The sequence below is a fragment of the Prunus persica genome, chromosome G6 (assembly GCF_000346465.2).
Source record: "Prunus persica cultivar Lovell chromosome G6, Prunus_persica_NCBIv2, whole genome shotgun sequence".
NCBI lineage: Eukaryota > Viridiplantae > Streptophyta > Magnoliopsida > Rosales > Rosaceae > Prunus > Prunus persica.
The window spans coordinates 17,665,297-17,794,223 of NC_034014.1; the positions used below are offsets into that span (position 1 = coordinate 17,665,297).

At 37.2% G+C, this 128,927-nt stretch overlaps 10 protein-coding genes and 1 non-coding gene across 16 annotated transcripts; 5 read left to right on the top strand and 6 right to left on the bottom strand.

Annotated features, from left to right (window-relative positions):
• LOC18773772 (60S ribosomal protein L6) lies at positions 24,100 to 26,546 on the top strand. The gene is made up of 4 exons (XM_020565542.1): positions 24,100 to 24,451; positions 24,557 to 24,663; positions 25,547 to 25,728; positions 26,095 to 26,546. The coding sequence occupies exons 1-4, from the start codon at positions 24,195 to 24,197 to the stop codon at positions 26,248 to 26,250; spliced, it is 702 nt and encodes a 233-aa protein (XP_020421131.1). The 5' UTR covers positions 24,100 to 24,194; the 3' UTR covers positions 26,251 to 26,546.
• On the bottom strand, positions 26,938 to 31,493 carry LOC18772565 (ABC transporter F family member 5). Its single transcript, XM_020565541.1, has 9 exons — positions 30,369 to 31,493; positions 29,584 to 29,925; positions 28,944 to 29,084; positions 28,658 to 28,837; positions 28,334 to 28,489; positions 28,084 to 28,185; positions 27,847 to 27,975; positions 27,282 to 27,386; positions 26,938 to 27,194 (listed from the first exon to the last, which is right to left on the bottom strand). Exons 1-9 carry the CDS (start codon positions 31,269 to 31,271, stop codon positions 27,099 to 27,101), a joined length of 2,154 nt encoding a protein of 717 aa, XP_020421130.1. The 5' UTR covers positions 31,272 to 31,493; the 3' UTR covers positions 26,938 to 27,098.
• LOC18774118 (3-dehydrosphinganine reductase TSC10A) lies at positions 33,780 to 37,228 on the bottom strand. Its single transcript, XM_020566438.1, has 4 exons — positions 36,347 to 37,228; positions 35,311 to 36,092; positions 34,911 to 35,201; positions 33,780 to 34,119 (listed from the first exon to the last, which is right to left on the bottom strand). The coding sequence occupies exons 2-4, from the start codon at positions 35,993 to 35,995 to the stop codon at positions 34,112 to 34,114; spliced, it is 984 nt and encodes a 327-aa protein (XP_020422027.1). The 5' UTR covers positions 35,996 to 36,092; positions 36,347 to 37,228; the 3' UTR covers positions 33,780 to 34,111.
• Positions 38,518 to 42,785, bottom strand: LOC18774407 (UBP1-associated protein 2A). 3 transcript variants are annotated; one of them, XM_020565224.1, is made up of 2 exons: positions 41,104 to 42,785; positions 38,518 to 39,802 (listed from the first exon to the last, which is right to left on the bottom strand). In XM_020565224.1, the coding sequence occupies exon 1, from the start codon at positions 42,609 to 42,611 to the stop codon at positions 41,115 to 41,117; it is 1,497 nt and encodes a 498-aa protein (XP_020420813.1). In that variant the 5' UTR covers positions 42,612 to 42,785; the 3' UTR covers positions 38,518 to 39,802; positions 41,104 to 41,114. The 3 variants fall into 3 exon arrangements, with proteins under 3 accessions (XP_020420813.1, XP_007205101.1, XP_020420812.1); XM_007205039.2 differs by lacking the exon at positions 38,518 to 39,802 and adding an exon at positions 40,034 to 40,376 and having other exon boundaries at positions 41,104 to 42,784; XM_020565223.1 differs by lacking the exon at positions 38,518 to 39,802 and adding an exon at positions 40,578 to 40,832.
• Positions 51,620 to 55,406, top strand: LOC18774834. Its single transcript, XM_007206119.2, has 3 exons — positions 51,620 to 51,815; positions 53,176 to 53,412; positions 55,007 to 55,406. The coding sequence occupies exons 1-3, from the start codon at positions 51,798 to 51,800 to the stop codon at positions 55,052 to 55,054; spliced, it is 303 nt and encodes a 100-aa protein (XP_007206181.1). The 5' UTR covers positions 51,620 to 51,797; the 3' UTR covers positions 55,055 to 55,406.
• Positions 59,126 to 65,893, bottom strand: LOC18773100 (developmentally-regulated G-protein 3). Its single transcript, XM_007205332.2, has 10 exons — positions 65,683 to 65,893; positions 65,231 to 65,284; positions 64,955 to 65,128; positions 64,265 to 64,336; positions 63,347 to 63,406; positions 61,865 to 61,974; positions 60,874 to 61,173; positions 60,047 to 60,238; positions 59,702 to 59,753; positions 59,126 to 59,579 (listed from the first exon to the last, which is right to left on the bottom strand). The coding sequence occupies exons 1-10, from the start codon at positions 65,722 to 65,724 to the stop codon at positions 59,529 to 59,531; spliced, it is 1,107 nt and encodes a 368-aa protein (XP_007205394.1). The 5' UTR covers positions 65,725 to 65,893; the 3' UTR covers positions 59,126 to 59,528.
• LOC18772377 (2-isopropylmalate synthase 1, chloroplastic) lies at positions 66,605 to 75,459 on the top strand. 3 transcript variants are annotated; one of them, XM_020566201.1, is made up of 13 exons: positions 66,605 to 66,817; positions 67,697 to 68,460; positions 69,394 to 69,607; positions 69,701 to 69,781; positions 70,950 to 71,042; positions 71,148 to 71,234; positions 71,416 to 71,516; positions 73,013 to 73,046; positions 73,141 to 73,215; positions 73,869 to 73,952; positions 74,043 to 74,177; positions 74,751 to 74,899; positions 74,998 to 75,459. In XM_020566201.1, exons 2-13 carry the CDS (start codon positions 67,745 to 67,747, stop codon positions 75,128 to 75,130), a joined length of 1,902 nt encoding a protein of 633 aa, XP_020421790.1. In that variant the 5' UTR covers positions 66,605 to 66,817; positions 67,697 to 67,744; the 3' UTR covers positions 75,131 to 75,459. The 3 variants fall into 3 exon arrangements, with proteins under 3 accessions (XP_020421790.1, XP_007207420.2, XP_020421791.1); XM_007207358.2 differs by having other exon boundaries at positions 66,608 to 66,817; positions 74,754 to 74,899; XM_020566202.1 differs by lacking the exon at positions 66,605 to 66,817 and adding an exon at positions 66,852 to 67,170.
• On the bottom strand, positions 87,906 to 91,418 carry LOC18774315 (pentatricopeptide repeat-containing protein At4g39530). Its single transcript, XM_007207471.2, has one exon. The coding sequence runs from the start codon at positions 91,200 to 91,202 to the stop codon at positions 88,668 to 88,670; it is 2,535 nt and encodes an 844-aa protein (XP_007207533.2). The 5' UTR covers positions 91,203 to 91,418; the 3' UTR covers positions 87,906 to 88,667.
• On the top strand, positions 100,038 to 103,481 carry LOC18774422 (shikimate kinase, chloroplastic). The gene is made up of 11 exons (XM_007205560.2): positions 100,038 to 100,185; positions 100,347 to 100,652; positions 101,124 to 101,182; positions 101,433 to 101,487; positions 101,569 to 101,641; positions 102,011 to 102,098; positions 102,277 to 102,359; positions 102,464 to 102,593; positions 102,708 to 102,786; positions 102,902 to 102,966; positions 103,129 to 103,481. Exons 2-11 carry the CDS (start codon positions 100,427 to 100,429, stop codon positions 103,189 to 103,191), a joined length of 921 nt encoding a protein of 306 aa, XP_007205622.1. The 5' UTR covers positions 100,038 to 100,185; positions 100,347 to 100,426; the 3' UTR covers positions 103,192 to 103,481.
• LOC18772578 (F-box/kelch-repeat protein SKIP6) lies at positions 104,401 to 107,203 on the bottom strand. 2 transcript variants are annotated; one of them, XR_002272059.1, is made up of 3 exons: positions 105,850 to 107,203; positions 104,946 to 105,145; positions 104,401 to 104,677 (listed from the first exon to the last, which is right to left on the bottom strand). XR_002272059.1 is itself a non-coding variant. In XM_007206135.2 (2 exons), exon 1 carries the CDS (start codon positions 106,982 to 106,984, stop codon positions 105,884 to 105,886), a length of 1,101 nt encoding a protein of 366 aa, XP_007206197.1. In that variant the 5' UTR covers positions 106,985 to 107,203; the 3' UTR covers positions 104,736 to 105,145; positions 105,850 to 105,883. The 2 variants fall into 2 exon arrangements, 1 of the variants encoding a protein (XP_007206197.1); XM_007206135.2 differs by lacking the exon at positions 104,401 to 104,677 and having other exon boundaries at positions 104,736 to 105,145.
• Positions 127,420 to 127,500, top strand: TRNAL-AAG. Its single transcript has one exon. It is a non-coding gene; the product is annotated as a tRNA-Leu (tRNA).

Below are 128,927 nucleotides of genomic sequence, written 5' to 3' on the forward strand. Positions count from 1 at the left end.
TGTGGTACAATCGTCTCAGTAAGTATTTACTGAAGGAAGGATACACAAATGATCCTATTTGCCCATATATGTTTATTAAGAAATCAAAGTTTAGATTTGCGATAGTGGTAGTATATGTCGACGACACGAATCTAATTGGAACTTTTGAAGAGCTTCAAAAGACTGCTGATTATCTCAAACGTGAGTTTGAGATGAAAGACCTTGGAAAGACAAAATATTGTCTTGGCTTGCAACTTGGGCACAGTGCTAATGGAATTTTGGTGCATCAATCAACTTATACTGAAAAAGTATTGAAACGGTTTGGCATGGATAAAGCCCATCTACTTAGCACTCCAATGGTCGTCCGGTCGCTTGACACTAAGAAAGACCCATATCGTCCAAAAGGGGATGATGAAATGGTCCTTGGTCCAGAAGTACCATATCTTAGTGCAATAGGTGCTTTATTGTACCTAGCACAATGTACCAAACCAGACATATCATTTTCAGTAAAACTGTTAGCAAGGTACAGTTCTGCTCCAACAAGGCGACATTAGACCGCCATCAAACATGTTCTACGATACCTTCATGGGACAACAGACATGGGCTTATTCTATTCCAGTGAATCGACCAACGCCCAGAGTATTGTTGGGTATGCTGATGCAGGATATCTCTCTGATCCACATTAAGGACGATCACGGACTGGGTATGTATTTACATGTGGAGGAACTGCAATCTCATGGCGCTCAACGAAACAAACACTAGTGGCCACATCTTCCAATCACTCAGAAATACTTGCCCTCCATGAAGCCAGTCGTGAATGCGTTTGGTTAAGGTCGATGATCCATCACATCCGAAGCACATGTGCCCTACCCTCAGCAATAGACACTCCAACAATCCTGAATGAGGACAATGCAGCTTATATTGCTCAGATCACAGGAGGGTATATCAAAGGTGACAGGACTAAGCACATATCACCAAAGTTTTTCTATACACATGAGCTCCAGAAGAGTCAAGAAATCAAAGTCAGACAAATCCGCTCAAGCGATAACTTGGTAGATCTCTTCACCAAATCATTGCCGAAATGTACATTCCAAAAGTTAGTGCATGGCATCAGATTACGACAACTCTGCAAGCAATCAAGTTGGAGCATGCAAAATCAGGGGGAGCATTCAAGAGTCCACTAACACAGGACATATGCGCATTGTACTCTTTTTCCTTCGACTAGGGTTTTTCCTAGCAAGGTTTTAACGAGGCAACATGAGCGCATTACCCTATGTCCCAAATAAAGTTGTACTCTTTTTCTTTCGCTTAGGTTTTTTTCCCACTGAGTTTTTCCAAGCAAGGTTTTAATGAGGCAACCAATCTAGGGACATGTGGTCTTCAAGGAGGAGTGTTATAAAGAAGTGAAGCCCACATAGATAAAGCTAGAGGGTATTAGTCAAAAGATGGAGATAAAGCTAGAGGGTATTAGTCAAAAGATGGGATAATGATGTTGGGGAGAAATCATTATGTCTCCCTTAAAAGCCATTTGCTTTGCCTATAAATAGGCATTATATTTGCTTGTAAACACACACGAAAGAGAGAAGAGAATAGAGTTAGAGTCAGAGAGAAGAGAAAGAGTGGAGTCTATCTGAGGAGAAATTATGTCAGTGTAAACACCACAAAGAGAAATATAATTCCACTCCCAATATTACAGTGGTACTTCTCATCCTCTGATTATTCTAGTTTTATAACAATTGTTTAAAAATTGGGTAATTTTCACCTTTCTAAGACCATCTCCAACCCAAGAAGCTAAACCCAAAATATCCCAAATTATCCAAAACCTCTCCCAATCCAAGAAAATGAAGGGGCCAAAATTTGGAAAAACCTAAACTTGGACCCAAATACCAGTCCAAGTATTGCCTGGACCCAAAACTATTCGTGGAGCCCACCTACATCTGAAATAGCCCACATGTGAAAAGATTCTGACGTGGGCCCAGCTCCAGATTTGCTGCCACTTTTTGTCTCCTTTTCGCGCCATGTGTCGCTCTCCTATGAAGTTGTTGTTGGAATCCAACGGCAACATTTGAATAAGCTGCTGCTTTTTTTTTTTTGGTACACATAACTTAAATCAACAATCTACATTAAATCTAAACTATTTTAAAGGTAAAAAAAAAAAAAAGAGATCCAACGTCTGAAATTTAAATCCAACAGTCAAAATAATATTTTAAATTAATCTAGATCATATTCAACCCCAAAATTCACTCCAAACTCTATAAATACCCATCCATTTCTGAAATAATCTACCAAAAATATTTTATCTATTTCTCAATTTATTTTTCCTTTATCAATCTCATCAATCTCCTTTCATTCTTGTTGAAGATGTCCACAAAATCTCAAATAGGTGTGAATTGGAGGCTCAAAGAAGATGAGGCATTGTGCAAAGCTGAGTTTCTGTCAGTGAAGATGGGGCTATTGCACCAATCAAATAAGCGACACATTTTGGAAGCTTGTATATCAAAAGTTTCTGGAAAATGATCCGGGCATTAGTGGACCCAAGCAACTCACATATCAAGCCATTACTTCTCGGTTTAAGACTATCAACCACCAGTATTCTCTTTGGAAGGTATGCTTGACTAAGGCCAATACGAACACACAAAGTGGCTCAAATCTACGTGATGTGGTAAGTAACCATTCTTATTAAAGCTTTAAATTTATATTTGTAATTTTATTCAACTCCAAACTTAAATTAATTTTTTCATGTGTAGAACGTGTATGCGAAAACGATATTTCTTAATGATAATAAGCCTCCAAATAGGCCTTTCAAGCTGTACCATGCTTGGGAAATCTTGAAAGATTGCCCAAAGTGGAACGATATAAATGAGCCTCCCACACAACGTTCTTCTAGAGGTAGTGCAAGTATGGTGAATTTGGATAATGACGCAAACGATATCACCATGCCCAGTCCAAGGCCTGAGGGGCAAGATAAACAAAAGGATGTAGAAAAAAAAAAAACAAAAACAAAAAAAGGAAGATGGCTGATCCTTCTCAACAAACAAGGGATAAGTACTTGGAATCATTGGTTAAGCAAGGTATTCCTTTCGAGAAGGATAGGAGACGAAAGTTCAACATATTGGACAGGTTTGTCCAAGATCAAGCTGATGCTTATGCGTATAAGAAGCAACAAGATAAGGAAGTCCAAGAACAAAAAATAATGTCAATAGATGTGTCCAAATTTACTCAAAGAAAGAAGAAGTGTTGGGGGGATAAACAAGATGAAATTATGCAAGAACATGTGTAGGGTCAACAGTCTATCGTTAATCCTGAAGACAACTCAGAGGACTAGTATCCAAGCCCCCACGATGGTGGTTATTAGTTTCTTCCTATTGGGTTTCATGTATGATGAATTTGAAGTATTGTGTGTTTTCTTTTAGAATTATGTTGTGTGTTTTCTTTTGGAATAAAATTATATTTGTAGAATTTCAATTTTTTTAGGTCAAATTGTTCAAAAAAATTAATTACGAAGTTATTTAAAAAAGATTGAATGAAGAAAAGTTATCCATTAAAAAAAAAAATTGGGAAGAGTGAACGTGATTGAATACCTCTTTATAACCTGTTGGTTGGCTTTCCCTACGAAAATCCATGAGATGATACCTTTCGCCTTTATATGGTATCAAATAACCTCTCATTTGTGGGTACCTTGTATCTAGTAAATAATATTTCCTTGTGAAATACAACATTCATTTTTCTTAATATGTATATATAATTGGACTACGTAATGAAAAACACAAAGGTTAATTGAAAAAGTTTTACTACTTGGAGGCTTAGGGAAATTTAAATTTTCATTGCGTAGAACCGATAGAAACACTCTTGTATCATGTGCAGTGCCTTCCCACCCGGTACATGCAAATATAAATTGCATGTCAAAGTTATATACAGCCATAACGTTTTGAGTTAGCATCTCTTTCCTACCAATATAAGGTACTTGATCTTGAGATGGTATTGATGCTTGAACATGTACTCCATTTATAGCACTAATACAATCCTAAAACTGACAGTTGGACAAAATTTTCAATGTGTATAACTATAATTAGCACTAAAAAGTATAGAGAAATGATAGGTGCAATTTTTACCTTAAAATGAGGCATATATCTAGAATCTCTCAATATTGCTTGTGGAATATTACTAAATTCACGATCCATCGGTTTGATGACATCCATTGCCATACGACATACAACATCCAACATGTAACTAAAATATCTATTCACTATCTCACCAGAGTGTTGAAATCTTTCTTGTGCTAACTTATTCCCCACACCACGTCCTAGCGTGTGTACAAACATTCCCAATATCTAAATGGAATTCATATTCCTAGAACCTCTCAACCCATAATTAGATTGCAACTCATTAGATAATTTGTAAAATACATCTTTGTCCACCCTCAACATGGTATAACATCGCCTATCATTCCCATGAAATAATTCCATCAACCAGATATTACCTGTTTGTGAAGAATCCATACAAGGATTTTTATGAATATATTTCAGATAATATAATTCAATTGCTCGTGCACAAGCGCACATAGATAGGTTAATCTCCTCATCTTCATCATCTGGATTGTCCATATTTTCAAATAAACCTGCAATTTAGAATTATAATCATCAACATTCTCAATTAACCATAATCTATGATGTAAATTTAGTCCAACTAATAAGTCATTGCAATAAAGTAATTATCCAAACAACATAACCACAACAAAGTCATAAGTCAACTGCCCTATTGGTTGTTAAATTAATAAGTTAGCCATGCAAGCTTGACATTAGGAGTCTTCATGGTAGAGAACATCTCTCGCTTCTCTTGATTCAAAAACAATCAAGTCGCAGACATCCACAAAGTGCTAGTAGGTTCACATCCAGGTAAAGATGATACAACTTCCATCACTTTGGGAATACTACTGCCCAGTTGCATTTTCATCATCAATGATGTTGCTGTGCTCCTACTCTCAACTGCACCAACAAGGCGGTCAATTTGACTAGCTAGTTTTTCAGCACCTCCAAGTTTTCTTCCTTTCTTATCTTGCTGTTTTTTATTCAGTTGTTCAGACGCTCTCCTTTTCCCTTTCCTTGTAGCATTCTTAATAGCTTGAATCATTTCAATTGGATTGGAATCATATGAGTCATCACTTCCTTCGAGTGGAATAACATCACCCATGGATGCCTCTTCGGTTTCTAGTGGGAGTATACCACATGAAGGTGCCCAAGCATGTTCTCCGATGGCCGTGGTATTCATGAACATCCTATCTAGTTTCTCCTCCATCTCAGGATTAATGCCTTTTTTACGCAACTTTACATATTCAGCATTTATCTACTTTATAGGGACATCTGGATTGTTAATATAAATATGTGTTAATAAAATAAAAAAAAAGGGAACAATTGCCTTTTTTACGCAACTTTGCATGTTCCCATTGTCTATGCTGTAGTTGAAGCTAACAATAAGAGTTCTTGGATCTGATTTCTTAAGTTGTTGGTATCATATTTAAAAATTGAGACTGGGGCTATTTGGGTGTTCATAAGTGACAAGCAAAAGGATCTAGTTCCAACCATTCAAAAAGTTATGCCTACAGCTGAGGATAGAATATGTGTAAGGCATCTTTATAGCAACTTAAAACTTAACATTACACTTGTAAACCACGTATCCTTCTCGTATAAGTAACTTAGGCCCTAGGCTGAGCCTGAACTCGTACTTAACCACGTTGATGAGTAGTCTCCAAGGGAAGATCTGCACACCCTGAACAGTATCAAAATAAGGGCGACCCGAGGTTGATCCCAGGTTAGCCCCTTCGATGGTTAAGTTAGAAACTAACTTGAGCTGGAGAAGAAATGGATGTAGGGTTTCCACAGTGAGAATATTTATTACCTTTGTCTAGAGATAGGTGAGGGGTATTTATAGGGGGAGAATGAGAGGAGGTCAAGATATTTTCGGAAGAGATCTTTTTCCCTATCTCCCCTACCCTGAGCTACATTTAATGTTCTATTTCAAATCACCATACTGCTTGACAGGAGTCAAGTAGTCAAGTGACATGCAGAAGAGGATGGGAGATATATTAAATGATCATTCTTCCTCACCAACCTGTTCATTTGAAGAAGAAAGGGTAAAGCGACACTTGGTCGAGAATGGGACCCGTATTAAAGGACCCTTCTTGCTTGTCAGGTTTGTTCATCACAAGGGCGGAGTGGTCAACTTGACGAAAGCCTGGTCAAGTTTGCTGGTCATCTATGTACCTCTAGTTTGAACAGAGCGTCTTGATGATCGAGTAAGCACCCAAGCACCCGATCACTGGTCTGATCCTTGGTCCGTCATGCTCCGACTAGTCGGTATGCAAGTCATCTAGTCTGTCGTGGCCATGTTGGGTCTTTTGATGGGCTCGGCTCATAGAGATAGTATGAGCTATTTAACAGTAGCCCCCCAACTCTTAACTCAAGGAGCCGACCTTGGGTGCGGAGTTGTTCAGTTTTTCACCTTCATCGTGAGCCGAGCCCTTCTTATCCCCTAGGATCAAGTATAGCCCCCAAGTCCGCAGCCGAGGAATTTTCTTGAATCATCAATTGTGGCACCAGATTTTGAATTCCGGGTAGTTGAGTGGGGGTGATGTGGCCTAAGTGTATTGGCTGAGTAGGGGCATTTAATGGCCTCTAACATCGGGCCTTTTCGAGAGGTCGCGTCGTTCTGCATTATGTCGCTTCAGATGATGGCTATTGTGGAGCGACCACGTGTGGCCATCCTGGCGGGGGTAGCTGGCGCTCAAACGGTGGAGATGTCATGGTAGTCCTTGTATAAAAAGACAGGGCAGGCTTCAGTTGAGAACTTTCGCCATTAATCCCGTTTGGAGAGCTTCCTAGCCGATTTCCGAGCGAATTTCATAGTGCGCCGGTGTTGAAGAGAGGGATTGCTGACAATTTTTTGGGTAAGTTTCTTCTGTCTCTCCTTCCTCTTCCTTCTTTTCTTCCTTTCTTGCTTGTGTTTCCTTTTGTGTGCCCAGAATCGTCTGGTGTGGAACGTTGTGAATGCTTTTCGCGTTTCTAAGTTTTCGGAGTGTGTGCTTATTTAGGTGTGTTTTGATTTGTGAAACTCGTCCCCTCCTCCCTTTAGTTGCATTTGGAGTGTATCGTCTGTGAAACATGTAGAGCCGATCAGACATGAGTGATTTGCAGGATACGTCGAGTAGCGGGTCTACTTTTAGGGGTGATGAGAAAGATATAGACATGGTAGACGAGATGTACGAGGTGCCCAAGCAGATGGGCGAGGATATGCCTGTTGGGCTCGGGGGAAATTTTGAGTACAGTAGAGCCAGAGGAAGAGCAGAGAGTGAGGAGGTGGAGAGTGCTGAGCAGAGTAATGAGGGCGATGAGTAGGGAGACCAAGGAGAAGTAACAATTGCCGTGGCCGAGTCGGGTGGGGAGGCCGAGGCGAGCGTGGGAACTGAGTTGGCAGAGGGAGGGTGGTCAACTGACGACCATCCAAGTACTGTGACTCAGCAAAAGCTAGATCGGCTTTAGGAGGAATATGCCATACATAGCAATATTAGATTGAGGGCACCGATTAGAGATGAGAAGCCGAGCACACCGTCATTGGGGTGGGTGACTTTGTGTGCCGATATGCGAAAACAAGGGGTACGACTGCCTTTGTACCCTTTTTTGCAGGAGTGGATAGGTGGACTCAGTGTGGCCCCTCACCAAATGAATCCAAATGTGTATAGGACCATGGTAAGTGTCCAGGTGCAGTAGTGGCGGGTTCATAGATCCAAGCCTACCGTTAATCAGATGCTACATTGCTTTCTGTTGAAGAGAAGTCCATATCAGGTCGGCTTCTGCTACCTTTAGAGCGCAGTGGGAAAGATCATTGAAAGTAACCCTCCTCCCAAAAAACGTGGAAACCGCACTGGTTCTATGCATCAGGTGCGTGGGAGTTTGTTGAAGGGGTGGAGCCGAGGCGACCTAGGATTCAGAGGCGCTTTAGAATGCCAGGTCAGGTGGTCATGCAAGATGCATCCAATAAGCCTTTGTTTGCTTAATACACACATGAATACATAGTTGCCTTGTCTCGCTTATGCTTTCTCTCTTTTGTGTTTTTTTTTTTTTTGGTTTTGTTTTGTTTTTTGTTTTTTGTTTTTTGTGTAGTTATGCTAGAACCTAACAAGTTTGGTAAGTATTGCAGTGGAGTTGGACCGAGCTAATCTCTCTGCCGCCGAGCAGGATCAAGTGGACGTTGTGCTCGCTTTGCCTAGTAGCGAAAGGGCCGCAAATAGGCTTCTTGCCAATAAAGGTCTGATCAGCTTCGTAGGTGAGTGTACTGCCCTTTGGTGATAAGTGTAACCATCCTGGTTGGTGAGTAGCCTTAACTGTTTCGTGTTTACACAGTGATGAGGCCGAGTTGAAGTGACCCTGTTATGCAGGCGAAGTTACTGAAGATGGCCAAGGGTTCCTCTGGCGAATCGACTGGGGGTTCACACCAAGCTCAGGTGGAGGCCTCTCCCCATATGTCGGTGGCTCGGAGCCAGGCTACTGCAACGACCGCAAGCCCTGCTCGGGAGCTCGGGAGCTCAGAAAAGGCGAGCGGACGAGCAATTACCCCAAGATACGAAGAAAAGGCGGGTGGAACACTACAAGAAAAACATGCCTTCTATGACGAAATTATATGTAACGCTCAAAATTTTATCACATTTACCAAAGATAAGTGAGGAAATTTTACAAATCGTCACATAAGGGTCTTCCCAGGACGCAAAAATATTTTTGCAACTTTTTCGTCACATAATTTTTTGGAACCATCACATATTGATTTGCGCAAAATGTTGGAGCCAAAACGAAAAGATTAAATGTGACGAACATGCGGAATGCATCACACAACATGAATGGCAAGCCCAAATAAGATGATGTGCAGCATCACTTATGCCCATAAAAAAACAAAAAAAAATATCCCCAAGACATCTAAAACCTAATTCATCGCTTCACACTTCATCTTCCTTGACAGCATCAGCGCTCCCATCTACCTCCAACCACCAAGCACCGACGACGACCACCACTACGCCTCCACCTCCTCTTCTCCGGCAACGACAACTACTTCTTCGTCGTCCTCCTCTCTCTCTCTCTATCCCCCCTTCGCATGACCCATTCTCCCTCATTTAAATACCAACAAATTCTCTCTCAATCCTATTAGCCCAACGATAACCAGTGTTAATTAAGTTCACGTTCCACTGGTAAACAACCACAGGCAAACATTGTTGTAGTACTATTCCTGGTTGTTAATTTGATATGTTCATTGGGATTTTCTTGAATATTTTGGATAAAATTGAATTGGAAAGCTGATAATTTCTTCTGTTGTGCTTGAGGTAAGTTTCTTTTAATTTGTGCTGCGTAGTAGTGATATATTAATGCTTTGAGGTTTTCTTTTTCAGAGTTTAGTTGTTGAGAAAATTGAGGAAATGGAAGGGAAATAAAGCTAAATCTGTCTATTTTTCTTCTTTGGTTTTTCTGTTAGTTTAATTCCCTCATCATAGTGTTTGAAATTTACAATGGCAACAAGTTCTTGCTAGGATCCAGCAAAGTCTGTCAAAATAGATCCGGTGAATGGTCAAAGTTATTGAGGTTCTGCTTTCCCTCCTATATGGGTATCTGCAAGTCCTTGCTATGGCGAGAATGATTAACAATGTTGAGTATTGATAGGAATTGCTGCTTGTGATTAAAATCCAACTCTATTAGTGAAGAAAGTTTCTTATATGCTCCTGTTTACTTGTCAACCAAAACATGCAAGTTGGGTTTTTCAATTTCTTGCATTTTTTCCAAGTATAATAGAATCTAAGAACCAAGAAAGATTATAATCCATAGGAATTTCTAGCAAGACCAGTTCTGCTCTAGTACAAATACTCATTCTTTGTAAAATTTAAATAAAAAATTGTCATAGACAATACTTGTATCTTTGGTTGTTGAGAGGACTTCATAGTAACAAATCTAGGCACCTTATAAGTTCTGGCATTAATATTTTTTAAATTTTGCTATTTTAGGAATCTTGGAATTTTTTTTTATGTACTTATCTTGTGGCCCTGGGTTTGCATAGTTAATGACAATGGTGTAATTGATTTTGGTTTATATATGCTAAGTATTCAATTTGATATGTCATAATGTTGTTGTATATTCAATGCATTATCTGGTGTAATCGATCTTAATGTCGTCTTTGAATTTACATTGGTGGCCTTAGGATCCCCTTGTACTGTGATCAGGGCTTAATTTTTTACACAATTATGGAACTGAAAGTTTTAGCTTTGAACAGGTATTATTCAATACCAAATTGGTATGCTCTTTCCTCTATTTAAATGAGTTAAATTATGTAACCTTTCAAATAATGTTGCCCTGAGAAAGTGATAAGTTGGCATAACTGTCTTTTATGTTGGTCTGTTTTTTATATTACAACCGGTAGTACTTTAGAAGAAATAAGATGATAATGTGTAGAGCTGAAGGATTTCTCGTCATGCCATTGGGCTGTGCCATTGTTGATGACAATGAGAGTCAGTGTTCAGTTTCTTGTGTCCAACTCTTTTATTTGTTGTGTCAGATGAGAAATTTTTCCTATGGTTTATGAGTGGGTTTAGTTAGGGTTATGCTTTAGGATATAGAATTTGAAGCTTAATCTCATGAATATATGTGTCACCAAAACTAAGGATCCATTTGGATGGTGTGGTTCCAAATCTAGGGATTTAGATGACATTATAAGGTCAAATTGTTTGTTTAGGCTACTACAATCCATGTAAGCTTTGACAATTTTACAGGCTGCAGTCGCTGTTCAAGCTGGTGTTTGCATGGATATTTTTGCTGTTACAAATGAGTATACTGATTTGGCATCTCTGAAGTTTCTTAGTGTAGAAATTTGAGTTCAAACAATGTATAGAAATGAATATACATATTGTATATTCAAAGATCGATAGGGATCACCCCAGTTTTTTCTTGAGCATTCACTTGAGGAGCTTGTTAACTGCCTCCACCTAGCCATTTGCTTGTGGGTGAGCTAGGGATGAAAATCGGAGGTTAATTTTCAGGTCAAAACAAAAGTCGCGGAATTTATTACAGTCGAACTACTTTCCGTTGTCAGTCATAATGGTGCGGGGAATGCTGAAACGACAGACAATGTTTTTCCATATGAAATTCTGCACCTTTGTTGTTGTGGTAGTTGCCAACGATTCTGCCTCGGCCCATTTGGTGAAGTAATCAATGGCGACGACAGCATAAGTAGTATGTCCCTTCCTCATGGGCATAGACCCGATCAAGTCCAGCCTCCACTGGGCGAATGGCCAGGGGCTGGTCATGGTGGTTAGGGTATGTTTGCGAAGAACTAGCAAGGTCGGCAAGAAGCGGCTAACCGTTTGGCATCGGCACTCATGGTAGGCCAAAAGTATCCTCATCAAATCACATTGTGTGCCATTGCCTGGGCTGCAGCGTGATCGCCACAAATCCCTTCATGGACTTCCTGGAGGCCCTCGAGTCCTTTTGTAGGGGTAACGCATAGGAGCAGGGGCAGGGAGTGACCCCGTTTGTACAACTTTTGGCCCAGGATGGTGTAGCGTGCAGCTCTAGCCTGGATTTGTCGAGCCTGGATCTTGTCCTGGGGGAGTATGCCACTAGTTCGAAATGCCCATATTGGCATCATCCACGTTATCGCCTCGTCCACGACCATGCTCGTGTAGTCCATCCGGTCTATGCTTTTTTCAGCCAGGTATTCAATGGGGATGTTACGGGTGAGCTCGGTATCGAGGGCCGAGGCGAGGCAAGCCAGTGAGTCAACTTGAGTATTCTTGGCGCGGGGGATCTGAGTGATAGTATGTGATTGGAAGGAAGAGAGGAGTTCCTTGACCTTGTGGACATAGGCGGTGATGTGCTACTCCCGAGCCTGCTACTCATCCGTGACTTGGTTAACCACAAATTGCAAGTCGTTGCTGATGTTAATGTGCTCTGCTCCTAGTTCATTTGCCAAGTGAACCGGCAAGGAAGGCTTCATATTCTGCCTCATTATTTCACGCATGGAAGTGAAAACGTAGAGCATACTCCACCATGATCCCGTTAGGGGATATTAAGACCAAGCTTGCGCCACAACCGTGTAAATTGGATGCACCATCGACATAGAAGGTCCATCGTGGCAAGGTCAGTCGGTAGATAAATTGGACGCCCCGTCGACATATAAGGTCCATCATGGTGTCCTACTGCGGTAGTGCCGGGATTGGGGTAGGCATCAGGGCCTTTAGAGGGTCGTCACATACTGGGAAGGTGAACTTTGAAATGAAATCAGCAATGGCTTGCGCCTTCATGGCTTTGCAGCGCTAGTAGGTGATATAAAGCTCACCCAGTTCTACCGACCATTTGATAAGTTGGCCCGAGGTCTCGGGTTTCCTCAAGACCAGGCTTAGTGGCTGGTCGGTTAGAACTAGGACGGAATGGGCTTGGAAGTAAGGGTACAGCTTTCGACCGATATGACTAGAGCGAGGGCCAACTTTTCGATGGCTAGGTACCGACTCTCGGTATCTAACAATGCCTTGCTCACGTAGTAGACGGGGTGCTATACCTTGTCTTGATTTTTTTGATAGTGTGGGATAGTACGACAGATAGGTAGAGGGACAGTACGTCCCATATGTCAAGTTTTGATAGTGTGGGAGCCTGTCCTATATGCGTCTTCAGTTGTTCGAAAGCCAGGGCACACTCGGGTGTCCAATCTACCACCTTCTTATTCCCTTTGAGTGATTTGAAGAAAGAGAGACACATGTCCGTGGCTTTGAAGATGAACCGATTCAGCACCGCTACACGCCCAGTCAAGCTTTGGACCTCCTTCCAAGTCCTGGGCTGAGACATTCCAATTACGGCCTGGATTTTCTCTAGATTAGCCTCAATACCTCTGTGGTTGACCATGAACCATAGGAGTTTCCCCGAGCCGACCCAGAATGCACACTTGGCCGGATTTAACTTCATGTCATACCTTCGTAGGATGGCGAAGGTTATGGCGAGGTCGGCGATGTGATGCTCGACTCGGACACTTTTGACTAGCATGTCGTCGACATAGACCTCCATGATTTTGCCTATGTGGTCGAAAAACATGAGGTTAACTAAGGGTTGATATGTGGCTCCCACATTCTTGAGGCCAAATGGCACCTGATAGCAATACGTGCCACGATCGGTAATGAACGACGTGCTTTCCTGGTCAGCTGGGTGCATACGAATTTGGTTGTACCCTGAGTAGGCGTCCATAAAGCTTAACAGTTCCTGCCCTGTTATCACATCAACTAGTTGGTCAATTCTTGGTAAAGAAAAGCTATCCCTAGGGCATGCCTTGTTGAGGTTGGTGAAACCGACACACATACGCCATTTATCTTCCTTCTTTCAGACCATGACGGCGTTTGGGAGGTATCTAAGGTAATCTACTGGATGAATGAAGTTATTCTTCAGTAGCTTGTCACCTTTGTTTTTATCATGGCGTACCGGACGGCATCGTACGCCCGACATTTCTGGCCAACAGGTCGGTGCTGTGGGTCTATGCTGAGGCGGTGGGTGATGATGTCAGGGCTAATGCCACACATATCCTCGTAGGTCCAAGCAAAGACATCCATATCCTTTCTTAAGAACTCGACCAATTTATGGCGGTTGAGGGGAGTAAGTTGGGAGCCAATTCTTAAGAGTCGACCCAAGTGGTCAGGAGAATGTGCTACATGTTCTAGCTCCTCAACCGATTATAGGTTCACAGGGCTGATCTCTCCTCTAGGGTCGGCGACCGTGGAAGAGGCAGTGAGGTCAGCACCATTGTAGGTCTCTACATAGAATGCTTTGTAGGTCAATTTAGATTTCAATTTTACAGAGGAGGCGTAGCAAGTCTAAGCTGATTCCTAGTCTCCGTGAATGATATCGACCCCATGAGGTGTATGGAACTTTATAAGTAGCACTCGCACGTTGATGAAGAGATTCAAGTCGTCAATAGCGGGACAACCGAGGATGACGTTGTATGATGAAGGGCACTCGGCCACAATAAAGTCCATAGTGATGCTGGCTTGCCTCGGGTACACCCCTATGGATAGGGTCAGATGCATGTGGCTGAGGGGCTACACCTGCCCTCTCATAAAAGCTATGAGGGTTGGGCAGCATCAGTCGAGGAGCCTCTCACTGACCCCCAGCTGTTTGAAGGCATCAAAAAAAATGATGTTCACGGAACTGCGTCCGTCTAGAAATACTTGAGCTACCTCACAATGGGCTATTTCAGCCAAGATTACCAAAGCGCCGTGATGGGGAAAGGTGACGAACATGGTGTTGTAGGGGGAGAATGTGATCGGCTCATTCTCTGCTGTGGGTCGAGTGGGCAGTTTCTCAGTTACTTCCATCACCATAACCTCAGATGCTTCACGTCGGTAGGCCCTTGCATAACCCTTTATGGCTCTGTTCGAGTTGCCAGCCACAGTTAGCCTTCCTAAAATGGTGGCTATGTTTACCCGAGACACCCCTAGTTTGTCATTGACCTCGCTTTGTGCATGGACGTCTATGGGTGTTGCGTCTCCCGTGACATATTCTTTTAATCTCCCGCGCCTTATTAGTGCTTATATCTCTTCCTTTAGTTGATAAAAGTCGTCCATATGGTGGCCATCATCGCGGTGATACTACAATACTTGCTATCATCCCTTCCTCCTCGGTAAGGGAACTTTATCCTCTTCGGGTTAGGGAGCTCATCTACTATCACTGTAAATATCTCCCCCTTTTATTTGTTCAGGAGGGTATAATTTGTGTACTGGTTGTACTTTTATGGTCTCTTCCTCGGTAAGGGAACTTTATCCTCTTCGGGTTAGGGAGCTCATCTACTATCACTGTAAATATCTCCCCCTTTGATTTGTTCAGGAGGGTATAATCTGTGTACTGGTTGTACTTTTATGGTCTGGCCTCGTTCCTCCGAGCCAAGGATCTTGACTCTCCCTTCTTTCGCTTTGCTAATCGATCATAGGCATAGTCATTAAGCCTCTTTTGCCTTGGTGATTAGGTTTCTGACACCGACCCTGCGGTAGCCTTTCTCGCCAGGTTCAACTGTTAGGCTCAGTAGTAGCTCGTGGCTTCGCGGAGGAGGTCCTTGTATGTTTCTAAGGGGTTTCTCGTAAGGGAAAAGTAGTAGTATCCTCCCTAGAGTCCACCCATCACATCCCTCACAACGTGCGTATTTACTGTGTATAGTCAATCAGAGTTTCTCGTTGAATCGAGTGATATAATCTCTGAGTTTCTCGTTGGGCCATTGTCTGACCGTGGACAAGTCATTTGCTGTGTATCGTCAATTAGAGATGATTATGTATCTTTCTAAGAAAACCTTCCTAAGCTCGACGAAAGAGCTTATGGACTCTAGGGCGAGTCTTTTGAACCAACTCCTGGCTAAGCCTTTGAGAGTTGTTCAGGAACATGTGGCACTTGGTCGCCTCATTTGTGCCGCGACCTTCCATGGCATACCGAAAGTTATCTAAGTGGTTGTACGGGTCGATCATACCATCATATAAGGGGATTTTCGGAGTTTTTGAATCCCCTATCACCCGAGCATTCAATAGGTCCTGGGCATATAGTAGTGGGATTTCCTCCTCGGTGAACTCCGGTCCCCTTGGCATCTTCGATTTCTCAACCTACCCGAGCCGATCCCACACACTCCTCAACTCACTAGTGACCAGGTCTCTAAGTTGAGAGGTAATGCCATCAACTTCTTCCTCGGCCTCCTATGAGCCGTCCTAATTTTTCCCTTTGCGAAGGTTTCCTACCAGGCGTTTGTTGGGCTCCCGCCAGGCTTTTTTCTCCTTCATAATGTTTCTTGCATCGGCCACGTTTCGCCTTGGTGTTTCAGCTGCTGTTGACGAGGACGAGGCTTTATCGGTACTTCTAGCGCTGGTCAGCTCGGGTTCCCCTTGCGCTTGCACCTGGTCAGCCAACTCAGCCTGGTTCTCTTGCAATATCTCATTTTGTGCGCGGAGGTTGTTGCTGAGATTCTGTACGTCGTTTACACCCTTCAGGATCCAGCTCATCTTCCCTTCCAGGCTCTTCAGGCGATCCGACCTCAGCTTTTCCTTCCTTCGCCTCTAGCCATTACTCCCAGCTGCGCTCGAGGAGGCCTTCTTCCTGAGGTGCTGATTTCTCAGCATGGCTTGGTTGTGCTCGTGTCGATGCTCAAATGGAAGAAGGGATGCAGCTTCTGTTCGTAAAGAAGTTTTCCCACAGACGGCGCCAAATGTAAACCACGTATCCTTCTCGTATAGGTAACTTGGGCCCTAGGCTAGGGCCTAAACTCGTACTTAACCACGTTGATGAGTAGTCTCCAAGGGAAGATCTGCACACCCTGAACAGTATCAGAATAAGGGCGAACTTGGGTTGATCCCAGGTCAACCCCTCCGATCGTTAAGTCAGAAATTAACTTGAGCTGGAGAAGAAATGGATGTAGGGTTTCCACAGTAAGAATACTTATTACCTTTGTCCAAAGATAGGTGAGGGGTATTTATAGGGGGAGAAGGAGAGGTCAAGATATTTTCGGAAGAGATCTTTTTCCCTATCTCCCCTACCCTGAGCTACATTTAATGTTCTGTTTCAAATCACCATACTACTTGACAGGAGTCAAGTGGTCAAGTGATAGACAGACAAGGATGGGAGGTATATTAAATGATCCCTCTCCATCACCAGCGTGTTCACTTGGAGATGAAAGGATAAAGCAACACCTGGTCGAGGATGAGACGCGTATTAAAGAACTAGTCTTGCTTGTCAGGTTTGTTCATCACAAGAGCGGAGTGGTCAACTTGACGAGAATCTGGTAAAGTTTCCTGGTCATCTATGCACCTCTAGTTTGAACAGAGCTTCTTGATGACCGGGTAAGCACCCAAGCACCCGATTACCGGTCTGATCCTTGGTATGTCGTACTCCGACTGGTCGGTATGTAGGTGATCTGGTCTGTCATGGCCATGGTAGGTCTTCTGATGGGCTCGGCTCATAGAGATAGTATGAGCTATTTAACAATACTCGAAGTACCACATGGATGTATTAAATAGGTTCATTTCCAATTTGTCTGATAGAACCTTATTGATATGACTTATTTATATAAACCTACAAGTAGGTATTCATATGACTTATTTTTCAAAATAAACCTACTCAAATTTCATTGATTGAACGAGGGAGAGGGAGGAGTGTACGAACTAAAAGAGTAATATAGTCTGCTACAATGTGACCCACTAATGGATCCTCATCCAACCAATAATTAAAAAAAAATTATTGTAAAATTTCGATTCAGATTTCTACATATTTGAGGAGAATGTAAACCTAATCTTTTAACAATTACTTTTGGTTCAAAATTTTTTTAATCAAAAAATTTAGGCCATGTTTGGTATTCTATTTGAATCCAAATTTTTAAACATAAAAACAGAATTTGAGTCCAATTTTTTGAGAATTTTTTTTTTTTTTTTTTAAAAGTGTTTTGAAGTTGCATATACCAAACAAGAACCTTAAAACATGGATTTCATAATTTTATGTTTTTAAGAAAAATTTAATTTTTTGAGTTACCTACTTGAATAGGATGCTAAACAAGTTTTTAAATCTTAAAAATGAAATTTTAAAATTCATTATTTTTAAGAAAAATCAAAGCTTTGAATTCTTGCTTGAATAGGATACCAAATGCCCCTAATTTTTTATTTTTTATTTATATCAAATAAGTAGTCTTTTTTACTCCTTCCAAAACAATCAAGATAACATTCAATATACATCCAAAAAAAACTGGAAAATGAGGTGCACTTAGGGTGGCATCATTAAAACTTAGCCTTGAAAACCCTTAATAAAGGAAAATCCGGTCAAGGAAAAAGAGTACCACACACTTGAAACTAACATTAATCATCTTCTCTATTCGCCACAAGCTTAGACAGTAACCAATGTGAAGCCAAACCAGACCAAAACAAACGCCTCCATTTCGTAAACCACATTGAGCCAATAGTGCACTGCTTCATTCCCTTTGCGACACTAATAAACCACTTCACGAACTTGCAAATGCACCAAACGCCCCTAATTTAACCAAACATATTTATATTTTTGAATTTTCAGTTGTTTTACCCCCTAAATTATGACCTTAATTGAACTTACTCTCCTAAACTAAAATATCAACTAATTTAACACCTGAATTAATGAAAACAACGAATTTAGCCATTGTCGTTAAATTTTTTGAATTTCGTCCAATTTTCCGTTAATAATAAGGGTAAATTTATAATTTATAGTAAAGCTTTCACTTTCTCTCTCTGTGCAACTTTCTATGGGCAAAGCTTTCACTCTATCTTGGAGCTTTGTCAATTCCTCCAAACAAAAAGAGCACCAACACCACTAATACTAAATGAATTTGAACATGTTGATTAATTAGTGTGAGAATGTGAAGGTAAATTGTCCTACATTGAAAAATTGAGAAACTTAACAAGGGCTTATAAGGAGTTGGGCTACTCCCCCAATGACCAATTGATTTTGAGGTGAAACCTCAACTTCGTTCAATTAGTTAAACGGATTCGAAGCATAATGGGGCCGGGATCTAGCCAGGGTGCGGGTGGGGATGGGCTAGCAATTACCTGGGTTAGATAGACAGGATGTTGAGCATGAATTTCAGGGGTGTAAATTTAGGGTTTAGGGTTGGAGCAGGCCTTTTTTTTGGCTTGTTAGAGAGGAAGGGAAGAGACAGAGGCTTGCGGCATCATATTTTCTAATATGGGTCTATTTCAGATTTACAAATTTACAGAGAGTCTTGTCTAATGAGCCCTCTCTCTCTGTATCTCCAGTCGATGTTGGAGTTCCAGTCCATCAACCAATTAATTAACTAAAACTCATAGTTGAGAAGAATCTGTTCCAGTCCATAGGGCTACAATTTGCTGCTATATTAGGGAAGATGAGGATTGGGAGGGAAAGGTGTTAAAATGACTATATTGCCCTTCAATTTTGTTCCACATGAGCCTTGCATGTGAATTTTGACTGAACTTTGGATGAAATCAACTAAAATTTAATGGTAGGGGTGAAATTAGTGAATTCATTTAATTTGAGTGCTAAATTGACATTGTTTTTAGTTCAAGGAGGTAAGTTCAATTAGGGTCATAATCCATAGTTTGGAGGGAAAACGACACATTGTTCTTTTTTTAAAAGTTATTTTATTGAGTGTTTTTTTTCCCTCATATGACCCAATAAAAATTAGAGTGCTGCTAAATGAACCTTAAAATTAACTGAGTACACCCTATTATCAAACTATTTATTGAATTACTAATTTATTCTAATATAAAGTTATAAATAAATAAAACACTTTCTCCTCCACTACCCACCCCACCCTAACCCTATTCTCTACGCCACCTCCCTCAATAACCCTAGCCACCATTTCTCCTTCAAGGCCATATGCAATTTCAGAGCTTTATTTTGTCCTTATTGAAAGAGATGCAAAATAATAAATTTGATGCTTGAACATCTAAAGTTTATTTCAAGATAATCACATGAAATCATTATTTTTTGCTCTACGAGTTCCGGTTATGTGGGGATGGTGGTGGCGGCATTAAGGGTAGTTGTGGAGAGTAGAATAAGGGGATGATTATGTTTGATAGGAATCTCTATCTAAGCTAGCACTATGGTTAGTTGTTAACCATCGGTTAGGCTATGGTTAGTTGAGAGTTGGTTAGGTTACCCTATATTAACTGTGAGAGAGTCTGTATTGAGGAGTTTAGTTGAGAAATTGTATCTTGTTCTTTGTGAAAGAAATAATATCATTGTTATTCTTGAGATATTGAGTTAGGGTTAATCGTTTTATTAGTCCCTGAATTTAGACTCGATTTGTATTTGAGTACCTCAATTTTCAAAATGGTTCCCGTAGTCCTTTAACTTTAGTTTCGTTAGGACAAATGGTCATGTCGTCAATTTTGTTAACTTTTCTGTTAAGTGCAAGGGCAAAATGGTATTTTCATATCAAAATTGATTAAAATATGAATAAAAAATTTTAAAAATTAAAAATTAAAATTGAACTCTCTCTCCCCTTTTATCCCAATTTCTACTCTCCTGAAACTTTTTTTTTTGTTGGTTTTTTATTTGATTTTCTTTTATTGTTATTTTAAAGATATAATTTTTTTATTCATTTTTTGGGTTTTAATATAAAAATACCATTTTGCACTTACATTTAACATAATAAGTTAACAAAATTAACGGCTGGACCATTTGTCCAAACGAAACTAAAGTTAAAGGACCACGGGAACCATTTTGGAAATTGAGGTACTGAAATGCAAATCGAGTCAAAGTTCATAGACTAATAAAATGATTAACCCTATTGAGTTAAGGTAGAAGGGAGGTTCTATCACTGTTTCATTATTGTGCAATTAATTTAATTTTTTTTAAATATAATTGTTTTATTGCATTGTTTTGTAATTTAACATTTTATTCTACATGATTTGGATTGGGATTAGATTCTTGCATTTGAGAATTGGGTTTTGATGGGTTTTGATGAGTTGCCATTCGAGTTGAAGGACAAAAGGTGGCTAGGGCGTCAGGGATGGGGGTGAGTCGAGAAGGGGAAAAGTCAGGGAGAGAGTTTTTTGTTAAAATATTATTTTACTTTATTTTAAATTCTTTAAAAGATTAAAAATTAAAGAATGCCTATTAGGAGTATTATGGTGTATCAGAGGTATTTTTGGTAGTTAGATATGATATACTTAGGGGTGTGTATTCAATTAGGATTCTGTAACGTTTAAAAAGATTTTGTTTAAGTGCTAGCTTTCATAAAACTTGATGGAACTTTAGAATTCGTATAGAACTTGATAGACTTTCAAAAGACTTCTTATAATTTTTTAATAAACTTTCTTAAGATTTATATGGCTTTTATTCCAGACTTCTATAATTTCTTTAGCTGATATGGTTCCTTGTTCTTTGTAGTTGTAATGAGAAAACTCCAAGCGCAACATCTTTCAAATTCAGAAATAGATAGACACTACTACAATTTAGTTAATCTACGACTCAAAATAGACGACGGTGCACCTTAAAACCATCGTTGTGTTTTAAAAGACGACGGTTTTGTAAAATCGTCATAGTATATCATCTTATACACTACTACAGTGGAGTTACGCTGGGTTGATTTTTAAAACACGACACTTGTCAATTAACAAGCGTCGTCTTTTAAAACACGCTAAACAAAAGGGGCGGCTTAACCCCGACCTAAAATTCAGATTTCTCCGTGTCTGTGTGAAAATCTTATCTCTCCCTCCTTGAAACCTCATGAGTTCCTCTCTCTTTCCTTGAAACCCTCCTGAGGTCTCTGAAACACTCCCCCTCTCACCTTTCTACTCCTCATACGTACCTACCAGCCATCGACGTCGCAATGCCATTGACACAGCTACGCCGTCGACGCCATCGTCTTCTTCCCATCAGTCACCACCAGCCATGTAAGATCCCACATCAACCAACGGAGAGGGGGTGATGTGCCTTATATGTGCACACCCGTATCCATCTAGCACGAGGTCTTTTGGGAGCTCACTGGCTTCGGAGTCGTAGGAACTCCGAAGTTAAGCGAGTTGGGGGCTAGAGCAATCCCAGGATGGGTGACCCACTGGGAAGTTGCTCGTGAGTTCCCAGAAACAAAACCGTGAGGGCAGAGAGGGGGGCCCAAAGCGGACAATATCGTGCTACGGCGGAGTTGATCCCGGGATGTGACAATTTGGTATCAGAGCCACTCTGCCGTGTGGTGCGAGTGTGCCGACGAGGACGTCGGGCCCTTGAGAGGGGTGGATTGTAAGATCCCACATCAACCAACAGAGAGGGGGTGATGTGCCTTATATGTGCACACCCGTATCCATCTAGCACGAGGCCTTTTGGGAGCTCACTGGCTTCGGAGTCGTAGGAACTCCGAAGTTAAGCGAGTTGGGGGCTAGAGCAATCCCAGGATGGGTGACCCACTGGGAATTTGCTCGTGAGTTCCCAGAAACAAAACCGTGAGGGCAGAGAGGGGGGCCCAAAGCGGACAATATCGTGCTACGGCGGAGTTGATCCCGGGATGTGACAAGCCATCATCGACGCCATCTTCATCCCAGACTTCGTCAACACTTGCAAACTGACGCCGTGAGGTCGACACCACCACCAAGAAGACATACAAACTCTTATAAGGTTGTCAATTATTTCAATTTTCTATCTAGTGATTCAATGAACAATTCTTATAAAGAAGTATAGAGATATTTCAGAAGAAAAACAAGTATAAACCCTAGTAACAAGCATAAACTCTAACCCCAAACTATAACCTAATAACAAGAAAAACACGATGAAGAAAAATCATGGAAAAAGAAAACACAACGAGGTATTGATCAAAGAAAAAATAGGGAGCATACCTTCACAGATAGAAGAAGGAAGCTGTTCGTCTTCTGTTGCAGAGAGAAAAGCTAGGGCGAGAGAAAAACGTCTGATGAAATACTTGGGGGGAGGTTGGATTTATTATGGTCATTGTTATTTATAACTCTCCCCTTAAAACCTACGAAAATTTATCACTTAATGAAATCCTTCCAAATATATGGCATTTCAAATACACCTAGATTTGATTCAAGTTTTTTATAATCCTAATTGAATACACCCATATTTGAATGGACTTTTTAAATGTTCATGCAAGTTGAAATTGAATACACCCAGACTTGTAAAATCTCTTTTAAAGTTCGTATAAATCCAAATTGAATACACCCAGATTTTTAAAATCTTTTTAAACGCTTTATAATCCTAATTGAATATACCTCCCTTAGTTAATTTTATATTTTTAATTAAAATATTAAAGAATACCTAGTTAATTTTACCTTTTAGGGTATATTGCCAAAATGCCCCCTGAACTTGTACCTAATTATCAATTTACCCCTTGACCTTTTTTTTCAAAAAATTAAGGACTCAAACTAAATTTTATTCTCAATTTCCCCCTTGCCGTCTAAATTCTCAACATTTCATCCAATGTTCAGTTAAATAATTAAAAAATAATTTTTTTTGGGAAAAAAATTTAAAAAAAAAAAGAGGAAAAAAAACCTCCCCGCAGCCATCAACTTTCTTCCCCACCATCGCCATCACACCTCTCCTCACTACAACCAGCCAGGAAGAATGAAATCGGAATTTGCATAAAAGAGATCGGCAAGGCTAAATTTTTTAATCCTCCTCTCTCTTTTCCCAACCCCTAACAGTCACAACCAGCCTCACCTCAATCTCTTTACCCAACCTCTCAAATTCAAACGGCCATTGGAGCTTCATGAAGCATGATAATTCCCATAAGCCACTGGTGTGGCTTTGTGCCAAGCAGAAACATGGAGCAGAGTAGAGAAAAAGAAGCACAAAATTGCAAATGGCAAACCTCATTAAATTCAGCCATGGGAGAACGAGATCGAAATTTGCAGAAAAGAAAACCCTATCCCTACTTACAAACCCAAACCCATTCGCGCCCTTTCCCCCATGATTTTCCCCCATAGCCTTAAAGGTCCAGACCTCTTCACCTCACAAGTTCATTGCCCCTTCATCCAAAATCTTGATCCCAAATTGCACAACTCATCAATGGATTCAAGATCTAAAAAAAAAAATTGGGGCTGTTTGGAGGGTGGGGGGCTGATGGGTTTGGTCGCATAGAGAGAGAGAGAGAGAGAGAGAGAGAGAGAGAGAGAGAGAGAGGGGCAGAGAGATCGATCGAGAGGGAATCGTAGGGAGAGAGGGAAGAAGAGATTTAGTTGCACACACACACACACAGAGAGAGAGAAGAAAGGGTGGGTGGGTCCCACTCCTCTGTTTATTAAAATTATTTTTTAATTTTATATGTCATACTATTTTATTTTACAGTATTTAATTATGTTTTACATATGAAATTATCAATTTGCCCTCATCTTTAACGGCAAATTGAATGAAATGTTGATGATTTAGACGGCAGGGGTAACATTGAGAATAAAATTTAATTCGAGCCCTTAATTTACTAAAAAAAAGGTCAAGGGGTAAATTGATATTTATGTACAAGTTCAGGGGGCAATTCGGCAGTATACCCTACATTTTAATTAAAATATTAGGTGTATTGAGCTAATTTTAAGGTTCATTTAACAAAAACAAGAATAATTTTAAAATAATTTTTAGGGTTTAACCTTCAGGTACTCACCATCAGCTCCTGAGTCTGCACCTTTTTCTCTCTCTTTGCAAGCCGTAGGTTTCAGAGAGAGAGTGGTGGCAATGGCGGCAAAAGCTAGACTTCCCAGAAAGACTCGAAACCCAGATCTGATTCGTGGGGTGGGCAAGTTCTCCAGGTCCAAGATGTACCACAAGCGCGGCCTTTGGGCCATCAAGGCCAAAAACGGCGGCGTTTTTCCCCGCCATGACCCGAAGCCAACGGCTGAGACCGGGCCGGAAAAGGTCCCCAAGTTCTACCCTGCCGATGACGTCAAGAAGCCGCTCGTCAACAAGCGCAAGCTCAAGCCTACCAAGCTCAGGTTCTCTTATATTATTCCCTACTTTTAGTTTTTTAAAAGTAGAAAATGGGATTAATTTGTTATATATATATACACGCATATTTTAAATTGGTTGTATTTTTGTAGGGCTAGTGTTACACCAGGTACGGTGTTGATTATATTGGCGGGAAGGTTTAAGGGCAAGAGAGTTGTTTTTCTTAAGCAGCTTCCATCTGGGTTGCTTCTCGTTACTGGTGAGCGTCCATTTTCATTTTCAGTTCGTCCATTTCTGCATCTGTATTTGTGTTTTGGGTTGTTTTTGGTTTTAGTTGAAAGATTGTGAAAGTTCCTCAAAGGAGTCTTAGAATGTTTAGTTATTGTTGTTACTGGTTTTTTAATGTATTAAGGTAGGAATAGTGTATTTTTTTCGTGTCAAGTTTCCTCAACTTAATTTGAATTGTTACAATAGGTACATTTGAATTCTCTAAAACAAGTTGATTTGGACTTCAGATTATCTAATAACCACTACCCCGACTAGGTGGTTTAGTGGCAGCACTGGTAACATTTTTGCAACAAAGAAGGTTCGTTCTTTCTTTGAAAAGTTGGAAAACTATACCCTTCCCATGCACACTGTGCTTGTGAGATTGCTGCTCTCCTGTAAAGTAGATAGTTTGTAGGGTCATAGGTAGTTTGAGTGGGGTAGTACCATAGTTCAATAGGGTAGTCGGCACTAATTGCCATTGTGCGTGTTTTTTTTATCACCTGAAATTTCACCAAAGATGGAATCATTCATGGAAAATAAAGTTTTATTGTTTATAAGGGGGATATTTTGGGGAAAGATAAAGGTGTGGAAGCTAAGGGAATCACCCTTCTGTACCAGCATATGTGATTGCATCAATTTACAAAATGTCACCAAATGTCTAATCACACAATTACTTTAAAGTGGATGTGTTTCTGCTTAAAAAATATTATCTCTGTTCCATTACAAGTTTTTGTGAGTGTACATAAAATTTCAAATGTAGCTTCACTAGACCTGTTATAAAGGGCTTTTTAATTCTATACTATTTTTTTTTTTCATAGGTACATTCAGGGAAGTGTATTATTTCTAACTTGAATGCTTCTTGTATGCCATTGCAGGGCCATTCAAAATTAATGGTGTTCCTTTGAGACGCGTGAACCAGTCCTATGTGATTGCCACTTCCACCAAGGTTGACATTTCTGGGGTGAATGTCGAGAAGTTTGATGACAAATACTTTGCAAAGCAAGTGGAGAAGAAGAAAAATAAGGGAGGGAGAGAATTTTTTGAGGCAGAGAAAGAGGTTAGTTTTATAATTTCTTCAGAAAATTTATATCTGTTATTGCTGTTGTCTATATGGAATTGTATTGTTGTACAATGTCACAATGCCATCAGTGTCTCTTAATTCTTTAATTTTGATCAGACATTCTATAATTTCTGGTCTCCCTTTTCATTGCATCTCTCCACTCCTTTCAGTAAATAAAGTAACTTTTAATTCTTCATAGGGCATCATCTGCTTGCTACTGCTTGGATCCTTTTATTCTTGTTATTTTTAAGTTTTTTTATCCAGGAGTCTCCTAAATGTTAGAGAATAGTGTCCATTAACATGCCAGCTTCCGGTTGAATAATTTCTTGCTTGTATTAATATTTTCCCAACAACAAATTGTAGGAAAAGAATGTGTTCCCACAAGAAAAGAAAGATGATCAGAAAAGTGTGGATGCCTCATTGATAAAGTCGATTGACGCTGTCCCAGACTTGAAGACATACTTAGCAGCGAGATTCTCTCTTAAGTCAGGCATGAAGCCTCACGAGCTTGTCTTTTAGATGATTATCTCGTTTTTATTACTTACTCTTGAGGAGAATTTTCTGAGCTTAGACTGTCTGTTTAAGATTTCTCGGCGGTTTTATGTTTTCATTTTGTCGGCATATCCAACATGATGTATTTTATTTGTTTTAGAGTTGTAAGGGTATATTCGTCTTTTACCTCACTAAGCTGTTATCTTAAATAGATCATCACACTTTAGTGGTGCATAGTGTAAGTTTTTCTTTTGCTACTAGTGCAAAGAGTAAGTTTTTTTATATCAAAGAATGCATGGATTGCATTATTGAGTTTTAATTAACTTTGATCAAATTCTCTCGGCCCCTTCATCTCTTTTTGTTTTTTTGTTTTTTGTTGTTTTGGTGATTAGACTGTAGCTCGGAAAATTTGAACTCACGACCGCGAACACGGAGATTGGGTGTCAAGACTGCGAACACAGATTGGGTTTCGTTAAACTAATTGATCATTGGCTCTCTTTTAAACATGATCTAACACACAGAGTTAGTGGTTTATTTAGGTAGGTCTACCGTAGGGCTTAGTTTGATTAAGTGAAGATGCAAGGTTTCATGTGTGAATGATCTAAAAGTCTAAACTCTAAACTCTAAACAGTATAATCAAACCTGTTCTCATCCTTTTGCCATTATTAACAAAACGCAGAAGCTTCAGGTACAGGATTCGTGTTGCAGCCTTGGTTCTAAATCAAAACCTGTAAATCTATTAATATATCAACTGTTATATATATATTATATATATACATGAATAGCTGGGTCACAAAAGGCCACTTCATCTCCTATTCCTAAAAAAAAAAAATTAGTTCAATGCGGAGGATCTTCAATGATACTCAAAGGTTCACTTAATTCCATCTCTTGGCATTCTTTGTTCCTTTTGATTTTGCCTTTGCTTGCTGAAATGCCTGCATCTTTTGCTTCTTCCGAGCTTCCTTTTCAGCCTATAGAGGAAAACAAACATAATATCGGCTCAGATTGCTGCACTGAAATATATGAATTTCTTCATTTCATAATGGACAAAAGCTTACCTTAGACATCTTCGATTTGGCTTTCACTTTCGGAGCCTTTTCTTCAATCTCTGCCTCGCGCTCAAGCTCCCTTTCCCTAGCATCAAGATTCTTCTCTAGATAATACTGCAGGTCATAAAAGTTCAAGGTTAGAATCACTGATCAAATAAGCAACTACATAATCAATTTAGTGTTTGAATAAACTCCAGACTCTCTAAATGGGATCACAACTGCTCATTAAGTTTTCTGTCTGCTTAGATTACAAATGAGAGAAGGATTAAGCAAACGGATCCATGTCACGGCATGATAATTCTACTTTGTTACTTGACTAATTAGGAAATTGATATGAGGGTATCAAATCATCCTAGGACGACAATTAAGGGCATAACAATCTGCTAAGGAGGAGTCATCAATCTGAGTAAACTATCAAGTTAAATACTTCATGAATCATAATTTGGTTGAGGCTCAGCAGCAAGATGCTGATAAAATCTTCGACTTCAGCTTATTTCTTTTCGAAAATTATTAAGATAAATCCATGAATTACATACTTTAATTCGGGTACAGTACGGGTAGATAGAATGCTTACATTGTAATCGCCTGCATAATTTTGCAACTTGCGATCTTTAACTTCCACTACTCTATTAACTATTTGCTTTATGAAGTATCGGTCATGAGAAACTGTGATGACAGTGCCCTTGTACTCCGTTATTGCCTCCTGAAGTAACAATTAGAGGCCATATTATAGGCAAGTGATGCTCATTAGCTGAAGTAATACAAAACATTCATTGTAGACAGAGAATGGAAAGAAAAATGTGAGATATACCTCAAGCATCTCTTTAGAAGGAATATCCAAGTGATTTGTTGGTTCATCCAGAACTAGCAGAGTCGATGGCTTTACCATGAACTTGCAAAAGGCAAGGCGTGCCTAACAAAAGTGAACGACAAACTGTTAAACCATCATCTTGTTCAGCAATCAATTGATTTTTTCTTGCCCTCCATTTGTTTTGGGATATTGACACATTTACTTAGGTACAAAGAACTGACAAATTTCAGTTGCAATCCCTTTAAATTACCTTCTCGCCACCACTCAAGAGGGAAACCTTTCTATCAAGCATATCAGATTTGAAATTACAACGCCCAAGGAGACCCTTTATATCATCAAGTCTCCAGTCCTCTGCAGCTTCTTCTACAGTCTCAAGCACTGTTTTATTTAAATCAAGTGCCTCAGCCTAAAAATACATGAAATAGGTTAACACCAGCAATATTGCCAGGCAAAGCAAATTGTAAAGAACAAAGAAACTTAGATAAAATGGAAATAAAAATTTATGTGAGGAAATCTAGAAGCATGATGGTATTAATTAAATCAAATTACCATTATATAAATTATAGTAACGCACCTGATTTTGCTCAAAATAGTTTGGGAGGACATTATGCTCGCCAATCTCAACTTCACCTGCTATTGGCTTTTGTAAACCCATTATTAGTTTCAGCAAAGTACTCTTTCCACATCCATTTGGGCCAATAATGGCAATTTTCTCTCCCCTTTCAATTGCAAGATTTGCCCTGTTAAATAGGACCTGGTACAAAACACAGATTGACAAATATTAACTACTTGTCCCATTCCTCTTCAACAAAGTATAAAATTTGCAGATGAATAGTTTAAAAATACATATGTCAACCCACCTTATCCTCAAAGCCGAATTCCAGATTCTTTATTGTTGCAACAAATCTTCCGCTTCGTCCCCTCTCAGGAAACCTGATCTTCATTTGTTTCCTCTGGAATGGCCTTTCAATTAGATCCTCTTCCTGAAGTTTCTCCAGCTTCTGTTGTTGGCAATAGAGAGAATGTTAGATAAAGAATTGAAGTAGGCAGTAAAATGATTAAATATCATGCCATAGAGAGCAAAACATACAAATATTTTAGGGACATCAAATAGATATAATCAGCAATCATGTATGTTTAGCATTTCTATTGAGTATCATGATGAACAAGAAGCATTAGGTATCAAAAATTAAATAAAGAAAAGTTTATGCAACATTTAGTTTGTTTGGCTAAACAACAATGATTGGATGAGACAGACTACAAGCCCACTGAACGAACAGTTTGAGAAACGCATTGTTTTGGAATGAATATTTCTCACCACTCTTAAGCGTTCATGACTGAGAAAAGAAAATTAAAGCAGCTAGGTTGTATTGTTGTTAAACAGAGAGAATGATGCAACAACATCCAACTGTAACTGATTGTCCAGGTTAGATTGGTGTATTTAGTTTCTTTTGGAATTGCACCTCAATTTATGTGCTAGTCTGGTAAATCTCAGCATACCTTTTCAGCGGAAGAAGCACGGCCGGAATTTGCTCCAGCACCCAACCTTTGTATCAAGTCTTTTGTCTGCTCAATTTCCTTCTGCTGCTTCTCCCAAGCAGCATTTTGAGTTTCAATCCATGCTGCCTTTGCAATAAAATACTCAGAGTAATTTCCATCATATGTCCTGGAGACACCCATATCAGTTTCCACTATTTTTGTACACAACTGATCAAGAAAAGCTCGATCATGAGATATGATAACCATTGGCACATCTTGCTGATTGAGATAATCCTCAAGCCACTCAATTGTGTCAAGGTCAAGGTGATTAGTCGGCTCATCCAAGAGTAGTAAATCCGGCTCCTGAAGATAAAACATGGTGCAATGATCAACAGCTGAACCACTAAACATTCTAAATCAGCTTACACATGCTATCCATATTACCATGTGAAAAAGGGATAAACCACTAATGATTAGTCTGCTAACTTTTTGTGTTGTTTGTCATATTCGCCTCACATAAACAAATATCATAAGTTGTATGAAACAAATATTTGTTGGAAACAGCATTTCGCTCTTCAGAAGTTTATGTTAGCAATTTCCTTATAAACTACTAATAAACAATTGCCCTGAAACCATTTTCTGCAATAACAAAAAGGGGCATAATACTGTCGTAGCAAGAATGAAAATCATGTAGAAAGATATCCATCCATACATAAGAAAAACTTGAAGCTAATATTCAGCTTCCTACACCAACATAGATCATCCAACACATAAAATACCCCTGATGAATAGGATAGTTAATATACCTGAAGTAAAATCTTTCCAAGTGACATTCTCATCTGCCAACCACTGCTAAATGAGGCCACCAATCTATCCGAATCCTCCGGAGCAAACCCAAGTTCAGGCATCAACTTATTAATCTTTGCATCAACCATATCCAAGTCAACTGCCTGTGCCCGATTCTGAAGCTTATCAAACTCATCCAAAAGCCTTCCCATCAACTCCAAATCATTAACCGAATTCTCCAACGCCTTTTGAACCTTCTCCAACTTCTCTGCTATCTCCATCTCCTCCTTAAACGCACTCATAAACTCCTCCTTCACTGTCCTGCTCAACGAAACCTCGAATTCTTGACTCAAAAACGCAATTTTCATATTGGGTTTCGCCTTTATTACATTCCCAGAATCGGGTTCTTCTAAACCAGCAATAATTCTCATTTGGGTTGTTTTCCCTGCTCCATTTACACCTACCAATCCTACTTTGTCCCCCTTTTTCACTTCCCAACTCACATCTTTCAATACAGTCACACCCTTATAGCTCTTCCTCACATTTTCAAGCTTAACACCAGAAGAAATACCTGAAGCCCCGGAATTTGAATTCTTATTACCACGTTTATGCTCAAATTCATTCTTAGAATTATCCGAAAACAAAGATTCAATATCGTTTTCGGCCGTAGTTTCGGCTACCGATGTTTCGACGGCCAAAGCCGATATCCGGGTTGGAATTTTAGCATTCGGCCTTCTGGGTTTGTATAAATTAGTGGTTTTGATAGAATTGGTGTTGTTACCTCTAGTTGATTGAGCAGCTATTCGAATTGAAACTGAGCAAAGCCGAGGTGGGAAAGCGGTCATTCGGGCATCGAAAGGGGCTGAACCAGTGAGGAAGCTCGAGCGGAGGTCAAGGCGGTGAAGCTTAGAAGTCAAATCCATGGCTGGGAAGTGAGAAAGCGGGGGAAATTTTTTTGGTGAGTGAGAGGCTTTGGAGAAGATAAGCACAAGTTTTGGTGGACATGAATTGGAGAAATATTAAGGTGTGAGAATGAAGTGAGAGAGAAAGAGAAGTAGAAGGCAGAGTGTTGAGTTTCTCTTTCGGTCTCTGTGAGAGAAACTCTCAGCCCACGAATACGAATATATTGGTGAAATGTGTGGACTTCAAAATACCCTCGTAAAAATAGTTAGAGAGAGACAGAGAATGGATAGAAAAGAAGCGTTCTTTTTACACTACTGGTTTTCTGTTTTTATTCTAATTGTCTTTTTTTTTTCTTTTTTTCTTTTTTTCTTTTTGCTTCAAATCTTTTTCAATTTATCATTGTTTACGATATTGGAAAATGGTAGCCGAAGACGGTATATTCTTTTTTTTTTGTTTTTGTTAGAAGTATGTTCTATATTGTCAATGACAACCTTCTTTGTTTGTTAATCCCATTTAACTTTCCTTTTTATATTTGTGTTGTGATTTAATCAACTTAGTACGTTAACGAGTTTAATTTAATGAAAAAGGATATTGATCTGCATCTTTATGAGAAACGTGTGTTTGTTTTATAGTTTAGACTATCCCTTAAATTAAAATAATAATAATTATCTTAACACGATAATCACTGGTCTCAAATTTGAACCAAAAATCACCTCAGCATGATAATCAAACTGATAAAAATGAAAAATTAACGTTAAGATGACAAAAAAAGTTAATAAAACAAAGCAAAGAATTACCGACTGAAAAATTTAGTAAAATCCTGTCCACGTTCAGAGAGAGTTTTCATATTTATTATATATGGAGAAAAAAAAAACAAGAATAAAGACTCAAAATTTTAGTTCCAAATTCGAACCCGCACCGTATCGAAGTCAATGTCATCCATTGTACAGTTACCTCTGAAAATTAGAAGTAAAAGACATTCTGAATATTTTGTAGCCGCGAAAAATAAACATAACTCACAGGACATGCTGCTGCAATGCGAGTTTCGTGGTGCAGATTCTGCAAGGAGATCCTCAGAAATTGATAACATATCGCTTCATCTAATGCCACGTGCTATTCATTGTGAGGGCACCCTCAAGCCACGTCCCCATTACATATTTTCATTCAACAACATTGGATGAGATGAAAGTTTTGGAGTCAAAAATCAACAACTAACCTCACAATGAATAGCAAGTGGAATAGTCACGTCACATCAATCCTCCACGCATAACGCTAGATGGCAAAACAGTACTATCTCGATTCTATTTAGCATATTATAATTGATCTGGTATAACTATTCCCGTTTCACACACGACTCAAAATTTTCACTTTTAATGTATAATATCAATAAATATCATATACTAAATATCATATACAACTTATAACATGTAGTTATACTCCAATACCACACTATAATACCTCCAATTACTGAGCCTACCTAACCCATAATTTCAAGTGAGATTTATTATTATATCCAATGTATAGGCTCAAATTATATAATAATAATAAAAAAAAACACTCTAATATGAAATGGACTTTAGAAACACACCCGAAACTCATTTAAACATAACAAAGAGGCTTTTACTTTCTTATAAATTACAAAACTGTCATTGATTTCTTAAAACAAGCCCGACTCAAAAACCTCATAAAAAAAAAAACTCGAAACACTTAATAAGGCATTAAAGTAATTTAATAATCAAAATTAAATCCAATAGGGCCAACTATCATTTATTGGTTTTTTTTTTTGTTTGTTTATAGAAATTAAATGGTGTATGGTTTATTTATATCGTTAGTGCAAAGAATGGATATACGAGTAAATATCTCTAATTTCATCATTCTTCATTTCATTTCATTTTTTTTTCTTTATACAAGCAATATTAAAAGATAGAGGAATCACATACAGAACCAGGAAGGTAGAAATAAATGTTTCGTCTGAAGAAAAAAAATGTTGTGAACAATATGAGCTACAAAACTCTTGTAGCCATTTCTTAGCCCTTTAATCAACAATCCACATGAAAATTACCAGATCCTGTTTATATTATTTCACTGATATTATACTTGGTAAGGACTAGAACGTTTCAAATTTGTATTTAATTCTTTTGAACATAGGTTTTAAAAAACAAACCCGAAATTCCAAAGCGTTTGATCCGTAGAATAATTTCACAACTCCCGGTATCCATCAGAGTCAGCAATGAAGATTTAACATACCAAATGCCCTGGAACGATAACAGTCTTAATTTAAGGTAGAATGGTGGAGGTAAAAAAACAAGTTTCCTCAAGCAGTACCAAATACCAAATGCTAAATGATGCTCGGTGCGAATTCGATAGCCAAAACCACCTTCTGTGAAGGTCAGTGACTCGAAGAACCAAAGTATCCCGCAACCAACAGCTGCAGTGTAAGAAGTGCCCTTACAATGCACCAAGTGATGCAGGGCAGCGGCTAATAGCTGCTGTCCAGCGACCCAAATGTACCCAAAATACAGAGAATAGAACGATAAAGCAGTAGAATCGAAGTTGGAACGAAAATAATTGAGTTCTGGGGCACAATCCCAACAGAAACTTTAAAGACTAAAGTCTGAAATTATATTCATCAACAAAAACTAAATACAAGAGCCTCTTAATAGCCTATTTATACTAGAATATAGAAAACCTAATTGACATAGGAATTAAAAACATAAACAGGTAATTAAACCAAATCCTAGTACAAATAGGAAAACAAGTAACATAAAAACCTATTAATTTAAATAACTAAAACTTAGCCTTATTGGTTGATGCCCACTTAGATTAGGAAAGTCTAATAGATGCTCCCGCATCACCAAGTTCAGGCCCCTGAAATTAAAAATCATAGAAAAAGCAAGAACTGGTCAATTTTCAATCATAACATAAAAAATGCAAGGAAATTAACACAGGAAAAGAAAAGATCACATTTTCAGACTGTTACTTTACATTGGACGAAAAGGGGGCTCTAGATACAATGGGAAACCAGTACTAGAATTTCAATATTCTATGACAGAAATAGAAGCTGCATGCAGGTAAATTTCACTTTAATCTCCTGCCATCTAACAGTGACAAGTCCCAAGTTCCCAACCATTTGAGGTCAGCTACATGAATCTCAGTTCTCTGTTCAATCAAATCGTCGACTATATTTTCATAAGTCATACAGAATTACATCTTTCAACTATCCGTGATTTTCCAACATGTTAATTTTAGTCTTCCGCTGCCCCCTAACCACTGGCATCTATGTTGCTTACGTCACTCTTTCTAACTGGTGCATCTATTCGTCTTTGTTATACTTGGTCCATACCAGAAACATGAAACCAGAACCATCAAGGAAATGATATTAATCTCTCTCTAACATATAGCTTGTCTTGTAATGCAAAGTTTGTGAAACACTAAGCATTATGATTAACTTAAATGCATGAAACATCTAATATCTGAAATGCAAGAAAATATATAACCAGCAGCACCAATCATCAAACCTTGCAGTTTCGATTAAGTCAACATAATAACAACAATAAACTTTTAGACATGGCAATTGTGTCCAAGAAACATGTGCAGTAACATGAAACTGAACACTGAAAAACAGATCATTTCAACTGCTGATACGAAACAATACTCACTTTCGTTCTGTGCATGCCACATATGTATACCATTATACCAATTCCACTGGAAAAACAGAGCAACAAGACGAACCAAACCAGCAGCAACCACTTCAACAAATGCCATAACAAACGATCTCTGAGGAGACATCCCAGCAGTGGCAATAGACAGCAACGCCCCTTCAAGGTTACAAGGCACAATAAAAGCAGCAGACTTGATCCCGTCAAAAGCCTTCTTCGCAACTGCTTCAGCTTTCATCGCCCCTGACGACTCTGCTATAATGCTAGTCAGTTGTGGCCGCTTTTTCGTCTCTACAAGAAGAAGTGAATATCAAAATCAGAGTGGATGAAAAATCAAATCCAATTCAATCAAATCAAGCAAATCTCACATGGAAAGTAAACAAATTTATTCACATTTTACCTTCAGTGAGACCAGGGGTGTCTGTGTCCGGAGGGAATATAAGAGAAACATGAATATCATGAGATATCACCTCTTGTTGCAGAGCTTCGGCCAACCCACGAAGCCCAAACTTGCTCGCAGAGTAAGCTGTGTAGCCGTAGATACCAACTTGACCAGCTTGGGAAGACATGAGAGCAATCGAACGGGGTACACTGTCTCCTTTCTTCATTTTGGGCAAAGCAGCTTTGATCATGTTGAAGCTGCCAATCAGATTTACGTCCACCATGAACTTCACCTCATCCAATCCCTGCTTCTCGAGTTCTTCAGGGACGAAGACCCCTTGGTTGACAATCAGCACATCAATGGGGTCTGCCTCCTCCACTGCTTTTGATACTGCATCGTAGTCACGAACGTCAGCAGAGAAGATCGACACGTCAATGCCCGTGGAGAGTTGGATGTTGTTCTTTGCTTCCTCGAGCTTGTCGACGGAGCGGGCGAGGATGGAGACTCGGGCACCCTCGGAGGCCGCGTGATGGGCCAATGCCAGCCCGATTCCGCTGGAACCTCCGGTGATGAACACGTGGCGGTTCTTGATTGGGATCTTGACAGAGCGGGGCCGGACTATGAGGTAGAGGATGAGAAGGAGGGCGAGTGGGGGCAGGAGGAGGAGGAGGAGGGCGAGGAAAGAGAGGTTGAAGTATGCCATTGACGGAGCTTTGAAAAGGTAGTGCAAATGAAGGCTGGTGATGTCTCTCAATCAAAGCTTCTGTGAAGTGCTTATCAATTGATATCCCCTCATCTATCTACACATAGAATACAATTTTGAAAAAGAAAACTGAGCAACAATTGTATGAGAATCAACATGGACAGAGGTTTTCATTCATTCAAATACAACTGACTTTGCATCTATGATGAATTGAATAAAAAATCTTTTGATTTTCCGTTGAAGAAGAAATAGAAGCAAGTAAACCCTAGATGGATGGATGATGGATCCATGAACTAAATCAATCCATGAGTAAAAATGAAAGTCGAAGGAGGGAGGGAGGCTACAACCTACCTTTTTTAAACCCCAATCAATCGCCGCCAAATAGTTGAGTGAGATGCACCAAGCATGTCAACTGGCGTGATGAGAGAGAGAGAGAGAGAGACGGCGAAGAAGATGACGATTTGGACACAGGTTTCTTCTTTCTATTGGGTTGGGATGCCATCTCAGTACTAACGATGTAGCAGAGCCTTTTCTTTTTCTTTTTTAATTTTTTTTTTCTGAAATTACTTTAATAAAGTCAAGTCAATGTTCCAAAGGCCGGCCATTAGGCCCAGTTTCTACAGGGTTGCGGAAGCTTTAATCTGACCCACAATCCTTACCCCTCTTCATTAGAGCATTTCCACCCAGCAGCCTAGTCCAACCAAAAGGCCCTTTACGCCTCAAAAGCAGCTTCAAGCACAAATCTTGCTATGAGCTCCACCAATCCGAGCAAGACCCAAGGCAAGATGAGGGAGGGAAGGGCTTTGTCTTTTCTTTTTTTAAATAAATAAAAAGGGGACTCAAAATGAAGCAGTTTTTGCCAGATTTTAGAAAGAAAAAAAACTTTAGCGGGACGATGTCGTTTTGACTTCAAGAAAAAAAAAAGGTTCATACTGTGCGTTGGAAGTTCTTTGGAGACTTTCGTCAAACACTTTTCAGGGGTCATGGTAGATTCCATGGGTTGTAAGGGTCACCTGACCACCCTTACTCCTCTATGGATTTGTCTTTAGTTGGCATGTGACGTATAAGCAGAGAACACGCGCATCACGCACGCCAATGTTAAACAAATTTGAATTTTTTTCATTGCCGTCAGCACCAGCTTTACTCCAAAGGCTAGAAGCCATGTGGGGCTACTTGGGTTGTTCGATCAATTTTTCCGCTGTCATCCAACAACGAAAAAGAAATTGAAAAAAAATGCCAACAAATTCTGATTTTAAAAAAATAAATAAATACCTATCAATATTATTCTCTTTCCACACCAAATTTTCTACTATTGAATTCTATTTGTGTAAAAATACAAATGGCCTCTTCCATTGAAGTCGGAGACTCATAGACAACCATGAAAAATGTTTTGTTGCATGAGTGTTGGGTTCAAGTTGGTCATTGCATGATCGCTAGCAATGAGATGAACTTCTCCCATATTTAGAGGAAAATTTATGGATAATTTTGTGAAAGATTAGGTTCACCTCTTACAGAATTTGAAAGTGTGGTTTTATAATAGAATTTAGAAGATAGAGATGACAAGTGGTGCAATAGTAGCAATCGAAAATCTTATCCCAAAAATGTGATGTGAATTTTATAATAAATTTGGACACGAGGAAACCGAAAATATTTTTAGAATATTTTATCTGAAAATTGATATGTGAATTTTATAATAAATATAGACACGTGACAATTGAAAATCTTATCAAAATTAATCTTATAAGTATAAAAATAAAATTAATTAGTTGTGAATAATAACTGCCCTTTGTCATGACAATGGGTGAATAGTAACACCATAACACATGGGGTAGAAATGCTCTTAGTGTTGGGAAACAGAACCGAACCAAACCCAACTAACAAAGTAACACCGACCGCCAAATCAAGGTTGTGGTAACTTGATTTAGCATAGGGAGGACCATGGAAGAATAGAAAAACATGTGAAACAGGCTAATAAATTAAGTAATCGCCCATACGTATGTATTCATGCAAAAACTTATCAATTCATTGTAAATGTAATCATTTGATATTAGACTCGCTGATAAATTTCAATACTTCATTTGAGTAATTAAATCTGGGAGGGTTGATTTGTTGGAATCCCTCTTTCTTAGATAAAAAGAAGAAAAATAAAAGTATATTAGTTCATTTCAACAAATCTAAGGAAAGAATTACAATTAATAAACTCATTCTATTTTTTTTTTATCAACAAAATAACGCCTTAACTTTTGAAATCAAGGAACGAATTAATTCCACCTCGTTAAATTGAAGCAGTTTTATTTTCTTTTTTTTTTTTAAAAAAAAAAGCTATAAAATACGCACGCAACAAAAACAGGAAGGAGAACGGTCTTTTTTTTTTTTTTTTGGTTGAATGAACAACAGTTTGACAAGTGTTTTTTTCTATAAAAATGATGCTAAATAGTTTAAGAACGTTGTTAAAGAATGATATAATTTTGTTATATACGGTAAAAGCATTTCCTAGGGCAATGTTAGCAAAGGCCATAATATTGAGACTAAATGCTTAAAATTATATCATAACAATCTTTTACTTTCACATCCAAAGGTACAAATGCAACCAAAGTGAAACTATAAATATTTCAAAATTGCAGTGAACAACCCGATATTCTAATCATGCATGAAGCTCTTATCACAACTGTAGAGAATTTTCAATAGACCAGCTTTCACATCTTCCCAACATCTAACATTCTAGCCCAGAATACAACCCTCTGACAAAATCCAGAACAGAAATATTCAATGGAGACAAGCCAAGACTCTTAACAACGTTTGCACATTTAAGTAATAGTAATTGGGTGACCATTTGTTCAATACTGTGAGCAAAACCGACTCCCTGGATGTGAATTCCAGCATGTACAAGGGTTGCGGTCACTTGGGCACCGCTCATTCAAAACATCCACATGTGATCTTCACTCGCTAGGACAAGAACACAGATACATTATTACAAATCTTTCTTGAGAAAACGGCAACTATTGTCAAGTAGTTCCCGTATCATATCCGAAGTTCTACTTTTACAGTGGATCCATGGATTGAACCTCCGTTAGGTTCAACAACCAAGGATGAGATTGCAAAGCAGCTTTAGAAAGACCTTCGATAAGGAAGTTCAATTGACTTCTATATATGCAAGCAGAACATGAGTCCATTGTTCTGCTGACCCAAAATTTATCAATGCAAAACTAGTGTTACTTAACAAAAAGACGCTGATTTCGGAAGTTCAGCTGGATATCCCGACCATGCAAGAGTAATGAAGGAGAGGTAAGGGGTAGACCTGAGTAGAACTAATGAGAGAAAGGGAGGGGGGAAGGGGGAAGGCATGGGATATAGGATTGGTCAACTCATCAACCCCATCATAACCTGAAGATTGCGAGTTCGAATCCTGTCCCAACCGGACCAAATCACTTTAAATGTATTTTGAAACCAATGGTGCCAGACAAGCTTCTTTTAACCAAAAAATATACAGCAAAAAACAGCAATATCTTACCTCCATTCCACGAAGCCTATCAATTATTTTGTGAGAACTATCAACAATCCTGAAGTCAATGAACTTTGTTTCACTCAAGGTATTAAGATTATGATATTAGAGTTGGTAACTGAACATAAACACCAGCTCCACCACACCATTATTCTATATTCAGCTACAAGCTCTATACCCATGGCCAGATGACCAACTTTTATATTAAGAAGCATTTACTTGAAAACTGATCACAGCTCCTACTTCAAAACTCTAAAAAACCTAACAATAGATTTTCTATGGCCTCACAACCTGCATCACATTACCTGCCAAAAGGACTACAGTAAACAATAAGATCATGTTATCATCTAAAGCGAATAGTAAGAGGTCTGATGTTTCACACAAAAATATCATGACTCATAGGGCACCATTCAGTACCATTTAGAGCTGACAAAAACACAGTTTAGAAAGATCCATCAAATATACTGTAGATGATAAAATTGTGGTGTTAAATACAAGAAAATTATTCAAAACCAATAAAAAACAATAAAAGAGCATTAATAAACAAAGTTAACAATGAGCATTGCAGAAGAAAAACTACATTATAAAGTTCATTTAATCCATAGGATTGGGAATTTAAAAAGTATTTTTGTTCAACCTCGCGACTCCATAAAATACAGATAGGTTTATAAGAGAATTTCTCAAACTCTTGAGCTTTCAAACAAATAAAATTAAAAAAACTACAGTACTTTGAAGAAGGAAAAGACAGAAAGGGGAAGGAAAACAGAAATTTCATTTGACAGTTTTAAGATTCTGCTCTTTGTAGTAACCATCAGCTCCTTTTAAACTTCAGAAGAATCACCAGACCAGTACAAAAACACTGATGCACCTATTTGGGATCTGCACATTTAATAAAAAATTGTGAAAAATAATTTCAAAAGAGATGAAAGGTTTAAAACCCAAAATCCCTTTAAAATGAATACAAGTTAAGACTTCAAAGTTGAAAGGCGAACTGGTCTCGACAGTTAATTTCTAAATGCAACAATGATATCAAGTTGCTGCAAAAACATTAGATCATTCAAAATGCTTAAATTCAAGAACTTTGACAAGAAAGTATCCATTTAAGGAGCTGTACAAAATAAAGAAGCAATAATATTGAAAAAGATCCTAACAATTCTAAAAGAATTGCTCAAAGGAACGAACACTCCCTTGATCAATTGAAAAGTCACTTCTTCAGTTCTTGAAAATCAATCTAAATACCCGGCAAGCCAAAGTTTCTGTCATCTAAAACCAAAAGTCAATGTGTTTTCACACGACAAATTATACCCCAGGCCTTTACTCGCAACAGAATCACCCCTGCATTGACAATAGATGGCATCTAAAACTTGAAAACCCTAATAGCCTTCAGTAACCTAGTAGATGAAAATGAATAGGATTCAAACAATGATGTTCTATTCCTATTAGCCTATACAATTAAATCTTCTACACTCGTTCAATTAAACTTACTAAAGTACAAATAGTATTTGACTACCAAAAAAGGAATAGCATAAGAGTGACTTTGTGATCAGTTGTGGTGTGCACGTGAGAATAACTAAAATTACCAAGTAAAAGAGTGATTTTGTTATACCTCAGGGGCACCTAATGCCCCAAGTAAGGAGCGCCACCAGATTGCCCAACACCATGCTGCCCTCTTCCTGAACCACCTTGTCCTATCTGCGGGTTCGGGTAGCCACCTTGCATTGCACCTTGATTTCCATAGCTTCCCATCATCCCAGGGCTTATACTTGCCTGATTCGCATACCCACCCTGTATGGCATGTCCAGCTCCAGGAACACCCGGGTTCACATTCGGAGCCGTTCCAAAAGTTCCCAAAAGGTTTGTCAGCCCCAAACCAGCCCCCTGAGTCGCAAACAATGCAGTCAGTGCCTGCCCAAGTGCCGGATTCAATGCCTGGGCGGCCGCAGCACCCTGGTTAAACCCAATCCCACCACTTGCTGGCGCCATCAAATGCCCCATTCCTGCCGCAGCTCCACCAACATAACCCGGATTCTCATTCCTCTGAAACTTGGAATTATGGGATTTGTGGTGGTGCTGGTTCGGGTGCTGAGACTTGACCGGCTTTGGACCGTCAATAGCCTTCTGGCAATGCAAAATGTGGCCGTCAAAATTCTTGTGCGGCTCTTCCAATGCCCTCTTTGCACTCTCTGGCGACTTATACACAAACAAACAAAATCCTTTAGGCCTCCCAGTCATCTTATCAAGCCCCAGTGGCCCTTCCTCAATTTCTCCAAACCTAGAAAAGAACATCAGCAGCTTCTGGGGTTCCAAGTCAGCCCCAACATTGCTCACATAGATCTTCCTCTGCGTGTACTCCGACACTGTCTGTGACTGGGCCGCCTGGACCGCCACAGGCACAGCGGCAGCGGTACTCGGAGCCGGGCCTGGGCCAATAGCCGCCAGCTGGCACGCAGTCATACGATTGCCGATCTTCTTCTGCGGCTGCTTTAGGGCTTTTCGAGCCCCAGAACGAGTCTTGAAAAGAATGAAGCCATAACCCTTGGACTTACCAGAGACCTTATCGCACACAGCCTTGCAATCCTCAATCTCACCGTACTCCTTAAACACGCTGGTTAGGGTTTCGGCGTTGGTGTCCCATCCGAGCCCGTGGACGAAGATCTTGCGGTGGATCGGGTCCTCATCTGCAACCTTACGGATCCGATCAGATACGTCACCATGCGTATCGGCTGCTTCGCGGAGCAGGGCAATAAGCTGGTCCTTGCTGAAGGGTTCTAGAAGATTCTGGATCGGCTCGTCCTCGTCGGCACCGTCACCGGCCAGATCCGAAGCTGCCGACGTGGACGTCGTCGTCACGTTCTCGTTTTGCTTATACTCAACACCAGGTTCTTCTTCATCCTCGTCCTCTTCCTCTTCCTCTCCTTCATCTTCTTTGTCTTCTTCCTGTTCATCTTCCTCCTCTTCTTCTTCTTCAACTTCTTCCTCTTCTTCTTCTTCGACTACTTCCTCTGCTGGTTCGTTTTGGGGTTTGGGTTCCTCTTCTTCAACGACCGGTTGTTGTTTCTTGGAGGGCTCGGAGGACTCGGTGTTGTTGGCGTCGAGCTTTCGTTTTCTCCCCATTTTGTGGGTGGATGGAGGCGTCTCAGATAGAGAGATTGGGGATTTGGGGGTTAGGGTTTCTTTGGGGAGCTGGTGACGGCGCCCAAGTGGAAACACGGGTTACAGAGGAACTGAAGGAACACAAATAAATAGGGGAACCGAGAAATTGAAAGGTAACAAGATCTTTCCACTCTATTAGGGTTTAGGGATATTTTGGTACCTTTATAAATTGTAAATGCTGGGAAAGTAATCGACATATATCATTTTATTTCATTTCTCATGTTTGTTTTAAATATGAATGGAAAATAAAGTTTGTATAAATTTTTAATTATATTCATATTAAATTAAATAAAAAGATAATGCATTTAATGATATATTATAATTTTAAATTGTTAATGTGGATAAAATAGTCATGAAAAATGTTTATTTAATATTGACTTATTTTTCCAAACTTTTTCATGATGAGGGAAAACAAAACTCAAATTGAGAGAATGACTTCACTTTCTCCTCTACTTTCCTATGGGCCAAGCAACGATTTCTCATACCTGGTGGACTTACTAAACATGAGAAAGAAATTGATTTCTCATTCCCAAGTCTCTTTTCCCATGAATCAAACGGGGCCGTAAAGAACATCTTTAACCGATATGTCAAATTGTCACATAGACATAAAATGATAAAAATTAAAAGTTAAAGTTGCTCCAACTGAATAGTCAAATTCTACATGAATTTGATGTCAAATATTTTGTTGCCATGGACCCACTATGGACTCATTTGCTTTTAAAAATATAATAAAATAATATAATATTTGACATTTTGGGTGGAGTTCAATTTTTTCCAAAGTATTAAATTGCCACATAAGCCATCAAATTCAAATTTAACATTTTACAATCGATATCTCTGCTCTAAAGTTTGTAATCCCTAATTCTAAAATAATCTTTTTGTAAAACATTTAGGAGTGAATCAAATTCAAACTTTTAATGACTTTATATAGTTTAAAAGTATAGAGGTATTCAATTTAGATTTTTAAAGAGTTTATAAAAGTCTAGTGGTATTCAATTGTGACTTTTATATTTAAAAGTATTTAAAAGTTTGGTGGTATTCTGACTTTTAAAAAGTATTTACAAGTTTGGTGGTATCCAAAAAGTTAATGATTTTTAAAAAGCTTATTAAATGAATGACTTTTCCATACTTTTCAGGCTAATTGTTAATAGCAAAAGTCTTGCCAATTTATTAGTGACTTTTATCAACTATATGAAAGTATTTAAGAATTTGTCAACTCTATAAAAGTCACTCACTTGATAAAAAGTCTTTATAAGTATGGATTAGATACACCCCACCCCTCCCCCCTTTATTTAATAATAGCCAATTTCAAATATGACATTCCAAAATGATCATACACTATCTCATATTTGCTTAGATGCCCCTTCTTTAAATACCTACACACTTAGCAACAATGTCCCAATAGTTAAAGGTTATTAAGTCAATGTCATTTTCCCTAAAAAAAACTCTAAGAAATAACGTTAAGAAATTGTATAGGAAATGAAGCTAATAAGTCTAAAACTTGATCATCAATTCATTTCAAGGTGGATAAATATGAGTCCTTATTTCCTTCTTATTCCTCACAAATGATCCTCACAAATCTCCAATTCTCTAATTCTCATATTGCAGTCAAGTTTCTCATTCATCTAATTTGCAATTTGGCTCTTAAATCCTCTTCATATATTGGATTAATTACAATTTTGGTCACTGCACTTTTAATTTTCCGATTTTGGTCATCACATTTTGCATCATTAACAAATCAAGTACAATTGGGAATTCCATCAGTTAAGAGGCACATGGTGCGTGTGTGCAGGGGTATTATTACACTTTTGCCTCAACCCCTAAATCAAAACACCATTGTCGCGCTTGATTTCTCCCAAAAAAAAATTTAGGGTTCTGAAATTTGGGAAAAAGGTTGGTAGATTTCGAGGTATAAGGTTCAATATCATCCAATTGATGAAGATTTGATAGGCGAAGTCACGATTTGAAAGGGAATTATCAATTTCAAGTAAGAATTCATCCATTTTTCGGGTAATTTCTTGTCTGATTTGGTTATATGTCGATTTCAGTTTCTAAATTTTCCTATTTCTTGTATTTTTTATTATTTCAGCTCTTACAATTAGCTGCGTTTCTTGTAGTTTGTAGATGTTTACTTCATCTTCTCATGGATTAAGGTGCCCTTTATGTGGAGTTGAAATGAAACTACTTCTATCAACTACAAAACAACATTACAACAAATATTTCTGGAAGTGTACAAGGAAATATGTAAGGTATGATTTTGAATCAGTTTTATTTTATGATATGGATGTTGTGGTTATGCAAAGTGGATGTATGATGTACGGAGGTGCTGGATGCAAAGGTTTTGTATGGTGTGATGATGTTGACAAAACAAAATAGAGGGAAGATATAATCTTTAGAGACTCGCAACAGATAGAAAACAATGGTAGCAAGGACGTGTGTTGTTTCAATCTATGCAGCTACCAGTTGGAGATGTTTTGAATTTATTGAAAGAAATAAAAGAGATGTTGTTGATCATTTGTATCTTGATTACTATCAATGTGGTTTTCAATTTAGTTAAAAAATGAGGTGCTTAGATGGTGCTTCAATTTGGGTAAAGACATGTTTTGGTTGCTCAAACATTTTGGTTGCAACATTGTGATCAAAATTTGGGGAAAGACATGTGTCAGAGGTTGTAAATTTCTAGTCATGAAATGAAAACATTCAGCTCTTGTTTTGGTTGTTACATTCTTTGGCTTAAATGAAATAAAATGGAATGGAAACATACACAGCAGTACACAAACCAACATACACATGTTGCTGTACATAAAACTTGGCCATGATTAACAAAATAAGCCAAAATACAATGTCTTTAGAAGCAATATACACATGCTACAATACACAGACTTGGCCATAGTTCACAAAATAAGGCAAAATACAATATCCTGAATTATATCAGTCTACATAAAAAAAAGTCTCATCCCTTTAAAAATTAGGTCTTCTGCTTCTTTGGAATATGCATGCCTTGCTTTTTAGTAGCTTCCTTTCCTGGTAGTTTCCATGAAGGAGAATTTCTAGTTTGCCTCAGTCCACTAGAATCATATGCATTCTGACTTTGAGCAGAAGTAGGTGGAGGAATGGGTGGCCTCATCCTAGTTGTAGCAGAAACAGGTGTGATGAAAGTTCCACCTCTAGGACCTTTGGGCATGGTGGTTTGGGCAGGTGGTGGTGGACGAGTCTGCAATTGGATATTAAGATGATAAGATAAATATTTAATGAGAAAAACATAAGTCAGCAAAATTTCATCAACGTAAGTCATCAATATACGCATATGTCTTGCAGCTCCAACATTCTAATATTTGCCTCCTTATCTTCTTTGAGTGTTGGGAAAATATTTTTTTCCTCAGTTGTAATAACACAACAACAAATTATACATCTTTACAGGCTACTTATATATGTGCACAATCAGTAATTAATAAAGAAAAATACTAAGCATGACTTACTGGTAGCTTATGAATTCTACCAAAATTAGGTATTGAATGAGGTGGGGTTTGACTAACATTTGTAGTAGGTGGGGTTTGACTAACATTTGCAGCAGGGAGGTTTTAGGGCTAGTTTGGCATTACTGTGTTGTGAAAATAATCGCTATCAGATTTGCTGTGAGAGAAATCAACTGTATGATAAAACAATTTGGCGTTTGGTAAACTTTTTGTTAAAAGTGTTGTTGGTATTGATTCCTGCATAATTGAAAAATTATTGCCGCATAGCGCCTCTTCGAAACTGATTTTTGCATAATCACAAAATGAAAGCACCTCGTTAGCTGCTTTCCTTTATAACTTTCTCTCACATAAATTTTTAACAATAAGTGCCCGTTTGACATTGCTTATTTGGGGTGATAAGTGATTTTTTAAAAATTTTGGGAAGCCCAACCCGTTTGGTAAACTATGAGAAAATCACTTATTGTTAAAAATTGTTGTGAGAGAAAGCTATAAAGGAAAGCAGCTAATGAGGTGCTTTCATTTTCTGATTATGCAGGAATCAGTTTTGAAGATGAGCTGGGTTTAATGATTAATCGGCAATCATTTTCGGATTATGAGTAAAATCAATACCAACAAAACTTTTAACAAAAATTTTACCAAACGCCAAACTACTTTCTCTCACAGCTGATTTCTCTCACAGCGATTATTTTTACAGCACAGCAATGCCAAACTGGCCCTAAGTGATTTTCTCATATTTTACCAAACGGAATAGGCTTCCCAACATTTTTAAAAAATCACTTATCACCCCAAATAAGCAATGCCAAACGGGCACTTAGTTTTCAATATAAACTCCTTTGGGAGCAGGCTTTGGTTGATTTTTGCAACTCCCCTTGTTATGACCCTTTTTCGAGCATCTTTGGCATGTGACTGTGCCACATTTTCTTTTCAGCCTTATTTTCCCACATTATGGATCTTTCTTTTCCATCTCTGGATCCTTTATTATCATCTTTTTCTTTGGCCTTCCAGGCTACTTTTTAATCATTGGAGGCAGTAGTGGAACTTGAGTCTTCTTAAGCTAATAAGTGCCTTATTTCTTATTTTTTTAGACCCTTTATATTTGGTTTTTGTTGGAAAAGTTGATTAAAAAGAGCATTATTACTTTACTTTCCTTATTTTCAGCTTCTCTGCGCTCTTAGAAGGTTTTTGATGGAAAATTGACTTTTCGGATGAGTTTTAGCGCAAATCCAATTGGAGAAGAAAGCTAAGACATTGAAGATCATTGTGTCAAATTTTCATAATTTTCTATGAAGCCAATTGTTCCAGAACTGCAAGCCAAAATAGCCAAAACTGCATTCCCTTCAAAACTGTGCTGCTATGGGAGATTGAACATTTGAAGACTTTCCCGATTTTTCTAAGTGACGTGTAATATGTCTCTGGAAAACTTAGAGATAAAGCTACGTTTTTCATATTTTTTCAGATTTTTCTAGGAAGTGGAACGACCCCAAAGATTTCATGCAATACAGCTGACGCGTTTCCCAATCAAAGAAGGATTCTTTCCTAGTTTGTTTCCTTAATTGTTTAGAATTTTATTTTATTTTAGGAGATTTTTTCGAGACCTTTTGAGATTATAGTCTAGTTATTTTTGCACTATATAAGGCCACCTTAAGCTCTCTCTAACTACCTTTTACACAATTTCCATCAAGAGACGACAGAGAGCTTAAGCATGCGCAACACCATTATTTTCCACGTTTTATTTCCTCATGACTTTTCTTATGATTTTTATTATGACTATGTGTAACTAAATTCCTTTCTAAGGTTTATGATGAAGCCATGACATGATTATTTGCGAAGTACTTTGTTGATTTCAATTCAATTATATGCCTTGTTAAATTCTTAATTTTTGTGTGAATTTTATTCTAGGTTTGAAATCCTATTGCTTGATCACCATTAGGAACTTTGCATCTAGATAATTGGATAAATCTAGGAGAGAAACGCCATCCACTAGGTTTATTGGAACTAAGACTAAGAAGAGTAGATAGCTAGGAGAGAAACGCCATCCACTAGTCCTACTTGGTTTATTGAATTCTTCTAATCTTAACAGGTGCTTGTATGCTAAATTTTAACACCTAGTCCTACAAGATTTATGACATTGACAGGCTTACTTCGTACTTTAGAAAAAATAACCTTTAACATTGGCATCATAATTGGATAGTAATTGGCTCTAAGAAAAGGAAATAGGATTATCATTGGTGGATTCATAACCTTAGATCTTCATAACTTGATTTCTTTTAAATTCTATCTTTGTTGAGTGTTTTATTTTTCTTTCTTTTAATTCTTGCTATTTAAGCTCAAATCAATCAATCATTCTTTTAATTGGGTTTAGTGCGATTTAATTAATTAAGTTGTTTTTATCAGTCCTTGTGGATTCGACCTCATACTTGCATATCTCTGTACTATTGTTGATTGCGCTTGCGAGTAATTTAATTTGTGATTTTTGGATACTCTTTTTTAGGTGTTCGAAAATCTACATCATAAGCCACATGTGCATAGCTATGATAGGATTGAAGATAGGTTCATAAGCCCTCATATATGTCTCATTGGTATAATATGGATCCACATATACCTTAGCATCTTCCCTATTTCGAAAAATTGTAGCAACAACATGGTGGCAAGGAATGCTAGTGAGATCCCATCCATTGCAGCAACATCTTCTTCTACTTAAGTCGACAACATATTGATCTGCTATTGACTCCCTCACTTGGAACAAGCCATTTCCAGAGTACATTGACACATATTTCGTGGACAATGACTTGAACTTGTCAAGTTTATTTTGGGTTGTAGGACAAATTGGCTGCTCATGACCCCTCATAGAATCATTCTTAACTTGTAACCTCCTCATTGGGTTACACCTAATCATTTCTAACATGGTGAGGATGGGTTTATCCCTTGCTTGCAGAATCCAAGAATTAAAACATTCACAGAGGTTATTCAATAACATATCACAATTAATCCTTATAGTAAATGTATGCCTAACCCATTTGTTTATGTCCATATTCATCAACCAATCATGTGCAGCTTCACCACTCTCTAATCCCTTCATCTTGTTCATCTCACACTCAAACTCAGCCACATTTGGTGCTCTGGCAGCATTCCATAACAAATCTTTCAAAACTTTTCCCTTATGCAATGTCTTGAAATTCCCATAAAGATGTCTGACACATCAACTATGTGCTGCTTTAGGCACAACAAATCAAATGCAGCATCTAATCCCTACAATATTAAACTAAGAATATTAAACTAAGCATATTAAACTAAGAATATTAAACTACATTTTGTTGGTCTGAAATGAAAGTTCATCCATGTTCACTAACAAGACCCAAATCTTCAATAAGCAATTGAAGGAACCAACACCATGTTACTTTAGTCTCCAACTTAGCCACAACATAAGCAATTGGGTATATATTGTCATTTGCATTAATACCCACTGCCACAAGTAATTGCCTTATCATACATTAACATAGTTAGTGTAACATAGATTCACATGCTTTGGATAAGAAATTGCCCTATGATAATGTAGTTGTAATAAGAAAATCAAAAAGAGATTCATACCTTGGAATATGCCCTTCAAATAACACCCATAAACACCTATGATAGGTCTACATCCAGCTAGAAAGCCTTTTTTGCAAGCATCCAAACACACATAAAGCCTTTGGAAATAAAGGGCTTCAATTTTCATCATTATAGTGCTGCCCACATTGGTTTCCCTAACCTCTGCACAATACTCCCACAACTTAGAGTACTGTGAAGCATAAGTACCTTAATGATTTCAACAACCTTTTGCCTAGCCTTACCACATATTGTTGTGTCAGATTCAGTTGCGCCAAAATCGATTCAGCCGCATCCTCAACTTGTAATACTCGCTAGTGCACGAAATGTTGGGTAGTATAGCATATGTAAGTGAGAGGTCGATCTAACGACGATTGATGATAGATTGATTCAATTCGATTCCCTGCACAAAACATAAATGGAAACAAGGTTTAAAGATGATATAGAAGAGCATAAGAATTGAAAACATAAAATTAAACAAAAGAATCAGACACTCAATTGGATGAATTGGATCTTTCTTTGGGTCCACGCCTTTGGAACTCACCATGTTTGCTTCTTCAAGACAGTCCCCGATAGCAACAGAGCCGAATCAAACACAATTCAAACCCCAAATATTCCAAAAATTGTACGCTTCTTACTTGCAAATTTGAATTGAACACTAAACCTCAAAATCGACCCGCCTTTTCCCCCAATCCCAGAACCCTAAAATTGTTTTCGAGAGAAATGTGCGAGAATCATGTTTTGATTCAGGGGCTGAGGTGAAAGGGCAATAATACCCCTGCACGTACACACCACATGCGTCTTAATTGATAGAATTCCCAATTGAACTTGATTTGTTAACAATGCAAAATGTGATGACCAAAATCGAAAAATTAAAAGTGCGGTGACCAAAATTAAAATCGGGCCAAACCCCAGTTTGAATGAAACAAAAAAAGTTGTTTAATCTCATAAATCATAATTGTCCACTAAGTATTGTTAAATTTATTTTAATATAATTAAAATTAATTATTTTTTTATAATAAAGTTAACAATTATGAGAGGTAAATTTAATTTCATATTAAAAATATAAGCTAATAATGATTTTAAAAAAATTGGTGCATTTGATAAGGCCATATAGGTCGAGCCCATTTGCCCTCATAAGCTCAAAAATACTTAGTTTATTGAAGATAGAGACCCGACCTGGCCCGTTTAACTCTTACAGCTAAACAAACTCGCTATTAGGTAGAGCTTGGGCCAGCGCCTATTAGGACCGGCCTAACTCGAACCGACTCATTTTACACGCCTACAACACCATTATCCAAAATATATATTTGTTTTAATTGTTGTTTTTCTTTGAATTCAAGTAATGATGAGACAAACCTAACAACAACAAAAAAAGAAATCAATGCACAACTAAAACCTAATATAACATGTGGGAGCAAACCAAAACCAAATTAAACCAAATCAAACTGATTATTTATTTGTTTTGATTTTCAATTTTGGGGTAAAATGGACCGAATTGGACCGTGCCCACCCTACTTACTGACATCCAATGGCACGAGATGTAATTTATGCCAATTACGCATTCATCGTCTAGGACAGCCCATGGACTAGATTTATCTAGGGCCCAAAATGATAAGAAAGCCACGTACGACACGCGTAAGATGCTTGTATGCCAGATAACATGAAAGTTGACTACGCATTCTAACCCGCAAGGAAAGTCATAAATGAAGTGTCCACAGAGTGCGCACACACACAGCTAAGCCAAGGCCAAAACTTGCAAAAGCAAAGCCAGACAAGGCGGCACCCGAGCAAAAGCGGTAGATAGGCCAAGCCAAAGAGGTAAGTAAAGCGCGTCATGGGAGTGGCACTTCTGTAATTACTTAAAAAGAAGAGGCCTATTATAATAAATCTCTTCTTATATGCGCACATATATTCTGATTTGTCTGCCGTGCTGTGTATGATACTGTAAAAGTTTGATGCAACAGAGAGTCTCCTTTCCCTCTCACCAAAGCTCTAAAGTCTGTAGACTCTTTGTATTTTATTTATCTTGGTGATTATAACGGTGGGCAAGTTTCTTTGAGGATCTGAGACCAGTCTTTATCTCATGGAGGATCGAAAGGAGGTGATTCTCTTCTTCTTCTTTTTCTTCTATTGGCTGTGGTTGGTTTGTTGTTTGGTTTCTGGGAAAAAAATAACTGAGGAAAAGTGAGGGAAGTGAGGGAAGTTTGGGTTGTTTTGGTTGCAAAAGGTGAAAGAAAGAAACCCAAGCTAGCAATTTTCTTTGAATTTTGTAAATGGTTCTGTTGGACTAAACAACAAGTGTGGAGTTCAAAATCTGTTCTGTAAATAGTATCTTTTGTTTTCCTGCGTTTTCTGGGTAACCAAACGGAACTTAAACATTTTTTTTGGAGAGGTGGGGGAGGGGGGGTTGTGAACTCTGTTTAATTTGTTCATTGGCTTGAAATTCCATAGAAAATTAGATCTATTATTATGATTTTATTGGTCAAGTTTCCATCTGTTTCTTTCTCTTAATTCCAGTTTGAAAACTTAAAGCAGCTTTTTTTGCTGTTGAGTCTTTGACCTTTGCTGAGACGTCCACAGAAGCAATGATTACCGTTTTCAAAGCTTATAAACAGTCAAAGTTGTCTCCTTTTTTATATAATTGGAGGGTTTTGAATTTCAATGTTTGTCACAATCAGCTTAGAATCTTTTAAATACAATTCAACTATGTGATTTGTCATTTTGAAAGAACAGAATGAAATACAGGGATTGAGTTTTTCAAAGCTTGAATCTTAAAACTGGTTATACCAACCATGTTACTTTCTTTCTTTAGTCTTTACTACATGAACCAAAGTCCTAAAAAGTCCGTGTCTTGGCTGGCCTATGACTCTGTCCCAGTTGGTCTTCCACAACAGTGTTGTGAAATTCTTTATTAAAATCACTTCAATGAATTTGGAGGAGTGTTTATTTCATTAAAATCACAATTGACTACACCCCGAAATGGCTAGTTAATGAGTGTTTATTTCATACCTCTTCATTATAACTTGGGTTTGAACGTACAGATTATTTAATCCTATCCATGTAGGTTGCCATTTATTGATTGAGTGCTTTCTTTTCGTGTTTCCTTAACCCACAGATTTTTTTTTTTTTTGGGATAGAAATGATATTCTACTATAATCTAATCTAAATTACGGGGGAGTGAAATTCATACTCGGCTACAGTGGGGTCAACTTGACTAAACCCATATCTGCTCCTTAACCTACATATTATTTAATAGTCTTTTGGTCCTTTGAAATAGGTTGTTTTCTCTCATCTCTATTAGATGGATGGTAAAAATTGTGGCCAATGTATGTGGGTCTAAATTGTTTTGTTCTATGGTTATTCATTGAAGATGGAGAGAAGCAATTTTCAATTGGCAATGTTGATTCCTTTATTGCAACTAATTACATTTTATTTATTTATTGCTACTTTGCTTCATGCAGAAAAATGCCCCATGGTTATCAGTGCCCCAATTTGGGGACTGGGATCAGAAGGGCCAAGTCCCAGACTACTCTCTTGATTTCTCAAAAATAAGGGAAATGAGGAAGCAAAACAAGAGAGATGTGTCCAGAGCCAGTCTTGGAAATGAAGAAGAACTCATTGCCACAAACACAGCTAATGTGGAACCTCCCCACAATGACCACCACCCCCATTACCATCAGAGGCACCACTCTCCAACTGTAAGAGATTCCTTTTATGGCCTTTCTTTTCAGTTCTTATTTTGGTATTTAAATGTGATAAAATGGCATTATGATACAACTATACAAGTGGTAGTTGGTCTAGTAATAAATGAAGAGAGAGTAGGCTTATGAACAATATTTATGGTAGAGGCATGCGTGTGGTAGCACTGTTGGGATGGTGGGGATTGGGAAATCGACCACCCTTTATTAAAGCAGCTGAGTAGGTAGCAACCATCTATTATAGTACTAATTACATTTACATATTCAATTCTTTTAAGCAAGTTAAGGGACACTTCATGCACTTGTATTAGGATATCTTTTAATAGAATTCAATAAGCTTATTGGGTTACAGGTAGGTTGACCATTGTTCAGTCTGTTTTCATGAAGAATTTTTTACATTGTGGTTATTATATTAAAGTAGAAACTAGAGAAAGTAATAATATTGTAAAGGTCACTCAGAACATAAACCATCTAATTTGGTCAAAGATGTTTATAGGCCTTTGTGCTAAGTACTGTTTCCTCAGTTGAAAATTTCATAATCACTTTAATAGTTTATCAGACTTCATCCAAAATTTAATACTTGAAAGATTTTTTGCCCCATGAGGATTACTTAGGGAAGGATCACTTTTTTTTTTTTTCTTCCTCGGGGTTTAAATAAAGGATACAAATCATCTAGTTCAGGGATCAGCTAAGCCTATTGACCAAATCCTTGATGAAAAATGCAAAATGTCTTTTTTGGGTCTGAGAAAGTCACATAGGAAAGTCTATTTTTATTTTATTTTTTATATATAGAGAAAAATCCTGGGGAAAACCCATTATGGTGATTATCTTTGAGCTGTGTCCTCTTCACTGTTCATTGATGAAAACAATTCACATAGTTGCACATATAGAAATAAATTAGAATGTTTTTATGAATTTATTAAGGTTACATTTAATTTTAAAAGTGGTTCCACATGCATGAGATGTCCAGGCCATTAAAATAATCTGTTGTGTTTAATTAAACTATAAAAAATAAAAAGATATCCTCTGTATGCTGGAATAAGAATTTAATGAGTGATCCTAGATATTACACGCAAGTCCAAATGGTGCACATGCACCGGCAGTTTTAGGCCATATAATTTAATATTGGTCGATAATTGTATTGACTCTGGATTTATCTGTCAATTTGAGAAGATGTCATTTGTTTGTGTGTGTTTGGAAGAGGGTGGGGGGAAACACAAGATATATACATGATCTATTTGCTTTTTCTGTTTTTCTCCCAGCGGTTTACATATATTTTATGTAGTCATCAACCAACAAGAAATAGAAAGGAATCATTTTAATAATGTTTCTTATGGCATTTATGTAATAAGTAGTTTGATTGTTCCTAATCATGTCATTTGGACCGTTTTTCCTATGAAAAAACATAGTGATTAGTTGTCTAAATAATTATGGATTACTTTTATATAAGAAAGGGCCCTACGATGGTGAAAGGGTTTGACTCAGCTACATGATCATGAACTGTCCTTGTCATATACTTTAATCTTCAATTTGGTTTTGTTAACAAGATCGTATTATTTATTGTTTGCTGGTTTTTTGTTTGCTTTCGGAACAGACTCGAAGGAGCATCTTCAGCTACTTCAATTGTTGTGTGAGAGCCTGATGAGCAAGTAGACTGTATGTTGAGGAGATTAACTTACCTCCTTGGCCTTGTTATGTGTTTCATGTTGTCTACTTTGAGAATGGGTGTTATTTTTCCTAACCCCACCCCCTCATTTGTTATGTGTTGTTGGATTTGGTGATTAGTGGTGTTTCTGATTTTTCTTTGCTCATGTTTCTGCTCTCTGCATCAAGTAATGCTGCCTTGGCCTCTTAACAAAACCTTGCATGTATGTATGATGCAAGATGCCTTGGTGCTTCTCCCTCTGTTGTCTTTATACTTTGTATAAAATGTCACCCTGAAAAATTTATTTCATATTAGTAGAAATAGAAGTTGTTAAAGAGTTTCAAAGTTAGCTTAAAGATTGGTTTAATCTGAACAGAGATAAATGATGTCAAGAAACTATGATGACCATCTTTGGGTTCATTTGGAGAGATAATGTTCGTTTACCATCATGAGTTAACTATGCCCAATATTTTCTACCAAGGGAAAAAACCATCATAAAAGTTTCAACTTCACAATCAATCTGACTAATATATCTATGAATTTTGGAGAGAAGGAAAAGGGAAGAGAGACATAAGGTATGGGTTACGTTTTCTTTCAAATTTCATCCAAGAAGTGGATAATGCTTATTTCTAAGACCATCGCCAATTCTAAGGTCATTTCAAACGTAAAAGATGCCAAGGGGCTGCACCAGACTGTCAATTACAATTACAATTACAATTCGCAGGAGAAGATATGGTCATTTGAATTAGAAAAGACCAAATCGCAAATTACATAGAATAGAGAAAAAGCCCCAAATTAAATGCACCAAGAGATGAAGAAGATCGAGCAGTAGATGCGAAGAAGAAAGCGAGATAGGGATACGTAATCAAGAAAAGGTCGTGCAAGAAGAAAAGGTCGTGCAAAGAAGAAAGAAGACACGATAAAGCTGGAAGACAAAGTGTGTATCCCTTTAAAAAAAAAAAAACAAAATAAAGGAGTGTGTGAGTAACTCAAGGAGTATGAGGGAGGGATAAGATTATTAATTTTGAGTGTCGTTAGATTCATCTAAGGGCCATTATTAAAGAGGACCTTACATGACCTCATTTTTAGGACCTTAAGTGAGTATCCTCTACACACGCGCTTCCATGCATACTAGAGGCCTTTTATAATCTCGTGCGCTACATGCTACTTAAAGCTTTTTATTTTTATCTATTTTTGCAATTGTATTTCTCTAGATGCCCCTATCAACATTTTCTTATTTGAATGACACGCATGTGATTAATGTTGCATATTTTTCTAGAAGCGCGTTTTAAAAAGATGTATAAAAAAAATATGCGACATTAATCACATGCATGTCATTCAAATAAGAAACTATTGATATGGGATTTAGAGAAATACAATTGCAAAAAGAAAAGATTTTTTTTTCATAAAAAGGGGCTTCTTAAGTCGTGCATGATTAAAAAATGCCTCTCGCACGTACGGAAGTAGCTAGTCTAATTATACAATCGCAAAACTCAAAACTTATGCTAGATATCGGCCTTTAAATGTGACATGTTTCAACCAATTTATATGTTGTGTCGTGTGTATCTAGAGGTGTCAAAAAGATCGAACCGGTCCAAGCATGACCCGCTTAAGTAAGGCTCAACACCGCCCATATCTTTGGGCGGATTGAGACGAGGTAATTAGGCCAAATGAGGGCTGTGCTTGCACGTTTAAAGCCCATTTATTAAATTATATATTTTTAATATAAATAATACGATATTATTACATTTATATCTTAAATTCAAGTTTATTTCTTTTCTCGATTTAATTTCTTTATATATAAAATAATGTTTGTTTTCATGTTTCAATTTTCAAAATCCAAACAATAATCTAGTCATTTTCTTTTTAAATGTACTTTAAATAAAATTATTGACCTCTTTTTTCAAGAAAAAATAAATCTTGTTTGTATATACATAATTGTAAAAAAGATTTAAATGAAGTTGTAAAAAACTTACAAAAAAGAAGAAGAGAGAAGACAATACATAAGTCTAATTTGACGTGGGCCCATTTTGGCCTGTTTAGTGGCCCGGCACAAGCACGGTCCTAGCTGTGAACTCGGGCTAGGATTGATGATTTTCATAATTGAACGTATCCGGCACGACCCGTTTATTAAATGAGCCGACCCAGCATGTGTTTGACACTTCTATGTGTATCCCACCACCCAAACCACTATTTGTAAATTGTTTTTTTTTTCATTTTTGTCAGAACTATTTTGTAAATTATTTGTAAAGCCTTTGTATTGTTTTCTTTTATATCTCTCTGAATATTAAGAATGATTGGTTTTTTTTTCTTCTTCTTTTATTCATATTTGAACACTTGATGAGTGTAAATGATTACATTTATCAATATTATGAAATATTTCATATTCACAAACTTTTTTGTTGTTGTCTGCAATTGTGAAAAGAGTCATAATATTACGTTCTACGTTTATTCGTGACTATTAATGTTGCTTAGTTACTAGAAATAGGGATAATGAAATGAGTTATAACATTACGTTCTACGTATATCCGTGACTATTAGTGGTGTTTATGTACCAGAAATAGGGTGATAAACACCAATTACAAATAGATAGGAACACTAGATAAGGCTACTATATTAGTTAATAGTAGTGTTCTTTCATCATATAAACTGCGAAAAGAGCAAAAAATATGTAATCTAAAATTGAAGATGAGGTTGTTTGACCAATTTGCAAATTACATAGAATATAGAAAAGCCCCAACTTAAATGCACCAAGAGATGAAGAAGATTGCAGTAGATGCCAAGAAGAAAGCGAGATAGGGATACGTAATCAAAAAAAGGTTGTGCAGAGAAGCGGGAGGATGAAGCGTGTATCCCCTTTATTTTTTTTCTTGGCATTTGAGTAAGACAAGGAGTATGAGGGAGGGATAAAAGTATTAATTATGAGTGTCGTTAGATTAATCTAAGGGTCGTTATTAAAGAGGACCTTACAGGACCTTAGATGAGAGGGACTGCAGTTTCTACACTGTGCATCTGTCTCCCTCCCTTCTTGGGCCATACTTAGGTCTAAATGGTTGAACTAGTTGATGACCATAGCTAATTCTAGTTTTGGATTAGAATAAGATAAGTCCTAGTAAGTTCATAATTGAACCAATTATTTTCGCTTGGAACTGTAAAATTTGACATTGTATGAAAAACAGCTGAATAGACACATTTAGAAAGTAATATTGAAAATTTGGATATTATAAAGGGGTCTTTATCACAAAATGTATCCGAAGTTCACTGAAAAATAAATGACGATAATTGATAGTTTTGTAAACCTCAAGACGTATAGCAAATGACGCAATTACGTATTCTGGACGAACCTCTGATGGTGAAAATCCATGTTTTTAACTCAATTTGATAACGTTTGTTACAACTTCAAGTGATAATTAAGCTGTAATATAGACAATTTCATAAAGATATCCAAAATGCAAAGAATATCAACTATTGGATGGATATGTTGTCGAAACATTATTTCTTATTCTTTTAAGTCCATTGATCTTCTGCCACGTAAATATTCATCATTTTCTTTTGGGTCCTGACTCAGCTTGGTGTGTTGAAATGCTTTTTCCCATTTTTAATATTACTTCCCTTTGTGCCCCTGGAATAGGGTTAAGTAAGAAATCGGAATTAGCTAAACTTGATCCCCTAATTGATTCAATTCTATAAATTCGTAGTTGTGAGGGTATTGCATTACTCATTTTCAGGCGGAATCTACATATTTTTTTATTTATTCTGTGTTAGTAAAGAGCCCTGACTCAGCTTGGTGTATTGAACTACTATTTCCCTTTTGTAATTTTTTGATCCCTTTGTGCCCCTGGAATAGGGTAAGTAAGAAATCGGAATTGAATCAACTTAATCCCCTAATTGATATTCATAGTTTTGAGGGTATTGCATTACTGATTTTTAGGTTACAAATTTTTCGATTCTCTGTGTTAGTAAAGAGGAACTGGAATAATTCCCTTTCTTGTCGTATCCATCCCGATAAGTAAACATGCCATTCAAAAATTAAGTTTACGCAGTAGTAGCATCCACAGTGAGTACAAGGACATGAAAAGTTAGATTTTGGATTATAACTTCAATATGCAAGTGCGAATTTAAATTCCAAGTTCTGCAGATTTCAGTGCCTTACCATTAGTTCCTTCGATATATGCGACCGCTCAATTTGGTAACAGATGACATTACTAATACAAACTAAACATATGTTGAGATGACCAAAAATTAGCTTTACCAAAAAAACGTGCCCTATGATGTTTAAATATCAAGCTGCCTCAAGTTCTGCCTACCCTTAAAACACCTATGAAAGCAGGACAACAGAGAAAAAGTGCTGTATGGACTACAAAGTACAGACAACTGAGAGCTGGGGGAGAAAAGCCTTATCTCGAAAGCTTTAGTCTTGTAAATGACATCCTGATGATAAGGTTACAAGGATTTCTGACTTCCCAGCAAATCACACCTTTTTGATAATCTGAACAACATCTTCATCTTCGAGGAGATGCTCCTGTTGTGTCAAAGTAACAAACATGCAACTTAATTAACAAATCGAACGTTCGTGAATAAGTCACAAATCAAGCAGTAGCAAATGGAAGATATGAGCATGCTGAACAGAGATTAAAAATCAACCTTGCCAACTCTTTGGGGCTTGTGTTTCGCGCTTGACCCCCAAACCAGAGCACTGCAACAGAACCTCAAAGTTAACTTTCATGAACAACGATGGGGAAACAAGCTCAAAAGAAACAATGAGGCATACAACAGTGCTTCAGAACAAGTCTCAAGTATAGAAACCACATGGTATTTATATGTAATCTGGTCCACACAAAAGTTGAAGCCTATATCCACTTTAAAGCTCTACTTTTCCACAGATGTTAAGACAAGTGCCTCAAGTACCTTTTTCTGCTGTCGGACTACATGTTATCATTTCCAAACCAAAATAAATAAAATAAAATAAAATTTAGGAGAGGTACTTACTACTTAAATTGTTTAATAAAATCTTTATGAATCCGTTCACAGAAATCCTCAACCGTTCTTGTCTTAGACGACAGAATCACAGGATCTTCATAGTCTGGATTCATCCCTTTAGGTTTTGTATATATGCGAGTTAAATTAAGATACTCCCATATTTTCTCCAGCAAACCATCGAGATTCCATTCCAGGTGAGCACTGCAGATCAGTCATGGAAAATTACACAATTAAAGTTAAAAAACTACCACACAGTAATTTCAGAAATGTGAACCAACCAAACAATACCAGAAAATGGTGAAAAGTTACGAGAAACAAACAGCAGCAATATAGTAACAAACAATGCGGCAGAAAAACAAATCCAAAGAATGACGCATAGGTACTACACAATCCAAGTCCAATTGGATCAATGACTACAAGCTCTATGCTATTTATTTGAATTTGTAAAATACCTTATTCCTTATGTCATGCTTTGTACGACTGCATAATGTTTGAACACTAAGCCTGATGCTTAATTAATCTTATATTGAAAACTACAACGCTTCTTAATTTGTAGATACTTTAAATACAATGTTTTTTCTAGAAAATTATAATATTTAATGCATTGTTGAAAATGTCCACTGGCAGTAATGTTTTGGCACTAGTCAAATTCCTCTAACAGGCTTTTAATATTTTTAATTAGAGTTTCAACATGTTATATCTCAATCATAATACAGAGGTTCAAACTCTTGAAGGGGAGATAGATAGAACATCCAAAAATTTCAAATACTCCTACTAAGGTGTTGCAACAATAATCTGCTATGAAATTATAATTTCGGTCATAAAATAAAAATTACCTGACTGGACAGTAGTGAGGAAGTTTATCCAAAATCTCAAGCTCTTCAAGTGTAATCTGATCAATCTTGTTCACAACATAGATGCAAGGCATATATATCCTACTGCCTTCAATTACATCTATGAGGTCATCAGCAGTTGCATCAAACCTAAGAGTGATATCAGCATTGTGAATTCTGTATTCGCTACATATTGCCTTCACAGTATCAAGATCCAGATGTGTGTTGGTAACTGTTGACGTGAAATTAATCCCACCCTTATCTTTCTTCCTGAAGGTCAGATTAGGTGGTTCCTTGTTTAACCTGCTCAGAGTTAGCATGTATCCATTATAAGAAGTACAAACTATCTAGGACGAGAATGTACAAGTAATGTCTCCAGATAGTGTGTGACAAAGATTACATACATATAAATCTAGATGCACACACATACAAACATTTTTAAGCATCTGTGTGTGTGTGTGTACTAAAAATAAATTGTAACAAGTAAGGAACAAGGTGTTTACTGCAAAAGAATAAAGGTAATTGAAATATTTTATATTTGGCAATAACAGAAAGCTGAACAGCTTCCACTGTTTATCAAAAAAGAAGAGCAGAGTGTACATTACTAAACCATTTGAAGAGATCTGAGTTTCAAATCCAGACAGGTCTGTACCAGCTAATTCAACACTACATCATCCACACGAAATGTGCACCCTAGGATGTAGTTCCCAGGAAGATTTCATACAAGAAATTAGAAAATATATATACAACACACACACACACACATATATTGGTCAACCAATATTTCAAACTTGAAAAAAAAGTTTATATGATGTAAATGAAATGTACAGGTACAACCAACATAAAAGATCATTCGATCATCTGATGTTTCATATGGCATGATAGCATTGACCAATGCATTAGATCTGATAAATCATATAACACACAGTTAACACTACAACAACAAAATAACAAACATATGCAGACCAGATACAGAGTTAACCGCATAGATTACCTTATGCCAAATCCCTCAAGCTCTTTCTCAATTAGACGCTTGTGAGTTATTGGCTTTATTGCATCAAGAACAATTAAAATGCAATTGCATGTCCTAGCAGTGCTGATAACCTGGATGACATGAAAGTTCAATAAGCTGAAAAGCAAACCCAGAAAGGAAAAAGCACAGAGACAAACCCAGGAAGGAAAAAACAACTCATTTTCTGTATTCCAAACAATCTCTGCCATATCTCAAGCCTTGATTGGTATAACACATCACACAAATCATATCAATACCATTCATAACCAAAAGGGAAAAATATCTCATGCGTCTTTTACAACTGGAAAAGGTGCAAAATATACAAGGTCGGTCTTTTGCAAAAGTATGTTATAAAATGTCTTCATAAACTTCCATGACCAAAAACCATTGGAATAGTTGGCAATATGTAAGGAGACAATACCGGTCAATTGTTTATTCAGCAATTGTTTGGACTATCCATCTAACCACATACAGTGTTAAAAAAAATGCATAGAAAACTGAGCCGCTGAGTGTATAGGAGCATCTATACATTATCAAACACTTGTTCAAGTCCTTGCCCAGCAGCCTGTATAATATAACCTAATTTTCATGGACTTGGCGGGGTATTGACACGTCTGAGCATTGTACGACATGCTTTCCCAGTTTTATGTTCAGCTGCAAGCATGTCAAAAACATGACCTCTATGTAGACTATAGTTTAACTCAAGACAGTGAGTAGTAACATTCTCCAGGACCTAAGAGAAGATATGCAGGGGATTGTAAATTCCCATTCTCTAACATGTTTGGCACATTCATGTCCAGTAGTAAGCATGTCAAACAAACATGCCACTGTGATGGTGTAAAATACCCGTCTTGCGCAAGAGTTATTGCCTATTTAAACATGAAAAAAAATCTCGAAAAGATAATGCTGGAGAATCTGCACATCCTATCAGATAAGCATGTAACTTGTAAAATCTATTTTCTAGCCAAATATAAAATTTCATTGATCAACCATGAAGTTTATAAAAGGCTCCTAATTGGAGAAATCAAATTGAATATGTAATTTGGATATGAGATCATTGCTTGGAAAAAGGACTGACGGAACAGAAAGAGAACAGGAAACTGAAAAGTGAGAGGGGAGAGGGGAGAGGTACAGGAGAAAGAGGTGAGAGAAGTTAGGGAGGATGAAGGAAAATACAAAAGATGCTGTTTAAGATATAATTAAAAACTACATACAGTTATAAGGGTTCTAGTTTTAATTTTTAGTTTCAAATCTTCGTCATCTCTCTTCTCTCTTCTCTTTTCTCATTTCACTCTTGATAGTTAAAAAAAGGAAAAAAGAGAGAGAAACATTATCAAATCGGTGCTGAGATTTAACAGCAGAATGCAGATATCAAAAACAAAAATGAGTATAAGAAATAAGTGCATTGAAATAAATCCTCAGCATGCTAGGGTAGCACAATGTGGAACAAATATCACACATTACCTGTCTTCCTCTACCTTTTCCATCCTTAGCACCCTCAATAATTCCAGGTAGATCTAACAACTGCAAATTAAAGTATGAAATTCAAAAGTTAAAGAATTGAAACTGACAATAATGGAAACAAATGAACCAGTCTCGACAAGTGAAAATTTGGTATCATGTTTTGGAAGCACATCTTCCATAAAATCCAGTACGGCCATTTTGAATAAAACTAAAACATTAAGGCCATGTTTTGACACAGCACACATAGTTACCCTAATTTATATAAGTATCCCTCCATCTCATGCATAAGTTCAAAATGGTGGCTACCAACCTATAATGGTGAAAAATGATGTAAGGCATTCAAATCATAAAGCATATAATATGATGAAAATGACTTCCTGAAGGTAAATATGATAATAAGAATAATTAAAAGAAGAAAAAGGTAACATTAATCTACATAAACAGCATTAACTTAATTAAGGAGTCCAGGAAATAAAGGCGGAAAAGGGAGAAAAGGAGGGGTGCAGCAGGTTGGGGATTGATTCAGCAACTGGTCTTTTATCTTTACTTTTACCTAAGATGATGGTTCACCATTCATGAAACCTTTGCTTTACTAATCTACTTTTTAGAAAAATACAAATACAAAGTTTAAACACATTGAAAACATGCACATTTTATTTTCAATTGTCAAATCTCTATCAACATAACACATCCAAAAAAAGAATAGAACTGACAAAAAGACAACAAAAAGTGGAAGTTGATGACTGTGAGACAATAAAAAATTGTACTATATTATTATATCTACACATGCATGCTTAGATGTATGAATTAACATATGCATGTATAGACACAGCCACATTGAGATAAGAGAATTTGGTTTCTCCTTCTAAAGTATATAGTTAAATGTAACAGAGATAACAATACTGCAAATTATACTACCTGAATTTTTGCACCTCTATACACGATCACACCTGGGATGCAAGTCAAGGTCGTGAATTCATAGGAAGCAACCTGTAAACAAAAACATTACATGGTCTTCAGAATATCAGGGATTTTCTTAAAATCCTAGTTGGCAACCCACAATTATTGCATGGCTGCACAATGAAGGAAGGAATAACAATAATAACATTCAGGTTTCACAAAGTAAACAAGCATTTAGGTTTTATCACATATGTAGATATCAGACACAAACACAGGAAGGACTAACACCCAAAACCCCAACGTTTTAAAGCAGAAGGTTATAAATGAAACCAAATTACAAAGTATTTCTACACATAGTTCTAATCCACTGATCCTAAATTACATTTGCTGAGAGTTTCTATGCAATAGCATCCTTAAAAGACATAAGACAATGATAAAAAAAAATGTACTTCAGGCAATGACATTGATTGAGGACCTCTAAATAGGGAGACCAGGCAATGAATCCCAGTAGATTGCACAGAAAATTAGAAATTTAATTTTGACCCAATATTATAGACGTGTCAACAGATTAAACATCATAAGTAATCTCAATCAAAATCTATATGCTTCCATGCCTAACACACTTCGACAAATAATTCTTTTTCTCAAAAAAATTTATTTGCCTCATACAGATTTTGCGTAGATTGAGATTAATCAACAGTTCTCTACCTCTGAGAAGGTCCCTGTTAATTTGTTCAGCAGTGTAGATTTCCCAACTGAAGGGAAACCCACCAAACCAACTCTTGCATCTCCGCTTTTAGTGACATCAAAACCTTCACCCGCACCACCACCACCTTTTGATGGAGGCTCAAGTAGGTCTCTCCTGAGCTTTGCAAGTTTAGCCTAGCAACAAATGACCAAATTACATCTGGATCAGTTCTGTCAAAGGATGAAATCATAAACAGCAATTTAATGGCAAATATTACAACGAACAAGAATATTTACCTTCAGCAAGCCCAAGTGATGGGCAGTAGCCTTGTTCTTTTGAGTCCTAGCCATCTGCAAACAATCAGCAGAGAGCCCTCAATTGTCTAAAAATCTTGGAAATCTATTAAAAGAACCAAAAGCCAAACTCAAAATTTCAATTTTTTGTTCTTGTATTTTCCTTGATTGGAGTTGAGTGGACATAGACAGTTTCTAACTGTTGGAAATTAACAAATCTAAAAGACCCTAAGAATTATGACAAAATATATGCTTCCCCTTCTATTTACATATTGTTCGAATTTTTTTTTCTTAGCTATTAAAGCCCTAAGCATCAAAGAAATGATAAGGCTAAATTTTTTTACGCTTCCCCTCACTTTCTTTTAGTTTTCATTGACCAAATGGAAAATAAAGAATGTTCTAGGGTTTTTCATTCGCAGAAAAAGTACAACAGAGATTGCAGTGCAGGCAAATACCTCATCTTCGATGTCCTTAATTTTCTGCATCAAAGTCGCCATTGTTGAAGCACTTGAAGCACACTAGCTCGGAGAGGGAGTGGGAGAGATAGAATGGAGATGTACGGAAGGGCTTCTGATCGGGCTCGGAATGATTCTGCTGAAGTGTTTTCTGACTGGTAGAGGAAGGTACCAGAAGCAAGCGGGGGGTAGGGTAAAGTCTATTTGAAGTTTTGAACCCATTTATTTCATAAACATACCCACTCAATTTTACTTCTTATCAGAATTACAAATACTTCTTATCAGAATTACAAATTTATCCCTTATCATGTCTATAAAAAAATAAAAAATTATTTATCCCTTGTCAATTAATTGTTTAGACTTTTTCAGATTTCTCTTCAATTAAAAACAATAATAATAATTTGCCCCTTCGATGTAGGATCAAATTTTTGTTTGAGATGTAATTAAGCCAGTTATCCGAAGTAGTGTGTTTGCATTTTTACATTCGAATTCAATACTCTTCTTAGTAATTTTTTTGAGTCAAGAAAGAAATATTATGAAGAAGATCTTTATTCAATAAAAAATTCTCAAACCACACACTTGATTCAAGAAATATGACCGCATTTAGCTTGATTAAATTCCCGATAAGTATTTCTGTTTATTGAATTCCCAATTAGTATCGAAACTCAATCAAAACCCTTAAACAGCTGCCAAATATCTTGAACAATAATTTGCACATTTAAAAGAGGACTTGATTATTCCCCTTTCCCGTGCATTATATTTGTTTAGAATATCGTTTTCTTATATTAAAAAAAAAAATCAATTTAAACGAGGTAACTTTTTCTCGGCTACAAAAAAGAGGAAAATAAATCTTAATTTTTTAATTAAGAAATTCACATCTCGACTGACAAGGAAAAAACAAAGAAAGGATCACGGTTATTAGCCCTTTCTCCCTTACGGATGCAGCCGCCAAATGTGGAAAAAGAAAAACCCTGAAATTCTTCTCACTCCACTGAGAATCTAAAATAGCCTTCCTCTCTCAGCAGCTGAAAAAACCCTTAGACCCATAACAACCACCCAGTGGCTCTAAGAAGGCTTGAACAGCACTAAAGGTCTTTTCTTCAAGGATATTTCAGCGCTCAACTCTTCCCTACAAGTTTGTTCTTCTTCGACTTTCTCTTCTCTTCTCATAGTTGTAATGTGTAGGCATTTGTTACAACTTTAATGCATATCCTTCAATCCTCCTTTCATGTTCATTGACTGAGATTATTATATTCTGGTTTCTACTTTAGAAGACTGGGTGGTTCTTCAAATGGATAGATTCTCGTCTTTTTTGGTTACATTAATAAAGAAATGGGACCACATTCCAAACTAGCACAGCCCAACTGACCCATGTAGAAACACGACTCTCATATCCGGAGTTCTCTTCCTCATCTGCTCAAGCTCCCTTTTTTTCAGTCTCTCTTTCTTGTCTTTCAAACCCCTCTTCTATTTTTCATCATCCAATAGGTATGCTTTGATTTTGTTCTTTTTATTCTCTGGACTTTTTTCCTGGTTCTTTTTTGGTTTTTTGTTGAGGTCTGCCATTTTGTTTTTCTGCACTATTTCTTTATCTCTGGTTACTGCAATGATGTTTTCCTGGGGTTTTTGTGTCTTGTGTGTGCGTTTTGATGCGTGTAAGTCTGAGGTTGCTTTGTTTTAAATCTTCAATTTTCTTTTTGGTGTCCTGTTAAGTCCCAGCCCCCAACCCACCTTGGCTCCTCTCAAGATATTGAATTCAATGTTAAAGTATGTTTTTATAAAAATTGAAACTTTCAGCGTGTTTGCAGTTGATTTTGTGTAAGGAACACTTTTGCTGGTATTTGAGCTTTATAGTTCAGTACCCTTTCATATTTGCTGACATCTGTCTTATAAAACAGAGCCATTTGATTAGTATCCTTACCGTAACCATTAGGTTGAATTCAAGTACACTTACTGCTTTAGCCACACAAACACAATCCCCACTAATTTGAATCTTTTCATTTTTTTCTCTCAGGTTGGTTTGTCTACTCTCTGTGTCCCCGTCTCCCTCTCCCCCTTCACCATGGCAGCTGTCTGCACACACCATCAAGTCTTACCAACACCAGCCTCCATGTCCTCGATCAACATCTCCAAGAGCTCCCAAGCCCAACTTCTCTTCCGCTCACATTTGCTCAACCAAAACAAGCCCACGTTTTTAACTTCCACTCCCCATCTGCACACCACCTCTAAACCCCAGTCCAAGCCCCACATTCTCTGCTCCCAAAGCACTAACCCTAAGGCTGCTCGCCGCCCTGATTACATCCCCAACCGCATCTCTGATCCCAACTATGTCCGTATCTTCGACACCACACTCCGTGATGGTGAGCAGTCCCCTGGCGCCTCCTTGACCTCCAAAGAAAAACTCGACATTGCTCGGCAGCTCGCAAAGCTTGGAGTTGACATAATTGAGGCCGGGTTCCCCGCGGCGTCCAATGATGATTTTGAGGCTGTAAAGATGATTGCGAAGGAGGTTGGGAATTCAGTTGACAAGGATGGTTATGTGCCTGTGATATGTGGGTTGTCGCGGTGCAATAAGAAAGATATTAAGAGGGCATGGGATGCCGTGGAGTGTGCCAAAAGGCCCAGGATTCATACTTTTATTGCAACCAGTGCCATTCATATGGAGCATAAGCTGAGGAAGACTAAGGAACAGGTGGTTGAGATTGCAAGGGACATGGTGAGTTATGCCAGGAGCTTGGGTTGTGATGATGTTGAGTTTAGTCCTGAAGATGCTGGGAGGTAGGTTTTTGTTTTGACTCTTTCTCTCTCTCTCTCTGTAATTTTGTGAATTTATGTATGGAATGCCTACTTGGTTGGTTGGTTTCTTATTAAAAGAAAAACTAGAAATTTGAGTTATCTTATAAAAGAAAACTATGAGTTACTATCTTCTGGCCTTGTATGTAAATTGTATGGTGATGCCATCATTTCTGCAATTTAGTAAATTTATAATGTATTATAGTGATGGGTTATAACCTTTAAATTACTGCAATTTATATATACAGATGCACACTATATATATATTACTGTTTGTGTGCTATGTTGACACTTCAGAAATCGTGCCCTACTAATTAGTGCAAGTTTTCTTACATTTAAGTGTTTTGCAAGGTTGCGTTTTATATAACTGAATATTTTAATATGACCTAATAATTGATTCTCATGGAATCTATGTTACATGCTGTCACCTGTTCATAGGTTTATAAAGGCTGGTATTCTTTTAAGCATAACCATAATTTTAAATTTTTACTTTCGAAATATGTTATGTATCTGACCAGCAAGGACATCAGAGTTCAGTTGGCCTTCTTTCTTGTTTTCTGGTCAAATAATGAGAATGTGGAAAGTGTTCCGATGCTAAAGAGCAATCTGGGGGAGGATAGGCACCATTTTCAACTCCTCCATTCACTTAGGCCATATAGTTTTCTTTACTTTTGTAAAATTTGTACCTGTTCCACATATAAACTCGTCATTAATATATTCCTTTTCATATGGATATCTTACTATTAATTTCATTATATATTTTTTTTATTGTGACTTGCTATTTGAACCTATTTGTCCATATCATGAATTGTAAACTCCTTTCGGTCCTTTTAATTATCGATTTCTATTTAATCCATTTCATTTTCTTGTGTTTTTAATAATAAATGTCTTTTGTTTTCTTGGCCTAAACCCTACCAGATCCGATAGGGAATTTTTGTATCAGATTTTGGGTGAAGTCATAAAGGCTGGAGCAACAACTCTGAACATTCCTGACACTGTGGGTTATAATGTGCCAAGTGAATATAGTCAGTTGATTTCTGACATAAAATCTAATACCCCTGGAATTGAGAATGTTATCATTTCGACTCACTGCCAAAATGATCTTGGACTTTCTACTGCCAATACTATAGCGGTATGCCATATTTTGCTTATTTTTTTGGTTTTGTTTTGGTAGACGTGTAGTTAATGAAAACATGCACTCGCATCTTATGTCATCCATGTTCAGGGGGCAAGTGCAGGTGCTAGGCAACTGGAAGTAACAATCAATGGCATTGGTGAAAGGGCTGGGAATGCTTCATTAGAGGAGGTGAGGATTACTTCTGCAGCCACATAAGATTGCATAGTTTCAAGTTTATTTTGTGCAATTTTGAATGTGAAAAAAGCAAAATTTCAGAATAAGTCCTTTTTATGAGCCTGATTTCGAATCAATCCAGTTTGATATTATGTTATCTGCAAGAAATAACACCTCGAAGATGTCTGGCTATGAGATAAATTCTCGCCTATTCCATTGAGTTGTTTCTATTTGTGGACTGATGATCTGTTATCAGCATATCTACTTTTGCTAGTTTTTGAAATACAGTAATGCTTCAAGTCTGCAATGCTTTAGAGTGTCATTTGTCATGATACCTGCTTCTGTTCCTTTATGTATTTCCAACCTCAAGCTCAAATGACTCTCTTTTTGTGTCATCTTTTCAAGGCCCTAGACCCTCTTACCTCCCTAACTTTTTTGCCACCAGATGCTTTGTGGTTTGTCTCAAATTTCTTTTTTGCCACTTTGCCTGAATTCCATGCAACCTGAAACTAAGCGTCCTGCAACCAGACAGCTATCTGAGTTGCAAGCCCTTTAAACATTTTGTACAAGCATCTGCAAGTATAGAAATGATACATCAAGGATATGCTAATAACAATATTTTTCTGAGGAGATGTGTTCTGGATTCAATATTGGAAACTATGCGTTTAAATCGTTTAGTCTTTTTCTATGCTAAAAGGGCTCATATTGTGATAGATCCAGTATGCATCAATCGGTGACTGAGAATATTGGAAACTTATGTTTCCATGATTTAATATTGATATTTTGGTTTCAGTTACGAAGATTCTGTTATGTATTCTGAAATATTACAGAGTTATTCATATCATATATGGATACAGTTTGGATAAGTCTTCTGAAATTTCCCTGCTACATATTTCTAGCCTCTTAGAAGTTTCCATTTGGTCACCAAACTGTATTCAGAAATTTGATGATTATTTTGATCCTTTCCCATGTGTACTGGTATCAAAACTATTGGTTCTGTGTCATTTGCATTCTTCGTTAGGAAATGAAACTGAAGCTAAAAAATTCTTTCCGAATATGGTTTTTATTTTCATTTTTCTGTATTGTTTCACTCAATTCTTAAAGCTTTCTCTGCAGGTGTTACTCTTCACATTGTTTCTTCTTGTTTTCCTTTAAATGACATTTTTAACTGAATAACATGCAGGTTGTCATGACCTTAGATTGCCGTGGGGATCATGTGCTTGGGGGGCTTTATACCGGGATCAATGCTCGGCATATCTATATAACAAGCAAGATGGTATCTTTTATTTTGTTTAACTTCTTTTGGAACTTCAACCTGTTATTCCTTCATTACATAAGTCCTTTTGAATGGCATTTCTTACTCAATGTTTTGATTGTTCAGGTCGAAGAATATACTGGGTTGCATGTGCAGCCACACAAGGCTATTGTTGGAGCTAATGCTTTTGCACATGAAAGTGGTATCCATCAGGTTGCTGTCATTTAAGTTCCAGCTGAAAGGATATATTCTATTTGTTGGCTTATCATTTACATTACTCATATTACTTGTTCACTCTTTTCAATTTTAAAAGTCTCTGGTAATTTCCATATTTTCAGTTGGTTATACATTGAATTTGTTAATATGTATTTGTAAAAGTCTTTCTGATCTATAGGATGGAATGCTCAAGCACAAAGGTACATATGAAATTATATCTCCTGAAGATATTGGATATGAACGGTCCAATGAAGCTGGTATTGTCCTCGGGAAACTTAGGTATAATGTCTTTTATTATGGTAATTCTGGGTTGTGGGATGAATTTTTTTTTTCCTGGGTGGTTTCTTGTGTTGTTGAAAATGACATGCTGATTAATAAACATTTTATTGAGGAATAATTTCTTAATTTCCGCATGCTTGGTGGCTGAGGTGTGAACTGAATCTTGAGAATTGTATTTGCAATCCCTAGCATAAGTGAACCATGGTTTGTGAAGCTGACTATCCCATTGTTATTATAGTGAGGCTGATTATAAACAGGCAATGATGTCCATATTAGAGCATCCCTCTCGGTGACTAGTTCCCTTAAGCATGTTTATGAGTGCAGAGACCAATTTAATTGTTTTTATCATGATCACACAAGAAGTTATGCTGTTATTTTTCACTTTTACATTTTCGTTGTTGCACTTCCTGTAGAGCTTAATGATTTGGTTTAGATAGTCACAATTGAATTTACTAATCTTCGGCTTTTATTTTGTGTGCAGATTTGATTGTTCTTTAACTTTTGGCTTTCAAAATCATGTTCAATTTTTCTGTTTCGTTGTACTTTTTTGTTTTCAAACAAATTGTCTACCATGCACAAATGGGATGACCTAAACCTCTTGCTTCGTCTCTTCTGGTTTGTGAGGTGCAACTAGTTAGTTCTTTCAAGTTAAGTTTCCAACAAGTTAAATTTCATTCGAGTTTTTCATTTCTTTATATTCTTTTTTTTTTCTTTGCTATAAAGGGGATACGAGGCAATGCATATGCATGATTCCATACACATTCCTATCCCCCTCACATCTGTCATCTCTTTTCTCACCATCCTTTTGTTTTTTCCTTCTAGATCTTTGATTAAAGCCAAAACGAAAATTGTTACTAAAAAGAGGTGCTAAGTCTTTTGGTTTTTATTTTTAATTTTTAAAAGGGACGTGGGACCTCCAACTTCCAACTACTTTTGTTTCAGTTTTCAGCGACACTCAGATGAATACAATTGTATTCAGATTTATTAACCTGGGGTTTGGGGAAGGATCTGGCATGACAGGTAAAGATGCCACACAAACAGCCCATGCCGAACCTGTTTGAGTAGTTGCGATTTGGTAGATTGTCAAATTTGATTGTTAATCATCAAATACAAGTTTGTGGATGTAGTCTGCATGTTATTTTAAATGTTAGTTGTCATTTTATGGTAATCAACCTGACTCAATTCAAATTTAATACCCTCTTAACTTACTGTTCTTGTAATTTGTTTGGGAATGAGCTCATTAATAATTTTAAAGCCCTTGCCATTTGTTCAATAAGATAAAAGGCACCATTTGGATTTCCGTTGTTTGACTTTAATATGTATAATACTTCCCGATAAATAAATAAAGTATGGTACTTAAGTGTTCCTTTTTCTTTCTTTTTTTTTTTGGAATTTACTTATTTTTAAGTGTGTATTACACTTTCACTCCCTCCAAATAGTGATTTTTTTTTTTTTTTTTGGTGTTTCTTTTTTCTGTGTGTAATTTTCTTTTGTAGTGGACGCCATGCGTTGAAAAAGCGACTTGAAGAGGTACACAATGATTCTCATTTTTCGCAAGGTGTATCAATTGAATTTGGTAGTTTCTCTCCTGCATTTCCCTTATGCTCTTCTTTGGTCTTGTTAGCTTGGTTATGAACTTGCTGATGATCAACTTGAGACTATATTCTGGCGTTTCAAAGCAGTAGCCGACCAAAAAAAGGTAAATTGAAAGGTGTAATATTCTCCTTATGTATACTCCATGGGTATGATTCCCTTCTATATTAACTTGTCAAATGCTAGGATGAGAAGGCTTACCTGAGTTTCCACTGATACAATAATAAACCAAAGTGAAGCCACCCTAACCACGGTGGGTGCTGCCCATAAATTAAAATATTACCCAATATTTTGGTATATCGGCCAACAGTTTAAACATTGGTGAAACCTCAATGGAATTATAGATTTCTTTTTCTTTGCTTTTCCCCCCTGCTTATTATATCTTACGGGAACACCATTAAGACATTAACCTCGTTGGATAGGCATTTGTATTTCATTGCGGAAATAGAAAGTGAGGCTATCAGATGAGTTATTGTATCTCCTGGGTTTCTCTTTTGTTGACGTATGGTAAAAGTTTAATTTGAAGAACAAAACTCTGAAACATTGGAATCTAAAAAGAAACCATCCAGTTGATACCATCTGCAAATTCACGTATGATTATGGGTCGAACCAAAACAAAATACTTTTTCTTAGATGATCCATTTTTTACTTATGCAAAACTGAATGAACACCGGAACATGTCTATATTTGAATATTTATATTTTTGTTTTGGTTCTGATATTCTTGTTTGCACTCTGATTTTACTTGTTTGTGTCACAGAGAGTAACCGATGCAGATCTCAGAGCATTGGTGTCAGATGAAGTTTTTCAGCCAGAAGTTGTCTGGAAGCTTCATGATTTACAGGTTTGTCAAGATAGTTTTCAACCTTGTTCATTTTCTGATCCTCTAAAGTTTTAAGAAATGATTTCCAATTTACCTGGATTGGATTCTCAGGTTACCTGTGGAACTCTTGGTCTTTCCACAGCAACTGTTAAATTAATCGATGCTGATGGGAGAGAACATGTGGCATGTGCAGTTGGAACAGGTCCAGTGGATTCAGCTTACAAGGCTGTTGATCTCATTGTAAAGGTGCGATAAGAAAATTTGCAACTTTCAATTATATTTACATTTGCATTTGACACTTGTACTGGTTTTAGGTTAGGTTCACTTAATATTGTTAGGGTATTTATTGTATTTAGCGTCTTTAGGGTTTCTGGGTTTCCCTTTTTAAAGTATTATATTTTTTTCATCATGTAGTTGTCTTTGTAGTATGTAGCCTTCTTTCTTTCAGTCAATTGATTAAGAGTCATAGTTTGCAATCAGTTTTCTTCTTTTTCTTTAATTTGTTAACTGGTAGTTGGTAAGAGTCTTACCATAAGACTAATAATAATGGAACCTTGGGAATCTATAGTGTGCTGTTGAAGGCTATTTTCAGAGTTGACATGCATGCTCCGATGAGTTTATTGTGTTCATAGGATTTATGTCAACTAAGATGAATGATGGACGATGACCATTGTACTACTTTTTGTTTGAAATATTTTTAATGCCCGACTGTTCTGGTTTTTGTTTTTTTTTTTATGTTGAGAAAATGTCATACTGTTCTTTATGATGGAAACATCATTATTTGCATGTGTTGTAAGAAGTTGGCTTCTCCCTCTGTAGCAGGAACCGGTAATACTCCTTGAGTACTCTATGAATGCGGTCACAGAAGGAATTGATGCAATAGCAACTACTCGTGTTCTGATCCGAGGGGAAAACAGTAATATAACTACTCATGCTTTCACCGGAGAAACAGTTCAACGGACATTCAGGTGCGGTGTCTAAAAGTTTGTTTGTTTTCAAGTTTGCATATTTTCATCTACTTGCATGTTAACAGTACGGAAATCTCTATTTTGTCTTCTGGTGCCAGTGGAATTGGGGCAGGAATGGATATTGTTGTGTCTAGTGTGAAGGCCTACGTTGGCGCATTGAATAAGATGTTAGGTTTTAAGGAAAGCTCCCCGACAAAGGTTCCCGTAGAACGAACCAGAGTGTCTGCATGAAATGGGGTGGAGCAATTCGCATGCGATATATAAGCTCTCAAATCATTATTCCGTTTGATTTCTTGCTTTTTGTACAAAGGTGTCGAGAAATTTAGGGACGACCCAGATTGGCTCTCTTGTGTATGCACAAGTTTTGGAAATGGAATTGTTCATAACCTGTAATTGAATTTTGGTTTCACTTTATTATGAATTTTATCTTAGTTCGAATGATACTGTTAGCTCAAACTGCGCTTCTCCAATTGGATGCCAAACTGCAATATTTTCGCATGTGTATGTTGAGAGTGTTATTTTGCGGCTGAAAAAGCCGAAGTAGAAAGTCTGATTAAGGGTCAGTTTGACATTGTTGTGGTGTAAAAATAATCGCTGTCAGAAAGCAATGTGCCTTTCCACGTATCTAGATAAGGCACACCAAGGCAAATTCGTTTGCAGCGAGACTACTATTGTAATGCTAGTGAAAAAATTAAGGACATCCTAGTTTGTTTCCATGAAATAGTTCCACACTTCTTTTTCTGGTTTTTCAATCTGGCACATTTCACTCTCGAAACTCCTGACTGACTATTGATTGGATAATGTATGTCTAAGATTTATTAGACTTAATAGAATCCCTCTCTACCTCTATCCCCTCCTTTTTATGTGCTTCTGTGGAAATATCTCATGATTTAGAATTGGTTCAAGTGCATATAAGTATAGTTTCCATGTGTTACTGCGGCCTGCTATGCCACTATGCTTGAAATAATTGGTAGCCATAGCCTAAACTCTGCAGATTTGGTAACTAGGCGACAATGAGTTCATGCTCATGCCAGACAGATTATACTTGATTTTAATCTTCACCGTTCAAATGCAAATCTCAATAAAAAGGAATGATTCTCAGCTCTATAACGAAAGATGAAGGTTTTTTTTCTGGTCCCAGGAAAGAGAGAGAGAGAGAGAGAGAGAGGTATGCATGAGAAAGAAGAGAGATTAGATTGCCAAGTAAAAAAGGATACTATCAAGAAAAGAGATTACGTTTCCAAGAAAAAAAGGAGAGAGAATTATTTTATTTTATTTTTATGGGAGAGAATTATTTTATTTTATTTGTCATGTCTGATTTAATCTCAACCATTAAAAGTGGAGTAATCTAATGACCCAAAAATTGTAATGCCACGGATTCGCACCCTATATATATATATATATTTTAACTTAAGCTAATAATATTATTGTTGATATAATTATTAGTTTAAAAATTTGCAATATAAGTATGATGTTTCCAGTAAACTTTTTTCGTTGAAGTGACTTTGTGAATCAATATTTGCAATTGCATAAAAGTTATGCATGAATGAATCCTATGTATGCAATTATGGGTAATTGCATGTAGGTTGACAATGATATGTTGTAGTTTATGTGAAATTACATAGATGTATATGCAATAGTACATAGTTTATGTAATAGTCGACCCCCTGTATCCAGTTACACGCGTATAATTGCTTGGTTGAATACAATATGACTCCTCGGTCCATGCTTTAGGGTTTAGCATTGCAATTCATGATGAAATGAACTACATCCTTTACTCAAGGAATGAGGGAAGTTTGTTCATAGAGTAATATCCACTTTTAATGGGTAAGTAACCACAAAAATAGTGAGATATATGTTAAACTTGAAGATATATGTTTTATGGGTTAATCGTTTTATTAGTCTCTTAATTTTGACCGGATTTGCATTTGAGTATCTCAATTTTCAAAATGGTACCCACGGTCCTTTAACTTTAGTTTCGTTTGGATTACTAGTCCCACTGTTACTTCTGTCAATTTTTTCTTCAAATTTAGGGTAGATGAGTCTTTTCAGGTTGGTTTTATTAATCCCCTTCTGCAACTTGCATTCCCTCTGAAATAGACATTCGCAGAAAACCTAAAGAACCAAAAACCATCAATGAAATCTAACCAAAGCCCCAAATCGGTGAAGTATTGTCATTATGCGAGTTTGATCAAATCGAGGACTTCATGGACATACATGAATCGAGGACTACCAGCCAAAGCATTTACAAAAACCAGGCAGAGAGAAACCAAGAGTCAACCACCACATTGGGTCATTGGACCAATCATATAAACTTGTTGTTTTTCATTTAAAGCAATGATTTTTTGAGAAAAATATGAAATATAAACTTCTGGTCTTATACTTATAATGTAGGAAATCCATCAAGTCCAAAAGGAAAGGCAAAGTATATGTAAATTTTATCACAGAACAGGCCGTAAAGGGTATCTTGGAGTGGCCAAAGACTTGGTAAGTGTAAATGGAGAAAGTTTTTGTTGTTGTCTTATTTGTGTATATTGCCTTATGCTAAATTTGATATCCATCTTAACAGTCCTGATCTCTTGGACTACAGGGGTCCAAGAGATTTGTGGTCACTCACCGTTGGATGTAAATTAGGATGTAAATTCAACGGTTCACTCACTCTTGCACTCCTTTTAGAAAACTTTTTTGAACCATTGGATTAATATCCAACAGTGGGTGACCACAATCTTTTGGACTCCTGTGGTCCAAGAGATCGGGACTGTCCATCTTAAATAGTATGAGAAGAATGTATTGGAGAAGGGCGAGGAAGTTGATAGAGCTCTTCTATGGAAGTATGCATGTGAAGATAAAAATGGAAAGATAGTTGATGAGGAGGTAGCTTCAATGTCTTAAAGGGTTGTGGGGGTCTTTTTCTTCCAGCAGCTGTAAATGGGCTAGGCTGCCAGAAAAGGGAAATTACTGAAATTGCCCCCTGTGCTTGAGTTCGAAAATCAAGCCCCAAAAGCACTTCGAAAGGGGAGCAAAACCTTAGGAAGTGTTCTGGTTACCTTCACCAATGAAAATGAGGGCTGCTTACAGGTGTTTTGTGCTTGCTTTCAGATAAGATTTTGGCTTAGCATGAAGAGCTTGTGGTATGGGAGCAGGGTCAGCATGAGTTGAGCATCAAAAGGGGAAAATAAGGCTTCTTAAGGAGAAGTGTGAGTGTTTAAACTGAGGGAAACCAGATTTGCATGGTGATCTTGGCTGGAAGGAGGTAAAAGATGAACATCGCTTCTTCCGGCAGCTTGACAGATTCTGAAAATAATCTGCCAAGCAGAGCAGAATGGAGAAGAAGAGGTGAACAAGGTTACTGGATTTTGCTAGTAAGAGAGGAAGCTTGCTCTCTCAGCCTGGGTTGGTTTTTGCTGGGTGGAGGGGACCTCCTTTTATAGCTGCGGGAAACTACCCTTTCCCAAGAAACCCTAATGGTTTCTTCCCAATCTTGGCAAATCTTTCCATTCTTTTTCCTCTCTTCTCTTGACTTTCCTATTTGGGTGAGATTTCCCCTTATCTATTTGCACAAAATCAGGAGTTTTGGAGCTCAAGACCCCTTTTCCCGCGGCTGCTTCAGTAGGAAGCTCCACTCTTGGCTATTTTTCTTCTTCTTTCCCTTCTCCTTCCTGGGCCAGCACCAATAAGGGAAAATGACTGGGTGTATATACTGGTTTGAAAGGGTACTCCTCTTCCTGACAACTTACATGCTAATATCCCTTGGTCTCTCTAGTGTTTTGTTTTGGGACTTGATCCATTCCCATGTGCTGGCACTTTCCAGCGGCTCTGTTCAGTGAACCTCCAGACCTCTTCTACGTGGCTTCCTCTTTTCTAGCAAAGGGCTGAGGCTTTTGTGGCTTGTTGTGGAATTTTGTTTGGGCTAAGGTACTTTATTAAATAAGTGGGCTATTTAAACATTGGGCTTTTGGTTGGGCTATCCTTTGACTGGGCTAATTTTGGTTGGGTTATTTTCCCTCTTTGCTCACCCATATATTTGGGGCTAAGAAATGGGCTTGGGTCCCGAGGCTCCCAAGCAACCCGGAACCTCCATTTCTCGTCCCATCAACGGGCCTCATGACGACCTATTACCATCCATACCACAAGCCATTCAAGCAAGCCCCGGGCATTTTGAGTGGCTTGGGCCCACTTAGGCTTGTAGTGTGTTTGGGTGTGAAACAACGATTTCATGCTTGGCATGGCATGTCGCTTGGCGTGCTTTAATTTTTGTTACCCTTGATGTTTAATTTTGGCATGGGCTCGTAGAGCTGGCATGGTGAATTAGCATGGCGCATGAATTTCAATTCGCATGTGGCAAGTTTTCGAGTACCTCCTTTTTGTGCCTTTTCTTAATAAAATGGCGTTTCGGGCTGGTAATTTATTTGGGCCCAATCATGAATTTTTTTGGGTTTCAACAAGGGTTAATCGTTTTATTAGTCCCTTAATTTAGACCCGATTTGCATTTGAGTACCTCAATTTCCAAAATGGTTCCCGTGGTCCTTTAACTTTAGTTTAGTTTGCACAACTAGTCACACTGTTACTTCTGTCAATTTTTTCTTTTAAGTGCAGGGGCAAAATAGTATTTTTATATTAAAACAAAAAAAATAAATAAAAAATTATATCTTTAAAATAACAATAAAAGAAAATACCACAAAAAACCAATAAATAAATAAATAAATAAATAAATTTTCCCCCACCCCACATCGGGATAGAGGGGAAAAAGGGAGAGTTTAATTTTAATTTTTTTAGTTTTTTTTATTTTTTATTCATATTTTTAATCAATTTTGATACAAAAATCCCATTTTGCCCATGCATTTAACAGAAAAGTTAACAAAATTAAAGGCATGACCATTTGTCCTAACGAAAGTGAAGTTAAAGGACCACGAGAACCATCTTGGAAATTGAGGTACTCAAATGCAAATCGGGTCTAAATTCAGGGACTAATAAAACGATTAACCCATGTCTTAAAATATTGTAAGTACTAATTAAGTTGGTTTATTTCTGCTCACTTTTCTTCACAATAAAAAATTACATACAAACATGTGTTTACAGAAAGATGAGGCAGATCTTTCTCTTATGCATGAGCTTGAGCGTAGGTTTTTTATTTGATTTGGATTTTTGTTGGCTTCCTTCTCTAGTAATGTTAGAAGTGTGTTCATAATCGTACCAAAAGTAATATTAGAAGTGTAGTTTTAATGATTTATATATATTTTTTTTGTAATTTACATGATATTCGGTGTCAGTCTCTTATTTATTGTAATTTCACAAAGTAAATACAATTTTACTCTCGTGGCACTCTATTATTTAATGTATTTCACAACAGTTTTACTTTTCATAATCAACGATTTGGTAATAATCAATTGATAATTGACAAGTTTCAATTTTTTGTACATTAATTCAATGTGGTTCAATCATTTGGCATATATATAATTATAACTCCTTGAATGGCCGTTTTACTCATCGAACAAAGCATCTTACAGTCACTGAGAAAACTATCTAGTTTATTGGGTAATTTACCTACAAACGTTACTAATACTATGTACCTCACAAATGAGAGCATGGTAATCATGCCGTTTATAGGGTAATTACTATTTAAATGTGGCGTTTATATGGCAATCATGTCGTTCATTGGGTAATTACTATTCATGGCGTTGAAATGGTAAAATGACATTTTTCACGACCTTTACCTACGAACGTGTTTCTTTACTCAACAAATGCAAGGGTGGTGTTATATGGTAATTAAGTCGTTCGTTTGGAAATTTACGATTTAAACGTGATTTTTACCTTCCAAACACTATCCTTGCGTTCGCTAAGTTAAAGTGCATGTTTAAATGGTAAAAGGGTATTTTTCACTACCTTTACCCACAAACGTGTCTCTTTACTTAGCGAAAGCAAGGGTGGCGTTTATATGGTAATAGAGGCTTCCTTTGGTACTTTATCATTTAAACATGATTTTTACCTTCCAAACACCATCCTTATGTTAGTGCATGTTTAAATGATAAAATGACCTTTGTCACTACCTTTACCCACAAACGTGTCTCCTTACTCAGCGAATGCAGAGGTAATATTTATATGGTAATGGAGGCGTGCATTTAGTAATTTACCATTTAAACATGCATTTTACCTTTCAAACCTCATCCTTGCGTTTGCGGAGTAAAGTAAGCATTTAAATGGTACGATCCAACAAAAAGGACAAACGTGTCTCTTTACTCATTGATCTTGTGGGTAACATTTATATGGTAATCAAGCCGTTCATTGGGTAATTACTTTTTCAATGTGCTTTTTACCTTCCAAACACCATCCTTGTGTTCACGGAGTAAAGGAACCGTTTAAATAGTAACATGGTCTTTCTCACTACTTTTACCCACAAACGCCCCTCTTTACTCACTGATCAAACATGTGGCGTTTATATGGTAATCAAGTCATTCATTGTGCAATTACTATTTAAACGTGTCTTTTACCTTCCAACACTATCATGCTGTTCAAGGAGTTAATATTTCATGGTATATTAATATTTCAGTTAACTTGTGTGGTTGTCCTTATAAGTTATATTTTTCTTTTATGCACATTCTCAGGCATACCTGCAGAAGTTGGCAGCATTAGAAAAGCAGTCCTCATTTCAGCATGTGGCATTCCGCTGTATCTGTGCATTGCTTGATGCAGCACCCCACTTCAACTACCGGGAGAGCTTGTTAGGTGTTGTCATCAGAAACATAGGCTCCCCAGATGATGTTACAAGGTGTCTTTGAAGGTCAGGATGACGCAAGAATTTGTAAAATGATTGTATCTTCAAGTCCAGTACACAGTTTAACTCTAAATATGAGCATTAGCCAGCTTTTATTATACTTTAGGATTGAGCAAAACATTCAGGTCGAAATATTGTTCTTTGTTTAGATTCTCAATTTAAACTTTTATCTGACAAAGGAAAAATATTCTAAACTTGGTTAAGGACTGATGATGTTTCTGGCTGCAGACTGCATGGGTGTTAAAACACCTTCTCTTGCTTAGAAACAGTTCAACATTGCCAAGGTGTTGACCTTTTTTGTCAAAAAAACTACACATGGTTGTAATTTTCATAATTATTTTTAAGAATGTTGTTCTTGTATAAAGATATGTTTGAATGTGAACAGATATCTGTATAAATATAAAAGATTGCAGATGTATTGATGTGTCATCATTTTTGAATTGCAGATGTATTGATGTGTCAATGTTTGAATGTGATCAATAATTTTTGTGCCGATCAACTCAATACTGGACCATTTTGCCTAACCATATATCTCTCTGCCGAAAGAAAATTATTGATCAAATGCTGTAGTTTTATAAGGATACAATCAGGGTTATATTGAGTTAAGATAAAGGTTTTATTTCCTTATGTCCGTCATCTACCGTTGGACTCCATGCTCAGCCAACTAGATGGCAGATTTCTTGAGTTTTGTTTAAAAGGAGCTTTACTGTTTTACGGTACAGAAATGTATATGGATATAGCTTTTCTCTGGTAATTTTGCTGCAATGCATAATGCATATTGTCAGTTGAAAGTGTATATGTTACCATAACTTGTGTCATACACAGGTTCAAATAAACAAATGATTGTGGATAGGAAATTGTTGCTTTTCTGCCTGGTAATCTACAAATAGTGGGAAGATGAATTTCGTGATGGAATCATATTGTATAATAAGAACTCGTGTGGATTTTGTTTTTCCCCCATGCTTATTATTGTTAGTACTTCTGCAGGTTTTCTTGTCTCTGTCATTCGATGAGGATCTTGGGAGGGCTGCAAGAAATGATGAGAAACATAAACCACAAAGCAAGAAAAGTAAGAAGAAAAAGCATTATGAGGAGGCACGTCAATTGAAGGAAAATGACAAAAAAAGGAGTAGGCAAGAGTTATTGATGAAGACAAGAGAGGAGGTGCTTTTTCTGTTTTGCAAAATCCATTGACTTCTTGATCTTGCTTGTTTCAGTGGTTTTTCCTCTCAACCTATTGAATTTTGTAATGCTATACACAGTGAATATCTACAGTCCCACATCGAAATTCTACACAACATGCACGCCTCCCAAGACTTATAAAGGGGGCACAAGTCCCAAAATGGAGGTAACTGGAACTCTCAGCATACTCAGCCATTACTCTGTCTAGATACTATTCCCTATGTACTTATTTAAGTATCGGAGAGCCTTCGGCCGGTACTACACCGGTGTCTTAAGCCTTACTGAGAGTTCTCATTTGTGCAGATCAGCTGCTTTACCGAGGCCCAGGACATTCTGAAGACAAATACATCACTAAGTTGGCCCCAAAAAGGCCGAACCATTTTTGAGCATCAACAAGTACAAAAATAATCAGAACAAGAAACATAAGCTTATTTGCTTCAGCTGGAGATAAGACATGTTGAAGACACATTAAGATTCAAGAAGAGCCAGAATACAGAAGCAGTGGAAGACATTAAATGACTAACAACACCAGGTAAAAGGAAGGCTAATGCATCAGCAGTCCCAACCTCTAGGGAAAGAATGTTCTGAATCAAACTAACCCAAAGGTACTGACTTGTAAGATTGCAATTTGCAGTGAAGGATGTTATCATACCTTAGAACCTATATGGGTCTCGTGTGTGAATAACACACAAAAATAAACAACTGGCTGTGATGCTTGAGATTAGCAAAAATAAATAAATGAAACAAAATGTGATATTTTTACCATTCAAAGTCGATGTTGTAAACAAACTCTAATATAAAAGATCAGGAAAATAAAGTATTTAAAATGAAATAGCCTTTTTAAGGGATGAGCACAATGTGAAATGAAGAGGAGGCAGAAACAGAGAAACGCAAATTCAAATTTACAAATTAACCAAAGCTACAAATAGTTAGAACCTACATGAAATCACAAGATTACCTTAGCAACAAGCACACGCAAGGTCATAAAGGCCTCAATACGAAGCCTTGCACCACCTAAAAGTCCTCGTGCAAAGGAAAAAAATAAAATATGAAAACTTCAAATGATAGAGGATAATCAACGGTGATGCAGATAAAGAGCCATTAAAGTTTATGGGGCATTTGAATCAAAAGCATTAACAAGTTCAAGCATGAACGTTTTGTTTTGGTTTCTAATAAATTTCATGTATTTGGAATGGAATAACTAGAGTCATAATCATTTGGATGTGGCTTAATCTATATGATTTTAGAGAGAAAAAAAAAAGTATGTGAATTAGTCTTAGTGAATCTTACGAACTCGGAATTGGAATTTAAAATTGGCTTTGTTTCCCAGTTTTGAAACTATATGCTAAGGAAATATTTTTGCTCACCATTTTAACCTAAAGTGTATCTTCATCACCCTTCTCAATATTTGACACGTGTCCATTGGCATAACCATAGTTAACTCTTTACTTTGTATTTATGGAACCATGGTTATGTCAATAGACACATGTCAAGTGTTGAAAATGATGATGAAGATACATATTGAGTTAAAGTGGTGAGCAAAAATACTCACATATGCTAAAAGGCTAGCGGATTTCAGTTTGCCAATGAATTTGGACATAATTATATGGAATATGGTAATATTAATAAAATATAATGTGGGTATATACTAAAAAAGAAAGGGAGACTTTGGAAAAGCCCAAAGGAGAGAGAAAATTTTTAAAAGAAGCCAAAATGGACAAAATTGCCCTTATTTATTTTTTGATTTCCTAAGGAATCCTTTACATTTGCATGTCTTTTGTTTGAAAGTTGAGAGGTTTTTCTGTCTTTTTTGAAAAAGCTTTGGCTTTTTTCAAAAGTGAAAGTTTTTTTATGAGTAAAACTTAAATTTACTTAAATATGAAATGACGACAGACAACTCTCACTTGAAATTGAACACCGGCCTAGAATGGCCGGTTTGTAAACTAGAAATTACTCTTGAGTTCTCAATTGTATAGTTAATTTATTATATGATATTGTTATTAGATTGAATATAAAGAACCATACCTCCGTTGCACGGGGGGATTCCCTCTTTCTCCTCAACCTTTTCCTTATCCGGTCAATGGCATCATTTGGTTCGATGTCTATCTCAATTTCAGCCGTTGAATTATTTGTTTTCCCATTGATCAAGTCACTTTTTAATCACGGCCGTTGGCTTAAACTATCATTACATTTGAAATAAATAATAAATCAATTTGGCTGTTTGAATTGCAGCCATTAGATGACAACGACTACAAGCCCATCTTGCGCCACGCGTCAGCAATTTTCCCTTCAATTAGCCGAGATGGCTGGCCCACTTCCGCAGTTTCTCTTGCTTTCCTTCACGTGCTACAAGTTGCCTTCAACTTGGGGCGACTTGGGCCAAAATTTGAGATTTTTCAAAAAAAAAAAAAAGTTATGGTCCAAAATCCCGGTTTCTGAATGTTCAATTTTCCATACCAAAAAAAAAGAACATTCAATTTTCTACAGCCAGAATTGTCAAGTCTTGTAATTGAACACGCCATTTCTTGACATGATATGAGCAATATATATATATACTGCGTGCTTGAAGCTCCTTGAACATTGAAAAGAAAAATGGCTGCGGGAAAATATGTTGTTCTTGATCTAGAAACTGGCCAAGAAAAGCAAATAGTTATCGTGCCAGACACATCGGAAGTCAGGGTTTGGCCTTTCATTCTCATGTTTTTCCTCTTCTCGCTTGCAGCTATAGCAATCGCCACAGTTTTCTGGTGATGAAGGAATCAATAAAAATCTAACAGGAGGAAAAGGCTTGGAGTAGGTTGAGGTTGCTAGAAAAAAATGTTGGCGGTCATTTATCTTTAATTAATTAAATGGTACAAAATTCATGTAATTATTTTTAGTTTTTTTTTCTTTTTAGCATTAGTGAGTTTGTTTGTTAAAAAAAAAAAAAAAAAATACTTGCAAATCAGTCTTGTTTAGGACATTTCTGCGCTTGTTGGTCTCGCAACTCTGGTTGAAGCAAATTCGCAAAGCTAAAAGACAGGTGCAGATGCAGAGGCTTAACTCTCTAACAAGTGGTTTTTTCTTTCTTTTCATTAGCACATGAAAGGAACAAAAAGAATACAGAGAGAAAAAAAAGTACAGCAACCTTAAAATGTGTGAAATTAGAGATTTTGTTAAGAAGAATAATTCTCAGTTGTTACTGATAGAGCCAAAAGGCTAAGTATTTATAGAGATATTACAAGCTTAACTAGAAAAACTAGGTTACTTGGAGACTACTCCAAATCAATTACAATCAACTAATGAAAGGAAACTAAATAACAATTTAATAACGTTCCTAATTTCCAACACTCCCCCTCAAGTTGGAGGGTGGATATCAAGAACGTCCAACTTGCACAAGAGATTGTGAAAGGTGTTACTCCCAAAGGTTGCTAATAAAGAGGCAGTGGTGTCATTACTGTAGAGGGGGCAGCTGTGTCGCAGCTGTGTCACTATTGTAATGAAGGCAAATTTGGAGGCAAATGGAGCAGCGGTGTGCTGCTGTAAAGGGGGTTGTTGCTCCTCTCAAATCCGACGATGTATGAGAGTCGTGAGTTGAAGGAAGCAGCACCCAAATAAAGTTGTGCTGATGTTCAGCGCATGTTGCATGTATGGAGGCTGTTGTTGATGTTGCTGATGTGCAACGATGGTGATTTTGTTGCTAATGTGCAACAAATGTTGTTGATGATGCCTTTTCTTGAGGCTGAATAATGATGCTGCTGGGGCAGCTAAATGATGGTGTTGTTGGTGCAACTGATTGATGATGTTGCTGGTGCAATTGTGCGGAAGCTATTAATGATGGTGTGCAGCTGATGTGTGACAATGTGTCTATCTCCCATATCTGCCCCTCAAATCCGAAGCTTGTAGAGGGTCGAGATTTGGAAAAAGAGAAGAGAGAATGAAAAATAATGATGAAAGAGAGATTAAAAAAAGAAAAGGAGCAAAGCCAAGAAGATGGCGTGAAAGTGAAAAAAATACTTTTATTTTTATTTTTTGTTTGAAAAATGACCCACCGAAAAAAGGATATGACCCATCGAAAAAGTTAGCCAAAAAAAGAAGAAGAAGAATTGAGTGATGTGGAGACAGAAAGAAAATATCAAACTTGGCCAAGAAAAAAGTTAGGTAGAGAAAGAAAACAAAAAATTGGGTCTGATGTGAAACCTCAAAGAGAAACTGATATATCAACAAAGGAGAGAAAGTGAACGCTCATGTTGGGTTGTCGTGGTGCAAAGAAGCGATGACAACACAGAGAGAAAAAGGACCAGCAGTTGTGCAAAGGTGCTCTTAGGAAGATTACGATAGATGGCTTGGATACGAGCGATCGATGGTTTCTAGGCAGGGGCAAAGAATCAATGAACACATTGGCTGGTCAACAGCAGTGGTGCTAGTGTAGAGCCTCCTGCATTTGTTGGAGATGTCGTGGGTTGTCCAAAGACATGATGGCTCGGTGAGCGTTGACGAGGCTCAAGGAGGAAATAAACGGCTTAGTGAGCAGTGACGAGGATCACGAAGGAATCGCAATGAAGACGGCGTGTCTGCCGCAAGCGTAGACGACTTAAAAAAATGATGGGTAGGCTCGATGAAGGCCGAAGATGCCGTGGTTGTGGCAAGTGTAGTAGACATCAAAACATGGGCTCAATATCTGATTGCAACAGAGAGCATGACTAGAGATGGCTCAATATGATTTGTATAGAGAGCAATACTTGTATGAAAAACATAAGGAAATTGCAATGCCAAAGAAGGGTGCGACTGTTGGTTTAGTTAGATGTAGGAACTATGGGATGGTATGGCTTTGGTAGCGGGAATAAAATATTGATCATTGAGGAGAGGGTGAACAAGACGACTGTACAAGATGAATACCCATCATGGGTGAGGGATGAAAAGCGCCAACAACTCTCAATTTGGCAAAGGATTTCAAAGATTAGCAACTAGGGTTGTGAAACATCGGATTGTGAAGAAAATAAGGTTTGTAAAAAAGTTTCAAGAGACGCCCTAGAATCAGTGCTCTGATACCATGTGAAATTGGAGATTTTGTTAAGAAGAATAATTCTCAGTTGTTATTGATAGAGCCAAAAGGCTAAGTATTTATAGAGATATTACAAGCTTAACTAGGACAACTAGGTTACTTGGAGACTACTCCAAATCAATTACAATCAACTAATAAAAGGAAACTAAATAACAATTTAATAACGTTCCTAATTTCCAACAAAATGGTGAGGGTTTGGAACACTGCATTTTTCAATCAATTTTCCTGTAATATTTCTTCATTCTCATGTTGTATAAGAATGAAGACGTGCATTAACTCGCTTTCACAACATTCATGCATATATACATTTGGAATTGATTTTCTGTTTACACGTACACATCATCTCGATCCAAATTTCGCGGTATTTCTCTCTCGTTTGTTGAAAAATGTCTCAAGTTCAAATCTCCTCTCCCATTTCAATAAAAAGAATAAAAATTTCTTAGGATTATCTGTGCCGTGATAATGTCTTTACCAGATTCTTAAATGGGACTTGTGCTTCAAACTCAAGAGAAAATCCACCATCATTATCACAGCACTTAAGCTGAGATGGCAAAGGCAAATCCTTTGCAGTTAAAAGCCAAGAAGAAGTGGCTACAAACCAGTTCATATGCACCAGCTAAAACACCCATATTAGAAGAAGCCCAATATTTAGCTCTTATCAAGCTCAAACCTTCACTCAAACAAGATGCACACTGCAAATTTTCATTTCCTGGTTTGATCAGGGGCTCATAATGTTGGCTTCACTTAGCATTATCCCACCATGCTTCTCCTCAATCATTTATCAGAAGTGTCGTAGTGTCAGGCACATAACCAAGCCCTTTCATCTGCAGAATCAAACTGTCTAGAATTGAAAGTATAAGACCGGTCTTGCGATGCGTTCTATCTTTCGCAGCAAATGTATGAACTTCGTTATTCGCTTCAACCCAACTTCGCCCAGTTTCTTTCACCACCCCATTGTATTCCATTTTTTCCCTCACCCTCTTGACATCAGCCCACATACCTTTGGATGCATAAATATTTGAAAGTAAGATATATGATCCACTATCTACTGGATCACTCAAAATTGCCATCTCTGCTGCATACCTCCCCAATTCAATGTTGCCTGCAGCTGTGCATGCACTGAGCAAGCTCCTCCATACAATCGCTGGTGGTTTTATCGGCATTTTCATAACAAATTCCTTAGCTTCAAATAATTTACCAGCACGACCCAGGAGAGAAACTATGCAAGCATAATGCTCTGTCCCTGGTTCGATTCCAAACTGAGGCATTGATTCAAAGTGGCGAAGTCCATCATCCACAAGGCCTGCATGGCTACAAGCTGATAGCACACCCACAAATGTGATAAAGTTGGGTTTTATTTGCTCCTTCATCATTCTATCAAACATAATAAGGGCTTGTTCTGCTTCTCCATGTTGGGCATATGTTGAGATTATGGAATTCCAACAGGCAACATCGCTCCAAATTTTGGAATCAAATATTTTGCAAGCCTCTTCAATGCTTCCACAATTGGAATACATATCCACGAGGGCATTTGTGACAAATGGATCACTGTCAAGACCCATCTTAATGAGCTGGTTATGGAACTGTTGACCATGCTGGATACTTGCTAGGTTACTGGCAGCTGAGACTAGGGCAGCAAAAGTAAATTCATTGGGGTTTTGTCTTGATAACTGTAATTCCAAGTATAACTTGAGAGCCTCTTCACTTTCCAGCTGTTGGGTGTATCCGCAGAACATCGCATTCCACACTACAATGTCTTTCTCATACATCTCCTCGAATACAAGTCTGGCATCACTAATAAATGAGCACTTAGAATAAACATCTATGAGAGCACTGCCAGCAAATACGTCCAAACAGTACCCATATTTGGTGACCAGACCATGGATTTGCTTGCTCAATTCCAATGCAAATAAAGCAGCTGAGACACCAAGAAGGCTAACGAATGTCAAGAGACTCGGGTGGAGCAATCTAAGCCTCATCTCGTTGAAAAGATCCAGAGCTTCAGACATCTTATCCTGTCTTGAGTATCCTTCAATCATTGCATTGTAAGAGACCACATTATGATCAGCCATTGAATCAAAAACTCGTCTTGCATTAGTAAGGGAATCACATTTTGCATACATATCAATCAAACTATTCTTCACATAATCTTCATAAACAAGATTAACTCTGATAGCATACGCGTGCACTTCTCTCCCATGATCAAGGGCCTCAAGTGAAGCACACGAAGTAAGAATACTACTGCACCCGAATCCATCTAGCTTCCAACCCAATCTGGCCATTTCAGAAAATAGCTTAACAGCCTCCCGGTTAAATGAGTTTTGCATATACCCAGCTATCATTGTGGTCCATGAAATGAGGTCCTTGACTACTATTGTATTGAATAGCTTTCGTCCTGCCTGCACTTCACCGCACTTTGCGTAGAAATCTACAAGTACATTAACAACTGAAACATCCATTACTGTTCCCCTTCTAAGGACATAAGCATGGATTTGCTTGCCACCTCCAATGAACTTGAGAGCAGAACATGCGGTCAGAAGACTAGAAAGCACATATTTATCAGGAAGAACGTCAGTGTCTCTCATTTGGTTGAACAGTTTCAAAGATACTTCACTTCTTCCACATTTTGCATACCCTGATATCATGATAGTCCAAGTAACTGCACTTTTTACTTTTAAACCTTCAAAAATTAGTTTTGCTTCTTCTATATCACCATTTTTTGAGTAAAAATCGACTAAAGAAGTACCCACATAAACTTCCTGATCAAAACCAGTCTTCGCAACAAAACTATGCACTTGAGCACCTTGATCAACCCCTCCCAATCGCGTACAAGCCCGAATAACACTAGCTAAAGTATACTCATTCGGCTTCCCATCGGAATTCCGGCAGAACTCTGAAAACATCACCAATGCTTCTTCGTCATTACCATGCTTGGTATACATAGAAACCATAGAGGACCAAGTAACTGAGTTCTTTTCAGGCATTTTATCAAACAGTTTCCGCGCGTAAACAATACAGTCAGATTTCGCGTAAGAGTGCAATAGAAGATTAGCAAGAAAAACATCATCTTGAAAGCCCGATACGACAACCTGGGCATGCATTCTCTTGTCGTACCAAATGGGTTGGTCTGAAACGCGTAGTTGTAAGAGGTTGACCAATGCCCGCCTTCTGCTTTGGAGATTTTGGATTGGAAGACATGGGTCTTGTGACTGAAGAACAGGGCACGCAAAGGTGGAGAAGTTGAGGGCTTGTGTCTTGGTAATCTTCTTCTGACAATGTCTTAGGTGCAGTGCAAAGTTTCTCATACCAAAGGAGAGGAAGTTCTATTCAAATTGTGTGTGTTTCCTTTCTTTTATAATACTGGTACATGACAGAGGCTGATTGTAGTTTGCACCCAAGTTATACTTTGATCTGTATTATTGGCTGGCTGACAACATTGTGATTACTGGTTAACATGGTTTTGAACTCAACAATTTTTGTCTAATTTTTTTTTACAAGCAAGAAAGGGGAGATTGGAGTATAAGACCTTGAGTGAATGGATCTCCAATAGTGCGTGGCTAAATATAGCCCTCCATTTATAGTTTTGTAAGGAATAGTGATGGGCTATATTTTTTACTATCTCCAGTAGTGCATGCTAAATCATATGGTCTTTAATATTTTATTATTTTTAAGTATATTCTTTAAATATATTGGATAATTTAATTAAATTACTATTTTATACCATATTTAAAATTTATTTCAGAAGAGAAAAAAAATTTCATATAGGATTTTGACATTCATGGATAGGATTTTAGAAAAGAAAAATATTTTCCGATAGGATAAGATTAATTTAAAAACAACAATTGGTCCACCCAAGAAATAATAAAATAAGATATAACTCACCCAAGAAGTATGCCACATTTGGCTCTTTTGGCCCACTGATTAGGTTTGGCTTGGAGATGGGTTTTGGGTGTGAAATGGCTAAATTTGAGGATTTAACCTACTATTGGAGATGACCTAACTGCTTTTAACCACTTGAGCAAGCTAATAAGCCCATGCTTAAGTATAGTTTGTTAGTTTTGAACCAGTAGTGGATCCAAAATTTGAAACTTGACTCGATAAAACTTACATTAGAAACCCAATAAAAAATCAAATAAACTCTCATAATAACATCAATGCCTTTAATCAAACATTAACATACAACAACAAATCAATCATCCCAACGATACCCATATAAAATCAAACATCTCAACAAAATTCCTAAAATAAAAAATCTAATTAATTTCAACAAAATCCCCATATTATAATTCATTCTTAATCACCCCTATAGTATATTAGAACGCATCAATGCCCAGTCGTGGGACCGCCCCTGTTTGGAATTCATTACAAGTTTACTTTGAATGGGTGAAGTTGTGAATAAGGGAAAGAAAGATTGGATATGAGATAAACTACCCTCCCTATTCAATTTAATTATTGGGTTTTCATGTATGGATTATGAATTGTAATATAAAATTCACTTACTTTTTTTATTTTATTTCGTTTGTGTTAGGAATCAAAATAATTCTAGATAAGTAAACATTATATCAATCTTTTGGTAGTTTTCCAATTATCAAGGGTGACCAAAATTATAGACTTATAAAAACAAAAGTACGCTAATTACAGTTTCAAATTTACATTTTTATTTCCACTATTTTCTAACATATCATCTTCAACAACCAAAAGCGGAACTAAGGGTGGCTGAGGTATGCTCCTAAGAGCAGCTCCAGCAAGGAGCTGAGCCCAAGGCTGGGGGGAGAAAAAAACAAAAATCTGTTTCCAGCGGAGAGCCCAGGCCCGAGCGCAAGGTGGGACTCAGCAACCTGGGCTGGCCCGAGGGCAAGGTTGGCCCAAGCTCCAGCCCTCGTTTTGGTGCTGACGTCAGCGCTACAGTGCAGGCACTACAGTACCGCTAAAAAAGTCCACGTGTCGCATTCTGGGCTCTCCGATCAGATTTTTTTCTCCAATCCAACGGCAGCCAATTTTTGTGCAATAAAAAAATGAAAAAAATTGAATTTTTTTTTAAAAAATACCAAAAAATTACAGATTTTTTTTTTTTCTATAAATGCCAAAATTTTATCCGATTGAGATATGAAATTTATAATAAATATTGATATGTACGAACCCAGAAATCTTATCTGAAAATATTATCCAAATTAATTATTTTCATTAAAAAATTTGTGAAAAAAATAAAAAAATGAATAGTAATTGCCCTTAGCCATGGCAATGGGTGGAAACACAAAATACTATTTGCAAGGGCAACCACTATTCACGTGAATAGTGGTTGCCCTACCTCCCCCCTTGCCATGGCTAAGGACAAATGGGTGGAGTTGCTCTAAGAGAGAGAGATATATATATATTCAAAATTTTATCAATTCCTTGTTTCTCCCCTCTTTCTCTTTCTTCTCTCTTTTCTTCTTTTTCTGATTTACAAGTTCACATTCAGATCTACAAGTGCAACAAAGTTTTAGTGTTTATGCCTCAGTTTAAATTTTTTGGATATGCTACTGCTACAAATTGTACTTTTGTTTGTGTTTTTGCTTCCCACAGTTTCAGTTTTGATTCCCACTCGGTTCTCACTGTATTAATTCACATATGGAAAAAAAAAAATTGGTTCTCATTGTTTATATATATCTCTCACCTAAAAAAAAACTGTAGCATACTCCTAGAAAAATTCATAAATCCACCATTATCAACAACTACAGATTTCTAATGTTCGACATGTGTACTGTGAAGCAAATATGATCGCTGATGCTCTCACTAATTTGGGTCAGCATAAACAACGGTTTAGTAATTTCCCCAAAATGCATGACTATGAGGTTGTTATTTGATCAAAGGAATATTGGAATCCCTCAAGATTCTCCTTGTAATTTTATTTTGTACTTCAAAAAACAAATGAAGTACAAGTGTGGTTGGTTTTCCTAAGACGTTGGTTGTTGTGAGATTAGCCTTACTCTTTTAAGTGCTACAAGAGACAACACCTTTAATACAACTTTTGGATATCAACATATGTAGCAGTGTTTTAATTACTCAAAACATAATGCTCAAGACGTGCAGGTTCAAAATTCATTATTTAATTACTCAAAACATATTTCATTTAAAATTCTTTGAAACACAAGTCACCTCATCAGTGAGCCACATCCCCACAATCTTGCTATTTCTACCAACCCACTGATAAACTCTAATTGCTTCGCTAATATATATATATATATATATATACACAATATACTCATCACACTACCTAGGTTTCGGAGAAACAATCTAACTAGGGGGTCGTTTGACTAGCCCGCAGGATTTTCAGGTGCTATCCTGTGTCTAGGGATGAGCGGTCCAACCGGGAGACGAAACTCCATAGCTCACACACCGAAACATCCAATGCCATGTGTAGCTCCCAAACTATGTCCTATGCGTGCAGACTGGATCATCACACACTGGAACATCCAACGCCATGGGTGATGTCCCCAAACAATAGACAGAGTCTTTCCATACGCCGGAACATCCAACGCCGCATATGGAAAGTGTCTCACATGCCGGAACATCCAACATCGCGTGTGAGACTGATAACCTATTCTTCCCATACGCTGAAACATCCAACGCCACGTGTGGGAAGTCTAATAACTGGGGAAGGTACTTACATAGTGTAATCATACAATTTCTCTCACAACCCCTCATATTCAAGTTCTTCCACAAACTCACCTTAACAACCCAAGTATCCCACTTCTAGATAATATATATATATATATATATATATATAACTTCCCTAAAATTCATATAAAATATACTTTCGATACCCAACTATGACAAACCCACAATATATTGCCAAAGTGCTATACAAACATCAAATTCAACCAATGAATATAATATATTCAATAAATCATTAAAAACATTATGCATAAATCTTTTATCAATAAAACCATGCATATGTTTGAAAACAAAGTCCACTCACAAATATTCTCACGTTGCTTGACCACAAGAGGGTCTTGCTTGCTGAGTATGTGTAGTCGGAGCACCTATTTCGAGATACGAACCCTTAATTAATATAAAATTACTTCGAAGCGGAAATCACAAATTAAATACTTAAATCCCCAAATTTCCAGTACGTGTACATTGAAGGAGGTATCCTAAGGTCCGATTACAAGTTTAGGAATCGCTCATGATTGTACGGTTATCGCTAACCCACAAACTTTGCATTATTGAATCGAAACATTCGGGGCTCCGATTCATGATCCGTGAAGTTCTATACGGTCCTAGGAATACCTAGATCAACATATTTTAATTGAAAAAAGATCTAATGATCAGAACCTATCGAACCTGGATAACGCACAATATGCGAAAATCCGTTCGATAGTCAAACGACTTCCGAATTGAGATCCGCGAAATCCTATGCACTCGTGACAATCTAAGGATCTCATCGGGTCAAATTGCAACTTCACCAGCCTCGCCCACACGCCGGCTGGTTGTGGGTGTGTAGAGTAAATTTTGGTGACGGAAAAACTCCACACCCGAGCTCACCCTTCCTATCCTAGCTTCTCCTTAAGGTCAGGATCACTTCATTCAACTACGGGGAGGTCCAATTCGGATGGCAACTGGCCGGAATTTCACTTTAAAATCCGGCCAAAACTTAGGTTTACAAAATCGGTTTCTACCCAGTAAATCAATCCAAACCTATGCAACAGTCAACTAGAACTCGGAAGATGGATGAGAAACCATACCTCACCCGTCGAAATTGGTGGCCGGAGGAGAGAGATCGAGAGATTGAAAATTCGTACAAAAACCGGCCTGAAATTCGTATTTTGCGGCGACTGATGGCTGGAGGTGGACTGGGGAACGTCGGCGAGGTCTGGTCGGACTTTTTGGGTCCGGTCTCGGGGCTGGTCGTGGCCTGTGACGGTGGCTGCATAATTGCTGTCGAGGGAGGGGGAACGACGACGCGGGAGAGAGAGAGAGAGAGAGAGAGAGAGAGAGAGAGAGAGAGAGAGAAGTGAGGTAGAAAGTGAAAAAAATCAGATTTTACTCTCCTCTTTTCGAAATATTTACAAGTTTGCCACTGATGATGTTTTGATTGCCAAATCTTCGTTACAACTCCGATTCAGGCCTACCGTGTGTCTACGAATTCGTCTCAGTACTACCTACCTAAAAATACCCGTCGTAGTCCCAAAATCCTTCCGAATAGGAAAATGACCAATTTACCCATACTCCAAGGGTAAATTCGTAATTCCACTTTAAATACATTAAAATAGAGAGTAAATTTGGAGTCGGGGTGTTACATCCTAGGCTTAGACATTTGAAACCTTAGCCCGGCCCAACTTAGCTTGAAAAAACACAAAATCTTGATAGGCCCGACATGAGCCCACCATACACCCAATAATTTCAAGCCAAGCCAGCCCAATAAGGACTCTTAGTTTTTTAATTTTGTTAGCCCAATTACAACAACAAAGATTCATAGTATGCTCCATATTTTTTCATTTTCTAACGTATCAAACCATCCTAAAATTCAACATGTTATTAAATTTCAAAGTTAAATAGCTAATATATTTAGGGAGATTTACTATTATACCCAATATGGGGGCCCAAATTATAAAAATACCCCATATGAAATGGACTTTAGAAACACACCAAAAACTCATTTACAACATAACAAAAAACTTTTAACTTCTTATAAATTACAAAACTGTCATTAATTTCTTAAAACAAGCTCAACCCCAAAATCTCATAAAAATACCCAAAACCCTTAATAGGATATCAAAGTAATTTAATAATTAATATTAAATTCAATAAGGTCAGCTGTCATTTTTTGAGTTTTTTTTAGGTTTATTTATAAAAATTTAATTGTGTAGGGTTTATTTATAATATTAGTATTAGAAATGGGTATATAACTAAATATCTCATATATTTACAATTCAAATATCAATAACTTCAAAATTCCATCCAACTTCAGTTTCAACCTGCAAAATAAAATAAAATAAATATACAAAGAGATGATCGAATTCGGTTTAAATTGATATGCAAAAGTCAAAACCTAAACCAAACAATTATAATGAGATTCGTTTAAATCATTTGACTTTTTTCTAGGTTAAAACCAAACATAACCAATCATTACGATTCGAATCGATCAGATTGATGCCCACCTCGATTCTGTAGCAGGACGATTAGGTCTTTTCATTTTTTTGGCTAGGCAGTGTTCTAGCTTATTTTCATATAATAAAAAACAAGCGTGCAATTAGGTAAGATTTGCGGGTAGTTGGGCAAGCGTGCCTGTCTCAACACTAATTCAATTCTGGTCAGTGGGTCCAGAGATTCTTAATCAAATCAAGTCAAGTCAAAATCTGATTGGGAAACAAACCTACCATCTTACTGTTGAGGGAATTTTCAGGTTTAAAATTTGGGAAATGGGTGGATACGAAAATGACAGGTTTATTACGTATGAAGTGTGTTTCATTCATCTCACATGTTTCATATATTTCACATGTTTTTTTTTTTAAAAAAAATTCATGTCACATGAATTTAATTGGGATTTCACATGTTGGAGATGTGGAGGCATACAAGTTTTATGGGTTTGAAATAATTATTTTAATTCCAAAAAAAAAAAAAAAAAACCCCTTCTATCATTTTTTGCTGTTGCTAAAAGTACTTTAGAATATCATTATACAAAAATCCTTTTTTTTTTTTAAACATGAAACAATATTAAAATAATGCTCCCCACATTTAGGGCACTTCTAAAAGTTGAGTTGTTTTATAGAATAGTATGGTAGTATGGTCACATAGTATAGCTTATACACTTTATTATAATATGAGTTGACGATATGGTTGATATTTCTTTTTTTTTAAATAATAATATTAATAAATATCCACTTATATTATAACATGTGTACAAATTATCCTATACAATCGTACTATCGTACTATTTTATAATCTCTCGTTTTGTGATTGGCAACATTATGATTCTCTTTTTTGGACATAATATAACAATGTGTTTCGTACTTTAGAATGAGAGAGACATGCATAATTATTTGTGATGTACCCTCAAATAGCAAGATAAGAATAACATTTTTGAAAGCGGGGACATACCTAATTATTGGACACTCATTACCAATAGCAGTGGCACTGATTTAAGAATCAGGGTTCACTTTTTACTAAATTGCTCATGAAAGTTAAAGAAAAATTGCCAATACGAAGAGGCAAGAAAAATCAGATGTGTTGAAAATGTGAAATTGTGATACTTGAATCTTTTTTTAAATTAGAAAGAAAAATTCAAACGCGGGTTAGACTAATTGTCAGAGAGTGTGTTCTCTTGCACTCAATTTTAAACTCAATATTCTTAAATTAGATTTACTAAAGTAATTTAGACTTTACTTATATAATTTTTTTTTAAAAAAAATGGAGATTCACTATCATACCCTCTCAATGAGAAATTATAGAATGGTACGATATCACCACGTCAACTAGTGATACTTCCATTCAAAATTCGCCACATGTATTATTTTTTAACAACTGTATTCAACACTCATATTTACTTTTAAAATAAAATTAAAATGATTTTTTAAAAACTTTAGAAATAAAAAAACCCAAAAACCACCCGCTTCATCGACAATGACCCCCCACCACTGTCTTCCATGACTACTGCCTCATTCTCTGTGTGAATTTGACACCCCAACACATGATTCCACTTTCACAATCATTAGAAAAAAAAAATAAATAAATGATTCGGCTATTGATACATGGAAAGCTATGCAACCAAGATTGGATTCCTATTCACCTACTGTAAAATTTGCTTTTCTTGTCAATAATCTCAATGGCCATATTCCTTGTAGGACTTTGGAAGCTTATCAAATTCCTCAAAAACTTTTAGACTTGTTGACCTTCGCGTATGAAATTAAATAATTTACCAAAGACCATAAACCCATCCCCAACAAATCTTCAATCTAAATTCCTTGAACCCTAAAGCCATCACAGAGAGAAAATTCCATGAACCCTAAATCCATAATAGAGAGGAGGGATGGAGAGGGAGAAGGGGAGAGAGATTGGAAAAATGAAAGAACGAACGGAAGCCATGGCAGAAAGTGGGCAGCGGAGGCTTTGTCGCGAGCTCAGGGAAGTGGTTGTTGGCGATTTTTATTATTAATGAGTTTTTTTTATATATATATATTTTATGGTTTTAAATTATAAAATTAGATTTTTAAATCCAGCTGCATAAATAGTTAATTTTTCTTTAAAAAATAGTATACATGACGCATTTTGAATAGAAGTATTACCATATGACGTGGTGATATCGTATCATTATATAATTTCTCTCTACCCCAAAATCTTATAAAAAGCTCCAAAACACTCAATAGGGCATTATAGTAATTTAATAATAAAAATTAAATTGAATAGTGCAAGCTGTTAATTTTTGGGATTTTTTTAGGGTCTGTTTATAGAAATTAAATGGTGCAGAGTTTATCTATATCATTAATACTAAAAATAAGTATATGACTAAATATCTCTAAAAAAAGAACCAGTAACTAAATAAATATGGTAATTAATTAATTTTAGGGAATTTTTTTTTTTATGGTAATGAAAATTAAAATGTTACTTCATGAATTAGTTATCTTCTTTTTTCTTTTTCAGGTTTCTCCCAAAAAAACACATGTAAAAGCATACACTTCTCGTGGGTCTGGTGGTGGGTGGGTAGATTAGCAGAACTGTTGCTACCAACCACATAAATTCTAAAAAAAATAACAGGACAAATTTAGTAGGTCCTCGAGGCACAGACGGATACCTCCTACAGTGAGTCTAACAAAAAAAATAATACCTGAATTTGTTATTTAAATTAATACCCTTGAAGTTTTTGTTTGAGATTTCATAAATTATACGAACACTCTATAAAATTTTAATATTATAAAATTTTTAAAAAAAATTAATTATTCGTTTAAAATTTATGATTTCATTTATAAAATTTTAATTTATGCAAATGACAAAGACTAACTTTTTTATGTGAAATTTATTTATTTATATAAAATTATTAACGAAAAGAGTTTTTGTGAAAATAATTTTAAATTTTATTGGAAGTTAATGTAATTTTTAAAAAATATTAGGGATTTTGTGAAATACAAAAGTACGCTCAGGTTGATGCTCAATTCCGAAATACGAAAGTACGCTCAGCTGCAACGCCTTAAATAATGTGTTTGCCAAAAACGACTTGAGACTGGAGCGAGAGAAAGAGAGAGAAGAGACTCTGCACCCAAGTGCTTGAAGCTAAAGACTCTGCAACCAATCACTTTCGTTTTGAGAGAGGTAGGTGCTCTACTCGTTCTTCAAATCCTCAAATCCACCACATTTTCATTTGATACATGGTTTTGATTTGTATATTATGTATCAGATGATTGATATTGAATCTGAAATTCGTAGTTTTAGTCAGATTTTTTATGTTTTCGCTTTCTGCGGTGGAATTTCAGGCTTGAATTTGTGGATACAAATCGAGAATTGTTTAGGTGATTAGTTTGGCAGAGTCGTTGGTGAAAGTCGAGCTTTTCTGATGATGGTAATGGAGGCCACGGTTGCGCATAGGTTGCAGTTTTCTACCTGGATTGATTCGGAGAAGGTTGCGAGGCGGCCGAGCAGTTCAGCGCGGTGCTCTCAGAGATTGAAGGAGCAAAACAAGCTCCGGGTGCTTGTTGCAGCTCACCTACCCTCCTCTAGAGTCTCTAATCGCCAACGACATGTCGCTTTGGAGGTTTCATGCTCCTACAACAAGTTTCCAGGTAGTTGTTGAGACGTTCAATCGGTTTTTGTTGGTGGTACGCATGTAGGGACAGATGTTGATGTAGAGAATGTTTAATTCCTGATTTGTAATAATTATTTAGTCATTAGTTAATTTTCTGTGTTGAAATTGCATTAGGAAAAGGATTAAAGAAGAAGATATATTTCAAATTTTAGAAGGTTGTATAATTGTCTGCTGAGAAAAAAAAAAAAGTATATGGAAGGAGTATAATTGTTTTCTTAAAAGGAAAAAAAAACATTTGCTCTTCGATAAAGAAGAAAAAAAATTTGGTTTCAATAAATGTAAATTGTTTTGAGTCTCAAGAATTTCCTAGGATCCAATAAAATTGTCTCTCTCTCTTTTTTTATCTCTCTATGTCTCTCCCCCCTCTCATGAATGTCTCTGTGCATATTAACTACAATTAATTTTCTTTCTGAGGATTGAATTTTTATTTCAATTATTACTTTTGTAGCTTCAACAGTGGAATCTGGAAACTTTCAAACTCCTTTTGATGAATCTCTGGTTTTGAAGGTATGCGTGGCACACCTTTTCTAGTTTGTTTGGGCCATGAAGTCTGGTGAAAGAAATCCTAGTCTCTATTAATGTGTTACAAAATTTATCTCATGTCCAATCTGATTGTAAACTGTGGTACCAACTATATATTATTTATTTATGTGTGCAAAAGGACACACACATATGTCAAGAAAGGGTTAATGTTTTCTCAGTTCTCATCTTAGACATTTTTTGGCATATTTCTAACTGGAAGTTAATAAAATTGCAGAATAAGGCACAAGCCATCGAGCCATATTTAAATGGACGATGTATATATCTTGTTGGTAAGTCTCTTCGTACGCCCTTTGCCTTTAATCTAGGATTTTTTTTACCCTCTACCTAAAGAAACTAATTCTGAATTGCAGGTATGATGGGATCTGGGAAAACAACTGTTGGCAAGATTTTGTCGCAAGCAATTAATTATTCTTTTATTGATAGGTTCGTAGTCTGTCTACCTTTGAGTTTGGTCTTCGTAAAAAAAGTTGCATGCTCTATTTTGATTTCAATGAGAGGAAGGACGGAGTTTTTTCTCTATCATTTTTCTCGTTATTTTCAAGTCCAGTCTGAAGCCTTAATGCTCAAGCTGTTTGGAGGACTCTCAGAAGCTATGCCAATGAAAACTGTAGATATTGGCACATGAAATTTCTGTGATCCCAGTTCACGTAGTATTCTGTGTTGGAACAATCAGAAAGCTGTAGTGTTCCTTGAATGATTGTCTGTCGTTTTATGGCTGATTTAGGTTATGAGTTCATGTTACTTCTTACTAATAGTACTCTGTATTTCGGTATATGCTTGTTGGGGCTCTAGTGATACATTGGTGGAGCATGAGGTTGGTGGAACTTCTGTAGCTGAAATTTTCAAACTCAATGGAGAAGGCTTTTTCAGAGATAAAGAGGTCAGTTGGAAACTGTTTCTGTTGATTTATTTACTGCAGATTTTCATGTTTGGCCTGTTTTTTTTGAATTACAGTGCATCGTGGTAGAATGCATCTGTACACCTGATGTACATACATACATACATACATACATATAGAAAAGTGAAGCATGGTTTATAATTATACTTCTTCCTTTTAGACTGAGGTGCTACGTAAACTGTCTTTGATGCATCATCTTGTTGTTTCTACGGGTGGAGGTGCAGTTGTACGGCCCATCAACTGGTTAGTAGTAATACACTTGTGTATTTTACTAAACTTTCTACGTTTTTTAATTCTCTGTATATTATATTAATTGTGTTAATATACACATCTATTTGGTGAATCAGGAAATGTATGAAGAAGGGTATTAGTGTCTGGTTAGATGTACCCTTGGAAGCCCTGGCTCAGAGAATTGCCGCTGTGGGAACTGGTTCTCGCCCTCTTTTGCATCACGAGTCAGGGGATGCATACAGAAAAGTACGCTATTTATGTTTAGCTGAAAATTCTTACTAACATAGTCCTTAGTTCTATGATTGGTCAATAAACAGGTTATCTACTCACTGGAAAGTTTACACTTTGCCTTCCATGCAGACTTTTATGCGTCTGACAAGCCTTTTTGAACAGAGAGGTGATTCATATGCTAATGCCAGTGCTAGGGTTTCCTTGGAAAGTAAGTGGAGATTTGTGGCCCTTTCTTTGTGTTATGACATAATAGTAAAAAATAAAAACAGAGAGAGAGATTTTTACTTGTACGATCTTCATGGCTTGGATTCTTTGTTGTGCAGATATTGCAGCCAAGTTGGGTTATAGAGATGTGTCCAGTCTCACTCCGACTGCCATTGTTATTGAGGTTCCTCTCTTACTCTCGCTCTCAATGTTGCATTCCCATCTAGTGGAACATGAGCATAGTCCACCTAAAAAACACAAAAAGAGGGCTAGATGTTGAAGCATTATCATAACTTGGTTGTAAATTATGTGTTACTGCTTAATTTGGGTGTACCCTTTTTACCAGGTACTAGAACAAATTGAAGTCTTTCTGAAGGAAGAAGATGGCCATGCCCATATTACATTCTAAGATGCCGAACTTCCTTTTAGCATTCTTGTTGTGGTATATTTATTATTTCCTTTATCGTGCTATGTTTCTATTTTCAGTAATGAAACATGGATATATGCGTCTATTGTGATAATGGAGTTTGAAAAAGAAAAGAACTACTGTAAGATTGCGATTGTGATCTCGAATAAGGTTGTAACTGTATATATTGTTTGACCTGTGAAGTGAGGTCCTTGACCCCTCTGCCAGTATCCCCTTTGTTTCGAGATTTTGTTTCAGTCGGTCATAAAAGTAGTTCTAAACAATTTTGCAGATCAAACCCTTGTTTGTTACTTCAATTTTTAAATGGACGTGCATTAAAATGTTCTCTAAATTGCCTTTGATTTCTATAATCATGTGAGAGCTGGGGGGTTGCAATTAGTTCCTTTTTTGCTTCTTGACAGTTCAATACAATGGAGTTTAGCGGTATTTCTCTTTGTAATGTCATAAATTCAAATTTCCCTCGCTCGCTGATCAGAAAAATTAAAAAACAGAACTAACAAATGAGAACCCAAGTTAAGAAAGAACCAAAAAAGTTGGTGTTGGGTGGAGATGGGTTTCCAAAATGCAATACCATAGTTTACAGTCGTTGCCGATTTAGTTGGATATAATGGAACGGAAATAGATCAAAATTCATGTGGACACTCTCCTAGCCACGTTCCTAACAAATTCACCAACATTGGAAGCTAACGATGCTTGCAAACAAAAAGGACCACTTCTCCTTGGAGCATGCGACGGACAATCTAACCACAAAAGATGAACAATAATACAAAAATTCAAGCTCAAAATATGACCAAATTGATGTTCACTTTTGCCAAGTGGTGTTTGAGTTTGTGAGGATATTGGATGCCGGTGATTTAAGAGAGTTGAAAGAAAAACATAGTATGCACCTGAACATGGATGTTTCTTTAAATTTTGTGCATCAATCGGGGACTCGAAATTTGAAATATCCTCCAACATAAAGAAGAGAATTACCATTACTTGAGCACAATGATCCATGCCGAATGAGGAAACTTGGCATTTTGATAGGATGTGGTTGTAAGTAGGCGAAGGCAAACCTAATGGCAAAAAAATATATATACAAAAACAAAACAGAATTCATTTCAAAGGCTTTAGAGGGAATACATCATTTTACAACAGCCAATTGATTTAAGCAGCTCAGTAGCTTGTAGATGCAGTTCAGTAACCGAGGGAAAAGTTAAAGGCAAACTGACATTTCCAAAATGAAATTTTACATAAAGAATGACACTAGAGAGATTACTCCCTCAATCCAGATAAAAAGGGAAAAAACTGACATTTTTCAAACATCAATGCAAAACTTCAATTGCTACCAAAATACAAAGAGGCAAAAAAGGGGAAAAGAAAAAACCTCTAGAAGTGATTTCAAGTATTCTGCATCGCTATTATGAGAAGGGAGATATGTAGAAATTTCATAGTCAGCATTGTTGGTTTTGGATTTTGTCTTGTTGGCCTGTAACAATGATGGTTTTGCTGGCATGTTAGGAAAATGGTTTCAAGATGACTTAAGATCAGTGGAAAAAGAAAGTAAATAAATGGAAATTAAATTACACCTAGAACAAGGTTGCAACTAGACTTGTTCCAGTGAACCCAGATTTTTTATTTTTTATTTTTTACAAATAAAACTTATGGTTACTTATTCCACAATTACTATCTACAAAGCAAAAACTAATTACATGCGCAGCACATACACATGGAGAAATGTAAAAACTTTTTATTACCAATCACTCAAGCAATTGAGTGTGTCCCCGACCTAACTCGAAGGTGCTTTTATCAGGACCATTGCAATTTGCAGCAGTCCCCCAAATTCAAAGGTAGGTCAGTGAAATAGTTGACATAACAACTTGCTGCTGGAAGAATGTGGCTCAATTTGAAGCTTCCTTTGTTGCTCCCTTGCTGGGATAGGACTCTGGTGACCTACCTGTGAGGAGAAGAAACAGAACTGTGTTATGTTTAGCTACAAAACATCGCAGGATTGCAAGCGATCACAGAAAAAGTACAACAATAAACTTGAGAAATCAGGGAGGTTGGGGCTGTCCAAATCCAAAGTACTATGTTGGAAGAGTGGGAGATAATACCCTAAGGAATGGCCCCGTTTGAGACTACTTCTGTAGCAAGCACTTTTACTCAAAGAGCTTTTATTAGAAGCACAGAAAAAAATTTATTAAACATAGAGGTTTTTCAGGAAGCACTTGTGGGCTTTATGACTCATACGCACTCTTAAGTTTTTCTGCCAAACACTTTCAAAAAGGTGTTTGGTTGTCCGAAAACACTTTCAGCCCCTCTACTAGTTCTGTTTCTGCGTTCCAATTCACTTATTTCTAACTGCTAATATTAACATGGGCAAAGCTAGCACCACTTAGACTAAGCTTGGCCATTCACATAAACATAGTAGCACTGCACATTATATTCTCAACTAAAACTTCTTGGTTGGCTTAAAGTTTGATAATTTAACATTCATAAGCTCATTCAGAATTGCAAACTTAAATTTATCAAGTTACATCAAACACAACATCATCCATCATGCCGTTAGGGCAACCATGAACCAAATAAAGCAAAGCATAAAATTTTCTTAACAAACACAAGTCAGCATGAAGAATGTAACAGTAAAGATTTCAATCATACGTTTGGATGGAATTCCACAGTGCTCCACCAAGAATCACAACGTGACCGCCAAGCAGTTGACGATGGAGAAGTTTTTCGGAACCGAAATGAGCTTATGGGACCAACCAATCTTTCCCTGCAACTCTCCATCCCCATTTTTCTCCACTTCAATTTCCGCACACCAAATCTCAATTTCTTTACCATTTCCCTTCCCTTCCCACAACACAACCAATTTCTCTCCCACATTCGCCATCGTGGCGCCGCACAAGAACTTGGGCAGCCCCTTCTCCAGTCCCTTGAGCTCTTTCCAAACCCTCTTCTTCACATCAAACCCTCTAATTTTCCCCAAATAGTCATAGCAGTAGAGAATCCCATGGACCACACAGGCCCTCCCTCTCCAACCCAAGTCAAGCCTTTTATCAACCACATCCCAAGTTCCGGCTTTCGGGTCCAACACGACGCCGCCCCGGTCCGCCATGGCGTACACGCGAGCGCCGATCACGGCGCTCGCGTGCATCCACTTGGCGCGGACATCAATCGGGCTCCGCACCGCCTCCCAGCGGCCCGTCCCCGGGTCAAGAGACTCGGCCCAGAACTCGTTCCGGGCCCACGAGTCCGCGACGCAGCCGCCGATGACGTATATCTTTCCGTCGACGACGCCGGCAGCCGAGAACTCGCGCGCCACGCGCATGGGAGGACCCTTGCGCCACGTGTGGAGGCGGCAGTCGAGGACCCATACGTGCGAGGAAGGGACGTCGTTGATTGAGCCTCCGATGACGTAGATGGTGGGGCCCACGACGGCGTATGCGGCGCCGACTGTTGGGGCGGGGAGTGGCGGGACCGGGATGAGAACGTGAGGGTTGTTTGGGTTGTTGGGGTTGGGGTTTTGATAGAGTGTGAACCAGGCGGAAGGGTTGTGGTGCAGCCGCAGGGTGAGGTAGAGGAAATGTTCGGTGGAGCTGAGGAGGGAGCGGGTGGTGAAGAAGAGTGGTGATGAGAGGAGGGAGCGGATGGGTCGCGAGACAATGGAGAGGGTCGGGTAGTACCAACGTGGGACCCGCGCTATACAGTTCAAAGCGACATCGTCTGGGAGGGACGGGATTAGTTGTGCCTCGGTTGCTGAGCTGCTCTGTGTGGTGGTGGTGGAGGTAGACATGGCTGTGTGCCTGTATCAGATCTGTAATTTTTTCTTAATATCGCTGTTCGTCCATTGGATTTGGAGGATAATTAAATTAATAAAAATTTGTAGATATCCTCATTTCTAGCATTAGTAAAAGGTACGTGCGGTCCGGTTTAATTCGGGTTTTTTTTCTTCTTCTTGGAATTGAAATTGAAATCAAACTTACTTAGGATCCAATTTGAATCGGTTCGGTTTTTTCTATAGAAAATAATTAGGACAAACTACATAAAATCTCCTAAATTATAGGGTCATTTTCAAGTTTATGCCCAATTTTAGAGACATTTACAAATACATTCTCAAACTCCTAGAAAACTTACAAATTGCCCCCTCTATTAGCTAAACTGTTAGTAAGTCTGTTAAGTACTTACCTGGAAACTTTGGGTCCCACTTTTATGCTTATGTACAGTCCATGTAGACAAAATAATATTTTAAAATTTAAATTCATTTAAAAGATTAGAATAATAATAAACCTAAAATCTATAAGGGAAAAAAAAAAAAAAAAAAAGCAGCAACCCCCATTGCCACCCCTTTCTCCCTCTCCCACCCCACAACCACCATCTTCCCCAAGCAACCTGCACCAACCTCTCACACCCTGCATCAATATTCAAAGCTCGCTCATTTACCCATTTTTTAATTCATCACCTTCAAATTTTGTTCAAGGGCTGAAATTTTGAAGAACTGAAAGAGACCTTTTAATCTGGAAAAAAAAAAAAAACAAATAGACCGTTCAAGTTTTCAGTGTTGTTAAGGAGGGCATGTCTCCGGTGAACCTAGTCGCCACCTCAATCCTAATTTAGGGTAACGATGGTGGTTGGAAGGATGTTACAATGGCTGCTGGATGGAGACGACGATTCTGGCAAGGAAGCATTGAGGGGCTGGGTGTTTTAGTGACGGTGTTGGGTCTAGTACGATAGTAAGTTGAGCTGAGAGGTTGGGAGGAGGAGAGGGACAATGATTTTTCTTTTTCTTTTTTAAATAAAAATTAATTAGTTAATATAATTTTACTTGTTTTGTATAATAGTTTATTAGTTTTTTGTCCATGTGAAACTCCACATCAATTAAAAAATGGGTAAACTGCCGAATACCCTTATGAACTATCACGCTAGTTAAAATCTACACCATGAATTAATTTTTCAGCCAATTTAGCATTCGTACTAAATTTTATCGCAAATTTACCTCCACCGTTAATTTTTAGCAATTTCCATCCAAATTTCTATTAAAAACACCACGTGAATGGCACATGCCAACCCTGCAACCCAAATTACCCAGCAAACCCTCTATGAACCCTCTCTCTGTCTCTTCATCTCTTCTTGTCTCTCCCCTCTCCCCGTTTCTTCCTCTTAGGCCTCAGCCCACCCTACCCCAACAATACCAAACCAAGACAACCGCTGAAAAATCTCTCTCATTCAATCCATGTATTCCCTCGTTGGCCACGTCATCGTCCTCACGACTAAACGCCAAGTAGCCAATCGCTAGCCCCAAAAAGAGAAGCACAATTTCGTCGAGTCGGGTGGCCGAGAACTTCCCAAAAGATAGGGATAAAGAAGAAGAGATGGGGAGAGAGAGAGACTTTACAAGCAACAATGTTTGCCTTCACAGAGAGGAACGACAGAATGGAGAAGCATAGATTAAACAATAAACCAAAAGGCTTAGCCTTTTTTCTTTTGAGATCTTTAGCCAAGGATCATATCTAACTTAATTAAGTGAAAAAAAAGGTTTACTTTTTTGAGTTTCTTTCAGGTAGAGGACCAAGGTCAGAGCTTTGTATTTTGTTGTAAAAAGTGAGATTTGCACTTCAATCAAGATTGAAGAGACTTATGAAAATTGATTGAAACCCAGAATGAGAAATTTGAGATTTTGGTTTGTAATTTAGGCCATGGTCACAAGATCTTGGTGATTTGGGTTTGTAATTCAAAATCCCCTCCCCCCCAAGATTGTTCTCTCATTCGAGCTCTTTGACGAAGCAGAGAAAAAAAAAAATATTCTGCTGGTCTCCAGTAGCTTATTGGAATTGTCTTCAAAGCCAAAAACCCGTCTAGGTTCGAGACTAGCAGAGAGAGAGAGAGAGAATAAGAGAGAGGTTAGAAAATTAATTTTTAATTCAATAGTGAATCATGTGCCTGACATGTGACTTTTTTAATAGAGACTTGGATGGAAATTATTAAAAACTAATGGTGGGGGGTAAATTGGCGTTAAAATTTAGTACGAGTGCTAAATTGGCTGAAAACTAATGCAGGGTGTAGATTTCAACTAGCGTGATAGTTCATGGGGGTATTCGGCAGTTTACCCTTAAAAAATAGGTCCCACAAATGCCATAAACATTTAATAGATTAACTAACGGTTTGACTAACATATGGGGTAAATTATAGGGTTTCTAGGAGTTTGATTATGTACTTGTAAATGTCTCTAAAATTGGATTTGAACTTGAAAATGACCCTATAGTTTGGGGGGTTTTATGTAGTTTGTCCAAATAATTAACAGAGGAAAATGGTTGAACTTATGTCTTGCAAAAAATACAACACAAGTCAAAATGGGTTTTTCCACAAGAAGTGAATTTTGGATTTCAAATGGGTCTGGGTCCGGTTCAGGTGCTTTTAAGTTGTCAAATATTTGGACGCCCATTCCTTTTAAAACATTTTTTTTTTATTTATAAAAAACTTTTAGCCTTTAAACATTGCACCTCTAAAAAATTCATGGGTCCGTCAGTGTACATACAAGTGTTAAAGGGGAAAATGCTAAGATTAAATCTAACAACTCCAAATATTTGACAAAAAATAATAATTTATATAGTATATCAATTAATACGAAAATCAATATCAATCATCAATTAATCTAACAAAAATCAATATCAAATTATCAATTAAACAAATAATTGATCATACCTCGAGTCTTGTGCCGCGCAGCCTCTGTTAGATATATGCCTTAGAAGCCAATATAAAATGTATAATTCTAAGAAAATAATATATAATAATCAAAGGGGTAAGAACGTTGCTTTAGATACATAAAGTACACAAAGTAACAACTTCATGGATTAAGATATAAATGGAAAGTGGTGTAAAGAAGTTAGATGCACGAGACCTTTCCAAACATATAAATATCGTATCCTAAAATTTTCTTGGTCATAGGATCACCAATTGGACAATGGTGACCTGCAAAGACTGGTATACATTATGTCTGCTCAATTGGGAGGATGACTAGGCTATAGTCATTCGTGTAGAGATATTAAGATAGATGTGTAGGTGCTCTATAGAAGATGGAGTCCATTGAACGCGATCAACTCTAGAATTCTTGTATGGAAGTCTTCCTGACAAGTGTCAAACAAAGAATTCTAAGTTGTGATAATGAAAATTAATCCTTAGACCTGAGACATCACAGTTGTCTTATGTATATGTTGTTTCTCTTTGAGAGCACTATACAGTCGTATCAAAATGATGTGACTTAAAGGTGTTCCTCAAGATTCTCAGCGTGTACGCAGAGACAGGTGAATATACAACAAAGAATCTCTGCTTTTAGTAAGAAGAGAGAATACTCTAAAGATATGATTCGTGAATCTTTGGCCAAAATATTGGATGGAAATTGAAACAAGAACATTTGCAATTTCATCAAATTGAATCATATAATCAAGAGATGTCATATTAGGGATTTTGACACAAGTTTACCATATCCCGAGAATATGACATAGAGTATTGAATTAGAGAAGGATCGAATTGCATTGTAATCACAAACTGACTAGGTTCTTTAAATGAATTCTTTTTAGCTTGGTAAGCCATGACATATTGCAAGGTGTCACTCATGATTTGTGGAAGCCCTATAAGGACTAATTATAATTAGCCTTCGCCAATAGGGAGAATTGTATGGAGGGATATAATTCACACTTGATTCAGAGTGAATCATTCAAACCCAATGCCTCGCTAATTAGAACCTATAAGATCGCACACCGAAAAGGAATCGATTAGGAAATTATGAAAGAGAATGAATGACTTTGTGACTTGGTCAAAGTCAATGTGAAAGTCAAAGGTCAAATAGTTGACTCAACACTTGACACGGTCAACTAAGGATGACTGAGACCAACATTCATTAGACAAGTGAGTGATTGAATTAGTCAAGTCACTAGAGTAATTAAATTAATTAGATTAATTTAGGACAAGTGAGTGATTGAATTAGTCAAGTCACTAGAGTAATTAAATTAATTAGATTAATTTAATTATCCAATTAAGGTTTGAAAATTTAATTAAAGGTCCCATATGACTTGGAAATTCAAAAGGGATTTGACCACATGAACTTAGGCACATATGTGACACATTATAGGATTAATGTGTTGGACCAAGATAGCAAAAGATGACACGCAGAGAGAAGGGGGGAGGTGGTGTGGCTACACTTGGGTTTGGGGGTATTTTTGTCACTTTTGTGACATTTTTGATCCTATAAGTGTGTAGCTATGGAATCCTATCATCCCAGGGTTTTCAAGTTGGTGAAATTGGAAGAGAGAAAACATCAAGCTCTCTCTCTCCCTAACCCCTTCAATCTATCACATCAAGTGAGGGTGCTAGCACCACTCTTCACTTATTATCTACTCATTCTCTCATTCCATTCAATCCTTGGTGAAGAGCTTTGGGAAGGTGCATATCTTTGTACTTATTTGGAGAGCTACAAGGTAAAGAATCAACGTCAAAGGGAGAGCCAACAACAAAGAGACCACTCCCTTTACTTGAACACCATTCTTAGTTTCAAGATTTGCTTCAAGGGTATGAACATCTTATCTTTTTCTCAAATAGGATTTAGAGAGTTTTTGGTGCACACTTTCATAGACTTATAAAGATTGAGACCAAATGAGACTTGCATGAATCCCTAGTTTATTTAATGTGGAACTCTTACTTTGATTTCATTTTAGATATGGCTTGCTAGGTGATTTATACTCTCAAAGTTTGACTGTAGAGTTTTTAGAAATCTTTACACAACACCATTCCCACAATATTCCATTCAACCTCTTCCTATTCGAGTTTGTTAATCATATGAATACAGATATAGCCAAATTAGAAATAATAAACATATTATAAAGAAATAACAACAACAACAAAAAAACCCAGAAGAAATGTTGAGTGGTTGCTGAAGAAGAAAAACAAAAAACCAGACCTTGAGTCAAAGTTCTTAAGCCTCGAGCACTAGACCTTTGTTATTATCATATCAATAAGGATAAACTGCCGAATACCCCTTTGGACTATTTCAACTGTCGAAATGTCCACCTTGAATTAATTTTTCACCTAATTTAGCCCCCGTATTAAATGTGTTTGCCAATTTCGCCCCCACCGTTAGCTTTTTCACAATTCCATCCAAATGCCCGTAAAAAACACCACGTGAATGGCACATGTGGCTTTTGTTGAGGGTAATCTAGTCTTTTTAATCCCCAGACCCCTTTTAGCGCTTCGTATGCCCAATTCACAAATCAGACTTAGGGGTCAAATTGAAATATTCGAAAAAGGGTGAGAGTGAAAGAGAGATAACGACTGAAAGATTTGAAAAGGGTGAAAGTGAAAGAGAGACCGCGACTGAGAGATTCGATTTGGGAGATATTTTCTGACTTGAAGATTCCAAACGAAGGTGCGACAAAGGTGATTTAGTAAAGGCAACAGATTGAATAGGAGAAAGAGTCAAAGACAATAAAAATTAGAGATGGTGGGGAAGCTCCCACATACAGTAAGTTGCTTACTTTATTTTATTTGTTTGATGCAATTGTTTTGGTTTTATTCTTTGTTTTTCTTTGATTTAATTGGGTTTGACTGTTTTGTTTATGCTGGACTTCATGAAAAAGCATAATAAAAGGACGAAAGTGGTCCCAATGAATGTTGTTTGTTGACTGAGACTTTAACATGGTTAGGTTGTGTGGTCCCTATGCATGTTGTTTGTTTATTGTTTGTCAGACAATATGTAACTTGTTGTGTTTTTATTGTATTGTATTGTATAGGGTAGATAGTAAATGTATATTGTATTGTATAGGGTAGATAGTAAATGTGTATTGTATTGTATAGGGTAGATTGTAACACCCCGACCCTAATTTAATTATCCATTTAAATTAATCAATTAATATAATTATGAAATTACAATTTTGCCCCCAAAGGGGGTAATTTAGTCATTTTTTAATCCGGAAGGATTTTGGGAAAATGATTGGTACCATTACGTAGATCATGCCGAGATGAGTTCGTAGACATGTAGTGGGCTCGAATCAAAGTTGTACCGAGAAAGTTATGAGCTACAGAAGCCTAATGGCAAAATTATAAATAAGTTAAAGTCTGATTTTTTTTATTTTAAAAACCTGGTTCCCTCTCCCTCCTTCACTCCCTTCTCCCTTCTACGAAACAACACACCCCCCCCCCCCCCGGCCCTCGACAATTCATCAGTTGGGTTTTCTCACCACCGTCGCCACCTCTGGCCCACCAACCCGACAAGGTTGGTACCAAAAGAATCAAAGCGATGTCGCCTTTACATTCAGACCCTTCGCCGCCATATCTCACTAAAATTTGCGAAAATTTGATCGATTTTACCCAAAACTTCACGAAGCTCGTTCGGGTGATTCCGATCACCAATTTATTCGAACTTGGTATGCTTTTCCATCCTCTCAATGTGTTCTAGCTACTGGTTGGGTTATTTAGGATAAATTTCTGCGTTTTGAGTGTCAATTAAGCGATTAAAGTTTTGGCCAGTTTCAACCCTTGATTCCGGCCATTTCCGGCCACTTTTTGGGGTTGGTCCAAGAACAAAAGTTGCTCCACTCAATGTCATGATTATGTAGGTATAGGTCTTGACCGAAGGTTTTGAGATTTTGGTCACCAAAATTTCTCTGCCGACGCGTGTGATGGCACATGGGCACTGATTGGGTGTCCCTCTTGGTTCTAAAATAATCCACATGTCGTCCTGAGCACGACGGTATGCTCAGGTTTGAATTTGGTTATCGTTTCATCGTAGATCGGATATCGCATATTAGGCGTTATCCGGGTTTGATATGTTCGGACCATTGGATCGACTTCATTTCAATATATGTTGATCTCGGCATCCCTAGGAGCGTGTAGGAATTCGCGGATGGTGAATCGAAGTCCCGGATGTTCCGATTCAATAACTGAAAGTTTGTGTTAAACGATAACCATCTGATCGTGCGATCGCGAGCGATCCGACCTTTTGATTCATACCAAACTTGCAGGACGTGTATTCTAAACCTTCTTGAACCCAAAGGAACTTTCGGATCGTAAAACGGAGGTCGTGGGCCATGTGGGCCCGGTTGACCCATTATTGAAAGTTTGACCGCTCGGTTGACCGAGCTTCTTCCGTGGCTATCCCATCCTTCAAAACACGTAGTTGGACCTTAGGAATGTCTCGTTCCTCGTGCATATACTTGAAACCCGAAAACTAGGATTTTAATTTAAAGTTCTCGTTCGAAGCGTTTTATATTATTTCGTACTAGTATTCTGAACTAGGTACTCCGACCACGCGCACGCAACAGACGGGACCCTCTTAGGGTCAAGCAGCGTGGGAGTACTTGTAAGTGGGCATTGTTTTCAAATGCTAACATTATTTTTAAGACGGAAAATTAAGCATGATGATTTAATGGTTTATTGAGTTTATTATTTTATTAATTGTTGAACATGATATTTCTATATATATTTGGGTTTTGCCATATTGCAAGTATCTTGAGTTGATATATAATATTTTTGAGAATTTCTATTTATGATTGGTTATGTGTGGGGTACGTGGGATGTTGGATTGAGATTGTGAAAAGAGAGTGGATTATTAGTTATGTCAATTTGAAGTGCTATAAGCACTACCCTATATACCTCCCCGGATTTGGAACTTTGGATTTAGAATGTTAAGATACTTGGATATGTTATAACTTGGGCACCTTTGACGGGGTGTTTCGTAGACTCTTAGAGGGGTAGTCTGCGCACGTAGGATTTGTCACAGGCGTATGAGTATTGAGAATTCTGCTGTATGTGCTGGTGAGCTTAGTCCCAGTTGGACAGCTTGTTCCCTAGCCACATGGTCAATTGAGGATTCTTCTATGTGGACTAGTCAAACAATCCCCCGATTGGATTGTTTCCCCGGTACAAACTTGTTGGTGTGATACTTATATATATTTATATACCTACTATATTATTATATATATATATTTATTCATTCGTTCTTGTTTATCAGTGAGGATACTTCCTCGTTCGCCGTGTCAACGGGCATGCGTTTTGAGAGAATGGTTTGGGAATAGTATGAAATGCTTGAATGGGATGAGAAACAAATTTTCATTATGGGAGTTCAGATTTCATTATGGTTTTGACCCAACTAAAAATATATATGTGGTTATAACGGTTTTGAATGCATATGGTTATTAGCATCGTTTTCTAAATGGTGGGGGTTATATTATGTTGGTTTCAACTATGAACTAAACTTTATTTTTGTCCACTTACACTTTTCTATTTTGCCACCGCCCCCAAGCCATAGTTGACTAAAGTGAACAACAGAGCCGGGTCGCGAGCTTCCGAATCCCGAGCTTACGTAGAATGAACTTTTAATCCTTTCTATTCTGTTGAACTTCCTTTTCATTTTGTAAATTGAATTCTTTAGATATGCTATGTTATCGCCCTATTAGGGTTTGATTTGTGAGGCTGAAGGCCCTTGTTGTAAATGGTTTAATTGAATCTTTCTCTTGCATGCTGCCTGTTGGGAGATAAATGTGTTTTTAACAGGTTGATAAATTTGGGAAATGTCCAATTTACAGAGGAGACTGTCGAAATTTCAGTAGAAAATCTCGGTCCTTAGTAAGTGAGCCCAGTATCGGTAAGATGCTGGAACTTTCAAGGGATTCATCCCGGATTCCAAGGAATTAGGGGCGAGTCCTATCATAGATAGTAAATTAATGAGAAAATTAATTGTTGTGCAGCTAATCTTGACATGTTCACACTTGAAGTACACCACGGGGTCTACTTTGTTGATGGTTTATATATGGGAGGTATTGTACAATGGGTTGATGGGCAAGATGCAGATGAGGTTTCAATGCTGAATTATTTGAAATGGTTACACACCTTGATTATGATGAACAAAACATTTAATACTATTACAAGCATAGGACAAATGGCTGGTTGAAATTAAGATAGATAAGGATTATTTTGGAGCAATGAAGTTGGTGAAAGGGAGCTAACTATTTGTGTTATACATAACTGGAAATCCAACACCTAGGCCTTTAAATGTTCAGTCCCTAGTATTCTTTGCATACAGTGAAAATGCTGAAGATTATGAAGAGACTACTCATGGATATGATGCTGATGAAGAAAATGGGCAATATGACTTCGTGGATGTTGACATAGAGGAAGAATTTGGTGAGGCAGAGGAAGAATATGGTGAAGTTGAGGTAGAAAGTGTTGAAGCTGAGGAAGGTGGGGAGGATAAGGAAGAAGATGGTGATTTCATAGATAGTGAGTTTGAGCAAAGTGATAAAGAGGACAACATGAATTTTCATAGGTATGTTGTAATTGAAGAGCAAGATGATGAGTATAAAGAACCAGGTGAGGATGGTTATAATACATTAGACTTAGAAAGTTTGCATGAAGATAATGAAGATGAACATGGAAATAAGAGAGGTTTGAGGCAACCAAAATTCAAGCAATACAATAAACAGCATGACTTATAAGATCCAAAATTCCACTTGGGTTTAGAGTTTTCTAATATGCAGGAATGTAGAGAGGCCATAAAATAATATGCATGCAGGTGTGCTAGAAGACTAAGGTTTGTGAAGAATAAGCCTAATAGGGTGAGGCTGGTATGTGATGGTAATAATGATGGTGATAAGGCAAAGAGGCATAGTAAGAGTGATAAGAGTAAGAGGCATGCTAAGAGTGATAAGAGTAAGAGGCATGCTAAGAGTGAAGAGGGTGAAGATGAACTTGAGTTATTGTATGATGCACATGTTGGGGAAAAGACCCACTGTTAGAGTGAAGACATACCATCCAATTCATACATGCGGCAGATCTCAAAGAACTACGTTTGCCACTTCATAATGGTTGGCTAAAAGGTTTAATGAGGATTTCAAAACCAATCCTAACATGTCAATTCCTAACTTCATGTCATTGGTGAGGAAACATTACAGTATAGATGTCACTAGGGACCAATGATACAAGGCAAAGAATTTGGCAAATGAGAGGATTCAAGGAAGCATTGAAGAACAATATGCAAAGCTGTGGGATTATTGTGATGAGCTTAAGAGGCAAAACCCAGGGAGCACATTTTTAGTGAAGACATCATTGCGGGGAGATGATTCAATTTTTCTGAGGCTTTATATATGTTTTGCTCAACTGAGGAAGGAGTTTATTAAAGGATGCAGAACCATGGTTGGTTTTGATGGGGCTTTCATCAAAGGACAACATCCAGGACAACTTTTAAGTACTGTTGGGATTGATGCCAACAATGGCATGTTCCCAATAGCTTTTGCTGTTGTAGAGACAGAAAGTAGAGACACTTGAACATAGTTTTTAGATATATTCTTCAATGATGTTGGATTAAGAGGCACTGGAAATGGTTGGGTTTTTATCATTGACAAACAAAAAGGACTGGGGCAAGCAATTGAGGCTTTAAAGTCAGATGTTGAACATAGGCATTGTGTAAGGCATCTGCACAATAATTTCAAAGTTACTGGGCATGATAGTTTGGCACTTAAACAGAGGCTATGGGCTGCTGCTAGAAGTACAACACTTTCTTGGTGGGAAGCTGAGATGGACAATATTATGGAAATATCTACACCAGCTCATGCATGGCTTAAAGATAGGCCAACAATTCATTGGAGCAGGTCACACTTTAGTATTGGGACCAAGTGTGATATACTTCTGAACAATTTATGTGAATGTTTCAATTCAGCAATTTTGGATGCAAGAGATTAACCAATAATCACGATAGTTGAAAGGATAAGAACATATTTGATGTTGAGAGTTGCAAGACAAAAAACGGTGAAATGAAATCAAAGAGTTGGGCCAAGGATCTTTCAAATTATTGAAAAGAACTTGAAAGATAGTGTCTCATGCATTACACAGAATACAGGTGGAAACAGGTTTTAAGTCACCCATATGTTTGGTGGACAATATGCCGTTGATCTAAATACTCACTCTTGCTATTATAGAAAATGGGATCTATGTGGCATCCTATGTTGTCATGCCATGGCTGCAATATCAAGGCAACACAAGAGCCCAATGAGGTATGTTAATGAGGTGTATAAGAGAGAAGCTTATGATATGGCTTATAGTAATTATGTTAGATAAAAAGTGTAATAAAGAAATTAAAAAATCACCCAACATAATCTCACTCTTATTTACAAATAGGAGTTTTTATTTTTAATTGAATATGACCCACTCAAGATAAAAAAATATCTCTTAATTATAATCTCTTTATAAAGAGAAAACCCTTTGATTCCAATATGAAAAAATGAAATAAATAATGGAATTTGATTTGATGTTACGGCTGCATCCAGGGAACCCTAGACTGCCTACATACCCCATTTTGGGGATCAAGCCTTTTGTAGTTCTCACATAATTTGATTGGACTTTCAAGGAATGAATGACCCCTTGAAAGAATTTGTGGTATGAGAAATATTTTATGGAATTTGGATGAACGTGGTTGGACCAGGGATTCAATTTGATTTTATGGTTGGAAAAGTGTTTGGGGCGAATTTGGTTAAGGTACACCAGGGATTCTGTTTGGACTTGCGGTTGTATTTGGATTGAATTTTCAAATTGCCTACGTATCCTTGGCGGAATCAAACCGGACGTAGTTCCTTAAAATTTGATTGGACTTTCAAGGAATGAATGATCCCCTGAAAAAATTTGTATATTTGAGAGATTTGAATTTGATATCATTGAAATTTGCAGGGTGGATGACCCATGAGAAAATTTGGAATGGTTTTGTACCATTTTTAATGTTAATGTCCAAAGAAAATTAAAAGGCATTTTAATGAGCCCATTAATTTACTCACATATGGTTTTAAGGATTAATCCATTAACCACATAATTTATTTGGACCACCTATAAAATATTTTGGGCTTTTGAAAGTTAATGGGTAATTTGTTTTGTCAACCCATCAACTTGTTTTCGGACCTTAACATTTCTATTAGTGGGCCTATAATCAAAGAGTCCATGTCAGAAAGGCTTTGAGAGCTAGCTGCCAACTGAAACCAAGACCGATATCTATTTGGAGTAATAGAGATCAATTCAAACTGAGCCACCTCCATCTTTATCTGGAGTAGTTCAAATTTAAACTTAAACTGGACCAATTTATATATCTCTTCAGCTACCCGTTAGCCATAATCAGTTCAGAGCTTTGAATCTGAGACGCCAAAAACCAAAGAGACATCAAAACAAGGTTGGTCCTTTCCTTTGCTGCTTTCTGTCAGAGTTAGACGTTATCACCTATTAAATTATTAGTTGAAAGTCTTGGAATTTGAAAGGCATCGTCTGTTTTTCAAAAGAAAACAGAGCTTTTGAACCAAAGGAAGTACAAAACTTATTATTCTTTATTTGCTACTTTTCTTCTCTGTCTTTCTTGCTTTTCTTCTTCCTTGCCTTTGCTGGTCTCTCCTTGGCCCTTCAACTCTCTTTTTTTGTTCTGACACAATAACATAACCTCAACCCCTTTTTATTTTGGCGTAGGTCCTGTAAGCCATTTCTTCTTTCTTTTCCTTATATGCAACACGAATTGGGTTTCTTTGCCTAAAAAAACATGCACAAGCCAAAGAGCTATTTGTGTATTTTGTTGAGTTTGGCAGTACCAAATTCATAGCTGAAGCTTATCCCATTTTTAATCCCAAAGTTCAGCCACGAATCCATGCTTGACCTCTTTTTGGCTTTTTGTTGTTTCCTCTGTACTTGTGGCAGACTTCCATCAAAATGGGTTTTGTCTTTACCCATTATGTGTTTAGAGTCCTTCAAATAATAATAAAAAAAATACTCATCTTTGGTTTTGTGTTGACTTGATAGGAAGGCTTTCCTTGAGCAGCGAGTTTCTTCATTTTTGGTCTAAAGACCAAACTTTGGTTTGAAGAAAAGTTGCTGGCACAAAACGTGCATCCATTTTAACTTTGACTTCTCCTTTTTCATATGGCAAGTCTTTCTTCTTCTCTTTTGAATTTTGTTACCTTTCTTCTTCTTTGTTTTTGGCTTATGTTGCTCTTGGGTTCTTCAATAGCCGCAACGCAGGAGGCTTCTTAGCCTGAAATTGGTGAGCCATTTTTCTTTTGCTTTTTAGCTTGTTGATGCTTTGCTGCATCCTTTTCTTTCCAATTTGATTGGAATTTCTAAGGCTTTGCATATTTCCTTTTGCAGACTCATATCATTTGAGAGGACCATCATACTGCCAACTGAGGTGCTGGCTTTGTTTTGTTTCAGTTGCTTCATGTTTTGCAAGCAACAAATTGAGAACCTTTTGCAATTTGCTGCAGAGGAGTGTTGTCTTAGTGACCTTCGTGGGTGTGAATCATCAACTTCTGTAAGCTTTCTGGCAATCATTAATTTCTGCATATCTTTTAATATCTTCTTTTATATTTCCTTCTATTTATGCCAATCTGTGAGGCTAAAACAGAGTTATTGATTTTCTCCATTTGCAGCACATTTTGCCACCCGTTCTTTCTCCAATTTGCAGATTTGGAATTTTACTCTGCTGAAGGTGGGTTGGGCATATAACAAAGCGTCTGGACTATTGATGTTTTCTGTTTTTGGTACTCAAGAACACTCGCAAGGTCTTCTCTGAGTACCACAATGTGCCTATGGACACTCACAAGGTGTTCACAGCACTTGTACAGTGGGGTTCTTGTAGAAGCCCATCTGTAATTCACAACAGAGAGGTCCTTGTGAGAGCTCTCTTTATGTAAGCAGCACAACTATTGCCAATTTGGGAGGATTTGTTTGCATTTTTCCACTGCTGAAGTCTCTGTCGATATGATACATTTCTTGATATCACACATGGAGGAAGTTCAGGCTTCTGTACAATGGCCTCACATACATATTTTTTTTACCTGCAAGTCAATTGTACATAAAAGGATACTCAAATGAATTTGTTTATACTTTCTCAATGGTATTGTGACAGAGCTTCGTATCTCTTTTGCTTGTTTCTATTCTTTGAATTTATGCAGCAGTTCGATGTTTTCTTTTTTTCCCTTCCTATGGATTTCTGCAGCAGTTTGGTACTTTTTTTCTTCTTCGTCGTCCTCCCCCTTTTTTTTGCATCCTTTGGTCCCTTTTTATAGACCAAGAGGAACTGACATAATGGAGCCAGTTATCGCCTCACGTACTATGTGGGTGGGAGTAACTTCCCATTTTCAGTCACTCCTCAACGTACATGTTCTGTTACTGCTTAATATTTCCTTGTAAAAATATTAATATTAATTCATTTGGGCCTAAACCAATTTGGCAACAAGTCCACAAAACCATTTTATCTATGGGCCCAACTTCTTTAAACTTGGGCCAAAATTTAATTTGCTGTCAATGAACTTTTTTATTTCAACAAATTACATTTCACCAATTCCAACCTAACAATTATGGAGAAAATCAGGTCATAGGCTAATTAAACCCCCACTGTATCACAAACAGAGTGGTAGGCCAAAGAAGGCAAGGACTAGACCGGTTGATGAGATCCCAAAGGGTGTCACTAAGCTTAGGAGATATGGAATTGTAATCCATTGCTTAGTTTATGAAGGAGAAGGCCATAATGCTACTAATTGTGGAAGGGCAGACAACAATATGAGAAGAGACAAAGGCAGAGGCAGAGGAAGAAGGAGAGGAAGAGGAAAAAGCATGAGAAGAAGAACCAACTTAGTCCATCAATCTACAAAAACAACAAGACCTAAGTTACAGGTAAATGATGTAAAATCTATCCAAAATACTCATCTATTCAAAATATACATTCTAACATTTGAAATACATACAAAATCCATCCAAAATAGCCATCTATTCAAAATACACATTCCAACATCTACTAGCCATCTGTTCAAAATATACATTCCAACATCCATCCAAAATAGCCATCTGTTCAAAATATACGTTCCAAAATCCATCCAAAATAGTCATCTGTTCAAAATACCCGTGAAATCCATCACCAAAATGTAGTCAATGAATCTACTTTACCTCCATGGCCTTGCCCTTTTTGCACGAGATTTGAACCTTTTCCCTTGCGGCCTGAAAATGTTTTGAGTGCTAACAGCAGACTATGGTTATGAAACAAAATTGCTTGGACCTGCTTGTGAAGCAAAATTGCAAAGAGCTGGTTGGGAAGCAACATTGGTTGGAGCTGTTTGGCTTGCAATGGCTGTAGTCCTTGTCAAACCTCCTCTAATTGCTTGCAAATGAAATTAATCACAATTAAAACAATTCAAATGAGTCATCCAATTAAAACATTCAATCATAATTGGCTATTTTGGATGGATTTCAAATGTTGGAGATGTTAATATGTTGAATTTGGATGGATTAGAAACGTTGGATGTTGAATTTTGAAGTATTTCACAGATTAATCTAGACCAAGAAGGCCTACATTATGTTTCTGTTGTAATTTTGGGTTGGTATTTTTCTTTTGGTTGATATTGGTTCTCTTGGATTAGTGTAGGCTTTCTGCCTTGCTTTTGTTGTACTGCTCTGTTTCTAATTTCTGGGTATTTTGCCTTGGCTTGTGCGTAATGAAGTATTTAGTTACCCAAAAAAAAAAGGCCTACATTCAACCAAATTCATTCAACCAAATCTACATTGAACCAAATAAAAAGGCCACTACATTCGTTAAGCCAAAAGAAAGCACAAGAATGCCACTACATTCAACCAAATAAAAAGCTACATTCAACCAAATAAAAAGTTGACTAATACAGTGAACAACAACAAAATTACAACCAAACAACTCAGCAGCCCACTTCGAAATTTTTTCTCTTTATCTCTTAGCTCTTGCACAATCTTCTTGTCTTTAGCTCTTTTTTCTTCCAATGAGTTTATTCGTTTGATCAATCGACATATGACATTTTTGGCATGCTTAGACATTTTCAGGTCCTTCCAATCCTTCCAACCATAGCCACCACCATACTTCTCTCTACAACACACATATAACCTCCTCCCTGCATTATCATCAGACTAGCAAACAATCGTTTCAGCATCAATTCCATACTGGCATATTTGCAATCATCATCCATAATAAAAGTGGTCGAACTAGATTTTTTAAAAGCTGCAGGTATGTTCCTATGCATCCTGTCATCAACTGCAATTTATTGTCTTGTTCATGAAATTGATGAACATAAGCAAAATGAGAAGGTTAGAACATCTGCAAATGGGGTTGGGTTCTGTCATCAAGGGTGGGTTCTAGCGAATCTCTTAATCGCGGTCTTTCTCTCAGTCACAAATTGAATCTCCAAGTCTGATTTGTGAATTGGGCATACGACGCGCTAAAAGGGGTCTGAGGATTAAAAGGATGAGATTACCCTTAACAAAAGCCGCATGTGCCATTTATGTGGTGTTTGTTAAATAAATAAAATAAAATATTATGTAGTGGCTGAACTTTTCAGTTGTATCTTTCCAATTTTTTGTTGAATAAACACGTACGTATTTATTCGTACTTTTCCCGTTTCGTATTTTACTAACTAGAAATCTAATATAATTATGTGACTTAGGTTAAATTGGTCCTCACAGATTCTCATTTTAGGTCCGGAAGTGAGCGAGATTGATTATAAGGCCTTCTCCTACCCATTTGGGGCCAAACCCAAATTTCACCCCCTCAAAAAGTAACTATTTGGGTTTGGCCCTGACTTAAGTCGTTTTTTTCTCCCAACCCTCCAGACTCAAATTTTAAGTCCGCAACTTTATTAAATTGTTTAAGAATGGTTTAAGTCTTTTTTTTTTTTTTTTTTACATATAACTTTTCTTCATTTAATATTTTTAAATAATTTCATTATTTAATTTTTTTGAGCAATTTGACCTAAAAGTTTTGAAATTCCACAAATATAATTCCTCTTCAACATATTCATACTATCCTCCACAATCATGTTGTGTAAAATTATACACGTCATCATGATTGAGTGGAGGTTATCCTTGCACCACATACGTGCAGGGCACCGAACAATAGCCCATCGAGCCTGTAGTTTTCCAAATGCTCTTTCAACATCCTTCCTGTACGCTTCTGGCATTTGTGCAAAAGGCCTCTTCTCTGGGTTATCAGGAGAAGAGATGATATTCACCAAAGTAGCCCAACGGGGGTAGATCCTATTTGCCAAATGGTAGCCCAAGTAGTATTGATTTCCATTGACAATATATTCAACATGAAGAGCCACTCTATGCACCACATCATTGAACAATGGAGAACGAGCTAAAATGTTAATATCATTGTTGGATCCAGAGGCTCCAAAAAAAGCATGTCATATCCATGCGTCGTAAGAGGCCATCGCCTTTAGCAGAACATTGAGCTCTTTTTTTTTTTTTTTTTTTTTTGGTGACCGGTAAACTGGCCTGCCCAAGCAGATGGGCAGCTCTTCCATTCCCAGTGCATGTAGTCAAGACTTCCTAATATGCCTGGGAAGCTTGGACGGCTTGCCTTGTGCAATAGCTTGTAAAGGTTAAACGGATTTGGAGGCTTGAGGTACCATTGTCCATACACGGCTTCAACAGCACAACAAAATTTACAAAGTGATTCAAGAGCTGTGCTTTCACCCAATCTACAATACTCGTCGGTCGCGTCAACCGAGCATCCCCATGTGAGTATATCAAAGACAGAAATTAAATTTTGCTCAAGGGATAAAGGAAAAGATGGCCTTGCCATGATTATCCATTGAAAGCTTGAAATGATATGAAAAGTATGAGAATGAAGAAGATGATGTGCTTAATATGATATGAACAGTATGAGAGTGAAGAAGATGATGTGCTTAAAATGATATGAAAAGTATGAGAATGAAAGGAGATTGATGAAATTGACAAAGGAAAAATAAATTGAGAAATAGAAAAAAAAAATTTGGTAGATTAATTGAGAAATAGGTGAGTATTTATAGAGTTTGGAGTGAGTTTTACGGTTGGATTTGATTTAGATTAATTTAAAATATTATTTTAACTGTTGGATTTAAATTTGAGCCGTTGGATCTTTTTTTGTTTTACCGTTAAAATAGCTTAGATTTAATCTAGATCATTGATTTAAGTTACTATTATAATATATAAAATAAAATAAAAATGAAATTTGAATTCTTGCTGTTGGATTCCAACGGCAGCATCACCGTAAGGCGACACTTGGCAAGCTGCTGCTTCAAGCTTCAAACAACGACTGCAGTGCGGGCCCCAATTTGATTCCTTGCTGTTCACCCGTTTTATGTTCGTTCCTGTGATGGTAGGATAAAGTTCCCCATTGCCTTGAAAACCATTGACAAGTCAACAAGCCAACTTTCTTTAGTGTGCTAGCGTGCCACTGCTAGCAATGAGAATTCTAGCAGACTTCTTAAAAATTGATTACTTGCGCCCCAAGTTACTGATATCTAAGCAAGCAATTGTGAATTTGGGTGAGGAATATCTCCCAAGTAAGTTCTTTTCTTGCCTCAGACTGATGAGGACTTTCACAATTTTTCATAGTACAAAACTGGTAGTTCTGGCGAGAATAAATGATAAGATAGCGAGCTATTTTAGGCAGAGGTGCCTTTTACAAAACTCAAAAAGGGAAGACCAACTCTAAAAAAACAACAAGAGAGAGCTGGACTTCAATTTCTGCCTGGATAAATGCTTCTGATCCTGGCTAGATTGGATATGTTTGTGCTAGACTGGACTATCAACACTTTCAACTGTCAAGTTTCAGCTGTAAATTGATACCAATGTTTGAGTTTGGCAGAGCTTTAATTTATTTCAAGCCCTGGAAGGCTTTTTGAATGGGCAGAATTGGAACCTTTTCAGTCTGGAAATGGCAGAAGTGGCTGGACTTGATGATTACTGAGCTAGAACTGCATTGTAGTACTTGTTCTGCTTAATCAGGGCTCTCCATAAATTTGTTGAGGTTTTCATATTTGTAAAACTCGAACTCTGCTTGATTTGGCTTATGCTAGACCAAATTTGTAATGGGAGAAATCTCGTTTTGAATGACTTATTTCTCTAAGTCTGAACTAGGGTTGAAAATTTTGATTTGTAGCTGGCTTCTTTCTTGTGGCTCAATGAGCTTTTGGTTGCTTCAGTGTTTTAAAGGTTTTTGAGATCAAGTGATCATTTTGAGTTTTTGCTTTTGATTGATTTTTTGGTTATCCTTTGATCTGTTCACCTCCTCTCATATTTATAGGAAATGCTGGAGTGGGTTTTTTAATCTTTAAAATGGGAGGCAGATCTTCAAAAAAATCTTTTCTCTTTTCAAAGTCGTAAAAGAAGGAAGTCATTGTTTTGGCAGATAAGAACCATCAATAATCAGCTTTCATAGAGGTCTTTTCTTTGCTTTTCTGAAGAAAAAAAACAAACAAACAAACTCCCTTTGTTCTTTGTTTGTTCCATATAAAGAGAAAAACTCAATTTGCCATGATGGTCAGTTTGCTTTCCTTGTTTGAACAACTCCCTTGCTCCCTACTTATTTCTCGAAATCGTAGTCTGCTTATCTCTTAGAAGGCCACCTGCTTTGGTGCAGAATTGTATATATATAAAAATAAAAAATAAAAAAAGGTTATAATCTTTTGGTTGCAGAGTTTCAAAGAAGTCTTTCTGTTAATGACCTGCTTTTATTAATTACCAATCAACTCTCTTGTGATATGCTTTAGTGGTCAATTGCCATTTAAATTAGTGTTTTTTACAACTCTGCCATTTCGTGAAAGACGTGGGCCTCTGATGTGTTTTTGGACTCTCTGTTCTTTTCTATTTTGTGGGCTTTTTGATTTTGGACCGGGTGTGCCAAATTAGGCCCAAACACTTGTACATGGGCTGAGTGGGGTCCATTGAAATTTTTTTTGAGTCCAGGCAATAGTTGAACTGCTATTTGGCTCCTTCATTTTCTTGGTTTAGAAGAAATTTTGGGCTATAATTTAGGATATTTTGAATTTGGCCTCATGAATTGAAGATAACCTAATAAAGTCATACTTGAAAAAAAAAAAGTGAAGTGCATTTGGTAACTAGAGAACATTGTCCACCATCGTCTAGTATGTTCACATGAACTCAAACAAGCCACCCATACTTGCATTATTGTTAATTATTTTTTATTTCATTTCCATCATTTTTCTTGAATTTTAACCATTGTTATTTTTCTTAAATTAATATTTTCATCAAAATTAGTGTTTTTGAACTCCTGTCCTGTTGTGTACTTCTACATTAATTACATAATTTACAGTGGCAACAAAAATAAAACATGGGTTATAAAGTAGATTTTTCATTCACTTTTTTCGAACGATGTTATATGAGAAAGTAAAATTATACATGTTCCCTAACAACAATGTTGATATGGCCGAGTTGGTCTAAGGCGCCAGATTAAGGTTCTGGTCCGAAAGGGCGTGGGTTCAAATCCCACTGTCAACAAATTTTTTTTTATTTATTAAAATTTTCATATTTGTGATATAAATAACCTTATCCCCCTCCCTTTCTCTCTGGTGCATATATTGAAAAAGAGCAAACCCATGACGAACTTGGCCATGGCTTCTCTCACACTCTCACTCTCAAAGCCCACCTCTTCTTCTTCCTCCTCTCACTGTTATTGAAAATTTCGAACCAGAGCTTCTTCCTCTGTTGCTCCTGGTGTCGACCTCAACACCCATCAATCCGCCACTACAAAGGTTCTTCTTCCATTACGCTTTTAGTTTTTATTTACCTATTTTTATTTCTAATTTCTCATAAAAATTGCACCATCACTAATTGCTTTGCTACACTTGTTTGGGCCCGAAAGAAATCTAAAAGAAAGGAACAAAGGACTGGACTTTGATTCCAAAAAAGAGAACCCAATCCACGTCAAAAGCCCACATCCTTTTTTCAAAAAGGCAAAGTTGTAAAAAACGCCAAAATAAGTGGTGTTTAACAACTAAGCAAATTGATAAAAAAGAAGAAGACTTGAATTGGGCCCAGTTTCTAAATCCCACCGTTATTCTCAAAGAAACCCAGGAACCAGTCAGCAAGATTTTTTCTGGAAAAAACCTATTCTCAAGGAAGCCCACGTGACCACCTAACTTTGAAAAGTCAACAATTTCAACTAGTTGCAAAGGAATTTGACAGGGAATTAATGAAGGCAGCCTTGCAGGAAGATTTCTCCAGTCCTTCACAGACAGAGAAAAGATCAAAATCCTTTTCTATATACAGAAAAATTCGGTAGACATCATTTCCAAGGGATAAGCAAGCTATATTTTTTGAAGGAGATAAGTAGGAAACATGGAGTTGTTCATCTGGAAAATCAAACTAACCATCATAGTTTAAAAGCTCTTACAAAGAGCAGTTACATTGGAAGAAGGGTAGGTTTTCTTTCAAAGAAAAAACAGGGAAGTGATTGCCTTAGGAACTGACTATTAAGGGCTTATCTGCCGGAATTGATAAAACCCCATTTTCCTTACATTTAAAAATGAAAGATCTTTTGAGAATTTTTGCCGCCCATTATTAAAGAATTAGAAACCCTGCTCCAAAACATTTTTTTTAATAAGAGAGGGTGAACAGAGCAAAGGACAATCAATCACACAATCAAAAATCAATCAAAGACAAAAACTCAAAATGATCACTTGATCTCAAAGAAACTTCAAACAAATTGAAGCGACCAAAAGTTCACTGAGCCACAAGAGAAAAGCCAGCTACAAATCAAAACTTATGAGTTTCAGACTTAGAGAAATAAGTCATTCAAAACGAGATTTCTCTCGTTGCAAATTTGGTTCAGCAAAAGCCAAAACAAGTAGAGTCTGGGTTTTTACAAATATGAAAACCTCAACAAATTTATGGAGAACCCTGATCAAGCAGAACAGGTATCACAG

Coding starts and splice junctions, on each gene's coding strand:
- LOC18773772 (XM_020565542.1), top strand. CDS start 24,195: ATGGCGGCAAAAGCTAGACTTCCCAGAAAGACTCGAAACCCAGATCTG. Junction 24,452..24,556: donor CTCAAGCCTACCAAGCTCAG/GTTCTCTTATAT, acceptor GTATTTTTGTAG/GGCTAGTGTTACACCAGGTA. Junction 24,664..25,546: donor TGGGTTGCTTCTCGTTACTG/GTGAGCGTCCAT, acceptor ATGCCATTGCAG/GGCCATTCAAAATTAATGGT.
- LOC18772565 (XM_020565541.1), bottom strand. CDS start 31,271: ATGGATTTGACTTCTAAGCTTCACCGCCTTGACCTCCGCTCGAGCTTC. Junction 27,976..28,083: donor CTTCTAAAGAGATGCTTGAG/GTATATCTCACA, acceptor TTGTTACTTCAG/GAGGCAATAACGGAGTACAA. Junction 27,387..27,846: donor ATTATGCAGGCGATTACAAT/GTAAGCATTCTA, acceptor TATGACCTGCAG/TATTATCTAGAGAAGAATCT.
- LOC18774118 (XM_020566438.1), bottom strand. CDS start 35,995: ATGGCATACTTCAACCTCTCTTTCCTCGCCCTCCTCCTCCTCCTCCTG. Junction 35,202..35,310: donor CACCCCTGGTCTCACTGAAG/GTAAAATGTGAA, acceptor TTCTTCTTGTAG/AGACGAAAAAGCGGCCACAA.
- LOC18774407 (XM_020565224.1), bottom strand. CDS start 42,611: ATGGGGAGAAAACGAAAGCTCGACGCCAACAACACCGAGTCCTCCGAG.
- LOC18774834 (XM_007206119.2), top strand. Junction 53,413..55,006: donor AGAGGCACCACTCTCCAACT/GTAAGAGATTCC, acceptor CTTTCGGAACAG/ACTCGAAGGAGCATCTTCAG.
- LOC18773100 (XM_007205332.2), bottom strand. CDS start 65,724: ATGGCGACTTTGATGCAGAAAATTAAGGACATCGAAGATGAG. Junction 59,754..60,046: donor TTTATTAAACAATTTAAGTA/GTAAGTACCTCT, acceptor GTTCTGTTGCAG/TGCTCTGGTTTGGGGGTCAA. Junction 59,580..59,701: donor AGCCCCAAAGAGTTGGCAAG/GTTGATTTTTAA, acceptor TTGACACAACAG/GAGCATCTCCTCGAAGATGA.
- LOC18772377 (XM_020566201.1), top strand. CDS start 67,745: ATGGCAGCTGTCTGCACACACCATCAAGTCTTACCAACACCAGCCTCC. Junction 71,235..71,415: donor ATGAAAGTGGTATCCATCAG/GTTGCTGTCATT, acceptor TCTGATCTATAG/GATGGAATGCTCAAGCACAA. Junction 73,047..73,140: donor TGAAAAAGCGACTTGAAGAG/GTACACAATGAT, acceptor TGGTCTTGTTAG/CTTGGTTATGAACTTGCTGA.
- LOC18774315 (XM_007207471.2), bottom strand. CDS start 91,202: ATGAGAAACTTTGCACTGCACCTAAGACATTGTCAGAAGAAGATTACC.
- LOC18774422 (XM_007205560.2), top strand. CDS start 100,427: ATGATGGTAATGGAGGCCACGGTTGCGCATAGGTTGCAGTTTTCTACC. Junction 101,642..102,010: donor AATTATTCTTTTATTGATAG/GTTCGTAGTCTG, acceptor TTGGGGCTCTAG/TGATACATTGGTGGAGCATG. Junction 102,360..102,463: donor GTTGTACGGCCCATCAACTG/GTTAGTAGTAAT, acceptor TTGGTGAATCAG/GAAATGTATGAAGAAGGGTA.
- LOC18772578 (XM_007206135.2), bottom strand. CDS start 106,984: ATGTCTACCTCCACCACCACCACACAGAGCAGCTCAGCAACCGAGGCA.